General features: G+C 36.4%; 3 protein-coding genes and 1 non-coding gene across 6 annotated transcripts; 3 read left to right on the forward strand and 1 right to left on the reverse strand.

Moving 5' to 3' along the window:
* Positions 1-27,188: 27,188 nt before the first annotated feature.
* On the forward strand, positions 27,189-43,647 carry LOC136232514 (uncharacterized). 2 transcript variants are annotated; one of them, XM_066021717.1, is made up of 14 exons: positions 27,189-27,482; positions 27,561-27,922; positions 29,032-29,109; positions 29,678-29,835; positions 30,589-30,661; positions 32,929-32,999; positions 33,311-33,566; positions 35,706-35,840; positions 35,968-36,074; positions 36,174-36,224; positions 40,490-40,573; positions 41,497-41,660; positions 42,686-42,835; positions 43,212-43,647. In XM_066021717.1, exons 2-13 carry the CDS (start codon positions 27,625-27,627, stop codon positions 42,831-42,833), a joined length of 1,623 nt encoding a protein of 540 aa, XP_065877789.1. In that variant the 5' UTR covers positions 27,189-27,482; positions 27,561-27,624; the 3' UTR covers positions 42,834-42,835; positions 43,212-43,647. The 2 variants fall into 2 exon arrangements, with proteins under 2 accessions (XP_065877789.1, XP_065877790.1); XM_066021718.1 differs by having other exon boundaries at positions 32,932-32,999.
* An 11,572-nt stretch (positions 43,648-55,219) lies between these two features.
* Positions 55,220-58,997, forward strand: LOC136234196 (protein LPA3). 2 transcript variants are annotated; one of them, XM_066023988.1, is made up of 10 exons: positions 55,220-55,343; positions 55,486-55,644; positions 56,005-56,052; positions 56,155-56,194; positions 56,281-56,381; positions 57,746-57,938; positions 57,988-58,110; positions 58,205-58,322; positions 58,488-58,637; positions 58,750-58,997. In XM_066023988.1, exons 1-9 carry the CDS (start codon positions 55,275-55,277, stop codon positions 58,600-58,602), a joined length of 966 nt encoding a protein of 321 aa, XP_065880060.1. In that variant the 5' UTR covers positions 55,220-55,274; the 3' UTR covers positions 58,603-58,637; positions 58,750-58,997. The 2 variants fall into 2 exon arrangements, with proteins under 2 accessions (XP_065880060.1, XP_065880061.1); XM_066023989.1 differs by having other exon boundaries at positions 58,012-58,110.
* Positions 58,998-71,979: 12,982 nt separating this feature from the next.
* Positions 71,980-87,311, reverse strand: LOC136233433 (26S proteasome non-ATPase regulatory subunit 13 homolog B-like). The gene is made up of 6 exons (XM_066023086.1): positions 87,068-87,311; positions 85,404-85,850; positions 84,405-84,485; positions 75,008-75,204; positions 74,816-74,915; positions 71,980-72,478 (listed from the first exon to the last, which is right to left on the reverse strand). The coding sequence occupies exons 1-6, from the start codon at positions 87,215-87,217 to the stop codon at positions 72,290-72,292; spliced, it is 1,164 nt and encodes a 387-aa protein (XP_065879158.1). The 5' UTR covers positions 87,218-87,311; the 3' UTR covers positions 71,980-72,289.
* A 23,058-nt stretch (positions 87,312-110,369) lies between these two features.
* LOC136234412 (small nucleolar RNA R71) lies at positions 110,370-110,476 on the forward strand. Its single transcript, XR_010691296.1, has one exon. It is a non-coding gene; the product is annotated as a small nucleolar RNA R71 (small nucleolar RNA).
* The last annotated feature ends 33,703 nt before the right edge of the window (positions 110,477-144,179 follow it).

Below are 144,179 nucleotides of genomic sequence, written 5' to 3' on the forward strand. Positions count from 1 at the left end.
TCACAACCTGATATTTTATTGTATTATGCAGCATCTAAAGCACAGTGAAGCATATTGATAGTCGAAGCATTATTTTGAAGTTTTCTAAGGTCATCTTTTGACCACTCAGTTTCACTCTTAACAACTTTCTCATTGTTAACAGTTTTATATGGCACGTATGGGCCTTGAACTATTGCAAGCCATGCACTCATGTTTGTGGCTTGAATAAAGTTCTTCATCCTATTCTTCCAGAATGTATAGTTGGATCCAAAGAATAGGGGAGGCCGACTAATAGATAATCCCTCAGGGAGTATCTGTGTTGTTTGGTTCCCTGGAAGGAAACGAGTGTTGTTCTCAGCCATTTATGGGGATCCGCTCAAGATAGTTATATCTTAGAGTAGTGAGCTTAGGCTCTGATACCACTTGTTGGTCCCGTGTAATTAGTTCCAAGGGGGGGTTAGGAACTAATGTAACTTTTTCGCTAATTTAATTATACTGACTTGATAATTTTGATGAGTTTGTTAACTCAGCTTTTGGTCAGCACGGCCGATCTTAATGTAAGACAGCTTTGGTCAGATGTTGACTAAGGCTATTTTACCGTGAGTTGGGAATTGACACTTTCTGTGGTCAGCTTCCAACTCAACACTCTGATTTACTCAGTATCAGCTTAAATGATTTATATGCTGAGTAAATTCAATAGACAACACATGCATATATATATATATATATATATATATATATATATATATATATATATATATATATATATTCAGAGAGTTAGAAATTACTCAGTACGACTTATCCTGGTTCGGTCTCTCTGCCTACGTCTAGTCCCCAGAGTCCTCCGGGCTTTTAGAATCCAATACTGAGCTCTTTAAAGGTAGAGCACAAACCGTTTACAGGGCAGTTGAATATGCAAGAGTACCGTCTTCTATTCTTCTACTCAACTCCTACTAAGCACCACAACCCAGTACTTAGATTTCTCTACCACTGAGTGTTTACAACCAAACACTCAGCACAACACTCTCAATATCACGATTGATACAATTTGTTCTTTTTCAAATGAAGAACACTTTAGATGATTACAAACAATCAATCTAGCATTTACACAGGAATAGAAAATGAGTGTAAGATCTCTTTTTTGTTTTTGAGTGCTTTTGAACTTGTATTTTTCTCTCTTGTGTTTTTCTTGTTGTACTTCGGCAATGATCCAAGGATTTTGATTGTCTTTATATAGAGGAAAATCTGGGGTTGGATCATTTGAAATGATTTAGCCGTTAAGTCCAAAACGGCTCTTTTAGGAGACAGCTTCTGGTCAGCTTCAGGTTTTGCAGGCCAATCCTATCCTCTGATTTCTTCAGACGTCAGACTTGTCTTCTTCATGCAGACGTTGTCTTTTTATGGCAGTTGTCTTTTAGTAATAATCTGTTGACCCATGCATCTCGGAATGTGTCTTTTGCGTAATTCCGAGGATTCAATTATTGGTGCAGAAGGTTTGCAAAACTTGTCTTCTAGTGAATGGATCTCTCATGCTGTCCTGAAGATTACTCAGCTTCTACTTTGTTATTCGTTGTCTTCGTTTGTTGTCAACTTCTATGCTGAGTTCTCTTTTAGTCAGTTTTGTTTTGCAAGACAACTTTTGAGAGGGCTTCTAATGCTGAGTTCCATTCCACTTAGCTTTGTTGAACTTCAGGCTTCTATTCTTTGATATTGAGTTCGATTCTACTCAGCTTGTTCTTTGATCTCATACTGACTTCGTCATGTCTTACTTTTTATATCTTTTTGTATTTAAGTTTATACTCAACATTGAACAAACAGATTAGTACAATTAAATCAAAGCACTTAAATTTAATTGTCTCTTAATCATGGATGATTTTGTCAAATCAAAATCTTGTGGAAAGGTGTTTCAACAGCTCATGGGTTGCAGCACTTACCACCAAAATGTGTTATCTTTATGTTTCGATCTTCATTTCCAAAAAAAAAAATATTATCTTATATTTTTTTAATGCTAATTAAAGATAAATATAGGGGTTTTCCAAAGGCTTTGGTAATATTACTCAACTGTTTTTTAGTTTTATTCTTGTGTTCTAAATATGTATTGTCATGTTCGGAAAAACTAACTGTATGTTCTGAATAGTTGATGATATATTTTAATATTGATAAGATGTTGTTTTATGTTTTCCAGCTGAAAGCATATTCACTTTATATTATCTTATATTTTTTTAATGCTAATTAAAGATTCCGGGCTTTTTGTATCTTTGTTAGATGAAGAAAGTGACAATAAAATATCGTAGATGTTAGTTCAAAATATATTATTTGGTACATACACGATAAATTTCAGAAGATCATCATTATAATACTTTTGTAGTACTTTTGTAAGTAAAATCTGTAAAAATAAAAATCAAAAAAATGAAATCATCAAGATAGTGTACCATATAAGAAAATATTTATGTTTCACCTTCTTACATAGAAAAAAATAAATCTGTGACAATAAATTGTATGTTGCAAAGATTAAATCGTATGTTCTAACAAATATATGAGATTAGTTGTTCTCTTTTTCTGGAAAGTTTCTGCTATCATGGTTAGCAAGCTGTTTACAAACTCTGCATAACCTCTTTTTTTCTAGTTTTTCTCGACAGCTTTCTCTCTTTCACCCTTCAATCTTTTATCACTGTTTCCTTTTGGAATATGTACACATGTACCTTTGTTCTTTGATATTTTGGTGCTTTGACAATCATTTCAGTTGGTACACTAGTTCCAATCAACATTTCAATGTCTTGGTTTTTTCTAAGAGTTCTGTTTTTCTCAGTGCCTTTTTGAGTGATGTTAGCTTCTAAATCCATCCTAATTGCTTAAAACTTCTTCACAAGATCCTTTAGATTTTCTTCATTACCTTGAGCTAAATAGACACAAACATTAATCTCTAACTAGAGTTGATTCAGCAATGTTTTCTTATCAATTGCAGCAGCACATTCTTCCATAAGATTTCCTTGCACATTGAAATTTTTTTGACTTGTTGCTAATGTAGTCCATATGTTAAGCAAATACCTGTTAGGAATTGATTCAAGCATTTTTTCCTTTCAAACCCACACCATGTGTCTACATGGTAAGCCATGTCTTTCAAACTTCTTGCACGAACATTTTGTTTCGTCTTCAATGCTGCTGTACATAACCTGAAAGTTTTTTAATGTCCTTTGCTCTTTGATAGTGTAAATTTCGAAAGGAGGTTGTTTATAGAATCCGTCAATTCCACAAAAAAAGCCATTATAAACCTCTTCTTGAAACTCATAAAAGACAGTAGTTATATAAACATCAGCTCCATGTGTCTCAATACATATTGGTGTTTTACATACAGGTCGTTTATGTTTGGCATCATTGTCATTTTGAGTTTGGTTATGCCTTTGTGCATCCATTGCACTATCAAATCTCAAATAAAATTCTACACGACTTAAATGAGAATTTGTAAAAGCTGTGAAAAAGTTGTTCTCACTCTCTGACCTTGATGTAGTTCTCATAATTCCTCATAGGAATAAGTCCCTGAAATACGCTGGAATCCACATTTTTCTGATTTCAAATATTTGACATAGCCATTCATGTTTTTCCAAATTAAACTCTAAAATGACTGTTTTCCATTTTTCATCAAATTCTTCAGGTTCAATCTCAACACTCTAGACAATTGGTTGAATCCTTTTTAAGAAATTGGTTTCTTGCGTAATTGTACGACCTATTAAAAAACAGTATCTTCATAATATACAAATATTTTTCACATGCCAATAATCTATTGGAACATACAATGTAATACATGTTTAAAACATATAGTAGAACAGTCAAACAGTAAAACTTTTAACTGTAAACAAAGTTTTAGAAGGCTTACCCAATTTATCATTCATCTTTTTCATAATGTGTCATATGTAAAATCTATGTTCTGTTTTTTGGAAAACATTTTTTATTGCAATCTTCATTACTGGATCTTGATCTGTTATTAAGCACGTAGGTTCATTGCTTCTCATTGCGTTAAGAAACGTTTTGAAAGCCCACTCAAATGATGCAATATCTTCTTTAGAAATGAAACAAGAAGCAAACGTAACACATTTTTTGTGATGATCTACTCCAGTAAATAGGCCAAAGATCATGTTATATCTGTGGAAATAATATACAAATATTTGTAAATAAGAAAACTTATTAAGAATATAAGAATAAAATTTTAGAACATGTCAATAAGATATTCAAAGATAGTAATAAATATTTAGAATATGCCAATAAGAAATTGGTACATATAATATAATACCTGTTTATTTGGTATGTTGTGTCAAAAGATACCATATCACCAAACATAGCATAATTCTTTCTACAAATGGGGTCCGCCCCAGGGCCGTCTCCAGCATTTTGGAGGGCCTAGGCGCATTGTGCACTTTTTTTCATATCCAAATCTATTACTATTTTAGAAATAATAAATATTAAATAGTAAAATCAATATATTATTAACTACAATTCAAGTCATATAATAATAACATAAAACTAAGAAATTATTATTCTTCTTGCTCTTGTATATGTAAAATCAAGTTTTCTTTTATATATTTAAAATCAAGTTTCTTCTCACCAGTCATGCGAGAAGCAAGCAGACGACAAAATATTAATTTTTGGAAATTAATATTGGACGAATGAACTCGAACCTAATCGCAAGATTCTATGAAAAGAAAGAGAAGAATTTATCTTCGAGATTAAAAATTGGTTGAGTCGTGTATTTATTATGAATTACAAGCTTAAATCACTATTTGGACATCGATTGATACAAGGAATGTTGTCATTTGGCGTTTGATCTATCCAAAATTTTATCATTTGGCCACTGAACTATCCCAATTGGTGAAATTTCAATGCAATTTGAATGGAAACTTAATAGAATTATTGACATATGATGATATTTTGATAACTAAACTTGATAAATTTTAGTTTAGAGATTTGTTTTCTTGTTTTAATCTCATTAATTATTTGGGTAAATCAACTTTAAAATGTACCGTATGTCAAACTCATATGTCAAAATATCACCACATATTATAAGAAAACAATTTTATCAAGACTTCATCATCAATTTGAATAGTTTATGGTCCAAATGTGACCAAATAATAAATTAGTGGCCAAATACTAAAATTTTAAATAAATCAGAGTCTAAATAACATTTTATACCAAATTACAAATTGTAATTTATAAGTGCATTTCGTCTTGTAATTAAAAAATTTAAAAATCACTACAATAACAAATTAATAGTTTATATATTGTTTCCAAATATGAAAAAAAGTTCAGAAAAAATCAGTACAGATGTAAAAAAAATAAGAGAAAAAATGAACCAACAAATGCTGATTCAAGGAATCATCAAAATTGAGTGAAATTTCATCAATTTAAATAGTTTATGGTCTATATGTGATCAAATAATAAATTAGCGGCCAAATATTAAAATTTTAAATAAATCAGTCTCTAAATAACATTTTGTACAAAATTACAAATTTTAATTCATAAGTGAATTTCATCTTCTAATTTATAAAAAAATAAAAAATTTAAAAATAACTATAATAACAAAGTAATAATTTATACATTCGTGTTGTCAAAGAAAGAAAGAAAAAATAAGAGAAAATGTGAACAAAGAAAACAATTTTATCAAGACTTCATCATCAATTTGATAGTTTATGGTCCAAATGTGACCAAATAATAAATTAGTGGCCAAATACTAAAATTTTAAATAAATCAGAGTCTAAATAACATTTTATACCAAATTACAAATTATAATTTATAAGTGCATTTCGTCTTGTAATTAAAAAATAAAAAATTTAAAAATCACTACAATAACAAATTAATAGTTTATATATTGTTTCCAAATATGAAAAAAAGTTCAGAAAAAATCAGTACAGATGTAAAAAAAAAGAAAAAATAAGAGAAAAAATGAACCAACAAATGCTGATCCAAGGAATCATCAAAATTGAGTGAAATTTCATCAATTTAAATAGTTTATGGTCTAAATGTGACCAAATAATAAATTAGTGGCCAAATATTAAAATTTTAAATAAATCAGACTCTAAATAACATTTTGCACCAAATTACAAATTTTAATTCATAAGTGAATTTCATCTTGTAATTTATAAAAAAATAAAAAATTTAAAAATAACTATAATAACTTATACATTCGTGTTGTCAAAGAAAGAAAGAAAAAATAAGAGAAAATGTGAACAAAAAAATGCAAATCTAGGGAATTGAACTCTCACCCTTGTAATCACCTCCACTATGTGTTTACCATTCAACCTAACACTATTTCTTGTTATATATCTAAATTCATATACCTTTTAACCATATTTTCTTAATAATTACCAAATTTAAAAAATTCCGATCGGAGGCCCCCGTAAGTCGGAGGCCCTAGGCGGCCACCCCCTAGAGCCGGCCCTGGTCCGCCCATAAAGCTCTGCAGAGATGATCGTCTTCATCCATATCAAAGTCGGAAAAAAATGCAGACCATAGAAGTTTTTTCTTGTTGAAAATGTCAATAACCATTTAGGCATCTGACTCATAAATGTAAGCCTTTAAATCTCTGTGGAAGTTTTTGAAATCCTGCTTAGATGCACCTACATTGTTGTATCCTCCAACATTTTCATTTATTTGTCTGTATGTTCTTACGGGTCCAACATTCATCTACACAAAACACATGAACAGATTTTATAAGGAAAGTAAATACAATTTGAAAACATTGGAGAGGTTATATTCTATGTTTCACTGTGTACTGTTAGAAATGTATATGTAAACATGTTTGTAAACATTTTAAATTTAGAATATGACTCACCTTAGAATTATCAACAATCAACTTCATGTGTAGTATTGTCAGTTTTCTTCGCTGTTTTTGAAATTTCATACATCGTGGACTGTAAAGTGGGTGAGTATGTTCCTCTTTTAAACGATAGACAATATATTTTCCATCATTGCAGTACTTTAAAACAATTTGTGCTTGGCATCCAACACGTGTGATTAATCTTCTTCTCGGTTTTTGTCCTTCACTATCTTCAACATTTTTTTTCTTCTTATGGCCTGCTTTATTGCACAAACAGTATTGAAAAATCACAACATTTGTGTTCTACCTTTTTTTAACTGTAGATTTTCTAATATTAAATCCTGCTTCAGTGGCATATGCTTTGTAAAATTCAATACACTCATCAATAGTATTAAATTTTGTTCCTACAGTAGGTATTTTTTCCGGAGAGCAACATGGCTTCCATTCTTTTGTTCCTCCAGGAGTCAGCATAATTTGTACTTGTGGAGTGTAGGATATAATTGCAGTAGAAGAATCATTAGGCTGCTCTTCATTTGACACTGCATTTAGTTCAAAGTTTAAGTACAAATTTTGAACATATGTGATAATATATAGCACATATGAACAATTGTTTAGAACATGAGGTACAGTTTGAAGAACGTAGTCAACTCTAAATTTCAATATACTCAATTTTATTTTTTCAACAATTTTTACAACTAATTATAAATAAAAACCGAATATGTACTATTATCTATAGAACACGTGAACAATTATTTAGAACAAGCTTTTTTAGATTATAAAGAACCTTAATTGTGATTGTACCTCTTTCAATAGTTGAAGACAGACAATTTTCCTGGTGATCATCATTCTCCTATAGATCATTGTCTATTGTTTCATGCAATTCCATAGTTTCGTAATAGAAACTGAATGATTAGCAATCTGTTTGAGATTTAAGCAATTTCTGAATCATTATAAACATAAAAAAATAGACCGTAAATTAATATTCATTTATAGTTGTTGGAGATAACATTACCTGTAGATCGTTTTTTTTCTTATTGCTCGTTTTTCTTAATCTGATTTGCGATTTCAGATAGATTTGGAATGTTGAATGATGGAAATGATGAGGAAGGAGGTTGATCTGATTGATTGAAACGATTAGGAAGAAGATGGAAGGTTTTGATCGTGATGTTTATGTGAGGGATTTGCGCGATTTTTTCGTTGATGGAGTAGTAGTTGGGTTGAGAGTTTGTGCGATTTTTTCGTTGATGGAGTAGCAGTTGTGTTGAGAGTTTGCGTGATTTCAGTTGTGTTGAGAAGGATTAAAACGGTGTGTTTTATGGGTTCTCACCTAACAAAGTGTCCTCACCTAAGGAAGGGTTCTCACTTGATCATTCCCCTATATATATATATATATATATATATATATATATATATATATATATATATATATATATATATATGTTTTCAGAAAAGAGTTTTGTTTTGATTATCAATTAAAATGAATTTATTTAAAAGTTTGTTTTACTTAATATTTGATATATGTAAATCAAAATGTTAAACGAATTATACAAATTAATTGGGATATGCATAATATAAATTTTGTATATATTAGGGGTAGGCTATGCTTACTTTGTTTTTGACAAAGTAAGCCTTACTTTGTTTTTACCACCATTGGATGAACTTACTTTGTTAAAGTCCACCATCATTCAATGGTGAAAAAAACAAAGATGTTAATTTGATTAACCTAAATATTACATAAATAATTTATGTAATCAACCAATTAAATTTATTTAATTGAGTCTATGCATGTTTGGAGCTATTGACATATTTGGACCCTCTATTTAGTCTTTTGGTATTTTTGGAAAATAGGACATGCGTGTCCTACCATATCTATTCTCTGTTGTAATTTCTCTTCTCATCTAATTCCCTTCAAATTAGTTGAAGTTTTCTTCAGTAGTATAGAAATTAATTTTGATGTAATTTCAAGGCGCCAAGAGAAGACGGATGACCTAAAGAGAAATATGTAATAGTTAGTATTTCCCTAGGGTTGACCATTTATTCCGTTTCTGGCTCAACGAAATAATTTAGATTATATGTCCATAACTACCAATGTAAATCGTATGTGTCTGATGTATGCTAAAGCAAATCTAGACTAGGTTAGATTATGAGACTTAAAATAAAAATCGCTCACTAATTAAAAGTTAAGTCAATAAGCAAGTTATAAAATAGTTGCCTCCCTAATATTATATTTTAGCCAACAGTATCGGGGGCCTTTGGGTTGTTGAGTCACTCAAGCTCGGGGTCTTATGGTAACACCTAAATTATTGAAAATTTGTTTTCATGAATATAAGGTCAAGACTTAAACTAGCCTAGAATAATTGGATGAGTCACTCATGTTGTTTGAAACTGGTAGGCAATATGGTTGGGATTAATAACAAGATGTATTAGTTACTAATGTGGTTAGTAACCCAATAACCTAGGAATCATATAGTCGATGTGATTGATTATACGAATCTACCTATCGAATGAGGCTAGCTTGTTGAGTCACTAAAGGCGAAACTTCACTAGATAGATCCTAGCTCACTAAAGAATTTGTGAAATTCTTCGAATTAATATTGAGGGCTATTAATTTGGCAAATAGTGGGAGCAATTTAAGATAAAATATAAAGTCCTAAATTTTAAATCGATATACTTTAAAGCAAATGAATAACGTACACTACTCTTTCTCACTCTCAGGTTATATTAAACACACTCCTAAAATCGTGACTAAAAACAATCTGCAAAACATACTTACCGATAACAAGTTGAACGGTTCAAACTTCACCGACTAGTATCGCGACCTCAAAATTGTTTTGAAGTTCGATAAGATAGGGTATGTACTAGATACACAGATACCCCCTACCCCAGCTGATGATGCTCCCATTAAAGAGATCGATGCTTACTAGAAGCATAAGTCTGATGACGATCATGCAGGATGCATCATACTTGCATCTATGACACCAGAATTGCAAAGGCAACATGAGGAGATGGATGCCTGATAGGGATGTTTTGTCCCTATCTTTTAGCGCGATTTACGGATTAATTTTGAGCTAATAATTAAGTTTAATTACAAAAATAGTGTGTTTTTAAATAAATAATAAAATAAAAATAAATTTAGTGTTTTTAGTGAATTTCCTTTACTTTTGATTAATTTCAGAAAAATAAAACGTCAAGCTAATTTGGTTTTCGAGAGTCGTATTTTGCAGGTACAAGTTAAAGAATAAACAAATGATAATTCAGTGGACACGCGGGGCGTGAAATGTTACACGCGAAGCGTAGAGCAGTGCCCACGAAGCCATGATATTCAACCGAACTTGATGTGTATAAATAAGAGTGATTAGCACTCATTTCCTCATTCAATTTTCTATGTACTAAAGTTCCTTACACCTTGAGAGCTTGTATAATCCTCCCATCACTCCGCCGAAGTTACGTTCCACCTGCATTCACCAAGCTCGAGAGTTCCACCTCCAAGTCCTAAGAAACGACTTTGAGTCCGGTTAGCTAGTTCTAAGGACCGATTCTTCTTCCCTTTTTACTTGTTAATTAGTTTGTACTCTTTCTATGTACTAGGCTTGGTTGTATTCCATATTTACGCATTCCATATTTATAATATATGATTTACAATTCCGTTTTCACTATATGTGTTATTATTTATTGCTTGCTTTGATACTTATAATTGATCATTGTGTAGGTCGCTTACGAGCTCCGAAATTTATTAGGAATCACATAGGTGTTGCCTTACCGGAGTTGACAATCCAGAAACCGTAGGAATTGACGAGCCACAGAACTTACGTGCCCTAATTTCTGATCCTAGGAAGTAGAGTCACCTCAAGGGGAAATCACGACCCTAGAACCTCACGGAGTTGTTCGGTCTATAAATAGTCGTTTTTGCAAGAGTAAATTATTAATCGTATATGTTTCGTATTGTTTGTCATATGTTATAATTTATCATTATCCGTATCACTCTAAAAGGAATACATGAAAACTGCCTCACCCATAGTTTAGGAGTAGTTTATAGTTGTCACCAAACTCAAGTCAAAAGTACTCACCGCTTAGATAACGTGTAAAACCGAGTAGTTTAATACTTGTGGTTATAAATCCCGTGGATTTGATACCCGGTCTTAACCGGATTATTACTTGATACGACGGGGTACACTTGCCCCTAAATAGTAGCGTCTGGTAGAGTTTAAGCACACTCATGTAACATCTTACTTATTTCACCAATATATCACACATATTTCATAACCTACTAGCGTCGCACATCAATGCCTATTCTATTGTCATTCACTTTAAAGAGTTGTTTGGGAAACAGACTCGTTGCGAATGCTTTGAGATATCGAAGTTGCTGTTTCGCTACAGGATGCAAGAGGGCACATCTGTTATGACACATTCTGTCAAGATGATTGGCTATATTACCAAACTTTCCAACATTGGTTTTGTGATGGATCATGAACTAAGTATCGACTTACTTCTTACATCCCTCCTAGAAAGTTATTCCCAGTTCATCATGAACTACCAGATGAATGACTTACAGACCACTCTTGAAGAGCTCGCTAATATGCTCAAGATTGTTGAGCCTAATATGAGGAAAGATAAGGTAATACCCGCACTTGTCATTGAGGGATCAAAGAAGAGGAAAGGGAATCCTCCCAATCCTAGATATCCCAAGAAGGGCAGGAGAGCCAAGCCAACCCAAGCTAAGGGGAAGCAAGTGAAGAAGCCCAAAGGAGAATGCCACTTTTATGGTAAAGACGGGCATTGGAGAAGGAACTGCAAGGAGTACTTAGCCTCCATCAAGAAGGGAAAAGACAGTGCTTCTACCTCTGGTATGTTCTATATTAAAATCAATACAATTTCACAGTCTGAATCTTGGGTATTGGATACCGGATGTGGATCTCATATTTGTACAAATATGCAGGAACTAAGGCAGACTAGGGATTTGAGGAAAGGAGACATAAACTTGCGAGTTGGGAATGGAGCAAGAGTTGCAGCGCTCGCAATTGGAGATTATGTTTTAAATTTACCATCTGGACTTGTAATAGAATTAAGGAACTGTTTGTATGTTCCAGAGATGTCTCATAACATTATTTCTATTAGCTGTCTTATTGATGATGGCTTTAACATTTCAATAAAGAATAAATTTTATGAGTTTTATAGAAATGGGATTTTCTATTTTTCATGAATATCATTGAATGGAATTTATGTTTTAGATGATAAAGTTTCTGTATTCACAATTGATACCAAAAGACATAGGCTAGATAATTCAACTTACTTGTGGCATTGTCATTTAGGCCATATAAACAAAAGACGCATGCTTAAGCTACATCAAGATGGGCTTATAGATTCAATTGATTGTGAATCAATGGAAACATGTGAATCTCGTTTAAAAGGAAAGATGACAAAGACACCCTTTAGCAATAAAGGCGAGTGTGTATCAGACACTCTAGGATTAATACATTCGGATGTATGTGGTCCTATGTCAGTCCAAGCAAGAGGAGGATTCAGATACATCATTAGCTTCATAGATGAGCATACTAGATATGGTTATATTTATTTGATGAAGCACAAGTCAGAAGCTTTTGAGAAATTCAAATACTTCAAGAATGAAGTAGAAAATCAAACAGGAAAGAAAATTAAGATACTACGATTAGATCGAGGTGGTGAATATCTTTCAGATGATTTTTTGAATTATCTAACTGAATGTGGGATATGCTCACAATGGACACCTCCTTATACACCACAACACAATGGTGTATCCGAAAGGAGAAACTGTACCTTATTGGATATGGTACGATCCATGATGAGAACAACATTACTTCCAAAGACGTTCTAGGGCTATGCCTTAGAAACTGCCCTGTTTACCCTAAACCTAGTACCCACCAAATCCGCGAGTTCCACACCATATGAAATGTTCATTGGTAGGAAACCTAATTTCTCTTTTATGAGAATATGGGGTTGTTCAGCATTTGTCAAACGTATAGCATCAGATAAATTGGATGCTAAATCTTATAAGTGTTTCTTTATAAGATATACCCTAAGGAAACTGTAGGATATTACTTCTATCATCTAGATGATCAGAAAGTAATAGTGTCCAAGCTTGCAATATTTCTAGAGAAAGAGTTTTTTGAAGAAACACAAACGGGAAGCATAATTGAACTTGAGGAAGTTCAAAAAGAAACACCAGCTAAAACAACAGAGGCGATTGAGGAACCCAAGGCAGTCCCATTAAATGAGACTCAAGTGCCCTTACCTACTCGTAGATCACAAAGAGTTCGTGAACTCCCAGTTAGATATGGTTTTCTAGTGGGAGATGATAAAGAGGTTCCCATGTTAGACGACGAACCCGAGAACTACGAAGAGGCTCTTACAAGTCCAGATTCCAAAGCATGGCTTGAAGCCATGAGTTCTGAAATGGATTCCATGTATACCAACCAAGTGTTGACTTTGGTTGATCCACCCAAAGGGATAAAACACATTGGGTGCATATGGATCTTCAAGAAGAAGACAGACATGGATGGAAAGGTTAGCACCTACAAAGCTAGGTTAGTAGCAAAAGGATACCGTCAGAAACAAGGAGTTGATTATGATGAAACTTTCTCTCCAGTAGCTATGTCCAAATCAATCAGAATTATGCTCACTATTGCCGCTCACTTTGATTATGAGATTTGGTAAATGGATGTGAAAACAGCTTTCCTAAATGGAAACCTGCTTGAGGATGTATATATGATGCAACTTGAAGGTTTTACATCGAAGGATGCAACCAAGGTTTGCAAACTCCAGAGATCCATTTATGGACTCAAGCAAGCATCAAGGAGCTGGAACAAATGTTTTGATGAAGCCATAAAACAATTTGGTTTCGAGCAAAACTGGGAAGAAGCTTGTATTTACAAGAAAATTAGTGGGAGCTTGGTTGCATTTCTCATTCTATATGTGGATGACATATTACTGGTGGGAAATGACATAGCTCTGCTACAGTCGGCGAAAGTATGGTTATCAGGTAACTTATCCATAAAAGACCTAGGTGAAGCAACTTATATATTAGGGATGAAGATATATAGAGATAGATCAAGAAGACTGATTGGTCTTTCACAAGCTACATACATTGAAAAGGTGTTAAAGCGGTTTAACATGCTTGAATCGAAAAGAGGTAACTTACCCATGTGACATGGGATGAAGTTCAATAATCATCAGTGTCCCAAAACGGAAGACTGATGTAGCATTCGCGTTGAGCATAATGAGTCGCTATCAAGGAAATCCAGGTGATGAACACTGGGATGCTGTTAAGAACATTCTTAAGTAATTGAGAAGGACTAAAGACATGTTTCTAGTGTATGGAGAAGGGGAACTGAAAATAGAGGTATTTTCAGATGTCAATCATCTCACAGATAAGAACGATTTTATATCCCAATCAGGATACCTATTTATCTTGAATGGGGGCGCGGTCAGTTCGAAGTCTACGACCGAGTCTGAGTACATCGCAGCTGCAGAGGCATCAAAGGAAGCAGTTTGGATTAAGAAGTTCATCACTGAACTAGGTGTGGTGTCTGACATTGTGAATCCCATTACTTTGTACTATGATAACAATGGAGCCATTGCATAAGAAAAGGAACCACGGTCTCATAATGCATCCAAGCCCTTAACCTTGTAAGGAGATTGTTGTAAAAGGAGATGTGAGAATAGAAAGAGTACCTACCGAGGCCAACGTAGCAGATCCGTTGACAAAGCCCTTAACCTAGAAAGTACATAATCGTCATCTGAGTTCTACTGGGATAAGTTGTAGATACAATTGGCTTTAGTCCAAGTGGGAGTATGTTGGGGTTTAATGTTCTATAGTCAATTGTTCTAGGATATAAACCAGCTATAAATGAATTGTTCTTTTATATCACTTGTTTTAATAAGGTATGGTTTTCAACTATATAAAGGCAATTACTTTTAAGAACTAAATAAGTCTAATAAAAGGAAATCCCTGAGTTTATTTAAAGTGATTATAAAGTGTTCATACAAGCATGAAGTGAGACAAAACATTATAATAAACTAATAAACTTAAAGCCACCCCAAGCCAAGTAACATGTTTTGAATAGGGATTGACATAATACTGTAGAGTCTTGCATGTAACAATGTTTTCTGTCGAGACAGAGAGCTGATCTTACAAGCTTCAGATATGTGGATATCTGGACAGTTATATGGATCCAGTGAAGGAGTTCATTAGGATTGGGGACCCGACTTGAGATAATAGGATGGATGGATTTATCTTGTGTCACATGTTCATCACATTGGTATTAATAGGTATAAGTAATCCTCAAACTCAAAGGAATGTTAATTAGTGATTCTGGATTATGGAATGTAATACTTTGACTCTGTTCAAACATGATCCATATCAGAGATGACTCTGCGGTGTGCGCGGACATGCGTTGGGTATCACACGAACTAATTGCAGAATAGTTAACATTGGATTGAGCATTTGTCACTCCTGATAAATGGGAGATATGTCCAAGGATCCCTTGTGGAAGACTTGACTCTAAATCCTTGCAAGGTGATAGCTTAAGAATTGAAATAGAGATTTCACTTAACCTATCTATTTTCAGAGTTAACTCGGCCTGTACAAGTAAAATGAACGTCTCGCTATATATGACTTGACATAATCCATAGTCATAAGATTCAGTTCAAGGATGTAGTTGATAAAGGATCGAATTATACTGTAACTAATACGGAAAGGTCAACGACGGAATCAACCTGTCTTCTTATAGCTCTGGAGGAATGTTTACGGTTCTGCTATTCACAGTCCTCGCACTCATTCCGTTATACAAATATTAAATGTAATTTTGGAAATTAATTTAATGGTTGTATACGGCTAGTAGCAATAAGAACCTAATGGGTCACACATAAGACTTAGAACCAAAAGAGGAATGGATAGTAATTAATAGATGGAAGCCCAACTTAGTCCATTAAGGCTCAGTTATGAGGGGGGCGAAATACATGTATTAAATACATATAGGAATTAATTTATTTTAGACAATTATGATTAGATTATTATTGTGGTTAAATTAATTATAGGATAATTAAGTTAGAAGGTTTAATGTGATTAAATTACTTCTAATTATTATTCTATCAAACAACTTAATATTATCTTTATATTTAGATATAGTTGTTAATAATATCAATAGAGTATTATTGAGAATAAAACTCTAAATAAGTAACCTAATTCTATCTAACTAGGGTTTAGATACAAGAGGCTATTTATGTCCCCCTTATAGGAGAATTTCGGCCAACCCTAATCCAGGAGAGAGAGAGAATTTCGACCCCCCTATCATAGAGGACGAAATCGCTCCGCTTGCTTCCATCCGATTAATTCTATCTCTTCCTTTTTCTCTTTGATCTTGTGTTGATTTATTAGAGATAATCTTTATTGATTGTTTTTCTTTTGGTTGAGATTCTGATTTATTTGATCTTGTGTTTTCTTTATGCTCGTGAACTCGGAACTAGAGTTGAGGGCACTTCGTTAGCAACGGTAGATATTTCGTCAAATAAGGTATTTCCTTCTATCCTTCTTTGTATGAAATAACGATTAACAGATCTTGGTTTAAGGAAATAGGTAAAAAAAATTTGTATTTTCGTTGCCCTACGATTGCCTATTTTCCTTCAGAAGTTGTTCCCTTTTTCTCTAAAAGACAAAGCAAGAAATTGGTTGAAGAATCTTCAGCCAGGATCCATAACAACTTGGCAAGATATGGCCAGTGCCTTTTTAATGAAGTATTTCCCACCAAGGCAAGCTATTAAACTAAGGAACGAGGTGTCTCGCTTTGTGCAAGAAGAAGATGAGTCATTTAGCCAAAGCTTGGGAGCGCTACAAGGAGTTGTTAAGGAGGGTATCAAACCATGGCATTCTGATGTGGATGTAAGTGCAAAACTTTTACAATGGAGTCACCAACACGTATAAAATTCAGATTGAGTCCATTGCAAATGGTAACCCAGAAGATTTTGAACCACAAGCCCTGTATGGCCTCATCGAGAGAGTGGTGAGCACAAGTTACAACTGGCATTCAGTTAGGAGTGATGGAAAGAGGACTCCGGATTCAAATACAGTCTCAAAGCTGACAACACAGGTGGAACAGCTTGCTAAGTAGATCAGCAAAATGAATGTGTCGTCCTTCACAGTGAACCACCATTTTCTAACGAGTGTGATTTCTGTGGAGGCCCCCATTTCAATATCAACTGTCCAGGAGTGAAACAAGGAAAATATAACCAAGAACAATGTGACTATGCTGGTTACAATCAAAGAAATCCACCCAACCCCTATTCAAACACATATAATCCTACCACCAGGAATCATCCAAACTTTGGGTGGACTCAGTAGCAAAATCACTAGGAGCAACCAAGATACCAGCAGTAGCAAGGAGGCCAATACCAAAGACAGCCTCAGCAACCATACAAACAGCCTGTTCAGGCTAAGGAGGAGATTGAACCAGACCTGAAGACCATGATGATGCAGTTCATGAAGCAAACTCGGGAGTCCATTAAAAATTTGGAAACCGAAGTGCACCAATTGGCATCATCGTCTTCATCCAAAGGAAAAGGGATTATTCCAAGCAATACTGAACCTAACCCTAAAGGAGATGTCATGGCCATCACACTAAGGTTTGGTAAGGAAACTTCTAACCCTATGATAACTAACAAAGGTGCTGATATTGCAGGTACTTCTAAGAGAGCTGAAAATGTGGATGAACAGACTGTTCAAGAAGATATCAGGTCAGTTGCTACAGAAAGAGAGTCGGATCTGATTCAGGAGGAACCAGGGAAGAAGTACTATCCACCTCCTATCTATGTACCACTTGTACCCTATCTAGCTAGACTGATGAACAAAAAGTTGGAAGAACAGAATTCCAAAGTCCTAGACACATTGAGGAAGTTACATATCAATATTCCATTTGTGGAAGCTCTAGCTCAGATGCCAACCTATGCCAAATTCCTGAAGGACATTCTATCAAACAAGAAGAGATTGGAGAACATCTTCATGATCCAATTGAATAGAGATTATTCCTCAATAGTGCAGAACAAGCAGCAGCTTCCTAAAAAGCTAAAAGATCCAGGAAGTTTTTCAATTCCTTGTTCTATTGGCAAATTGAATATTGAAAATGCATTGTGTGACCTTGGGGCTAGTATCAATCTTATGCCATACTCTGTTTATGTCAAGTTAGGCTAGGAGAACCCCAACCCACTAGGATGTCAATTCAATTGGCTGATAGATCTGTATGCTACCCTAGGGGGATTGTGGAAGATGTGCTAGTGAAGGTAGGAAAGTTCATATTGCATGTAGATTTCATTATCATGGATATAGATGAAGACTTGCATGTTCCCATCATCTTAGGTAGGCCGTTCTTAGCTACGGGTAGAGCTTTAATAGACGTGGGAGAAGGGCAATTATTTTTTAGAATAAATGGTGAAGAGATAATTTTTAAAATGAATGAGGCCATAAGGCGTGCTAACACCAATGACGATACCTGCTATTTCCTGGATGAGTTCCGTACTTTATCTGTTTCGCATGCACAAGATCAAGACATATTGGAGGCACTGTTGGGTGAAGAAGTGAATGTCTGTGAAGGAACAGGCTGTTCCATTGAAACAGAGACTTCACCACTTCCACCAGACACCACTGAACCCTCACATAAAGAACCACCAGATATACCCACTGTCCAGATATCTAAGCCAAAGCTGAAGCCACTACCAGCCCACCTTGAATACGCCTTCCTTGAGCCACCACATGGTAGCCCCGTGATTATTTCTGCTAAGCTAACCCCTAACCAAAAAGTCCAACTGCTGGAGGTTTTAAGACAAAACAAAGATGCTATTGCCTGGAAAATGGACGATATCAAAGGGATCAGCCCAACCGTGTGTGTTCATCGGATCCTCATGGAGAAAGACCACAAGCCGTGTGTTCAACCATAAAGAAGGCTAAACCCACATATGAAAGAAGTGGTCAGGAAAGATGATCAAGCTGTTGGATACCGGGATTATCTATCCTATCTCGGATAGCATATGGACGAGCCCGGTGCACGTTGTTCCAAAGAAATGAGGCACTACGGTTGTTCTAAACAAGAAAAATGATTTGGTACCTACAAGAACCATCATGGGATGGAGGGTGTGTATCGATTACCGCAAGTTGAATGAGGCCACGAGGAAAGACCATTTTCCTCTACCGTTCATAGATCAAATGCTCAAAAGGCTCGTAGGATATGCATTCTATTGCTTCCTCGACGGTTATTCTGGGTACAACCAAATCTCAATTCATTCGGAAGATTAAGAGAAAACAACCTTTACCTGCCCGTATAGAACCTATGCCTACCGAAGGATGCCTTTTGGTTTGTGCAATGCTCCTGCAACATTCCAGTGATGCATGATGTCAATTTTCTACGACATGGTAGAAAGAACAGTTGAGATCTTCATGGATGACTTCTCAGTCTACGGTAACTCATTTGAATACTGTTTGAAAAATCTGGAGGCTGTTCTGGTTCGCTGCAAAGAGACTAACCTTGTGTTGAATTGGGAAAAATGTCACTTTATGGTCACTGGAGGAATAGTGCCTGGCCATCAAATTTCTTAAAAAGGCATGGATGTTAATAAGGCAAAAGTTGAGGTAATTGAGAAACTGGTTGTTCCCACCACTGTGAAGGATGTGAGAAACTTCCTTGGCCATGATGGGTTCTACAGGAGATTCATCAAAGACTTCTCTAAGATTGCCCTGCCATTATTTTCATTGTTGCACAAGGATGTGGAGTTTAAATTTGGAACAGACTATGTGAAGGCCTTCGAGCTCTTAAAAGGGAAGTTGATCAACTCACCGATACTTGCCGCACCTAATTGGGAGCTACCGTTTGAGATGATGTGCGACGCCAGCGATACATGTGGGAGTTGTTCTCGGCCAAAGGATAGAGAAGAAATTCTAACCAATTTACTATGCGAGCAAAACTCTCAATGAAGCGCAACAGAACTACACCACAACTGAGAAGGAATTTCTGGCGGTCGTATATGCCTTCGATAAATTCAGGTCATACTTGGTTCTGTCCAAGGTAGTGGTTTACACGGATAATGTGGCCTTGAGGTACCTGTTCGCTAAGAAGGATGAAAAGCCTAGGTTAATCAGATGGCTGCTACTGATCCAAGAGTTTGATTTGGAAATCAAAGACAAAAAGGGGATTGAGAACGTAGCTGCAGACCACCTATCCAGAATCCCAGCTGAAAATCAATTGGAACAACTAGAAATTTTGGAAACATTTCCTAACGAACGGTTGTATTCTCTTAACTCTGTCCCTTGGTTCGCTGATATAGCAAACTATCTTGTTAGTTCTATTAAGCCGTATAATTTGTCTACCAACCAAAAGAAAAAGTTCTTTTCAGAGATCAAATACTATTTTTGGGAGGAACCTTATCTTTTCAGGTTGTGTGCGGACCAAATTATACGAAGATGTGTAACTCAAGAAGAATGACAAGCCATTCTGAGCCATTGTCATGACAAGGAAGCTGGAGGACATCATGGAGCAAGTAGAACAGACGCCAAAGTACTCCAATCAGGGTTTTTCTGGCCATCAATCTTCAAGGATGCCCATAGGTTTGTGAGTGCATGCAATGAATGTCAGAGAACAAGTAACATCTCTGCCAGAAATGCTATGCCCCTGAACAACATAGTTGTTTGTGAAGTTTTTGATGTATGGGGCATAGATTTCATGGATCTATTTCCTTCCTCTTATGGTAATAAATATATATTGGTAGCTGTAGATTATGTGAGCAAATGGGTCGAAGCAATTGCCAGTCCCACTAATGATGCACGAGTGGTGGTTAACTTCCTAAAAAGGCTGTTCGCCCAATTTGGCATATCCCGTGCCATTATTAGTGATCAAGGCACCCATTTTTGCAATGCCCAATTCGAGAAATTGATGGGTAAGTTTGGAGTCACCCATAGAATTGCCACGCCATACCATCCACAAACCAGTGGACAAGTGGAGATCTCCAACAGGGAGATCAAAAGAATTTTAGAAAAAACGGTGGGCAACTCTAGGAATGACTGGGCAAATAAGCTTGATAATGCATTATGGGCATACCAGACTGCCTACAAAACACCCATAGGCATGTCACATTTTAGGCTGTTATATGGGAAGTCATGCCACTTGCCTGTGGAAATGGAGCATAAAGCCTTTTGGGCACTAACTTTTCTAAATTTTGAGGAACAGGCTGTAGGTGAACAGAGATGATTGCAACTCAACGAGATGGAGGAGTTCAGACTATTCTCCTATGAAAACGTGATGAGTTACAAAGACAAGACCAAACAATGGCATGACAAGAAGATTTAGGAGAAAATATTCCACGAAGGACAAAGAGTGCTCTTGTACAACTCAAGGCTGAGGTTGTTTCCTGACAAGTTGAAGTCCAGATGGTCAGGACCTTACATAGTGAACAAGGTGTTCAGCCACGGTGTTGTGGAGATCTCTCAAACAGGACACGAGCTGTTCAAAGTTAATGGTCAGCGGTTAAAACCTTATCTTGGAAATGAAGTTCCTGAAGCAATTGAGACCATTCACTTCCAGGAGCCTCCATGAGTCAAAAGTGGAACAGGGTGTTCGCTGCAAACACCAATTGCAGCAAGCTGTGGGGTAACCCAAATTTTTTCTCTTTCCCTTAAATTAATTTTTGTACATATATTTCGTCCATTTCTGTTTAAGTTCATTGATATCTAACACATGTCCTATCATTCCAGTTACATTTTGTATTCCCCTTTTCCTAGCCTTGTGGGCAAAGATTTGAAACTCTTGACCTTTAAAACGTTAGGGTTTAGTTTTGATTTTTACTTACTTAGACTAGGAATGAACCACTTTTGGGGGGAAATTTTTGACATATAAATTTGAAATTCAAAAGAGAGAGACTTGTCCAATCACCTTATCCCATGGACAGTTAGAGTTGTACTTCAAGCTTAATTACTCTCCTCGGTTAATTCAAGGCTAATAAAGAGCATTTTAATGATAAAGTAACCGAACACTTTTCTCGAATAGTCTTTCCCTCTTTCCACCACCCACTGTCCACACTAAACTCTTACACGTGGCCTGCGTGCAGTCTTTTTAGTCATTAAAACTGCCAACAGTCAGTTTTCACGCAACCGCTACACCTCTAAAAAAACTCACTCTTGTACTTAGATAACTCCTACCTTGCTTTCTCTTTCCAACTCCCATCCTCTCAAAACACTCTCCCTTACTCTCTCGATAACTCCATTTGCTCTATTAGTGCCTATTTCAGGATGAGGACCCGAGGATCAGGCAAATCAATCAAAATTGAAGAAGCCAAAAAAGAGGCAAAGAAAGGTAAAGGCATGGCCGGAACCAGTGCAGTAGCGTTCGTCCCTAACGAGAAACTTATGAAGAAGCTATCACAGTTCAAGGATGCTGGAGTGCAAAAATACTTTGACGATTTGTCTCAACTGGAGTTTGGCCCAGTATGAACGGTGTGCTGGGAGACCCTAAAGAAGCTGAAACTTGCAAGCATGGTTCAAGAAAGGATGGAAGCAGGCCGTTTCAAAAGTTTCTTCGATATGGAGGAGCCTGGTTATAAGAAACTCACCCTTGAGTTCTTAGCAACATTCAAACATGACCCCAAAATTACTGATCCTGAAGAAGAAGGGAAAGTTCAGCTTCCGTTTAATGACCCACACACAGCGTCTATCACTGAATGGGTTTAACTTGCTTCTTAGGTGCACTGACGATGATGATTTAGAATCTGATGCCTACAAAGGGGCATTTCTGCATGATACGCCTGGCGAGTTTGACCTCAGGTTTTCTGGCACTCTATCTCTAGCCAGCCAAACTATGATGGCAGTGCATCCAAGGCATCGAAGATTATGCCATGCGTTACTTGCACAAACTTGTATCCGGTACTATTTTTGCAAGAGAAAATCAAGCAACCATTCCAAACGTTGATTTGTGGCCCTATGGAGTATGGTGAATGGAAGGCGGATGAATTTGGGATTCTGGTTTGGGGAATATATGAGTGCATTCGAGCACAAGACGTCCTCGTTGATTTGTTGTGGTAGCATAGTAACCCGCATCGCAAAGGCAATTGGGGTCTTCAAGCATGAAGATCGGAACAGGCTTACTATCGTCAACCACCCCAACCGGATCGACTTAAAGAGCCTTTAGAGCATGCTGTTTGGGAAACAAATCAACGGGAAATGGGTTTGGATGACTGACTACCTTGAATCCAAGCGGCTTGAGACCAAGAAGCGCAAAAATGAGCCTGCCATAGCCGTATCATCTGAATCTGACTCCCTGGACTCCAATATAAAGGACCTCAGCTTTTACCGCAAGTGCTCCAAGCTATCCAATAAGGATATCCTCTCGCAGCTGAAAGACCTATTCGAAAAGACACGGACCAACCAGAACCAAATCCGAGCACTTCAGGCTCAGAACGCTCAATTACTAGGAGAAGTTGATCTCCTGAAAAATCTTTGTGTCGAGGAGGAGCCGGTGTGGGAGAGTCCATCTGGTAATGTCGGTTAAAAGCCCGGTAAGGGAAAAGTCTGGTCTCAATCTGAATGTTGCTGCCACCTCCAAAGGTGGCAGCACTATTCCTGTAAAGGAAAGGGAGGATGAATCCTCTCTTTCTCCGCCCATTTGAACAACCTGTTTAGCTTTCCTCTCCATCTGGTAACGACTCTCCACCTCATTCCTTTATTCCTGCTATGTATCTCTGTGGTGTTGCTATTTTGAGTTTTTCCCTCATCGATACTTGCACCAATATTGAGGATAATGTTGAGATTTAATTTGGGAGTGGGAAACATGAAACATATTGTTATATCTGCTTGGCTAAAACATGATAAGAAAATACAAGTCAATCTACATACGGTATGTTTGTTGGAGCAACCTTTTAAAATACAAGTAATCTTAACCTTTTTATGAATGAATGTTTTTATTTCATGTGGTGTTTAATGATGCTCTTAAATGCATGTTTCAATATGTGTATCATAGTGTTAATGAATGATAGGGAACTGCTTTCATTCTCACATATCTCTCATTAAACATACAAAACCCAAAATAGGAATACGAGGGGTTTGTATCAAGGGTTTTCTAATAAAGAAATGTTGCTTCATGTTTAATGCAAGAAAGAACCAACTTTAAGGATGCTTGAAGCTGTAGTAAGTCTTAGAATCTTAAGAACAAACGAAAGTTGACTTATGTGAATCTAAAGCAGAGACCTTGACCTCACCATATTGCATTCATGAATAAATAGACTAAAGTTATACTGTAAGCACCTTGTTCTTGTTGTGGCTTAGCCCGTTCCACCCTCTTATTGTAATAGTTCATTATCTTTCAATCACTTTAGTGAAAAAGTCTTTCACTTTTAGTCATTCCTAAACAATTCACACAAAACCATTTCCAACTAAAGAAAGAAGTTACGTTACTACGAATACCTTGTTTTATAAGGTTTTTCTGTTAAGGTTATTCATCAATCCCTGAGGAGACGATACTCTACTTACTGAAATATTACTTGTATCTAGTGCACTTGCTAGAGTCTACTTTTAGGACAACATGTCTCTTGCATCTTGCGTGCGTTCCTTAAGCCTGTAAAATACAATCATTGAACTTGAGATTACTTGATTTATTTATTTATATCAAAATGGGATTCAAAATGATTCAAATTAACTAAAAGTAGATATTTTATTACATCTTGTTTGATTTATTGAAATATACGAAGAACTAATCACTAAACGTTGTTATTAGCTCAAGAATAAACCATAAATTATCCTAAAAGATTGGGATAAAACGTCCCTATCAACCTCCTCGGACTTTAAAGCTTTACTTGTCCTCAAGTAAACATAGTCGAAGGATGAAGGATTGAGATGTTGAGAAACAAACCATTTCTCGATTTAATTGAGTATGTGATTTCGAAAGTAAGATTTTATGAGGAGAGTTTAATGAGCACCTGTGTAGACGAACGAATTACCAAATTCATGTTTTGAGATTTCATTGATTAAAAATAGGCAATATTAACAGAAATTGATTATTTACAGAAAACTCAATTGCACGCCATGGTATTTCACTCAATCACACAATTTTTGGGTGGTTGGGTGTTTATACTCTCATCTTTATACTTTCCCGAAGTCATACTAGGTTTGCATGTTTATCCGAGTCTTTCCGTCTTTGTTACAGTTAAAACAATATTAAAAATGATCTCAGATTGGGGTTATAATAAGGTTGAGGCTTAAAAATGGTTTAAAAGTTAATTTGTGAGACTCAAGTTTGAACACCAATTTTGACTTGCATCATGATTTGATTAGTTTGTCTAGCAACTTAAGAGGAAAATAAACTGAAAGTGCTCGAAAGAGCTTGAAACTCTCTTATTTTATTTTGTTTTTCGAGAGTGACACAAACTATTTCAGTAGTGGTTTTGCACTTTTTGCTAGAAGTTTGGCTTTTAAGTGATTGATGCAATTGTTTTGATTCTTCCCAATTTTGTTTGGAGGAGTGTGTAGAGCACAATTGATATGTTGAAAGAAGGGCTGAGATGGCGTATTGGAAGAGGGGACTAGATCTCTGTCTGGAGGGATCCATGGGCACTAGAGGCAACCCGGTTCTGTGTGGGGACATAGGGCAATGAGGAAAACCGGGATGCAAAAGTTGTTGAGCTCTTTTTACCAGGAACGAGGATCTAGGACCGTGGGAAACTGAGTAGATGGTTTGATGGGGACACAGAGCGATTAATCCGTAATATGGTAGTACCATTTTCCAACAATGATGATAGGTTCATTTGGAACTACGCGACCAACGGAACATACTCCTCAAAGTTGGGGTATAGATTATTATCAGGGTTAAGGGAGAATGGAGTGGAAGAGAGGGGATGGAGGAACTTGTGGCATCAGGAATTACCACCAAAGTTGAAATTATTTATATGGAAGCTCATGTCTGGTATTTTACCATTACGCACAAGACTGCCAGATAAACATGTCCCAATACCCATGGCCTGCTTATTGTGCCCCAATGATATAGAGTATGGCTGGCACCTGTTTGCTGGTTGTAGTTTCGCAAGAAAATGTTAGTACATTACTGGTTTGGAGCCATCTGGAGCAGATTGGGAGAGAATCAAAGACTGGGCTATGAATATGTGTGCAACAGCAGATGGGAGGGAGATTAAAAGGCGGGTAGTTACGATTTGGGCTATCTGGCAAGAGAGAAATGAGTTATTATGGAATCAAAGATTGGTACAGGCAAGCGAAGCTATGAGTTCAGCAGTAAAATTTATGGAGGATTGGGTAGCGGTACATGGAGCAAAAAAGGAAAGGGATCGAGAAGCTAAAGGAGTGGCAAGGAGTAGGGGCAGTACGGGAGTGAGCAACTCGGGAGGGAGGGAAAGGCAGTCGAGCCCAAAAGGTAGTCAGCGGGACAGAAATTATGTAGTTCTGGGAAATACAGTAGGTGATTGATCAAGAAATGCAGGTGCTGATAGAACGATACCTGATGTAATTGTTTTGAACCAGACGCTGACGAGAAGAGCAAGGGAGCTGGATAACGCCTCTGTCGAATTTGTGGGTAGAAATGATGCTGATGCAACATCGAGTTCATGCGCGATGCCCAGAAACGCAGCTACTGGTTTTTTGTTTTGTGTAGGAAATGCTGTCACGCTGGAGGCGAATGCGGAGGAGGGAGAAGGTATGGCAGCAGACTAGGCCGAAGAAACAGCAAGAAATGTTGGGACTTCGGACAACAATAACTACTCAGGAGTCAAATGCGAGCTGGAGCGAGTACAAGAGGAAAATCGTGACGTCAGGTGGAAAAGACCAAGTGTAGGAAACCTAAAATGCAACACAGATACAGCTATTTTCGATGCGAAAGCGGAAATTGGTGCGAGAGCAGTGTTGAGGGACAGTAATAGGAACTTCGTGGCGGGTTATAGCGGACATTCTAAAGGGCGTGCATCTGTACGTCTGGCAGAAGCTCTCGCCCTAAAAGAAAGTATAATTTGGATTGGGTCACTGAGTTTTCAAAATGTCACTTTTGAAACTGACTCGATGATAGTGGTTAACCAAATCAGTTCACAGAAGCGAGATCTAATGGAATTTGGACTTGTTATCGAAGATATACGATCTCTTATTAACAGCCACCCAAACTATTCGGTGGTGTTTGTCTCAAGATTAGCGAACGAAGCGGCTCATGCTATGAGCCGAAACGCTTATTTCTATGCTAATTTTTTTACTCATTTTTTTATTCATGTACTTATTGAAAGTATCCTGATTAGGGATGCTTCTATTCGTTATTAATAAAGCATTATTCCTAAAAAAAATAGTTTTAACGAAAATGTTTTTAATATTTTGGATTTTTGGTTATAAATTTTTCACCGTTCCAACCGGCGCCGTTTGACAATGAGGTAACATCCCCTTCTCTCTATCTACTGCCGATGTTTCTCACTTACCTCTATAGTTGCTTGCGGAAGTTCGAACTGTTGCCACGGCATTCAGTCATCTCGTCATCATCGACGTGACTACCGTTGTTAGTCCGAGATCCGATCACCACTCTCATCGTCGCTTCTTTAAACGGAAAATCGAAATTCGAAAGCAAACTGAGTTCACTGAGGTCGCCAGTCTTGGCTTGATCCGACCAATCCGTGTTCTAGCAGCGAGCGTGAAAACCATCAGAGGCTTTCTAAGGTCGCCGCACACCATTGTCACATCTCTTCGGTAGTCGTCAATGTAATTTCTGATATCTTTTGGCTTTGCTGTTTGCAGGATAATGTCGTCATTGTTATTAGAGCATTTTTAAATTTGGGAAGAACTGAAGTAATAGCAACAAATGTTGAAAAGTAAATTTTCGATATTCGGGGGTGGAGGATCTGCAAAGATTAATTATTCCTCAGTGAAAACTGATTTTTCGCCCACAATAAAACTTCAAACAGATAAAGATGTATATAGACCTGGTGATTCCATTTTTGTTACTATTGAGGTATCCTTCCCCAGCAATGGTGCATCGGAAAGTATGCTATGTTCACTATTAATTGAAAAACTTGGCTTTGAAATTAAAGGCGTGGAAAAGTTGGATCCTCAGTGGTTTGCCACTCAAAAGCCATTGTCTGGATCCAGACAGCGAAGAGGTTTGTAAGCATCTCTATAAGTTCAAATTCAGTGTTTGTTTGTATCCTGAAATCATTATGATTTTTGTTTATTTCCTGACTACTTACATTTTGTATCTTGCCTTTGTAGATTTGGTAATTTGTGTATCTGTGAATTGCCACAAATTATAAATGATAGAATTTTGAGAACAAAAAATAGCCTGAAAGGAATGTTTTGGTTGTTTATCACGCATGGTTTGCTTTCTTGATATATGAAACCTTATAGTACTTTTCCATTTAGTTGTTGGCATTTTTAGTAATGTGTTAAACTAAAGAAGTATAGAGCTGGAGGATTGAAAAAGGCAGGAAACCATGTTGAGGTCAGTTTTTCCCTTGTTTAGAGATGAAGTGGAGTTAGAGGATTAATGATAGATTTATATTATATCCTTCTGTTTTATGAGGAATTGAAAGTTCATTCAATTTCCGGCTTACCTTGTTGAGAATTGATTATTGCATCATGTTGCTACTTTCTCACATTCATTTTTTTCAGTTCTTTTTATTTCACACCTACAAAGCTATAAGAGCAGTACAATGATCTTCAGTTTCATCCTTCTGTCTGTCTCTCTTTTATTCGATTTTCCATCTTTTCAACTAAATTTTACCAGCAATTGCTGTGCTTCAAATAATGTATATCATCATCTGGATTATCAATTAATTGTAGTTTAGAGTGTTAGATTAGCATTCTGAAATCCAAGCAAACATGCTTAAGAATCAAACAATCTCAGTTCTATGTAATTATGCTACTGTTTTGGAATTTGTATGTAATTTGCAACATTAAAGTAATTAAAGATACAGTTTTTGTGAAATTCGTTTATTATAATAAATAGGATTTGGAAAAATATTGTCTTTGTGATAATGAAAAGTGGAGCTGCCCCATATTAAAATATGAGTTGCAGACAGTAGCTGTTGAATTTAGGTTGGTATTTAACGTGTTATCTGAAAGATGTTATATGGACAACAGTTATTGAAGAAAGAAGGTAGAAATTGTAGTCTTCTGAAAGAATTGTATTCTGCAACATCTTCTGATATATATGTATATATAAGTTTTTCTTATAAATCTATTGATAATTTTCCTTTATGTCCAATTTTAGGTGAATATATTTTCATGGACTGCTCAACAACATCATTAATTTCAAATCAGATTTTGTCCTCGGGTGCAAAAAAAACATGTAAGCTGAGGTTTTCGTTGTATTTATTTCTCATCATCACCTAATGTGGATGACTTTTTAGGCTTTGTTTTCCTTATCTTTTCCTAGCTCTTTTACTTAATCTAATATAATCTCAACCTTGTAAAATCTCGTGCAGATAAAAAATTATTATTTTTTTTTGCCTTTTTAATACTATACTCAATAGTTAGTGCACTTTTGAAACTAAGTTTTTTTGATTCAAATCCCCTAATGTACCTCAGAATATGATTCGATATCATCATGCCTGGAAAGGTAAGTAACAGGGTGCTCCTTATCCTTACTTGAATTTCATTTTTATACTCAAATTCGCTAATTTTGCCTTCTGTTCCTTACTGGTGAATAATTCTCCAACAAACTGCTTCATGCATTAAATTATTTCTTGAGAATCGCTGTATAGTTAATAATCCTCAAATGATGTACTTATGATTCTGCTCATATTTGAATTGATGTTCAATTTGTATAGTTAGTATTTGATCACTTTTCCAAGTTAAATGCCATTTAGCTAATAGATGGTGGAATTGATGTACTAAATACTTGATACAACCTACAGATGTCGTGCGAACTTTACTGCCTAGCATTATTCCACCATCTTATCGAGGTTCGGCCATTCGCTATCTTTACTATGTAAAGGGTACTCTATTTGGTCGATGGCTGCTATTGGAAAATGGTATGTCCGATAGAGAGTCATCAAAGGACCCCATTGAATTGGTGAGTTTATTATTAATATTTTTTTTTCTGAAAGAAAACGAGTTTACTTAATTATAAATGATTTGAAGGTTGATTTTTTAAATTTTTATTTTGAGTGTTGTATGTTATTGTGAAGGTTGTTCATTGCATCTTATTCTCTTATTAAGCCATTGAAATGATTAGTTCTTCATCACACTTTCTTGATAAATGTTATTTCTTGCATTTTATATATACATTGGATTTTAATCTCTTTGTTACTGTAACTGAACTTCAAATCATGATCTTCATTCTTGTGCCTGTATTTGTTTGCAATCTTTGCTAATTGATTTTTACCATGAACTTGATACAATGCCAAATTTGTTCCTCTCAAAGTCTAAATATTATACTGTTTACAAGTGCTACGATAATGTTTTGATGACAAATGATCTTTATTCTAGTATTCTATGGGTACTTGTCTCATGCATATTTTTATTTTGTTTTGTTTTTATATATATAATATTTTCAATATGTGTTATACAAGTTCCACTTCTTGTTTTTGGCTTCATATATCTTATTGTGTATGATTATCTCCCTAGTACCTATTCTCTCCTATTTATGTGTTTGAATAAGAAAAATCTAGAAGGGGGTTCATTGGGCTCATTCCAAGATAATTATAATTACTCATGCATTGGTATGCAGAGTTTGCTAGATACATTATCTCTTTTTTATTATTCTCGATGTAATTGCTTTTCTATATTGGTTGTATGTTTTCATGTGGTTTTTAAATTCTTGTAGGAAGCACGTGTATCGTTGCAGTTATGGGTTACTCAGAAGAGCAATGGCCTGCTAATGGAAGGACAAAATGATGGTGAGTGGGTTCCTTGTTATATTTGATTTGAGCCTCAGAGGAAGGAAGAGTTAATATCGAAAACATAGCTATTAAAGGCATGCCTCAGGCTCAAAAGGCTCAAGGCTTTAGGCAATGTCACCTGAGAAGCCAAAAGGGGGGTCTGTTCAAGAGGCGAGCGCTTGAGTGCGCCTAGGCGCAAATTTAGAAGCTACACAGTGTTTTAGGGTAAATTACATACGTGGTGTACAACCTTTACCTATTTTCACACTTTGGTGTACAACAAAAAATTTGTCACATTAAACTGTACAACCTTCAAGTGACCTCCTACTAAAGTGTACAACCGGTTTTTGTGACCGGTCAATGCAAGTCAAAGTTGTCACATCAGCATTTTTCACTGTAGCATTAAAAAAAGTGGGACCCACTCTTTATGAAATTACTAAAATAGCCTTGTCCTTATAGAATTACTAAATTAACCTCATCTTCTTCCTTCAACTCTTCTCTCTCTCTACAAGGGAGAAGAGTTGAAGGAAGAAGATGAGGTTATTTTAGTAATTCTATAAGGATAAGACTAGAGGGCGAGCCTTGGCGCAACGGTAAAAACGTTGTTGCCGTGTGACCAGAGGTCACGGGTTCGAGTCTTAGGAGCGGCCTCTTGCCAATTAAATTGGCAAGGGAAGGCTTGCCCCCAATACACCCTTGTGGTGGGACCCCTCCCCGGACCCTCGCTCAGCGGGGACGCGTAATGCGACCGGGCCGCCCTTTTTTTTTTTATAAGGATAAGACTATTTTAGTAATTTCATAAAGAGTGGCTCCCACTTTTTTTAATGCTACAATGAAAAATGCTGATGTGACAACTTTGACTTGCATTGACCGGTCACAAAAACCGGCTGTACACTTTAGTGGGAGGTCACTTGAAGGTTGTACAATTTAGTGCGACAAATTTTTGGTTGTACACCAAAGTGTGAAAATAGGTAAAGGTTATACACCCCAGTGTTTTAGGGTTCCAAGTTAAAAATAGGATGTTTTAATCTTAGCCTTTTCCTATCTATATGATCTATGGCTGAAATCAATTTAGAATAAAAAGAAATACATGAAAAGGAAAGAAGATTTGGACGATAGAAATATTGGAAAGAACAAACAAAAATCTGCTCCATTTTGAAGAGTTTAAAAATATCACAAATGTAGACTTTAGTCTTGATGAAAAGTAGTTATTAGAGTATTAGTTAATTAATTTAGGGTTTGGTTGAACTTTAGTCTTTATATTTAGAATTTTTATTATGAATTATAATTGTGGAAGAGTTAGTAGTTAATTTGGAATTTATTTCATGGGTTTTATGATTAAGATTATAGAATAATTGGATATGATTTAGTATTTGACTATTTGTTGCGTTTTATAAATGTGAATTCTTGTTATATATGATTTTGTATATTATTTTTTATTAGTGCGCCTTGTGTTGCTTAGGCACGTGGTTGAGCCTTGCATCTAGGCTCCATGACCCCCTTGCGTCTGAGTGCGCCTTTAATAACTATGTTTGGGAAGTTGTATACACTGACTTGAATTTAGCTTGGAAGAAGCTGCTTGTGCATTAATTTGGAAGAATAAGTTATTCTTTTGGCATATAACTTGAAAATTTGAATAGCCAGAAACTTGAGGAGTTAACCTCAGTGGAGATTTAGACTCCTTTCGCTTGCATAAAAAAACTTCTAGAGAACTTTGGTTTCAATAGGATTCCATCTTGCAGATGGATTAATAAGTACTCTGCTAGTAAGCATGATTTTCCAATGGTCGGAGAAATATTTAAGTTGAAATTCATGATGGAACATGCTAGTTTTATACAGTTGTTATTGGGATTAAAACCTTGTCCTTTCATTCATTGCTTGATGAGATGTGAATGCTGTTATATCCACTTTGTCAATGAGTAAAACTTAGATGGGCGCTCATAGATTGTGCAGACTATGATGTCTCATCTTTTTCCCCTTGATTTTTGTTTTTCTTTTCATTGCTTTTTTAGTTCTTTGATTTCATGAATTTTGGCAGGAACCATGTTCCTAAGTTGCAACCTTCAAATTCTTGTCTCAACTCTATTTATGGATAGATCAGGGATTGTCATATTACTATAAAGTTTCAGCTTTAATCCATTTGGGTTGAGTGAAATCTTTGTTATGCACTCTAGCTTTTTCTTTAGCAGAAATGTTGCATGCCAATTTTTTTTTGTGAAATATAGATCTAACAAGTTTTCATGTTCTGGAGATTAACATCAGCTTATTGATTTCTTCACTATTAGCAGGGATTGTTCCTCCTACAACCCTCCAACTGGATGCATACTGGAAATCAGTGGATGGAGATTCTGAATGGGTATGCAGTTTGTCATGTAGTCTATTCTGAATGAATATGTAGTTATGTACATTAAATGTGTATATAAGTGTTAAGAGTATGTATTTGGTTGCCGTTGTACTGCTATGTTGCACGGAAACTCTTCTTCATTAGCGTTTCCGTGTCAGTTTCCATTTCTTTTCCGTTAACGTCGTTTCCTAGCTAATTTTCTTAGAAATAACGTTCCCGGTATCCGTTTCCGTTTGCGTGCAACATAGTTGTATTGCAATTTCATTTGATGTGATGCATATTTTAAATTACATACTCTGAATTTTTTTTTTTTTTTTTGACAGGCTAGAGCAAATGATATAGATGATGGGATTGAGGAAGGTTATGACAGTTCCAAAGATGAAATATCTTCTGTTTCTTCCTACAATCCCTCTAAAGATAAAATACACAAGGCCTTTGGAAGTTCTTTGTCCCTGCAATCATTTGCAGCAAGGTCATTGACGAAGGATCCTTCATATATTGAAGGACGTAGTAGCTTATCATCAACTCTTGCTCTTCCTCAAGTATCTGTGGCTGAGGTTTTATATGATTCTGGTGCAGGTAAAAGTGTGTACTAAATCAGTGTTTATGTCCCTATGTGATAATTTTTTATATTCTTTCTAGATTAGAAAAGATAACATATTAAGAAGTAAGGAATAAGTGACGCTGAATGGTCGAAAAAGACTCCTTAACTGGAATTAAAAAGAAACAAAGATGTTAGTGGACAATACCCTTCCAGAATTCGTGAATATTGATAGAATACAAACTCCAGTTTCCAAGATTTTCATGACATTGTTGAGGACAGCACGTTTCTGTGCTGCAAATAGAAATAGTGATCTTTCATCTTTCAAATTCCAGAATTGCATTCTAGCTAAACAGGCTAGTCCATTGTGGAAATTATCCATTTCTAAGATCTTTCCCGTTCTCCTAAAGTCTGCTGGTTGGGTTAATAAGGAGTCTTCTCTGAACCTTTTTCATTAAATATCTAATATTCCTGTTTTGTTGCTCCATGGGATGACTGATGGACCAAGAGATCAAAGGATGGCCATTACTCTCACTACTTTAAAGACTAGTTGATTATTTGTCCTGTCTGCCTATGACAATTTGTTTTGTCTGATGCTTCTATCGCATAATCATGACAGAATGCAGGTCTCCTGACCTTAGAAGAAGCTGTAGGATTACTTATGGAATTATGGTTTTATGCTCAAGAGTAGTATTTTGCACAAATAGAAACCTGAATTTTTTCTGTTTAGCTCCTGTAGTTTTCTCAGCTCTTAGAAAATTGAAATTATTTTCCATTTTTTAAATCTTTGGTGTTAAACTCATTGGAATTCATTACTAGTTTTTTTTTTCCGTGCTCTTCTGCAAAGCTTTTATTTATTTCCACTCACTTCTCACACTTCTGTCTGGCATTAGCATAGGCACAAGGACATCACTGCTATTGATAAAAATGAGATAGACACCACCTTCAGATCCCACCGCTCTATCTCTCCACTCACAGTCACAACTATGGAGGTCATTACCATGGCTACATTTGCAGCCATACAAAAATAGGACTGCTAATCTTCCTATGTGATTGCTGTTGTTTCCCATAGTACTGGTGCTGCTGCCAATACCTTGACCCACCCATCATTAGCACTGCATTGCTACCATCTTTGTGATAGTTAAATGCTAAACTGTTTCCGGTAAATTACTTTGGGTATGGTTGGTCTAGCTGTTGGTAATAATTAATAGCTACTAGAGGTTATTGATAACTGATAGTTGATAAATATAGTGTTTGGTAAAATTTTGTTAGTTTTCTATATGTTAAATGGCAATTAAGGAAAATTTAATATATCATAGATAGGTTCGATCCTTACTTCATTCTGTTATACAAATTAAATAATAATAATAATAATAATAATAAATGTTTAGAAAATTACAAATAATTGAGTAGATATATCTATTATGAAGTGAATTTTAGGATTATGCAGACAGATTATAATTATGAGAATATTATTTTAATGTAAAGCTAATGGCTAATGAGTTTTGGTTTACTAGACAGGTTGACCTAGCTTTTTCGGAGTTAAATATAGCTGGCTCCCGATAGTGAAAAACGAAAATCCTCTTTGCTCTTCCAATGTTATTTTCAGAATATTTGTATTTCCATTAGAATGTAACCTTAGTTGATAATGTAAATTACTTGGGAGCAAGGCAAAAAAGAATGCATCTTTTTAGGATTAGTAGGGACTAATTCCCCCCAGTGAATGGGTTTTCTTGTTTCATAACGCACACAAATGTGTATGTGTGTGTATATATGTTGTGTGCATGTGCGTGGTGTGGAAAACCAAAATCTTTCTGTGGGTAAACAAGGCATTCAACTTCCAAAGCAAACCAGCCAGTGGAATTGGAAAGAACTGGTGCTTCTGAATATTGCTCTCTGGCATCTGAAATAAATGAGAGTACTCGAATATATCATGCATAAATAGAAGATCACGAAACCTCTCTACAACTGAGGTGCTTGGAAATGAATGTACGAATTATACTTTCTGTAATTTGTTCAAAATAGCAATTCCGATTGTATTTCACTTTTGGTGAAGTTCTAGTATCATCTTGCCTGTGCTTTCTGCATCATCTGTCAATGCGAATACAGAACTATTTCTGATATCTGTTTGAGTGGAAGAAACAGCTTTCTGAAGCATAGATCCTCTTTTTAAGCAGATATGTCATCACCCCAAAGATTATCATCTATTGTCTCTTCAAACCAACAGGAGAACATCTTGAAAAACTCAGCTAGGGGTGATACCGTAGGGGAATCCTCTGAACCAGGCACAGGACCCAGTGAACCAGCAGCATGTAAATTACCTTACTTTTATTTTATTTGTTCTACAGATGTTGAAAAGTTCTATATATTTATAGATCCACTTATAGTTGATTGGGGTACTTTGCTGGTAAATTTATTTTTTGCAAACATTTTCTGCAGCAGAAAGCTTTATTCGAGGAAGGTCTTACAATATCAGGATGGATGACCAAGTGCTGCTGAGGTTTTCCCCAAAAAATTCTGATTCCACTTATTACTTCAGTGACATGGTAATGGCTGTCTTAGTTTATTTTATTATTATTATTTTCAAAATTTTGTATTTATTTTAATTTCGTTTCCCCACTCCATTGTACTTATTTCACCGACAGATTGGTGGAACTCTTACGTTTTTCCATGAAGGATCTAGGAGAGTCCTTGAGGTAAGCAACAGATGAAACAAGAAAAACCCAATTATAGGCTTCTAAACTTTTAATATTTCTTTTTCTTATTGAGCCTTTAGCTTTTGTTCTATTCTATTGAGTCTTCATACTTTTATTTTCAGTCACATGGGGGACTTGGTAATGCAAATGATAAAAAGCTATTAAAAGGACAGATAACCTTTCAGAAAGTATTTTAAAAAATAAATAATTCCAACTATGAAATGTTTATAGAGTGGAAGAAATTGAAAGAAAGGGAAAAAAATAATGGGGGTCTAGGGTTTAAATTGCCTTGAAACCTCTGCAGGGATTTTTTTTAGAGAGTAATTGAACCGAATCTGTTCTATTTTCTGCAACAAATGAAAATGACTAAATTTCAGAAATGAGCAACAAAAAAATGATGAAATATTATGGGCCCAACCGACCAAATGGCAGGACATGACAAATTTGATAAATCAGAAGGAAGATAACCTTTCAGAAAGTATTTAAAAAAATAAATAAATCCTACTATGAAATGTTTATAGAGTGGAAGAAATTGAAAGAAAGGGAAAAAAAAGTATTGGGGGTCTAGGGTTTAAATTGCCTTGAAACCTCTGCAGGGATCTTTTTTTTTTTTGCGAGTAATTGAACAGAATCTGTTCTATTTTATGCAACAAATGAAAATGACTAAATTTCAGAAATGAGCAACAAAAAAAATGATGAAATATTATGTGCCCAACCGACCAAATTGCAGGACATGACAAATTTGATAAATCAGAAGGCACATAATAGGTGGTACAAATAATGCATTCAAGCAACTGATAGACATTACGACAACTAAATTGGGATTGACTATGTGGTATCTTTCATATTCATTCCTATTCCTTGAAAGATTTTCTTCATGGTCTAATATTCATGGGCCATTTTCAATAATTCCCATTCAAGTTAGTATTGGTCTTCCACAACTCTTCTTAGTTATATATCTAGTTCTATTTCTCACGTTTACACACATGCATAGGAATATTTGTCGGCCAGTTTGTTGAACATGTTTAAACCACCTCAAACTTCTTTTTGTTGTTTTACCTTCCATGGGTGGCACACCTAACTTCTCTCGAATATACTCACACCTAATTTTGTTTGCCCACTCATCCATTGCAAGTGTTGATCTCTATCCTTATTTTATCGATATTTTGTCTTCTTACTGCTTAAATGTCACTTCCATGAAAGTGCCAGCCAAATTGTTCTAAATAAATTTCCTTCCAGTTTCATAGACATATTTGTATCACATAATAGCAACTTTGCACCTTTCTATTTCAACCATCCTACTATAGTTCTATGACTGACATCCTCTTCTTTTCTCCTGTACTATGAATAATTATCCCAAGTAACGAAACTGGTTACATGAAGGAATAGGTATTTCCCAAGAGATAGGTGAACATCTACATTAGCTTTACTACTTCAAAACTTGCGATGATGCATATTCTTCTACTCAACTTGAATCCTTTCTCATATAGGTTGTTGCCATAGTTTCAAATCCTTATTTTGTCATTAGTCTCTTCTAAAAGAATTATGTCATTTGCGAATAGCATGCACCAATGTAACTCTTGTATATGCTTCGTCAGCTCATCTATTACTGAAGTAAAAAAGAAGAAGAAGAAGAGAACTTGAAGCTGATTCTTGATCTCAACAGTTAGGAATTCCCTTCATTCCCCATTGGGAGCTCTCCCGATCGTGCTTACTTCATTATACATGTCCTTAACCACAATATATCCTACAATCGTGTTCACTCCATTATACATGTCCTTAATTGCAATGATATATTTGACAGAAATCTTCTTTTATAACACTAATCACAAAACTTCTCTTAGTACTCTTTCATATGTCAATGAAAATCATATGTAGGTCCTTTATTAACTCTGTATTTTTCCATCAATTTCCACAAAAAGAATATTATAACTTTCATAACCTTTCAAGCATCAAGTCAAACCGATTTTCTATTGCCTTAGCACAACTTCTTCAGCTTTGTTCAGTGATCCTCTCCCGCAATTTCATGGCATGAGGAAACATTATCCTAATTTGTTATTGGTTAAAGCTTTTGCAAAGGAATTGGTTGTTGTGTGGTGATGATCATGTCTGCATGAATTGGAACACCTTAAAATTCTATATTATCCAAAACTTATAAACTGCCCTAACAGGTGAAGGACAGTTGTAAAGTTTCAAAGGCTTCATTGTTATTATGGATATTTAACGTTCTGATGGCTTCATTCTGAAATATCACAAATATAGTAAAATGAGGTTTTCAAAGACAATGTTTTACATGTAACCAGGAAACACGTTTGAGACTTCAGAAGAATCAGCGAAAATAAAGAAACAAAGAAGAAAGAAGGAAAGTAAGAAAGAGAGAAAGAAAGAAAGAAAGAAAAAGAGTGACTGATTTGAATGTATGAGAATACGATTAAGGTCATGTTATATCACATTTAAAACTAGCTCTTAAAAGTTCCCCTCTGCATCTACAATAAAAACATGATTCCCAATAAAATAGAAAAGCAGCAAATCCTTGTATGAACAAGGCTCTGTCCTTTGTCACTGAAAAAAACTGAACTGAATGTTACTGAATTGAACTGAACTGAATGCTACTGAATACTGAACTGAATGCTACTGAACTTAACTGAATGCTACTGAATACTGAACTGAATGCTACTGAACTTAACTGAATGCTACTGAAACAATAATGATGATATTAGACTTTAAAATAATTTTAATGATAATATTAGACATTAATAAGCTTATAATAATAATAATGGTTCTAATAATAATAATAATAACAATAATAAATAAATAAATATATTATTAAAGATAAAAGGGATAAGGTACCAAAATAGGCCTATGGTTTTTAGGGAAGTATCAATTTAGGCTCCACGTACAAAATAACACCAATATAGGCTTAACGTCTAAAAAAGGGTAGCAATTTAGGCCTCGATAAAGGAACGAGACACGACGTTGATATTACTCCGTTAAGTTTGGAGGGAGAAATCAAAACTTAATGGAGTAATAGGAATGACGTGTCCAATCCGTTCTCGAGGCCTAAATTGATACCTTTTTTAAACGTTAAGCCTATATTGGTGCTATTTTGTACGTGGAGCCTAAATTGATACTTCCCCAAAAACCATAGGCCTATTTTGGTACCTTATCCCAAGATAAAACTAAATTGAATATCAAATAAAAGTTCGGTTTGATAAAAGCCTATGAAATTAAATAAAAATGAGTCTAATTTTAACTAAAAATACAAATTACATACAAACACAAATTTACATACAATTTAAAGCCTATGAAATTAAATACAAATTTCCTTATGAATACAAATTTCTATTCAAATACAAATTTCCATTCAATCACGTCTAGCGGAGAATGAAGTGGGAGCCGGGAATGAAGTGTGAGCGGAGAATGAAGATGACGATGATGAAGAAGTTCACGAAGATGATTAAAAGCATTAAAATGTAGTTGGGACATTTATTAAATTATATATAAATAATTATAATAAATAATGATAATAATAATATATATATATATTATAAACAATAATAATAAATTATATATAAATAATGATAAATTACTGAATGCTGAATTGAACTGAACTGATATGATAACTTAAGTAATAAAGAACAAGACCTAGGTCTTGTTGCTCATGATAATCAATTCTGCTAGCTAGTTATCCAAACTTGCCTTGACTGTGTTAGAAGAATGCAAAAGTAGTTTCAGTAACAAATTGATTGAATTTGAATATGTAATACCTGAGTAGCTAGGGTTATTATTTTTTATTATATAATTTCATATGTTGATATTGTGTTGAGAAATCTTATATGATATTTACTGTTACCAGTGAAAGTATATATGATAAAAATGGCATTTTAAGCTCGGAGTTGAGCTTAATCTTAATTTTGTTATAATATGAAGGTTGTGGAAGTTTAGTTTTACTTTCTTATGATGGAGTCCGATTGAGTGTAACTCAAGTAAAATGATTTTTGGATTGAATTGAGTTTTAGTATCAACAAACAAAGCTTAATCGAGTCAAGTTGAGCTTCAACTCTATTTACAATAACAAAGTTTATGACCCTTTTCCTACAATAGTGATTTGTGGATGTATGTGTATAAAACTTTGAATGGGAAAGAAGAATGTTTTTCACCTAGTGAAGAGTTATACTAACAGTTGATTTTGCATGCTGTGGTCTCTCAATGGATCTGATTGGAAAATATTGTTATGAAAGTTGACTTGAAATATAATCTTGTAGGTCTCTATAACGTTGGAAACTTCAGAGACCATAAATCGTCAATTTATTCATCCTTCTCGCAGGAATTCCCCAACAATTACAAAGGTATGACACATGAGCATTTGCAGTTTTTGAGGAAATATATGATGTCCAATGCGTTTTGTTTTTCTTCCACATTTTAGATGCCAATTTCTTGTGTTGTGAAATCAAGGTTACTGTCAGTAAGTATAACGCACTCAATTTCTATTGCTTGATATTGCAGTCTGTTTCATAGGCAGTCTAATGCTGAGGTTCCACCTAGATCTACTTTATGTTTGGCTACTTAACCAAACATACTCTCGCAATATCTGAAGAATGAAGATTTAGAGCTAATTTCTTATTTGGTTCTGTCCTGTTCTTAATTGGTTTTAATTAATTCATGTGATGAGAGAGTTATCATTGCATTTTGCTATAAATAAAAGTACTTGCAGAATATCTCAAGACTGAAGTAGCAGGTACCTTTGTATGTTACTTGTTAGCATATACTGTATTAGTCCTGAATCTTGCAGCTAGGTATAGTTCTTAATCTGAGTATTTTCCATTATTTTTGAGTGTCATATAAATGTAAATTTTCTGGACCTCCTAATGCATTTTATAAAAGTAAAAGACCTGTATCCCTTTAAAGTATGTCACTTTATCTTTAGAGTTATGTTAGTCTATTTGTTTTCATTGGTCTCTCCAAGCTTTTCTTTGGACTATCAATAGAAGAAAGTCATGCCAAACGTTCTGTGCTTTTTGTTTGAATCAATTATTGTTTGGAAATCATAACACAGAAGCATTCTGACATATGAACTTGATGTAGCAAAGCCAAACAAATCATTAATATGACACTAATCTTTGATTAGGCTAATAGTGTCATGAACTTCAAGCATGTAGAATGTGAACCTAGAATACATGTTTGCTTCATGAAATGCTTCCCACATTATTTTAATTTCTAAGTGAAACAATTATGATCTTATTTTATGTTGTATATCTTATGATCCTTGTAGGTGCAGAGCGATCATCATGAGGTTGTTGCCGATTTAGTGCAGACTAGCTTTCTCTTTTCAGTTCCTATGGATGGGCCCATGTCATTTTCCACTCCACATGTCTCTGTGAAATGGGCTCTACGATTTGAATTTTTCACGACCCCAAAGGATGTTGACTGGGAAAGGTATTTCATATTTTATTACTGTAATTGTTGCAAAGGTTCTTTTGATATTTAAACACAAGTTTTGCACTTATTGTCAAAGGGTGCTGCTGTGCTTGTGAGTCTACGGGAATACTATTCTGTTTTCTCATCAATTTTGAGTAAAAGAAGTCTCTAGGATTTGAGTACATTTTTGACAATTAGTTAAAACCATAATACACTCGAGTCAGAAGGAATATTTAGATATGTATCTAACTGATGAAGTCACTTGAAAATGCCACTTCAGTGACTTGCTAGATTCTTGCTGGACAACCACCTTTGGATTGCAGGATGCTGATCCTTCTGTTTTTCTTATCGTAGTAGTATTCCAAGTCTCTTTCCTTCATTTAGAGTATTCGTCCTTTCTCCTTCCCTTGGCTTTTCTTTTTTTCCCCAATCATTTATCAGTCAGTGAATAGAACTATGAGCAATGAGTGATGAAGTAGTCAGAAAAAAATACCAACCAAGTCCTGAGAGGAACTTATGTACTATGGTGTCTCTGTTATATGTTATGTTGGTTTGAGTTTCAATGCCAAAGGTTGAATACCTGCAGACTTTTGTATCCAATGTTTTATCATTCAAGTGGACCTGTTAACCTATTTTTTCCTCTCTGTCCGTCGTTTGCTTTTAGGCAAGTAGACAACTGATTTGGCACTTTTCCAATTAGCTTTTTACTAGGTTCCTGTCCTCCACCTATTTAATTAGTTCTTAGATTGTTGTATTTATATGTTTTCCTTTTCTGCTTTGCCTTTTGTAGTCCTTGTTGGTTATAAAAGAAACTTGCACCTCCACTTAAATAGCTGGTATAGTGTACATTCCTACTCAAATTGGTCTCTTTATTTTCCAGTAACATTGGAAAATTTGTTTATTATGTGCCGTTTGGTAAAATTGAAACTTAAGTTTTAACAAAATATTTTGATTGCTAAAAGTTTGAGTTAAAAATTTCAATGATTGCATGATTTACAGTAGTTGAATACTTGTCCAATGTCTAATAAAATTTTCGTTTTCAGATATGATCATCCCCTTCTGGTAGATGGTCGAGACAAAAGTGAGTGGGTTCTTCCTATAACAGTGCATGCAACTCCACCTGTTGCTCAAGCTGCCCATACCCGAGATGAGAAGCATTTCTCGATGGAACCATTGTGGGTTCGAACTTGAAGGTACAATTAATAACAGTTTATCTCTTTCGTAGTTTGATTTTCAATCAATTGATATGCCTATTTACATTACATGGTTTAACATGAGTTCTCTTTCAAAGCTGGTGTTGTTTCTAAGATCACTGATCTCTGGACTGTATGAGCTTCTTTCAAATTTGGTTGTAAAAATCCCACGTTTTGAATATCTGAGCAGAAGAAGATAGTTACTAGTTTCAATTTGTTAACTGGAGAAATCCATTACTAAAATCTATGTTAAAACTACTAGTTCATATCTTCAAATTCATTACTCTGTAGCATTCTCCAGTTAGTACCTTGTTATCAGCCATATTCATATCTAACATCTATTAAAATTTCTCTAAGTTGATGTTGTTTAATTCAGATATTTTATATGGGATCAAATCAAGAAAACAAGACCAAGGATAAATTGGGGGATTTGTGGCTTACGGTGAGGTGCGGAACTTGGACTCCTTCCCATGCAATTATACTGTTGTTGCTTTTGTATTAAGCTATCAGATAACAGACCTAAATCGGAACATCCCCTATACATATACGAAGTCATTAATGGTTGTAATGTGTGAATAACGACATAAATTTTGGTGGCTAATATCACAATCTTCTTGACTAGAATTGATTTTCTCGACATTTGTAGATTTAGGGAATTTCTGGATTTTCAAGGCTTGAGCTGTACTGCAGCAGAAAATGTAACCAGTGACTTGATAATGTTGTTTGTATTGGAAGCTGTTGGTGTCTTGGTGCCTTAGCAAATGTTTGAATTTGAAGGCATCTTTTTGTTGGAGTCTTGCCCTATTTTGAGATTCCCTTTGTTATGAAATCAGCTTTTTGAACATATATATACTTAGGACCCAGCTTGTGAAAATTATTTGTCAGCTTTTTCAAAAGCCAATTAAGGTGCAAGTTTGTAAATTTATTAGTCGTTAAGCAAACATTAATATGGAAAAATGAATACAGTAGAAGCAGGCGCCCAAAGAAAATTGTCACGGACATAGCCTCCCGATGTGCGACACTAGTAAATTCACCCCAATTACTAGTTCAGCCTTAACCTCGATTGCTTAGCGTGAATGCTAGACAACGTTATGCAGCGGAAAATAAGGATTTTGCACGTGTCTAACTGAAACAACACTCTTTTATTAGAAAAAGAATGCTTTACAAAGGTTAGTTTACAAAGAACTCTCTCAAAGGTACTCAACTTGTTAAGTGTTTTGCAAATGAGGCCTAGACTCCTATTTATAGGCTTCCTAGGAAGGTTCTAGAAACATTTACACATAAAAATCCTAGAAAAATCTAGAATAAGAACAAATAAGAAAGGTTAAGAAGAGTTTGAGACATTTCTAAGTTGTCCCTAGAAGTTTCCCGGACCATTTCGGTTTATTCCCGCACATTTCGAGCTATTCTGACATGTTCTGGCCGGGTCTTCTGGAATTTTTTGGGCTCGTATTTCAACAACCTGAGGTTCAGTTGGCAGGACTCCTCGCAGCTACCAACAATCCTTCGCAGCTCCTGTCAGCCTCTGGGCCTGCTGCCTGCCTGTCTCGCACGAACAGAGGTTAAATTTGCCTGCTGGCTTGCACGCGGGCCCGTTGGTTTCAGCACGGGCCCGTAACTTTCCGTCATGGCAATTTTTCTTGCCTTTAATATTTTTCCCACACTCCCCAAAGATCATAGCTCCATAATGATCTCAAGGAACCATATATAAAATATGGTTGCATTTGGAATCCTCTAGATACCTTTGTAGGAAATGAGTGTCCAATGGAATGTAGTAGTGTCCACTGTCCCTGGGCCTCCAGTTGGTATAAGCCACACCATAGGGGGGACCTTCTCTTCTCTTAGTTAAATTGGCCCCCGGCACAAGTAACACTTGAGCGGCCTTTCCACTTAGTTCTCATTTTTGCCTTTGAATGTTTTGGCATCTTGTGGTTTTGGGACGTTGGTCTTGTTATGATCGTAGGTGTCTGCTCCACTTTTTCCATTGGCTCCACTATCTTGGCTATTCTTGCCTTTGTTGTAGCCGAAACTTTGCCTTTCCGACTTGTCAAACTCCACTAACGAGTCGGCTACAACAATTGCGGCAGAAAGTTCTTTCACATTTCTGCATTGAACTTCTAGCCTAGCCCATGGTTGTTATCCTTCTAGGAAGAGATAGAAGGCCTCCTCCGAATAATTCGGTAGTTCTAGGAGAATCTCGGAGAATTCCTTGATGTACTCCCGCAAACCACCGCGTTGCTTCAAATGCCTCAACTTGGCCATCTTCTCGAGCTTGCCCGCTTCTAGGTAGAATTGGTCTTTAAGCTCACGTTTAAAATCATCCCAAGTAGTGATTGAATACGTACCTCGTCGGATCTTTTACTTCTTCAATCGCCACCAAACCATGGTCGTATCTTGCAAGTAGAGGCACGATCTCGATCATCTTGGCATCGTTTGCTATGCCAAGTGCCCTAAAATACTTTTCCAAACTCCATAGGAAGTTGTCGATTTCCTTGGAATTTCTCAAACCACGATACGCCTTAGGTTTCGGCACTTCTAGTCGTTGCGGACTAAACGCGCCTGAAGTTGACGCATCGCCATGTGCAGTTTCCCTCTTGCACAAGGCTAGTTCCTCCTTTGTCGTGACTAACTCGACAAGAGTTCGCTCTAGTTCTTGCCTAAGAGAAGCAACTTCAGGTTCTAAGGTCTTATCCCGTTCCTCACAATCAACGGTGACCTTGTTGACTGTGGCTAGCACCTCTTGCTGGAACTCGTCCCCTTCGAGTGTCTTTAGGCGTTGATCAATTGCCTCGAACTTATCTAGGCCATCGGCTACGACAAACTCTACTTTTGCCAGCCTACTGTTGATATCGAAAAGGACGTCTCGCGACCTCAATCTTCCCCTCTTGCTCTTACTTTGCTCATCGTGCACGCTAGTCGCTTCTGTCTCACTCTCTTCGACATTGTGCTTCTGTCGGTAAATCAGAAATCCGTAGGTATATTCTGTCACACTTTCAACCTTTGTCTCTGATACCACTTGTCACGGACACAGCCTCCCGATTATCTATGGACCGTGCGACACTAGTAAATTCACCCCAATTACTAGTTCAGCCTTAACCTCAATTGCTTAGCGCGAATGCTAGGCAACATTATGCAATGGAAAATAAGGATCTTGCACAAGTCTAAGTGAAGCAACACTCTTTTATTAGAAAAATAATGTTTTACAAAGGTTAGTTTACAAAGAACTCTCTCAAAGGCACTCAACTTGCTAAGTGTTTTGCAAATGAGGCATAGACTCCTATTTATAAGCTCCCTAGGAAGGTTCTAGAAACATTTACACATAAAAATCCTAGAAAATCTAGAATAAGAACAAATAAGAAAGGTTAAGAAGAGTTGGGACATTTCTAAGTTGTCCCTAGAAGTTTCCCGGGCCATTCCGGCTTACTCCCGCACATTCCGAGCTATTTTGACACGTTTCGGCACATTTTGGCATGCCCCGGACAAATCTGGCACGTTCCGGACGAAACTGGCCCATTCTGGCACGCTCCGGGCTCGTCTGGAATTTTCTAGGTCCGTAGCTCAGCAACCTGAGGTTCAGTTGGTAGGACTTCCCGCACGAACAGAGGTTAAATCTACCTGCTGGCTCGCACGCGGGTCAGTTGGCTTCGGCACAGGCCCGTAACTTTCCGTCATGGCAATTTTTCTTGCCTTTAATATTTTTCCCGCACTCTCCAAAGATCATAGCTCCATAATGATCCCAAGGAACCATATATAAAATATGGATGCATTTAGAATCCTCTAGATACCTTTGTGGGAAGTGAGTGTCCAATAGAACATAATAGTGTCCACTGCCCCTGGACCTCTAGTTGGTATAAGCCACACCATGGGGGGCACCTTCTGTTGGCCAAATTGGCCCCCGGCAGGCCATGGGCCCGTTGCAGGGCCGATCCTGAGATTTTAGAGGCCCAGGGGCGAGTTACCAAGTGAGACCCTAATAAACGATCTAATAAAAATATTGCATATGAAAAAACATTTTATATTGCTTTAAGTACCAAATTTCTTATATAAAATGATGTCTGATCATTTCTAGATGCAAAATTCTCAAATTTAATAAATTATGAAATAGTTCTAATATATTTTATGCTTTTCAGGACACAAAGTATGATAATATAAAAATGAAAAACCAAATCTGAAAATCATCTCACTTAACGGGCTTTAGGGGCCAAGTTCTTGAAATTTGAAGATTTTGATGCGTTTCTCCCAAATTGCCTATGAAGACACAATAAATCAAAATTAGATAGAGTTTTTCAAAGACAAAAAAATGCTAATAGCAATTGGAAGTTTCACAATGGGGTGATTAGAGAACAAAATTGATTATATAGCTAATGAATTGAATATGAACAGAAGATGAAAGATAATATCATTCAATATTCTTTGAGATTGGAGTGTGAAGGGGAAGATAAATTAGAAATTTTATTATGATTGATGAGTGAGAGAGATAATTATGGAAAAACTTTGAGATAAATTAGGGAATTGATGTTTAATATTATTATTAGGAAATTTGGTAAGAATTTGATGTAAATTAGAAAATTTGGTAATTGATGCTCGTGTTTTTAATTAAGTATAATTTTTTTTTGAATTTAATCTAATTCCAACGTTTTTAATTTGGAAAGAATCTGATGACAATGTTTTTAATCAAAATATATATTTTTTTTTAATTTAATCAAGTATAGTTTAAAACTCTTAGTACTATACATTACTATAATTGGGCCCTCTCTCGTCCATGGGCCTTGGGCAGACGCCCCTCCTGCCCATGCTCAGGGACGGGCTTGGCCCGTTGCCCGGCTGCTTTGTACACGATTGCACATAGGTTTGGCCCGATGCCCTCGATGTCCACCGGCTTGTCCCACAACATCCCGATGAATAGTAAAATGACCGTTTTGCCCCTGGATCATTTCTCTTAGCCCTTTGGGTATTTGGCTTGGGCCTTTCCTCCGATGATTTTATGCGGTCCGTGACAAAATGCATAGGTGGAAAAGAAAGGGAAAGTGCGAAATGTATTTACACATAAAGAGCTCGTTTGGTAAATGCAAAACTACTTTTCTTAAAAGGTGGAAAACTTATTTTTAGGAACAACTATAAGTTATAGTTTTGTGGGAAAGTAGCTATCACAATTTATTGACAAAATTTAAGTTAATTTTTTTTGGACAAAAATAGTCATAACTTTCAATATAATTTAATATATATATTCTTTATTTTTTAATTCTTGACTTTTAGACATTTATTGTGTATTTAATAAACACATCATCAGTTGATACAGTGGTAATAAAATGGGTCTTGAATGCTTGGACATCGGTTTAGGCCTGAATTCAATATTTGGGAAGCTTTTCAAAGTCTATGAATACTTGCTTATTTGGATACTTAACGGTGAATAACCTTTTCGGATCTGTCTAAGTGGACACGTGGACAAATGGCCGTTCTGGATTCCAAAATTCTCATTTAGCATGGGATGGAAAGATAGGGTTTGAAGCCCAATCAGACGTTGCCACGTGTCAAGGTACACACATTGTTGCCTATAAATAGCTTGAGAATCAGAACTACAGGTATGTAATCACAAACATTCTCTCTTATCCAACTGCTTTTGAGTTAACTTTGTACTTCCTTAAGTACTTATCTGACTTTAGCATCAAAGACGGTTAGAGATTCCATTTCAGAAAGGAAGACATCATTTGGTGCGGTGAACATGGACGGTTTTCGTAGAAAATGGTTCATGTTCAGAGTTCAGTCGTTCATCCTGTAGTTCAACCTACAGTTCAATCTGCAGTTCAACCGGTGATTCAGCCTAACCAAAGAGCTGAAGATATACCGAGTACGTCACTTGCACTTAAGCAGGGATTTTCCGAAGAATCTCAGCTAAAGGTACTTAGAGGAAGATCAAAAGGAAGGCATAAAAGCCCTTCACATCGAAGACGCCATCATCCGCCTTCGCCCATCAAACATGTTCCAAAGCCAGAAGGATCAAGGTCCCCAAAGCGGCATAGAGGCATTCTTCATGATTCCACCGAATCTCTGATTCGTCGCTATGAAGCTCACCAGAAGAAATTGGAGGTTTCTAGATCTCATGATTATTGTGATCGAAGGCAGCCGACGCCGAAGGAAAATGAGTCTTCTCTCAAGGAAGAAGTTTATAACCTTATCAAAAGCGAGCTTCGGCATGTGATGAAAGATAAAGGACTGGAGTCTAGGATGCCAGAAACCACTGCTGTTGACACTCCTTTGAGTGAGGAGATAATGAGTCAACTAATGCCAATGAGATTCAAAGAGCTTGTGTACATGATTATTACACAAGGTGGATGACAAACCTCTTACGACTCGAGAATCAGCCTTCCATGGCAGCTCTTATCACCATGTTCTTATGCGGTTGCTTACCCGAGTTCTATGGACTAATTCGACTTCTAGGCCTCAACACTTTTGAACGAGTGTATCATTTGGGTGTTCATCTAGAAGGAATAACTCAAAGGGCGGGCCACAACCCAACCGCAGATAACAATGAAGTTGCTCCAGAACCTGCCGCTCTTGCTGCCTGATGTTCTTCAATCTTCATTTCTTGTTTTATGTCCTTGATTACGTATTTCCCTTTCATATTATGTGCTTTCCATTTTCATATAAATACATACTGTCTTGTCATTCCTCTTTTATTTATGAAAAGTCTTGTGTGTTATTCTTGTTTTTCCAAATATTCTTAGAGTCAGTCCAACGTCTTGAGTTAATCCATTCAAACGATTTGGTTCTTGACTAAAAGAACATAAATATAACATAACACACAAAAGCATAGCATAAACATATCATCACATATATTATGCATAAAGGTCTTAGGCAGCATCTGACAAGCATCGCCTGTCTTAGGATCGTCAAAAAGCACAGTTTGGTCTCGATAGGGCAAAGGTCGCCTTAATAGAAAACCGATAGCCGAGCTGGAGCCTCAGAATTTCTGTGAGGGCGTGTCAGCCAGTGATTCAGATGAAAGCTCAGAATCAAGTCAGGGTTACACAGAACCTGATAGGATGATGACCGTTGAGGATGTGAGACAGATGATGGAGGATATGCTCCAAGGGGACGCCTTAAAGAAGGAAGTATCTGAAGATGTCAAAGCCAATACTTCCACTTCTTCTAGTGCTGAGATTCTTGAGTCTGCAATACTTGAAACTTCGGGTCTCAAGTCCAAAGGGAAGAACCATTCCAAGTTTGATAAGAACGGAAATGAGATAGTAACCTCTAATGATGACGAGTCTGATTGTTAACGATTTAAGTCAAACGGTTAGAATCGATTAATTAAGGATATATATTTGAAAATAGTTATATATATAAATTAGTTTATAAAATTATATATATGTATATGTAAAAGTTAAAATAAAAGTTTTAATTTAAATAACATTACATATATATATGGAAGAGTTCTCAATGGTGAGTCTCCATCCATAAAAGCTAATATATTATAATTAAATGACATGTTATAGCAGGTTACCAAGTTACCTAAAGGCATGTTTTTCTCTCTGTAATAAATGATTTGAGCTTATAAATATTTGGGATAAGTACACAAAAAAATGCATGTGGTTTACATGTTTTACAAACTCGAACCTGTGGTTTTTTTTTTTTTTTACAAAAAGAGGTATGTGCTAAACGCCGTTAGCAAACAGAGGCAAAATTGACAAACGGTGCTAAAATTTAAAGAGAAAATAGTTAATTTGGTCATTATATTTATTTATTTTATAAATTAACCCCCCTAATTATCTAATTATCATAAATAAACCCCAAAATAAAAAAATAAAAATAAAAAATACCATCTTCTCCATCCCTTTTTTATTTTTTATTTTCATTCTTCTTTCTTTCTTCTTCTTCTTCTAAACTAAAAAATAAATTAACTTTGAAACCAATTGCCTTAACCACCAACCCAGCAATAAACACAAACAAATTCATATAGGGTGAGTCTCCAAATTCATCAGCCACACCGTCGGAGTCGCTAATCCTTCCATCATCTATAATTGATACCATCTGCTTATCATCCTCGCTCACTCTATTTGTATCTCCAACTGAGTCGAGTCTGTCTAGATTCTCCCAAGTTAAAACACTATCTTCCAAATTCTTCTCATTTTCTTTTAAATCGCGGTAAAATTTGTTGTATAGCTCTTCGTACCTCGTATTGAAATTGTAAGATTGAATAGTGTCTGAGCTAATGCATGAGGACTCTAGATTGGAGTATCTGCATCTTGTGGGAGAGAAAGTGGTGGCCGGAGATGAAACGGACGAGGATGATTCGCCGGGAGTGGAATCTGAAGTGGGGTGAATTGACTCATCGGAAACGGAACCAGGACGAAATGGAAAATAGTCGAGGGCGTCGAAGAAGCTATCTTCTAATTGATCAATTTCATGGGTTTGATTGGATTGTTCCATTGAAATTAGGGGTAAAATTAGGGTTCGGAGTTTGCTTGATATTCAAATAAACTTGAATGAAAGGGAAAGATATATGCAAATAACAGAATGCAGCAATTGTTTCACGTGGCGACTGAAGCGTGGGTATTTTTGAAGAAGAAGAAGAGAGGAGAGAGAGAGAGGAGAGAGAAAGAAGAATGAAAATCAAAAATTAAAAGGAGATGGAGAAGATGTTATTTTTTATTTTTATTTTTATTTTGGGGTTTATTTGTGATAATTAGATAATTAGGGGGGTTAATTTATAAAATAAATAAATATAAGGACCAAATTAACTCTTTTCTTTTTAAATTTTAACACCTTTAGTCAATTTTAGCTATGTTTGCTAAAAACGTTTAGCATAGACCTCTTTTTGTAAAAAAAAACCCACAGGTTCGAGTTTGTAAAACGTGTAAACCACATGCATTTTTTGTGTACTTATCCCTAAATATTTTTAGACAAAAAGTCCTCCAAATTATCTATTCACCCTCTCATTAATTGTTATACATTGAATTCAACCAAAAAAAAAGCTACAATTAAGTTTTACATAAACTGTATATTTGTAAGCTTTCCTTTTTTTTTCTCCCTTAAATACATAATTTTCTTTTTTTTCCTTTTTATTCAATGCATTATTTTCAATAGTTTCTTTTATTTTTTGATAAGTTTTCGTTAAATGGTTGTCATCTAAAATTTTGACAATTTTGATTTGGAATGTTTATATGTTACTCTTTATTATAGTTTTTAAATTTAATAAGAAAAAGTGAAGTTAAATTTATTATTTTTCTTTTTTTTTGTTTACATATAAACATAAATAATTAGAATAAGTATAAATTTAGCTCTATAGTTATTAGGGATAAGTTGTAAAAATGCTCCTAACGTTTATAACTAGGAGCAATTTTACCTCCAACATTTAAAATGATGCAATTTTACCCATAACGTTGGCAATCAAGAGCAATTTTACTCTTAATGTTGTCAAGTTGGATCAATTTGAAAAATAATAATAAAACATGTATATTTTATTCTTCATTCTGCACCAATTGCATATCGGTTCATTTAAAAAAAGTTTTCATATTTTCTGTGATTTAATAATAGGATTGGAGATTAATATGTATAACTTCGGCGTAATTTTTTGAATTTTTTTTGTACAACTCATGCAATAGACAAGAAATTCCATGTCTAATCATATGTTTATCATCGGTTACTAATTACTGATAAAAATGACTCATATGTGAAGTGTAGATGACAAGATTCACGATCGAAAAGACATTTTAGAATTATTTCTCATATTGACCCAACTTGTCTACATTAAGGGTAAAATTGCTCTTGAATGTCAATGTTATGAATAAAATTGCTCTAGGCCGTAAACGTTAGGGGATATTTTTGCACCTTATCCCTAGTTATTGGGTGAGAGAGGATTTACCCCCCCATGTATAAAATAGTGCAATCTTAAATCTAACGTTTATCATATGGTGAAATTTCAAACCTCATTACATGTCAATATGTGAGTACGGACATACGGTTTCGGTGACATAAGCGACTTTACCCAGTAAAGATAGAAGCATAATCGAGTTTTGTATTGCGAGGATTCGAGGAGGATTTTGAAAATTTATGAATAAAAAATCTGAAAATGGATTAGTTAAAAAGAAAGGGGTATTTTTATAATTTTAATTATACGCATAATATTTTTTTTTACAAATTTAATGGTTTTTATTGTAAAATAACAACTTTATATAAATTAAGTCTCACTTTACGTAAATATGTCTAAAAATAAAGAATTTACGTAAAGTTTAAATATTTCACATAAAACTTGTTTTTTTTTTGCAAAGTTAAAGATGTATTTTTTTTTTGTAAAAATACAACTTTACATAAATTATGTCTAAAAATGGAAGATTTAGATAAAATTCAAAGATTCTATGTAGGTAAAATTCAAAGATTCTATGTAAAACTTGATTTTTCATAATGTTAATGATTTTTTAAAAATACAACTTATGTAAATTATGTCTAAAAATAAATAATTTATATAAAACAGACCGAAAATGAATGGCGCTGTTGAAGCCGCGAACAAAAACATCAAAAAAATCGTGCAGAAGATGGCCTTGACTTACAAAGATTTGCATGAGATGTTACCGTTTGCGTTGCACGGGTACAGAACCACGGCTAGGACTTCCACTGGTGCAACTCTCTTCTCTCTAGTTTATGGTATGGAAGCTGTCTTACCCATAGAGGTCGAGATTCTGTCATTAAGGATTATGAGGGAAGCAGGAATAGAGGATTCGGAATGGGCTCAAAAAAGATATGACCAGCTAAATTTCATTGAAGAAAAAAGGTTGACAACAATATGCCACGGGCAACTGTACCAAAGAAGACTGATAAAGTCGTATGGCAAAAAGGTGAGACCCAGGCAGTTTCGAGAGGGGGAATTGGTGCTTAAGAAGATTATTTTAAAGAACCTAGATCCTCGGGGAAAATGGACCCCAAAATATGAAGGCCCTTATGTGGTGAAGAGGGCGTTCACGGGAGGGGCGTTAACTTTGACAAACATGGATGGCAACGAGCTGCCAAACCCCGTGAATTCTGATTCTGTCAAGAAATATTTTGCATAATTGTGCTTATGATTGTCAAACGATTGTCAAACATCTTATTCTGGTATTTGAATAACGCATGATTCTATAAAAAAAACATCTCTGATCCTCTGTCAACCATGAACACGCCCTATATACGTATATATATCATTATGCTCACATACAAGAAGTCTTTTCTTTCTATTCTTGTTTTCTTTTCTCTCGCATAATACTGATGATTTTTTTTGAAAAAAAGAGGGGAACATGATGCTAACGAATATTATTACACAAAATGGGAAGATTGTAAGAGATTTCGCTTTGTCTTAAGAACCCGAAAGGATGAAGTTTGAATAATGAATTAGCGGCGATCAAGTCTCGAAAATTGTATTGAGCCATAATGAAAGAAAGAACATTCGTAAAGGACCAGATTCCCACGATAGCACCCGCTCTAGAAGGATGATGAAGTGGAGAAGATGAGGTTCAACATGGACCGCTTTGGGCAGCATAAGCAAACGCTTACCAATAGTATGGAGGGAATCAGACTTACTTCTTAGACAATCGAGGTTCGAATAAATGAGTCCAGGGTGAATAATCCCTACTTGGGACATTCCTTCAGGCGGTCAAAGAAACTGAAAAAGGTGATAAACAAAAATGAAGTAAATTTGCTTGTCATGCATCATACCCCATAGAACAAAAACACATGTGCACCTTCTTTCTGAGAACCACTGCATACACTAGTTGCCTCTTTTAGAATGTCTAGAATACATGGTAGATATAGAATTTAAAGAAATGTCAGGTCCAACGTTTTCCAAAAAAAAAAAATAGGTATTTTTGGAAAACCTAGTCCACGGATTTGTGTTGAAATGAAGATGAAGCAAACCTAGAAGTCGCTGGTCATTGCTTAGGGTATCTTCTATATTGATAGCTTCTTGCTGTTGACGATAAAGTTCCGCTTTTTCGAGAAAGGACTTCAAACTGATCTGAAAGGTTATATATCCGAAAGTTATGTCGCTAATTACCACTTTAGAGAAACGGTAGAGAGAGAGAAAGGGTAGAGAGAGAAGAGTTGAAGGAAGAAGACGAGGTTAATTTAGTAATTCTATAAGGACAAGGCTATTTTAGTAATTTCATAAAGAGTGAATCCCACTTTTTTTAATGCTACAATGAAAAATACTGATGTGATAACTTTGACTTGCGTTGATCGGTCATAAAAAACGGTTGTACACTATCACTTGAAGATTGTATATTTTAATGTGACAAATTTTTTTATTGTACAACAAAGTGTGAAAATAGATAAAGGTTGGAGAACACTCGTATAATTTAGCCAAGGATATACATATGCGCCCCTAAAACCTCTCTCTATTTTAATATCCAAAAATACCCTTTCCATTCCATCCCAAAATGGATACTCGCCATTCTCTGTGGTTGAAAATATGCTGTTATCCAACCCCTCAATGGCATCGTCTCTTGCTTTCACCATTGCTTCTCTTCCAAGCACAAAGGTAACACTCAAATAATACTTCCTCTTGCCCCCCTCAATATTTGTTTACTATTAATTACAATTGTTCGATCCTATAACCCTGTGGAATCACTTATTTATCAGTCATATATGTAGAACTTCATTGTTTTGACACTCCAATGCAGGTTCAGAAATGCTATAGTTTTACTTCAAAGACGCATACTCATCTTCCGGTTCAAAGAATTAGTGGTCGCAGATGTATCGCTTACTCAGGTTCAAGAAATGGCAACTCAGTTGAGTTTGATGTGCCATTTCCTCGAGATTACGAGGAGCTTCTTGAACAGGTACTGTGTCGATTTTTAATTTCTGTTTTAAACAACTATAAGGAGGCTTGTTTGATTCATCTTTAGTTAATAGAACCTTTAAATTCATTCAACACTATTTTCCTGAACTGTTTTGGGGACTATCTGTTCCACTTTCATCTGTTTTCGTTTTAGTAGATTACGAGGAGCTTCTTGAACAGGTACGGTGTCGATTTTTAATTTTTGTTTTAAACAACTATAAGGAAGCTTGTTTGATTCATCTTTAGTTAATAGAACCTTTAGATTCATTCCACACTATTTTCCTGGACTATCTGTTCCACTTCCGTCTGTTTTTGTTTTAGTAGAATGATTGCTCATTTTTGGTTTTGTAACTACTAACAGGCAAAAACAGCAACTCAATTGGCTTTGGAGGACGGTAAACAACTGATGGTCAGTTTAATTACTGATAAATCGATTCAGATGTCCAAAGAAACTCAGAAATAGTTTTACCAGTTGTATCACTAATTGTCAGTGACCTCAATGATGTTACAGGAGATTGAATTTCCAACTGCTGGGCTTGAATCTGTTCCAGGTTCTCTTGGATTGCCTTTTTTTTTTTAATCTTGTTTAGGTTTCATTATAATTTTAGCTTCATCTGAATTTATGACCTCTTCTCAGGTGATGGTGAAGGAGGTATAGAAATGACTGGAAGTATGCAGTTAATTCGTGAATTTTGTGACCGCTTCGTAAGTCCAGAGAAAGCTACACGAACCAGAGTAGTAAGTATTTAGTTTCTATTTAGTTTTGTTATGCTTGCTCTCTGATTCACTAAATCACTATATGCTTGAAGCTATGTTTGTTCTGGATCCTTTACCTATACGTGAGTAACAAAAATAAGACTGAGAGATCATGTAACCTAATTTTTCCTATCTTCACAATGTCTGATAGAACTTCTCCAGAGTAATTATACTCTATATTATGAAAGGGAAAGTTATAATAAGACCTGACAATCTCCCTGTACAGTTTCGAAGGACCGATGGCAAAAGAAAAGAAGGGTGAAAGGATTTTCCAATGGGATATTTAGGAATAATGACTAGAACTACAGTGGAAGCAGAAGAAAAAATGTTATATATATTGAAGTTGCTCTCATTTATCTCCTTACCACGCAAACAGCTGCATAAACAGCAATTTGTAAAGCTACTTTGCCTTCTTTTTGCGTATTCTCGTGGTTTTGCAAAGAAATATTAGAACGTATGGAAGTGTAACGTGTCAAAGAGTTTCAAGAAATTGATTTATATTTAAACTTGCAACTTGCGGTTTGGTCCTTTAGTTCATGCTAACGATCAAGCTGGGTACATTGACAAACTTTTAAGATGGCTTAGAATAATGACAATTATCTACTGAAGCAAGTTGGTTTACAGCCTATCAGTAGGTAGAAAGCTTTTTTAATAGGTTATAGGTCTTGCATACTTACGGATGTAGAATTGATCATGTGAAGACCTTGCAAAACCTATTAGTTTAGCATGTTTTTATGCGTGAAAAGCTGGTTAATGAAACCACTAGGCGCAATCGTATCTGCTTGGGCTGAAGTTGTGATTCATGCTAGGGGACCACTCTGATTTTGAAGGGTACTATATGCATGCCCTTGTGAGATTTTCCATTAGATAGTATAGTAAGAGATGAAGAAAGCCACAGACCCAGGCCAGGCTTCTGGTTTTCAATATCACACACTCCTTATCTGGTCTCGAACTATGGATCATAAATTACAGTAGAGTCGCTCGTTCTCATCTAATTTTTTTCAGTCACCTGCATCAATATTTCATTTAGTTCAGTGTATGATGGGTTGTAGTTAAGGTTTTACTTTACCATTGTTTATTTCTCAACTTATAGTTTGGTTGGTGTCATTCTGACATTGAATTTTGCTAGGATTGGTTTTAGCTTCATAAAATATTTTAAAGTTTAAGATGTGAAAATTTTATTCTTACCTTCATGCCTGGATCTAGTACCGGTATCAGCTATCTTTATAGGATGATAGTGTTTTTCTTTCCTCTGTTTCAGAGGTGAATCTTTGAAAATCTAGTTCAATTTCTCTTTTATAGTACTTTCGGGATTTAATATGAACCTCGGCATCAACTTTTTCCAGTTCTTTCCAGAGGCAAATGAAGTTAAATTTGCAAGAGAATCGGCCTTTGGAGGATCTTCCCTTAAGTTAGACTATTTGACGAAGCCATCATTTTTCGAGGATTTTGGTTTTGTTGAGAAAGTCAAAATGTCAGAACGTGTGAAGGCAGAGGATGAATTATTCCTCGTGGCCTATCCATATTTTAATGTCAATGGTATCTTCAGCAATCCCATCTTGAGGACTTAATTCTACTGGATTTACAGTTTTGCTATTCATTTGCCATTCAGAAATGCTTGTGGTGGAAGAGCTTTATAAAGAAGCTGTTGCTAACACAACCCGGAAACTGATCATATTTAATGGAGAACTTGACCGCATAAGATCTGGCTGTATCCTTTAGTTTTTTTTTTGTTCAAGAACATTTGTGTTAGATAAATCAAGTTTTATGCTGCTCAAATTATCGTTGTCCTTGAATGAAAAAAGATTATCCACCTTTTTTCTATCCTAAGTTGGCCTCTCTTTTAAAGACACTCTTCCCCTTGATGGAGACTGTGTACTACATACATAATTTCAAGGGCCGAAATGGAGGGACTCTTTTCAGGTCTGTAGCTGATCTTCCTTTCAGATTATGAAGTCATAGCTTAAACTAATTTATCTAAGACAGAAAAAACCTTTCTCATCATTGAATAACTGTTGTTTTAGATTGAAGAGTCCATCTGTTATTGAGAGTTTTAAATTGCAATTTCTAAATCATTTTCCTTAACAGGTGCTATCCCGGTCAGTGGAAAGTCCTTAGGAAAGTAAGGAATGCAAATGTGTGTTTGCATCAGCAGGAAGTTATGCCATCCCTAAAGGAAGTTGCCTTGGACATTCTCACATGAGCTTGAGAATTTGGTACTCCAACAAATTCTGAATGGTAACTTGTGAATTTGAGATTTATCATTTTACAGTATTGTTCAAGTATGTTGAGAATATGTGCTTACAAATTGCAAGTAAGTTTTTTCTTCATTAAAATTTTCTAACTGCAGGTTAGTTCCAATGAGATTTCTTTCTTGAACAAAAATCCAGTTTTTGATTGCTTTGCTTCATTCTTCCTATGTTGGTAACAAAATGCTTAGTTATATGCCAAATTTTGAAGGAGTTGTTGGACTTGCGCTGGGTGATGGAAAATTGATCCATTTTATTGGTTAATATTCTGGATTTACTACACAGAATCCCGGGAAATGTATTACATTTTTTTTCTTTTACAATGAAAAAGCATTTAGATTCTGACCGAGTCATCAGCTTAAAATATTGATAAATTTTTATTGATAGCCTTGTAAGTATTTGCTCCTTTTGCACCACTAACTGACTGTTGGTATTAGTAATTATCAGATTTTATACGAGTGTAAATTGTATGTATTGATTCAAATGATACAAACAAATAACATGTATATTTTACAGGGATAAGTACAAAAAAAAAAAAAAAATGCCTGTGGTATACATTTTTTGCGAATTCGAACTTGTGGTATTTTTTTTTTTTTTTGCAAACAGAGGTCTGTGCTAAACGTCGTTAGCAAAGAACGGATATTTTCACTCACTTCGTTATTTTTGATGACGTGGCACTTTGACCCAAATTTTGACCAGGGGCAAAATAGGGATTAAATTAAAATATTTGATATTTAAACCCCAAAATGAAATCCCCAAAATCGCAACTCCCATTCTTCTCCCCCTTTCCCTAATTCGATTATCCTCTCCCAAAATTGCAAACCCTAATTCCTTAATTGGATACCCAACACTTCCCTTTCTGGCACGAATCGGAAATCTCCGTCCACCGTATTGTAATTCCGAACGCGTTGTGGTAGGATGAGTCGAACATCCTCAAATTCGTGGGTGCAGGGAAGTCAAGAAGAATTACCAGGACCTCTGAGATGCAATTGCGGATTCATTTCACCACTACGAACATCTAAGACGCCGGGGAACATGGGCAGGCGGTTTTTTGGTTGTGGGCATTTTAAGGAGGTGAATGGCTGAATTTTTTTTGAATGGATATATGAATTACCATGTAGGAGGGGAAAGATGGTGTTATTAGCATTGAAGGAGAAGAGAAAGATATACGAACAAGGTATTTCCATTGCTCAGAAAAGGATTGAAGAGTTGGAGTTGGAGTTGAGTTTGGCTAAAAAGATGGTGGCAGAAAAAGAACTCACGGTGTAGAGTCAGAGGCAAGGAAGAAGATGGACATGGAACTGCTGTATAGGAAATGTAGTTTGCTTGGTTATTGTCATAATAGGGTTAGAGATGTATTGGTTGGATTTAGGGAATAATGATAGGAAGTCTTTGGCACCCTGAATTGTTCTTGGATTTTTTTGTATGCATTTGGTATTCTGTGATACCAATTGGCATGAAATGAGATTTTGTATGAAATGGTATTTTGTGGTATGAATTGGTATTGGTATTTTGTGATATGAATTGCTTAAGTTTCATGTTGTTCTTGATGACACAAAATGGGAATGTTTGCTTAATCTGTTGGTTAGCATTATGTAAAGGTATTTGGTAAACTGAAGTAGGTTCTTTAGGTATGGTTTAGGGTTGATATTGGTGACATTAGTAAGCATAATAATTATGTATTTGCAATGAAGCTAAGGTTGTACTTTATGGTCACAAAATTGACACAAAACTGTATTGTAGAAACCTGTAATTGACAAAAAATGGACACATAATTGTATTGTAGGAACTGCAATTGACACAAAATTGACACATAATTGTAAGCATGACACAAAACCTGTAATAGAAGATGCATTACACAATCAGTAAATAAACATAGAAGATGCATTACAAAAGCAGTTAAGTCAACATTGTTCCAACGTCTTAACTAAACCTGTAATTACATACACAAAAACAGGGTACTTCAGACCCGATAGCCACATAAAATGTACTATAAGCATCCAAAAACAGGGTACTTCAGACCCGCTAGCCACATAAACAGGGTACTGCTGGGTACTTCAGACCCACAAAAAAACATTTAACATACTATAAGCATCCAAACAGTGCACTTTAGGGTACTTCATACCCACAAAAACATCTAATCCCAATCTCATCTTTTCAACCTCCGCAAGATATCTTCGAGTGTCATCCTGCTTGCCCTGGGAGGCTGTGAACTCGCCATAGGTTGGGGCTGCGAACTTGAAACTGCAGGTATGCTTGTAGAGAGTGGAGTTGAGGCTGGTTGTGGCTGTGACAATGGTGTTCTTACACGCCTCCTTGGCAATGCAGATGATGAAGGCCGAGATGATGGTGCAGATGTACGAGCGTTCTTCTTTGGTCTTCCAGCCCGTCTAGGGGGTGAGGACTATAAAAAAAACATGAAAACTACATCATTAGATCAAAAAGTTAGATAATGTAAACAAATGACCATGTCTACCTGATATAACCTTACCTGGACATTCAATTCTTTGTTTTTGGCTCTTCTCATCCTCCTTTGCCAGCCGATTTCGCCTGTAACAGACGCGGTACAACCTTTAACATTATGCCCTTCTTTCTTGCGATTCCAACATATGACAATTCCTCCTGCTCGTTTTACCTTGTATGGATTTCTCGGTTCATCAGACCGCCTAGTTCTTTTCTTCTTAGGCCTTCCTGCAGGTTTTTTCACAACCCATGGGTGGATATCTGGAAGATCTGTTTTCTCCCATTCCTATTTGCTTGGTATTGGTGACATTATATGACTGTATACACTTAAGTAAACAGCTTTGGAGAAGTACTCATGCACATATATCTCAGGCATCTCCCTATTCCTGAAAATAGCGGATATTGCATGTTTGCAAGGGATACCACTAATATCCCACATCCTACAGCTACATGTCCTATCTTGCAAATTAACAACACTTGTGTAATCCCCACAATCAACAGAATAAAGCTTATGCCCATCAGGAGTCGCGATACAACCTCTAGCACTCAATTTGAGCTTCTCCAGCTTCTCTTGATAGTAAGGACAAATATCACCCCTATATTTCTTCATACCTTCAGCATTCACATGAATTCTCTTCATCATTTTCTTCCTAATCCACTCAAAGCAACTAACCACAGGTTTATCCCTACTCTTCTTAATATAAGCATTGAAGCACTCACTCATATTGTTTTGCACAGCATCGGATTTAGTTTCAACTGAGAAAAAGCACCTAGCCCATCTCTTGGGATCTTTCTCCATCACCCATGTCCATGCTGCTTCATCAAATACCTTAAGCTTATCCATATAATGTTCCCACAACCTAACAGTCCCAGCTTTAGCAGCATCCCACAACAGCTTTTTGTACTCTAGTCCTTTGAATATGAGCTTCATGTTGTCATACATGTGCTTCACACAGAACCTATGCTCTACTCCAGGAATCAACTTCTCCATAGCTTCAACCAAACCCTGTACACATACATAAACAATTATCAAAATCTATCGTATTCCATAATAATTAGATCAAACTTAAATGAAACAAAGGTATTGTTACCTTTTGCTTATCAGACATAAAAATCCACTTTGTTGCCCTGGGATTTCCAAAATCAGTGAATAGATTCTCCAAGAACCACTCCCACGATGCTTTGCATTCACTGTCTACCATTGCCATAGCCAATGGATACATTTGTTCGTTTCCATCTCTTGCCACAGCAGACAAAATTTGGCCACCCAATGGTGTTTTTAGAAAGCATCCATCAAGCCTTATTATTGGTCTCAAGCCAGACTTAAAACCTTCTAGCTGTGCACTGAACCTCACATACATATATTAGAAAGTAACTATCTCCTTAAGTAGCCTTGTAATCTCTCCTTCTCGAGGCACCTCAACCCTTTCAAACTCAAGCTCAGTTTTAAATCTTACCCTGCTACCAGGCATCTATTTCTCTATTGTTGCACCATAATCAAACAATCTCCTGTATTGCTCCATTGCAGCTCCATCAACTAACTTATTTGCAAGGTTTATTGCTCTGTAACACTTTGCTGCAGACACCTCAGATCCTAATTCCCTTTGCACCTTATTGCCGAGCGCATCAACATCATAACTGGGATTGTCCCTCAAGTCCTCAAGGTATTTCTCTGCAATGTAAGAAGAACCTATAAGCCTGTTTTTGTTATCCCTAGGACACTGATGGACTGGCTGAAATGTCTTCACTTGAAATGTGTCATATCCACGTAGCTTAGAAGCATGCACTTTGAATCCACATTTATACTTGCACCTAACTATCACCTTCTGTTGATTGTTATTCATGAAGATGTAGTCATAGCCATTCTTGATTGACCAATCCTTCAGAGCCTTCCTAAACACACGCACATTAGTAAACCTCATACCTACACATAGCTCGGGATTGGCAGAACCAGTATTCTCATTGAAGTCCGTATAGTGTGGACCTTCATCATCAGAGCCCTTCAAACTATGCAACTCATCACTATCATATCCTCTCTCATTAAATTCTGCCATATCGTCATCCTCTAAATCATTGGCATCTGCATCTGTCCTTGGGATATCTCCAACTGGTTCTACTTCTTCCTCTAGAGATTTTGACTCACTCTCCTCCTCATTACTATCAATACTTTGAACATAAGTACTATCTTCAGAATCAGACCCCGTGTCATCATTGTTAGCAGTGTGAACATTCTCATCCTCCGCATCACTGACATCATTGTCATCAGAATCAAATCCTCCTGCATTAGTGTCATCACATTTGTACCACATTTGTACTGAGTGTTTATACCCTACATCCTTACCAATATCCGCTAGCTCAAAGTAGCTCATGTAGTCAATATCCATTTTCACCATCCTCATTTTACCTCCAACGTAGAGTTATTTGTCCATGTCTACCCATTCACCACCATAATGAATAATCATTGTATGCATTGTAGCCATGATTGTTGTAAATCAAACAAGAAATAGCATATGAACATCTTTAAAAGCACAACTCTGAACTCACATGACATCGAACTAAAGACAATTCAAATCAACAAACTTCATTCACACTAACATGCAACCTTAACAACAACAACGTATAAACATTCATTTGTGCCATTATTACTGTACATCATACAAGAAATAGCATATGACGATCGTTAAAAACACAACTCTGAACTCACAGGACATCAAATTAAAGACAACCCAAATCAACAAACTTCATTAACACTAACATGCAACCTTAACAACAACGACCACAAATTCGTAACAAAACAACAAGAAAATCGTATATACTAATTCCTATCGCAAAAACCCTAACTAAAAGAAACAGAACGTAACGAAATAGAGATTAGAGAGTTGTGCGAACCGTGTATGTACCTTGCTTTCCAAGCTTTTACACCCTCAAAAAGTGGTCTTCACCCTTACTTCTGCTCCTTCATACTTCCTTAGGGTTTTCCGTTTTCTTGGAAAATAGGTTGGATACGAACCGTATGATGCAGGAGTTGATGAATTTCGACTTTTCCCCTCCAAATTCCGACTTGATTATGAGGTTTTTCAGTGGTTTATGGTGTCTAGTAATGTTGAAGTTCAAAGGTTGGAATAGGAAGAGTTGCGATTTTGGGGCCTGTGTTTTGTGGGTTTAAATATCAAATATTTTAATTTAATCCCTGTTTTGCCCCCTGGTCAAAATTTGGGTCAAAGTGCCACGTCATCAAAAATAACGGAGTGAATCAAAAAATCCGTTTTTTTGCTAACAGCGTTTAGCACAGACCTCTGTTTGCAAAAAAAAAAAAATCACAGGTTCGAGTTCGCAAAAAGTGTATACCACAAACATTTTTTTTATACTTATCCCTATTTTATATTGGAGCATTTCACTAATTCCCAATATCATATAATTGCACTTGCTTTGCTGTTATAATTGCTCATTCATTTGTTGATGTGATTTCTTATCTTATTGTCTGCTATTCCAATGTTTTAAAGAACTGGATTGACAATTGGGTCAGGGTCAATAGTTTCAACCGGTTAACTCGGATTGATTAAACTGAATGATGTTATATATATATATATAACAGAATTCCCTTCAATTAAACATAAAAATATATATGTAAATTTAGTATAATACAATAATAGAATATATATTTTTTAATTTAATTTATCTCTTAGCCTGTTGGTTGAGAGCTTACCCGTGACTATAGAGGTCATGGGTTCGAATCAGATGGGTGAGGTGGGTTGAGAGTTTTTCTTTCTCTTTAATGCAATCTTCCTTTGTTTAATGTAAGTGCATTGCGCACAACTTTTATATATATATATATATTATGAAATTTACTAGACTTTTAGACTTTTAGATTTTATTTTGTGTATATTTAAAATTTAAATACTAAGTAAACTTTGTTTATATTGCAAAGATAAATTAACTTTTTAATAATATTTATTGAAACTTATAAAAAAATATAAAAAAACAAATACTAAATAATATTTCAAATTTTTAATGTTTCAGTACTAGTATAATATATAAATTTATATTGTTGCTAATAGTTACAAGTGGAAACCTAGTTCAGTGGTATGACATGTATAGTGGTATTTGGTAGCTTAAGTTTAAATCCTCTCATCTACATATCTTTTTTTTTTTTAATATTAAACATGGGTGAAAAACTAATTGGACCAAACCGCTCAACCAGATTAGTTTGCGGTTAACTTTGTCGGTTCGAGCAGTCCAATCTGATTTGATAAGCATATAAAAACCCAACATCAACTTGACCGATTTGCGGTCGAACCGGCCGATCTGGAACGATTTTCAAAACACTGGTTATAACTAGTCATGTACACATTAAAAGACGGACTTATAATTTACAGTTAATAACAATTAATTTTGACACTTTCTTTCAAGCTAGTGAATATGTATTTTTCATTTCTAGTTTGGATACAATATTCTCAACTATTAAGCTACTTAACCCCTTAGTGAGAATATCAATGAGGTATCCCTATGTTGGCACATACAGAGTGCTATTCAAGCCACTGTCTAATTTCTTCTTGCTAAAATGTCTATCCAGCTCAATGTGTTTTGTCATATCATGTTAAATTGGATTGTGGGGGTATGCTTATTATCGCATTATAATCACAATAGAGTTTCATAGGACCACCCTTCAAGAATAGTTTTCAGCTAAAGCAATTCTTATATACCTTGTGCCTTTAATTGAAATTCTGCTTCAACATTTGAACATGTTACTACCCCTTGTTTCTTGCTTCTCCAAGTCACAAGGTTCCCTCCATAAAAGATACAATAGACTGATGTAGACTCTTTTTTTGTCGATAATTGATCGTGTAGTCAATATCAATGTAAGCTTCAAATGCCATATTTTTATTTCTCTTGAACAAGATCACTCTTCCAAGTGTTTCGTTAAGGTATTGCAAAATTATGTGTGTTTTTGCAAGTGAATTTCTCTAGGATTATGTGATCGTCCAGGTGTTCCCTGAAGGTATTACAAAACCATGTGTGTTGTTTAGGATTATGCATAAACTGACTAATTAAGCTTACTGCATAAGTATATCGGGTTTCATATGTGCCAAATTAATAATTCATTTTACAAGGCATTGATACATTTCGTCATTGACTCGAAGATCTTCCTCTACTTTCCCTAGCTTATGGCATGGCTCTATAGGTGTAATAACTGGTTTACATGCAACTTTTCCTATCTCCTTGAGTAAATTAGTAACCTAGTTATGTTGAGATATAAAAGAAAATTCAGGTGTCACCTCAATTTCTAGAAAATATTTCAGTCTTCCCTAAGTCTTGATCTCAAATACTTCCCTAAATTAAAGAACAATATGTGGTTGGTTTGTATGTTATGACTAACATGACTCTTAAGAATCTCCCAAATCAGGCTCGAGGAGAATTTTTCAATCCATACAAAGCTTATTTTGCTTGCATATTGTATTGGTTGTCATCTTTGTTCCATAGACTCTGTCCTTTATATAAATCTCTTCAAGATTCTCATGCAAAAATGCATTTTTCACATCAAATTGTTGTAGGTCCTAACCACTATTAGTAGCTAAATATAAAATTAATCGGATTGTATTCATCTTACCTACTGGAGCAAATGCCTTTAAATAATCAATCTCATATATTTGAATGTATCTTTTGACTACCAATCTTCCTTGTACCTATCAATTGATCCATCAGTCCTAAATTTCACTATACATACCCATTTGCAACCTACTGACTTTTTTCCTGATGGCAACTCGACTAAACTCTAAGTTTTATTCTTCTCCAATGCCTTCATATCCATATTCATGGCTTGTTTTCATTTTCCATTAGACAATGCCTAAAATAAAGTTGTAGGGATGGTTGTAGTAGTGAGGTTTAGAAAGAAGGCTTTGAAGGTTGGTGGCGAAGTTTTACAAAGGCGTGTAGTACGAGAGTGGGTATAAAGGCTTCTTTGTGCATGTTCTAGTTCCTTTCCTAATAGCATTTGGTGGCCTTTATTTTCATCACTAATATGTACTTAAGTTTCACACTGCAAAGTAGGAAAATCAGATATCGTTACCTCATTTGAGGGACTTGGATCAGATTCTTGTATATGCGTAGATTTTGGCCTCTTTTCGTCTTGAGTAAACCATATTCTTTCAAAATCTCACATTTACAAGAACATATTCATGTTTAATAAGTTGAGCTTCTGACTGATTGAACTCATGAAGGATATGTTCTAATTCGTAATGCTCAAGTTCGGACAAGTTGGACGCATGTTTTGATTTTGGTTTTCGTTAGATCAAAAGCATTTGATTGGGTGTCAATAGAAGTAAATGCTAGAGTCTAAGAATAGATTTCTTATCTTCCTTGACATTCTCCACAGGAAGATCCGTTTGAATGAAGTTCTTACTCATTAAATGTTATATCTTGTGACACACAAAACTTTTTGGAAGGAGGATGATAACACTTGTACTTTTTTGAGTTGATGAATAACCCATAAAGATACACTTCAATACTCTAGGATCTAATTTTCCAAGATATTGGCTATAGATATGAACAAAAGACACCCAAAAATGGGAGCTAGAAGATTGTTTGTAGTCTACCGATTCTGGTAGAATGAAGAGAGATCCTCCATTGTACTTTTGAAATCTAATACTCTAGAGGGTAATCTATTAATGGGATGAGTTGTTGTTAAAACTGCTTCTTCTTAAAAATACTTCATTACATATTCTAAAAAAACAATGATCGGGTTTGCTCTAAAAGGTGTCAATTTTTCTTTCAATGATATTGTTATATTGTCGTGTTTTGAGACAAGATGACTCATAATTATCCCCACCTTTAGCAGTATGGAGTGAAAGTTTGGTTGAAACATTCTTTGTCTTTTTCTGACCTAAGTCTTTTGATATTTATACCAAAGTAGTTTTCTACCATAGAGACAAAATTTAGTAAACACGATTAGCATTTGACTTGTGTTTGAGCAACTGAGCAACACGGTACGTCATTTGAATGAGAACCTAATAGTAGCATCATAGTAATTCCTTGCTAAATAATATCATGTTGAGCATGAGGAATGGTACAGTCATCCTCATATAGTGTTCATGCATTCTTTACTCTCTTGGTGAACTAGTCAAGTTGAATAAGCAATACCAATTGCTTCATTCGGGTGTGGCCACACTTTTCTCAGTTCCACTAATCAAGTGGTAGGCGATATATGTTTTCCCTCAGATGAGTAGCAATCCCCCGCACTTCACTCATGGCCCCTCAACATGATTCAGTACCTACTTGGCTAACCCATATTTGGCACCAAGTTATTGGCCCGTTAGGCGATAACGAAACTATGTAATGTCTCATCTAGGTCTCATAGTGATTTTGGGTCTAAAGATGCATCTATGACCGTTACATTAGAATCACATATGACTTTAGATAACCATGTTGTGTTTCTCATAACGAATCTTTTGTTATGCGGAGAGGAAGTGCAACCCTCACACTTATAGTTCATTGTTGCACTTTGTTTTTTCAGTTAATTGATCTATTTTTCGTTGTTTTTTTCCGTTCATTTTGTTTTTTTTCGTCATTAAAATTCTGGTCCACACGGTGACATAAGCCAAGCTCCGCGTGAACCAGGCACTGGTTTTTATTCGCTTTAAAACTTGTGTCATGTGGAGCGTCTTATGTTCCACGCTCCGCGTGACTTAAAAAAAATAAAAAAGCAGAAAAATAAAATAAAGTAAAGTAAATGATTAGCTCAAAAGTGAATCAAACACATTACCACCCTCAAAATTTAAGTTCCGTTATTTGTCCTCAAAAGTAAATCGCTCGATACGAAGGATCGATTCAATTGAGAAATTTTAAGTTTTGATTCCGAAGCTAGGAAATTTATGAGTAGACAAAATTTGCACCTAACAAAAGCAATAGTTCCAAACTCACAAGTCATTTTTTGTAATTAACCTTAAAAGGCAATAAAGGCGAAATTTTGAGAATTTTAAGAAAACTTAAGAGCATATAATAAAATCCGAAATCATCGTGAGGTATTTTAAGCCTAAAAGAGTTCACACGAAAACTCTATTTTCTTCAAAAAAATTTTGAGGGCTTTGCTTACTCAAGTCATAGAATTTGCATTAAATACCGAGTTAAGTACGTCTGTTTTGGTAAGAGAACAATAGATGATAAAATGATCTCACTTAGGCTAATTCTTTCTTATTATTTTTTCGTTTTTCACAACCCTTAGAAAGCCCACTTGAGCCTACTAACCAGTTTCTTTCTCAAAACCCATTAACATTTAACCCACTTTTTTCTCTCGTTATAAAATCAACAAATGCATCAATTATCCAAAAGTCAAACCTCTAGCAAGAAAGTACGCTACTGAAATCGTTTTTGTGCCACTCTCAAAGAATAAAAAATGAATCAAAGAGTTCTAGGCATTCTCAAGCTCCCTCAAGAAATTTCAGTCCATCACCAAATTGCTAGAAAAACAACAAAGGCATGATGCAAACACAAGTTCGGTGCTCAAACTTGAGTTCCCACAAATTGATTTTTAACCCCACTAAAAAGCCTCAACTTCATTACAACCACAATCCGAGACCATTTTTAATATTGTTTAACCATAACAAGGACAAAAGACTCGGATGAACGTGCAAACTCAGTGTGATTTTGGGTAAGTATAAAGAAAAGAGTACAAACACCTAACCATCCAAAAATTTGTATGATTGAGTGAAATACCTTGGTGATGTGCAATTAAGTTTTCCAGGAATAATCAATCTCTGTTAATATTGCCTATTAAGTTTAATCATAGAAATTTCAAACAAAGATTTGCTAACCCTTTCGCTCATGTAGGTGCTCATTAAACCCTTCTCATAAAATCTTGGTTTCGGAATCACGTACTTAGATAAATCAAGAAATGGTTTGTTTCTCAAATGTCTCAATCCTTCGTCTTTCGACTACCTTTACTTGAGGACAAGTAAAACTTTAAACTCCGAGGAGGTTGATAGGGACGTTTTGTCCCTATCTTTTTAGGGTGATTCACAATCTATATTGAACTAACAATTCAGTTTAATACCTAAAAACAAGTGTGTTTCATTTAATTAGTAGAAAAATAATAAAATATGTACTCTTGATAATTTTGCGTTATTTTTAATCATATTTCAGTAAGTAAAGAAATCAAGTAATCTCGGGTTCCATGGTTGTATTTTACAGGTTCAAGAAACACACATGAGATGCAAAAGACGATTAAAGTAAGAAACACCGCACGACATATGAAAAGAGGAATCTATTTTTTCACAGCCACGCGGAGCGTGATTTCATCCACGCGGAGCGTTGACTTAATGACGCAGTGCCCACTAAATTACGGCAATCAACAAATAGTCCACGTGGAGCATGAAATAAACGAAGATAAATCTCAGTAGCTCACTTATGCAGAGCTTGGCTATCACCACGCGGAGCGTGGACCAGATCAAGTAATAGGAAAAAAGTCTTTCAGTGGTGTGAAGACTACAAGTCGTGAAGGAAAACAGATCACGCGGAGCGTGGACCTTGTTTTCAGCATCAAATGTGAACAATCGAAAGACCTTTGTAATTTACGATTATGCCCCTAACTTGATTTATGTATAAATAGGAGTACTTGCCACTCAAATCTTTATTCAATTTCCATGTAATAAAGTTTCTTACACCTTGAGAGCTTGTGTAATCATTCTGTTACTCCATCGAAGTTACATTCCATCCGCATTCCCCAAGCTCAGAGACGGCCTTGAGTCCAGTTAGCAAGTTTTAAGGGCTGATTCTTCTTCCCTTTTACCTTGTTAACTAGTTTGTACTCTTCATATATTCTATATTCGATTGTATTCCGCATTTACGCTTTTCATACTAATAATATATGATTTACGGTTTTCAATTTCACTATACTTGTTAATGTTTATTCCTTGCTTTGATTCTCATAATTGATTATTATGTATGTTGATTACAAACTCCAAAATCCATTAGGATTCATATAGATGTTGCCTTATCGGAATTGACAACCCAGAAACCATAGGAATTGACGAGCCTCGGAACTTACAGACCCTATTTTATGAACCTAAGAATTAGAGTCTCCTTAAGAAGGAACCACGATCTAAGAATCTCACGGAGTTGGTCAGTTTTCATATGGTCGTCTTTGCAAGAGTAAATTGTTACTCGTATATATCCTGAAATATTGTTTATCACATGTTGTAACTTAACGCCATCCATATCATTCCATAAGGGCTTCAAATTAATGAATATTGAGCTTAATTTGTTGTTTGAAGACATCACTATTAAACCTCTAATTTTATCCAAAGCTTCTCTCAGCCACAGCCTGTATAAACTCAAAGGGTGAATAAGCTTTTTGAGCGAAGTGCAGGAACTATTGATGTATTAAACTGCAGAAATTTCCTTGCACAATGAAACTAAAACGTGAATAAATTACCTTGTGCATTTTCATTTAGTTAGTTGCAGTAGAAACTTCAACTGGTGGCAAAGGTTCCTGCTTCTAGCAGGTAAGAAATGAATTTTGATACCATTTTAGTTAGTTGCAGTAGAAACTTCAACTGGTGGCAAAGGTTCCTGCTTCTAGTCTAAATAAAAGCAACTATTTTAAAGTAAAAATAAACTGAATTTTTCATTGAAAATGGAGAGAAATGAACAAATTAATTAATTGGGTAAAATGAACTCAATCTTGTATTGAAAACAGAGTTACTGAACAGTATAAATGTTCTAAATTGATCTGGCGTTGAAAGACAGACCTTTTTCCTTTTCGCATTCAAATGTTTTCATACAGCTGTTGCTTTCAAATGATAGCATGTTATCATGGACCTCTCAAAATGCTATCATGGACAAATTTAACTAGATATTAGGCTCCACTAATGCAATGTCATAAAAGATAAATGCACTTGTGGAAATGTCATTTAAGATTCAAACCATAAATATCTAAAAAGCCTGTAAACTCTACAAGTTAATCCAAAGTATTAACCTCAAAAGTTTGTTAATGAGCAGCAATGCACATAATGTTTTTCTAACAAACAGACAATTTAATTCAGTGAATAAAAATAGTGCCTTTTAAACTGAAGGGGTACAAGTACTTCCAGAATAAACCTCAAAAACCCTTTTCTCTAGTTTCCATTGAGAATTTTGTTACCATGGGGAGAGACCCCAAAAAAAAGCAAAAACAAAGAGAATCAATCACAATGCTGGCACTAGATCAGGTGTTTCAGCTTCAACAGATAATAAAGCAGTGTGTACTTTACCCAACCAATTGTCTAGTCTATCTCGTAAGGATTTGATCTGTGGAATCCCCAGAACTCTTGGCTGCACCCATGACACGTATACTGTTCCCTCAACTTGATCCATTATTCCCTCAATAAGATGAACCTGTTCAAAAAAAAAAAAAAACTCTTCACAATGCAAGTTTTCCAGTCACAAACATACACCCTAATTAAGGTTTTCTATGTGCATCGTCATAATTATGCTAACAAATCTTATTATTGTTTTTCAAACATTGTCGGATTGAATAAACTGAACTGTTGGAAATTAAAGACATACAAAAAATCAAAAAACAACCTCAAGGAAGTTCTACGACTACCTTCCACTTAAACATGTAAATTTGGAAGGTTCATGCAAAATAAACAAGAAAATTCTAGGGGGCTGTTACAAACTAAAATCTGACTTAAGAAATTAGAATCGTAGGAAGAGATAGAAAGAAAGAAGAGGGAAGGGAGAAGAATTTAGGAATAAAGGAAATACTTCATTAACTAATTGATAACCAATACCTACAGCAATTCCTCCTAAATAGGAGAAGAAGGCAGTTACAAGGTCAGCTGACATCCCACTAACTTGCTAATACTACTATATAGGAAACGCAACCCACGAAATAACAGAATAGAACTATATAGGAAACACAAATAATCAAATAATCAAAATAGAATTTGCAATAGGAAAATTCCAGAGTCAGTCCTTAGACTTTTTCCCGTTGCTGATATGTGTCACGGACACAATTCCTCAGTCAATTGCTGTCCGTGCGGCACTAGTGATTTCTCCCTGAAACTACTAGTTAGCCTTCCCTCGATTCACCTTAGCAAGCGGATGTTACCTTAGCGAATTAAATTAACAAGAAACAAGTGTTGTATTACACAAAGAATGCTTTACAAGTATGCTTGAGAGCTTGGAGAGTTTGGAATTGAATTTACAAATGACCCCTCACTCTTATTTATAGGCCTCCAATCCCTAAGGAAGTTTCTAGATATTTACAAGGCAATTTAATCTAGAAAGTTCTAGGATAAACTAAGTTAGACTAATTTGGGCACTTCTAGACACTGCTGGGCACTGCTTGGGCAATGCTGGGCGTTTCCGGAAACTTCTGGGCAGTTGCTGGGCAGTCTGGCAGCTTCCTGGCCCATAGGCATCTAACTGAGGTTAAATCTGTGAGGATTTAGAACCTCTTAGCCAATTCTCCAAATCTGAAGACTTATCCCGTGCCTTCTAGATTCTTCTAGCCTTCTTTAGACAAATAATTAAGGTGTGCAAAATTTGGGAGCCATTGGTTATGCCTAACCTCCATTTTGGGGGTAGTGGTGAATGGAACAAGGCAATGTCCACTCCCCCAGGGCCCAGACTCGGCGTAAGACACACTATGGGTCTCTGCGCCTGGCAGGCATCGGCAAAATGCCTTGCTGCCACGGGCCCGTTGCCTATCCAAATTGGCCCGGAGTGGGGAAATTATGCGGTCCGTGACATATGTGACAGGGGCGTTCAATAGGTAGTCCAAAACTACTGGCTTTTACATTTCTTTATCATTATTAATGTTCCAGTGGATTAATCACCTTCCAAGTTCCAACCTGAGTACTGAATTTAGTGAAGTACAAGGTAAAATCAGTATAACTCTTTCTGTATGCACGTTCTATATTGACTTGTGCATATATATAATATGGTAAACATAATTTCAATTTTAAAGCTTAAAAATCTAAGATGCTCTAAAATAGTGCTAAGGTTGATACATAAGATTCTATGTCCCATATCATTGGTGCTGGCAATACATGTAACACGGGATTAGAGCTCTTCTTTAAACATTGAACTCTGAACTAAGAAGTGGAGAATCAGTAAGATCCATTATGTTATCAACAGCATAGCAAAGGCAGATAAATTGAGCTAAAGCTTCGTTCCTGCCAAACCAGTTTCCCTCTTAGAAAGTGCGAAGTGCCAAAAGATTTTCTCACTGCCTGTTCTCAGGGCTTCATGATTTCTTTAATCCATACCCATACTACACTGTTTTACTAATGCATATTATATATATACTCTAAAACTAAGGAGAATAATCTTTCAGCGTTCTACAAACTTAGACAATAACTGCATTCACCACTCCCATGTCACAACATGTATGCATATAAATCTCCAGCGCTGCTCTTCCCCACCAATATTATATTTATGGTGCCAGATGCCAATTCCTTTGTCCAACTCTAACCAGTAATGGCTGCAAACCTATGCACGATTTTTTTAATATTATATCCATAACAGTTCCCTCCATATTTAAACAAGTGGTCATACTATAAGTGTATACAGTTGTATGCATGCAAGAAAATATCCTTCTAGTTGAAAAGGGAGCACCAGGTATGACTTAAAATTCTACTCTTTTTTATTTTCAACCATCAAGTGAAGGATGAAAATTGTACACATATTATAGCATCATGTCAAATATCACGAGAGAAGACTTACAGAAAGACTCTTCATGACTAGATGCTCCACATCCTCAATAGAAAGTTTTGTACGGGCAGCAATGACATTTAATGGAATAGTTCGATCTTCAGAAGGACGGCTGTAAAGAAGCATGTCTTATTTCACTCACATGTAGTTCAGAAAATAGTAAGTAAACAATGTCAAGAAAGATATCTATAAATGTACAGATACCTAAAGATGATTTCCATCAAGCAAAGGATGTTAATCTTTTCCAATAGCTTCTGTTCATTCTCAACCAATGCTGGCTGAGCCCTCAAAGATGCGTTATGCACACGGCACAATTCTTGGTAGCGAATAAGATCACCAAGATTAAATGCCTGAAGGATATAGTAAAGCCACTCAACTGGTGTTCCCAGAAGACTCTTTATCTGTTGAAAGATTAATTGGGAGATCATTCCAAACATAATATTGAAGATAAATGCCACACAAGTATAAGGAACTAGATTTTAAATCACTTGCAGGGAAAAAAAAGGAAAAAAAACAAAGACTTTCCAACCAGAAAACTAGCAAGGATTTATGAAGGAGCTTATAAGAATTCCTAATATTCTAGTCTCTAGAGGAACTAGAGTTCAGATGCATATATAATACCTAAGACATTTGTATTCAGAAATTTCAGTAATGGACATAGAGATTATTTTGTTTGTCAAAAATCAGAAGGCAGTAAAATGGAAATCGAAATAAGAAAGGGTGATGCCAAGCTCTAATGTTTCATCAGATTAAAGATGGAGCACGAATTAAACTCCATTCCCCTTGGGGAATTAGATCCCAATCTCCATACTAACAAATATCAGAAATGTTGAACTTAAGACTTAGAAATCTACTATTTAAAAATCCAGAGTTTAACATAAAGTATTACAATTTATTGTTTGACAATTAATATCCTCACAAAAGAAATTGGCCACCAAATTTGGAGAAACTATATATGACTTTAAAACTATGAACCACCGAAACTTCTAAGAGTTTAACATACAGAACACGCCAAATAACTGTCCCCTCATTTTTTATTATTTTTTAATATGGGACACGCGGGAACTGGGGGACACTTCGGGGACACAGATTATGAGTTGATTAGGTAAAAAAATATAGAATTTTTTTAAGTAACTTTACAAAAAAAGGGATTGATATATAAAGAAATATTAAAAAAACTAAAGAAAGAACTAGCAGTCGACTGCCCTTTTATTTGTAAAAAAAAAAAAAAAAGAAATCAAAATCTAGAAGTTAAAACACTAACCTAACTACGGGAATTTATAGGAGGGTCCCGGATCTCCAACTCAATTAAGGACCCTCCATACAAATACTGCCAAGTGTCTTTTATTAATCCCAATCACAATTAATAAAAATTATTAATCATTAAACAAACAGTTCCGTACTTCTTCTTTCTCTATCCTTCTGTTTGTTCCACAGCCCCTCCCCTCTCTTCCACTTATACCAAAATTCAATTTAAGCAGAATATGAACAACACCTAATTAATATATGCTTCTTTTAACTATAGAGCTTTTCAATTTTCTGATTGTCCATTTACAGATAAATAATTCTTCGACTCAGCAATAAATTATTGGATTTCTCTGATTTAGATATAACAACAACAACAACAACAACAAAGCCTTAGTCCCGAAATGATTCGGGGTCGGCTAACATGAACCATCATATAAAACCGTGAAAATTGATTTAGATATACAAAAAAAAAAATTAGGGGATTCAGAGGCTTAGTACTAGAATTGAAAATTCAGGATTAATACACAAAGCTCCCAAAGTGGAAGGGTCTTTGATCCTTAATTGCTTTGTTCCTTATTTAATTGGGTTATTATTTGGAGTGAAAAATTCATTAGGTGTTTTGTTGAGAGCTTAATTGAGTTTCTTTGAAAAGATCAGAGCCGAAATCGACAGTGAAGAGCAGCGGCGAAGGCGGTGACAAACAGATGGAGAATGGTGGTTCTAGAAGATGGAAAGGCAGTGGCTGCGTAAAAAAGGATAGAGAAAGAAGACGGTTTGTTTAATGATTAATGATTTTTATTAATTGTGATTGGGATTAATAAAAGACACTTGGCAGTATTTCTATGGAGGGTCCTTAATTGAGTTGGAGATCCGGGACCCTCCTATAAATTCCCCCTAACTACACATAGTATTCAATTGAGATAGCAAAACAGAAAACTCAAATCAGCCACTACCAGCCCCTTCGATTTAGCTAAGGACAATCTAAAACCTTACCAGCCATGACAAATCTAAAATCTAAAAATCCTACCTCTTCGTGTATCCCCACACTTATCAGTGAGTTTCATAACACTCCTACTGGGGTCATTCCGGGTATTGAGGCAATCATGGTCGTGGTGGACCGGTTGATGAAATACAGTCATTTTATCGCTATCAAGCATCCTTATACAGCCCGTACTATTGCTGCACTTTTTGTCACAGAGATCGTCTGCCTCCACATAATTCCCAGCTCGATTGTCAGTAATCGTGACCTTCTGTTCATCAGTAAATTTTGGCAGGAACTGTTTCAGCTTCAAGGGACGAGGTTGCATCTTTTTTCGGCATATCACCCTGAGTCCGGTGGGCAAACAGAGGTCATCAACCACTGTTTGCAGTCCTATTTACGCTGTTTTGCTGCTGAACAGCCTAAGACGTGGTATACTTGGCTTGCTTGGGCGGAATATTAGTACAACATAACCTATCATGTGTCTACTGGTATTACGCCTTTTGAGGCTGTTTATGGTCGACGTCTTCCTGTTGTCACTCAGTTCATTCCCGGGGAATTACGGGTGGAGGCTGTTGCTCGGGAATTACAAGATCGGGATGAAGCGCTTCAGCAATTAAATCGCCATCTCTAGCAATCCCAACAACAGATGAAACTGCTTGCCGATAAGAAACGCCGCCATGTCACTTTTGAGGTGGGTGATTGGGTTTTCTTAAAACTTCGCCCCCATCAACAACAGTCTGCGGTACGCCGGATTTGTCTCAAACTTGCCCCTCGCTTTTATAGTCATTACCAGGTCACAGCCAAGGTGGGCAGCGTCGCATATCGCCTCCAGTTGCCTCCTTCGAGCAAGATACATCCATGTTTCCCTGCTGAATCCTGCTCATGGACAGCCCCCTGCTGCTACTTCTCTTCCTCCAGAGTTGGTACTTGACTCTCCTCCCATCACGGTTCCTGAATCTGTCCTTGCTAAAAGAGTTGTTTAGAAACATGTAGACACAGTGTCGCAGTGGCCTATTCAATGGAAGGATCAACCTACTGACAATGCTACATGGGAAGATGAATTCACCATAGACTCCGAGTTTCCAGGTCTTAGTCTTGAGGACAAGACTTCTCAACAGGATGGGGATATTGATAGAGAATGGACCACTAATGTTTTAGATCAAGGCCATCAAGGGCCCAAGGAATGGAAGGTCTACACTAGGAGGAATAAAGTACAAAAGTGATAGTCACATAATTAGTTAGTGAGGTAGGGGTGAGCTGGCTAGTAAGGGTAGTTGGTTATTTTGAGAATTGAAATGGGGTTTAAGAGGAGGCTGTAGAGAAGGATTTAGGGCATTGAAGATTATGATAATATTACCGTTTGGCTGCTTTGCTGCCATTATTTGGGTAGAGAAGGGGATTAAGCTTGGCCTAATCCATTTGTCTTTTCATTCATGTTATTTATATTTTCCTTTCTACTTTTATCAATCAAATACCACTATTCCATTCCCAACCCTTATATTTCGTGAGTTTCTTGTTTATACTAACCTGTTGAAGAGTTCTCAGTTGTTTACCTATTAGGGACACACCAAATTTTATATATATATATATATATATATATATATATATATATATATATTGTGAAAAAATTAAAAGATATATAAACAATAAATAACATTCACAATTCATTGTCGGATGGGTTTGAATCGCAACCCACCAATTAATCATTGTCGAATGTCATGGCTGGTAAGGTTTTTAGATTTTAGATTTGTCCTCAACTAAATGAAAGGGGCTGGTAGTGGATGATTTGAGTTTTCTGTTTTGTTATCTCAATCGAATACTATGTGCAGTTAGGTTAGTGTTTTAACTTCTAGACTTTGAGTTCTTTCTTTTTTAACAAATAAAAGGGGAAACTTCTAAGAGTTTAACGTACAGAACACGCCAAATAACTGTCCCCTCATTTTTTAATATGGGACACACGGGGACAGGGGGACACTTTGGGGACACAGATTATGAGTTAATTAGGTAAAAAATATAGTATTTTTTTTAAGTAACTTTACAAAAAAAGGGATTGATATATAAAAGAAATATTAAAAAAAACTAGCAGTTGACTCCCCTTTTATTTGTATGAAAAAAAATCGAAATCTAGAAGCTAAAACACTAACCTAACTATACATACTATTCGATTGAGATAGCAAAACAGAAAACTCAAATCAGCCACTACCAGCCTCTTTGGTTTAGCTAAGGACAAATCTAAAATCTAAAAACCTTACCAGCCATGACATTCGACAACGATTATACTGGATATCAAACTGATAGCCCATTAATTTTGCCAGAAAGTTCTGTTGATCCGTCGTTGTCACCTTTGTTGTAATAAATGACAAAGGCTCTTGTGATCTGTGCATACAACAAACCTCTGACCAAGAAGGTAGGGCCGCCAATCATGAATAGCCAAAATTAACGCCATTAACTCTTTCTCATACGTAGACTTGGTTAACGTCCTTTTTGACAGCTGAAATATGCCACAGGCTGTTTGTTCTCAATAAAACAACTTCGATTCCTGCCCTGGAAGCATCACAATCAACAGTGGAAGATTTTGTAAAGTCGGGAAGAGCTAACACAGGGGCTGTAATGAGTTTTTCCTTGAGGGTTTTAAAAGCTAACTGGGAATTGGCATTCCAATGGAAATTTTTTTTCTTTGTCAGCTCTGTTAGAGGTCAAGCAATCTTCCCGTAATGCTCGATGACTTTTCAATAATACCCAGTCAAACCCAAAAACCCTCGCACACCCTTAACATTTTGTAGAACGGACACTGTTGAACAGCAATTACTTTTTGGGGTCCATAGCAACTCCCAAATCTGAAACAACATGCCCTAAATATTCAACCTCTCACTTGCCAAAAGAACACTTCTTAAAATTAGCCTTGAAACCATGGGTGCGTAGGACATGCAGAACCTCATAAACATGATACAACAACAAAGCCTTAGTCCCGAAATGATTCGGGGTCGGCTAACATGAACCGTCATACGAAACCGTGAAATCAAGTCGTGTCAGCGACATAAATTCTCTCCCTCCACTCTGTCCTATCCACTACCATATTTTCCTCAATCCCCAATAAACTCATATCACTCTTAATCACTCTCTTCCAAGTTCACTTAGACCTTCCCTACCCCTCACCATTGCATCCGTTTGCCACTCTTCAATCCTTCTAACCGGCGCAACAAGCGCTCTTCGTCTTACATGGCCAAACCACCTAACCACCTTAGTCGGTTTTCCCTCATTTTATTCAAAACAAGGCCGCTTGGACCGCCGAGCCCCGCCTAGGCGCTTGAAATTGAGAATTCACCCCGATTTTCTCCGATTAGTCCCTCTGGACGTTTTTTAGCTCCTAAAGCAAAAGTGTTTTTCATTATGAATTTTTCTTTTGCTTTATTTTAATTCACTTTTGAGTTGTTTCAATGATATTGTTGTTGAAATGTTGATGTTTGCACATTTTTTAAGATATATGGTATAAATAGATGTGTTTTTCTATATCAAATAATTTTATATTATTATTTCTCGGTAGTATATATATTTTAATTGAATTTATATAACAATTTGTTGATTAACAAATAAATAATACAAATCTAACTAATCTCTGATTAATCCTCAAGGGCCTTGTCCGTCCGACTAGTGTCTAACGTCTTTTACAACCTTGGTATTTTTGAGTTATACAATTCAACTAACAGCTCCTCAATGATTGGGATAGGATATTTATAAGGAACAGTGACCTTATTCAGATCTCGATAATCAATACACAAACGCCAAGTTGCATCTTTCTTTTTTACCAGCAGAATCAATTCAGAATATGCGCTTTGAGTGGGACGGATTATCCCATGTGAGGACGAACACTAACTGGACCTAAATTGATAGCATGGTATTCCCTGTGAGAAGGGAGACCTGGATTTTGAAACACCATGTAACGCTGTCAAACTCGATTTAGTTCGAGCTCCTGGGTCGCAATCAAACATGGAGAAGTAGTCGTATCAACGTGAAGAAGTTGCCCTCTCATCCCCTATAACCACATATCTAAAGAGTCAACAGCCTGCTTAAGCTCTTGCAGCGCCGACTCGAGTGCGGACACGGCAGACGACAATTTTAGAAAATATGAGACACAGGTGCGGCGCGACACGGCAAATTTTAAATAATTATATATATATATATATATATATATATATATATTAGATATAAAATATATAAAAAAACTTGCTAAATCACAAATAAGTCATTCTCTAATCGCAATGATTTTGGTGCGGATGAAATCAGACAAGACAACAACAAGAAAGAAGATGAAGAAAGAAGATGAAATTGCAGGAGAATCGCTAAGAATCGTAAATTGCAAAACAAATCGAAGATGGAAGAGAAAGAAGCCCTAAGCGTTTATAATCGCGATACACAAGTGAGAATTAGATGTAGTTTAGGTTTTTTTGTCAAATTTTGTAATTGAACCATAGGTTTTAAAAGATTTAAAAAAAAAAAACCCCTAAACTTTTACATATTTTCACCATTAGCTGAGTCCCTACCATGTCACTACCGAGTCCCATCCGAGTCCCATGCCACCACCGCGTTACCGCCGAGTCCCTATCGAGTCCTCGAATCCAACGAGTCCGACATGGCCACGACAACCCCAGGGAAGAGTCTGTGCTTCATAGCTTGCAGCCCTATGGCTCAAGTGTTTTGCCAGTCATGTCACTACACCCAACGTTCGTAACCACGCCATACCCAATACCATGTCTAGGCTCAAACACCAAAGCATCAACAATGCATTCCATGGATCCCAAATGCAGGGAGATATTCGGACTTGATTGTGTGACCACTATGCGATGACCATCTCCCAATTGAATGCTAACAGGAATTGGAACGCAATGAAGTCCCAGTTCGTGTTCGCATACCAGACGGCCGGAAACAAAATTATGAGTGGCTCCACATTCCACCATTAACAAGATAGGGATTCCTTATAGTTCCTCTTTTAATTTAATGGTGTTAACAAATGAAACAGAGATACCAGAGATGTTGTATTCCAGTAGGCGACACTCTACTTCCTCGATTTCAGGTTCCGCATCATCTACAAATTTTTTGGTTTCGTCTTCCTCCGATTCAACCTCCTCAACGATAACTAAATAGAGACTACCCTCTGTGCAACGATGCTGAGGACTATATTTAAGGCCGCACTTAAAACAGAGACTGCGACGTCGTTATTCTTCCATCTCTCTCGTCGAAATCTGCTAGTCAATACGAGATCGATCAACCAATTTGGCGGTATCAATTGCTGGATTACGATCTCCATGAGAACCTTGGGAATTAGATCCCCAAAATTTTCATGGGTCATACCCACCACTTCCACCATTTTTCTTTTTTTATCCCACTTTGAAAATTCACGTGATTGTGGGTACCACACAAACTAAAAGAAATATGATGAGAATTACCTCCATTGCCCTCTGAGTAAGATGGTAACACCATCTTGTTAGCTAACATCGCTGCTAGTGCTAAATTAGAAGTTTCCACATCCCTGGGTAATCGCATAGCCTCCACTCGCGATGCCGGTTGCATGATTCTTACCCATCCCTTGATTTCTTTGCGCAACCCATTGATGAACAAACCTAGAAAGTCTTCTGCTAGTTGTGTAGTCAATTGCGACGCGATTAATTCAAACGCATCGATGTATCCGGTCATCATTCCCGTCTGCTGTAAGGCAGCCAATTCCTCTTGCGCGTTCTAGAGTGTGACGCTACTGAACCGAGCCATCAATTCCATCTTGAAGAGATCCCAATCAATGCGTGGTTGTCCACTCAAACGAATTGAAAACCAATGAATAGTGGCACCTTCCATACACATTTGTGCATGGGCCAAACGGCAATGGTTAGGGGTGTTGTTGACGCTGAAATACAATACTTTAGTAATCCACCCTCGGGGTCAGATCTACATAAGGTGGGGGGAGTTTCACCTTCTGTAAAGTGAAACTAGAATCATTGAAATGGTTAGGACAGAGTGTTAATCCCATAGAACTCGGTTGATAATTCTGCTAGAAGGGATTGTGTTAGTAGAATCGCCCTTGGGTCTCAACAGGATGTTCCTGAGTAACAGGTGGTCGACTGATGCTCAGATTTTTTGGATCATCTATTGCCTCTCCCATGGATCGCTTGCCCAACTGCTTCACCATGCCAGTCAACAGCTCCCGCATCTCCACCAAATCATGTTGAATGCCACCAAGCTTGGCATCGCGGTTAGCATTTTCCGCTATTGTTTGTCTGGTGACCGACTTAGTAAGGTTATGCATCTGTGTCTCCATGTTCTCCAGCCCTTCTTCTTGACCCTCTATTCTCACCTGAACCACCAACTCAGCAGGCTTCCCTATAATGTATCCGGCAGGTCGGACAATTTAATAGAGAATCAACACAGAACTCTTCAACAGGTTAGTATAAACAACAAACTCACTAAATATAAGGAGTAGGAAGGAATAATAGTATTTGCTTGATAAAAGTAGAAAGGAAAATATGAATAACATAATGAAAAGATAAATGGATTAACCAAGCTTAATCCCCTTCTCTACCCAAATTATGGCAGAGCCTCTGCAAAGCAGCCAAACAGTAATATTATCATAATCTTCAATATCCTAAACCCTTCTCTACAGCCTCCTCTTAAACCCCAACATAAACCCCATTTTACCATCGAGCTCAATTCTCAAAATAACTAGCTACAGCTCACCCCTACCTCACTAATTAAGGGGGTGTTTGGAAACTCCTTTTCATGCTCATGTTTGCCTTTTCACTTCAAAAGAGGGAGTTTTAAGTGTTTGGTTGGTGCTCTCCTGTTTGTCGTTTACCCGTGAAAAGTAGCCTTTTACAAAAGCAGAGAATCTCTGCTTTTTGGAAAAGCAGCATTTTCCAGCATTTTCCAACAGCAAACACTTTTGTATTTTATTCCTCCTAGTGTAGACCTTCCCTTCCTTGGGCCCTTGATGGCCTTGATCTAAAACATTAGTGGCCCGTTCTTTATCAGTCCCCATCGTACTCGTATCTCATGTTTTTTTAAATGCGTTTGTCATACCCGTGCCCATACTCGTACTTGTATGAGTATCTATCGGTGCTTCCTAGCTTTAAAATAAAGAAAATACTAAACTAATTTCAATTATCTAAGTTAAACTTTTCAATCAAGAATAGTTGTAGCAAGTGACATTTAAATTTCAAAATTAAAAGTATAATAACATCTACAATAATTTAGCAATGTGAGGAGAATCAACTATCTAAGATAAAAGAAACTCCTATTGGCAAGGAAGGGAATTCAAATGACCAACCACAAAGATGTTAAATTGTCAAACCATTAAGAAAATGAACAAATGTCTTGGATTCTTACAATAGGATGAGCAAGCAGTTCTCCAAAGTTGTAGATGTTATCTCCCAGAAGAGCTGAAAGAGAAAGATCAAAAGCCAAATCCTGAAATGGGCAATTAGACATTCAAATTGTCAATACATAAACAACAATGCAAAAAGAAATAATTAAACTCCTATACATATGGAATTTAGTATATCATAATAATTCACTTGTAGTGGCAACAATAGCAAATCCGTATTCATTGATGCAATAATCGTGAATTTCCATTTAGAGGGACCTTTATATTAATCTCCAGTCTAAGTCTTAAAAACACTAAGTTTTCTATTGATAAATATTGGAACATTAATGTCCTTGCTGAAAGGCTGCATTAATGCATCATGCATGTATTTAAAACCTCGAATTATTAAATTCATCCACCATTAAACTACGCATTGTAGTATGTGCAAGCAGAAACTGGCCCAATATTTGCAATATTGGAGAAACTATGTTAAACCCTAGGAGTGACATTCTCCTCCTCTCCAATATTTACAACACTGCCAGACAATGTATTTACAACACATGGAAACACATATATGCATCACTACCATATCTTGATTGCAACATGAAATTGGTTCTTTCCAACAAATTCATTATTTTATTCCATGGCTAAGGCCAAGAGCATATTTTACTTTAAAAAGACAGTATTTATGAAAAACACAATAAAAGGTCCAACTCCAGCACTCCGATATGGAGAAAAAAGGAAGTACAAGAAGAAGGAATCTTAGTCTACAAATAAATTATTGCAAGTTACATCATCAGGGAAACAAAACACACAAAGAAATACAGTAATATGTTTTTATGGTGTTTTTGTTAGAGAGAATGGAGGGAGGTAAAAATACAAATTTCAAGGAGCCCATTTAGAAAAGAAAAATTAGTCTGAATGCAATTTCTGAAATTTGTGTTTTCCAGCCTCCATCTATCCATCCTCCCCAACGAACATAGCACTAGTCTTGAAATATAGACTCAAATACAAGTATTTACCAGTTTAAATGAATCCGATAGGGATTCAACAGACGTGTATGCCAGATAGAGAAGAGCACTTTTGTAAAACTCAGCAAATTCTTGGCAATACTTATGGTACTGAGATGAAACCCAATAGCAACTGGCATAGACAGATGGATCTATATCAGTCATACTGTCCAATGTAATTTTTCCATCTTCTAGAAGCTTTTTGGCTTCCTTTTGATCCCCTTGCTCAAGCTTCAAAAGAGCTAATTGCATCTTTATGTAAAGAATTGGCTCTTCATTCCGTTGTTCCCTAGTTGCTTGAAGCTTCTCAATCACCCCTTCAAGATATTTTATTGCAGCTTCTTTCTCTTTATACTGCCGAGAGACTATAACCGCAAGATGCGCAAGCTTGAGAAGATTAATTTTGGTCTCAAAATCCGAAATGAAATTATCATAGAACTGTATCAGGGCATCTCCAGCCTGAAATAGAATATAATACAAAACGAAAAGCATTACTGTTATATCTAAAAACAACTCTATCATATAACGCTAGAGCAGAGTGGGGGGGCACACTAATAGTGAAGTATCGCATGCAAAACACTTACGAGAAGAAGTAGAATGGGACAGAAATCCAAATACAAACACATACTAAGCAAGCATTAACTTTTTAAACTCTGACAACCAACTCTATCAGTAAACAGAATGGGATAAAATATCATGCAGATGCGGCAAAAGGTAAAAAAGTGAAATCCTTGAAAGACTATGTGCAATTCAAGAAGAAGGTCATACATGCATTAAAATCTATTTTTCATGAATTAGCATACTAATCGAAACCTAAAGTAACATTTATGATACATAATTACATTATATCTTGCCATGTCATTAAAACTGTATTCTCTTAGCCCTTGTTTGGGAGGAGGTTAATGGGAGTAAATGGGAGTAATGGAAGGTTAAGTATTAAGTTAACCTTGTTTGGGAGTTATTTTTTAAGAGTAAATGGAGGTTAATGGGGCTAAATCTTTACTTCCTCTAACCTCCAACGTAAACTTTTTTAAAATTTCTTGTCTCTGCAGTGTAAATTTAACCTTCCTTCCCCTCCATATTTAAACTCCCAAACAAGGTTAAACATTTAACCTCATTTACATCCTATAAACTCCCAAACAAGGTTAACTTTTAACTTTCCATTCCATCGCTTCCCTTCCCTTTCCATTACCTCCTTTAACTCTCACCTCCATTAACCTCCAAACTCCCAAACAAAGGCTTAATTAACTATCACAAGAATAAACTCTATAACATTCAATACAAATTGTTGGAGTCGATAAGTTGAAGACTATCAAGATCCCGCCTAATTGCATCAGTTGAAGTGTTAGATGGCTAGTAGTTAACGACAATGGATTACAACACCTAGTTGTATCGTAAATTACCTTCTAGTCTTTGAATCCAACCTTCCAGAACTTATGAAAACCCTAATTATACATTAGAATCTACATTCACCGTTCCATGCAAACTAACCCAAATTTCCCCAACTCTTCCAGATGAATATCCAAACTCCTTTCTGAAAACGTATATAAATCTACTCGTATAAAGATCTCCAAGACCCTGAGTGCATGAAATTCAAAAGAAATGCTCGCATGTAGATGCATATATGAAAAATATAAAAGAGAACCAAAACCGTCGAATTTGACATGAAGTCAGACCTGGAAGACAGCGAGAGCAACGAAATGCTCGAGCTTCAAAGTAAGCTGATGCCAGAGCTTCTTCTGGTACAGCTCTCCAAGAGAATTGTACCAGTCAGCAAGTTCAGGATGTTGGTTGCGCAGAGATTCCAGATACTCTAAAGCGGCCATGGAAGAGGTTTCGCACGGACCTTTGATTCTTCTCTGGGAAATCTCAAAGACCTCCCCGGGCTCTTTGCGTCTTGAGCTCAAAGAAAAGAATATTATTTCGAAGAAAATCACCTAAAATGCCTTGTATTTATTTAAGGCCAAGATGTACGGATATTGAAGATGGGATAGTTACAAAAAGGTATTGCTATATAGCGCAATATTTTTTCCAACCACCGCACTATTTTGACAATTATGCTCTCTTCATAATTTAAACTCAAAAACCAAAACTTTTTTTTCCTCTCTTTCTCTCCCAAGCCTAAAAACCCTAATTGGACGAAAATGGACCCGAGCATTCCCGAAGACCATGATTTCGTACACGAGGTAATCCTACGATATAAATTTAAATTAAAATTTCGTTTATTAAATTTTAAATTTTTTTTTAATTGGATTTGGCCTAAACGGGCGCCGGATGCTGCTCGTCCGCACGGCCGAACGGACGAACTGCCCGTTTGGCCGTGCGGACGAGCGGCATGCACCGCTCGTTTGGCATGTGCCGCTCGTTCCACCAGCCGAACGAGCAGAGCGCGCTGCCCGTTCGGCCTGCGGAACGAGCAGCGCATGCCGCTCGTTCCGCCGTCGGACGAGCGGCGTGACCTGCCCGTTCCCACGTACGGTGGAACGGGCAGGCTGCCCCTTTAGGCATAATTTGCCCAATTTTTTGCATTTTAACCGGGCAGCCTATCCGTTTAGCCTATACGAGGCTCGAACAAGCTCGGAATTGTAATTTTTAACCCGACTAAGCCCTAAATTTATATTTTTAAATTTTTACATGTATTGTTAATACCTATTATGCAACCGAATGCCATTTTTTAACATTTTTGTGCGTATTGTTAATACATATTATCCATTTTTTATATATTCAGGAACCGTTAGAAGATTGGCAACCGGACGACATTGATTACAGTTCTCGTTTTATAACGGACACCGTTTTCGCTTCGTGTGAAGATGCTGTTACTTGGGCAAAACAGGTAGCTATTCGAATTGGGTTTGAGATTACAATATCTTCGCATAAAAATGGTGGAAAGCAAAAGCAATTGAGATGTTCACGGGGTGAACGCTACAGAGGGAAAACAGATGACGCATGGTTAATACGAAAAACGAAAACTAAAGCGTGCAGGTGTAAATTTGAGATTAAAGCCTATCAACGGTCAGACCTTACTGGTTGGGGGATAAAGGCTGAGGCTGGATTAACTGGTCAGCATAATCATTCGTTACGTGTGTATCCATACGGAAGTCGGCGGATGAGCGGACTCAGTATTGCATCTAAATTAATCGTTCGTGATATGAGTTCGGCTCAAGCAAAGCCTTGTGCTATTTTAGCAACCGTTAAAGAAAATGCATCCTAAAGACCACCCAACAATTAAACACGTCTACAACTATAGAGATAAGATGAGGAATGATGGGTTTGAAGGTAGAGACTTGGCTAGTCAGTTCTATCATATCGCTCTCGAGAACAAGTATGCTCATTATACGCAAACTGAGGGTGATTCCAGCGTGATTACACATGTGTTTATGGCACATCCAGAATCAGTAGATTTATTCAGGACTTATCACTGGTACATCGGCATTGATTCCACGTACAAAACCAACAAGTATAAAATGCCATTTGTTGAAATTGTTGGGATGACGCCTTGCAATAACAATTTCAAGATCGCATATGCCATCATTAAAGATGAGACTGAAGGAAGTTACCGTTGGGTCTTGCAGCGGCTGAGGGTTTTGATTGGGTTTGATCTCAACCCGACTGTTATCGTCAGTGATAGGGAATTGGGGTTGTTGAAACCGATTCTGGAGGTTTTCCCACATACAGCACATTTGCTATGCACCTGGCATATAAACAAGGATGTAGAAGATCGGGCGTACAGAATTATGGGAGACAAATCAATTGCCGGTAAATTCAAGAATGGAAAATGGAGAACATTAATTGAATCTTTATCCATTGCGGAGTACGAGGAAAATCTGGGCAAGATGCAGGATTCGATGAGCAGGTACCAAACTCTTATCTCGTACGTTGAGGAGACGTGGTTGGTGCATAAGGAGAAGTTTGTTATTGCATGGACGAAAAATTTCTTACATTTTGGCAACACAACCACTTGTCGTGTGGAGAGCGAACATGCGAGTCTAAAGCAATAGCTCAATACATCCACAGGATCGCTGGATACAGTATGGCAAAAGGTTCATAAGCAGATAGAAGCCCAGGCAACTCATATCAGGTATTTTCAATAGGTTCTATTGGAAGATGTTTGTATTCTTATCATGTATTTGTAAATCTCAGTCAACTGATAGTATGTTTATGTTCTTATTAGGTACATGCTTGAGCAGTCCAGGCTTCGTAAAGGAGTCTCTTACTCCGGATTCCCCTTTAACCACCTGGTATGCAAAGTCTCACACTACTGCATGCAACTGATCAATGTTGAGTTAGCTCGCATGAGAAGTTTGAGCCATGAAGTGAATGCGCGTTGTGGATGTGTATTGAGAACCTCTCATCAGATACCATGTGCATGCGAGATCAAACAAGCTTATGAGTCTGGTGATATGATCAGTGTTGAGAGGGTTCATGTGTTCTAGAGAACACTTTTGATTAATTATGGTCAGACTCATGAAACTGAAGGGTGTCCTGATCAGACAGAGGATCAGAGATATTTTAAATCCTTAGTCGACCAGGTCTCTAAAGGTGACCCAGCCTTGCTGCGAAACATTTCAATACTTATACATGATCAACTACACCCTGATCAAGCACATTACACCGAACCTGATGTGAAAATTAACGTTCGAGGACGGCCGAAGGCGGGTAAATCTACAAAACATATGCCTAGTGCTTGGGAGTACAACGAAACTCGGCGTGGACGTGCTCGTTCTAGTAGTTCGTCTATGAGCCGTGGTAGAAGTGGTAGGAAAAGCTCTTCATCATCTGTCCATAATTTTGCATCCTCAGGTAATACAGTTTTACAATATCTAATTCATTTACACTTAACATAAGTTATGTGCGGTTTACAATATCTTATTTCACTAAATGCAGATGGAAATACGTATGAAGTTAATGATTTCGTTCATTCTGACAAAATAATTGGGATCATTAAGCCCTACGTTGAAACATATTGCGACGTAGTCGGTGATGGAAATTGTGGCTTCCGTGTAGTGACCCTGCTGCAACTCCTCCCAAGTCATACCAAACAACTCCATCACACAAGACTGAAGCTCCTCAACACTCGCATCAGTAGTCACCATAGCCCCATCGATGGGGATGCGCAAAATCTGCCACACATCATGCAACATAATGCTCATCTCACCAAACGACATGTGAAATGATGACGTGTCTGGCTGCCACCGCTCCACAAAAGCCGCAATCAGGGGCGCATCGATATGGCCATACATGATATTGGGTAAATGGGACAATCCAGTTGACTCTATACGGTTCTGGATCTGCTTAGAAGCACCACCGTACCATACACACAGCTTCCCACAGTATAATGATCGTGTCTGACACCTGAGGAGGCCCCTATCCTTCCCGCTCTAGATAGCATTGACAACATGTCCCAGGAAGCTTGGGATCACAAGACCATCAGATGGACCCCCAGGAACCGGGGTCTTCACGATCCAGTCATCCTCTACATAACTCCTCGAGCGCTTGCTGCTACCTGAAATTACAGTAAACTCATTTGTTATATTCGTATATTTTATAATAATCAAGAATAAATCACATAATAATAAGTAAATTTAAATTTCTCACCCGAAGACGACCCTGCTGTGGAAGCAAAATGTCCGTCACGACCCCTCGGTATGGTCTTAGTAGGTACTAGCACAGAGGATGAACTCTGAGGAGGCATAGAGTCAGGTACGTCCATCTTTACAGCATCTGCCATCTCCTCAGGCTGTGCCCTCTGGGCATCCCCCATCAATATCTGGTCTGCCCGTTCCCTCTGGGCAGAGGCAGTCACAACACGTGACCTTGTATGTGTCTTTCCAGAACGGGCCTCAGCAATATCAGCCTGTACAAACCAAAAACATTTTACATATATATATGCAAATAACGCATTTTTATTTAAATATACTCAATTTCTCGTTTTTCGGTTTTTTTAATACTTGGGCATTGCCATAGGCCAGGTCGAACGAACTTATTTAAAAAAAACAAAATTTCGGGCCGAATTTTGCCTAAACAGACCGCCGCAACCGTCCGGCAACTGGGCCGAACGGTTGCGGCGCTCGTGTCGGCCATAGGGCCGACCTAGGCGCCGTTCTCGTTCCGCCGTAAGGCGAAACGGGCAGCGCGCACCGTTCCACCGTACGATGGAACGGATGCGCCGCTCGTTCCGCCTTAAGGCGGAACGAGCATGGCTCTCGTTCCACTGTATGGTGGAACGATTGCGCCTTTCGTTCCATCGTACAGTGGAACGAGGGCGCCGTTTGTTCCACCTTACGGTGGAACGAACGGCCGTGCCGTTTCCACCACGGGTGGAAGGGGCAGTTCGTCCATTCCACCCGTGGTGGAAACGGCACGGCGATTCCGTTTAGTGTATATTCATACGGGTTCCGCCTCCGATTCGGAGGCGGAACCCGTGATTTCTGAGTAATTTTAAAAAAAAAAACTTACCGGAGATTTCATGAAGCCTTTACCCGCTCCTGCCTTTGGTGGCATGTTGTTTTAGGTCGGGTTTTTTGAAAAACCAAAAAGGTAGAGAGGATTTGAGAGGATTTGAGATTTTTGAGTTTTTGAGTTTAAATTATGAGGAGGGCAAAATTGTCAAAATAGTGCGGTGGTTGGAAAAAATGTAGAGATTTTATTCCATATTTGTTGAGTAGTTCTTATATTAAGCACCCGGTGTTCCATGTCATTGGAAGGATCACTAATTCATATTTGGACACGTGTATTGTGACCTTATGTAATAATTAAAATAGCGTGGCTCTTACAATATGTGTAGGTCCATGTTACACGTGTCAAAATATGTATGGAAGGTTCTCCGAATGACATGGAGAACCGGATGATTCTAATAATTTGCCTTTATGAAGAAGACACGGGGTAAATCACATTTATGGCCAATTAGCTCGTTTTTACGGCATGGTAACCTAAAAAATGCATCATAAAAATTATTGAATTTTACAATTTATTATACTTGTGGTTGTTATAATTATCGACCCACTCTTTTAGCTTTGACTCCATTTTCAACAAATTAACTTTTCTCTCTCCCTATTTTATCCCTCTCCCTCGCATACTTTTATATTACCATTTTATGGGTTTCCAAATCATATTATTTTTATGCTACTGTTTTATGGCTTTCCGTATCATATCTAAGACATTAGGACTCATCGAATAAAAAATGTATCCAACCATCATCATTCTAGCTCTCCATTTACCCGCAATCTTGTATCTTTCAAGCCTTTGCCTGATGATCTGTAGCCCTTCTTTGGGCCATTCAACCGACTCGGAATCACCAATCCCATTTAATCTTAATGTGCTAGCTTACCCCAAAGAAAGCGTAAGATGACACATATGTAATGGAAAATACGATTAAAGACAAAAACAATGCAAGTCGAAGGCCGAAGGGATCCTTTTTTCACCCCTCACATGTTTCACTAAATCCTGTAAGAATTCAGAACCAAAAGGGGGACATATGTAATCGTGCAAAACGAATCATACATATGGCATAATCATAGCCCTCAGATTAAATACTACGTGCGATAAATAGGACCTTCAGATCATTAAGAAGATTCTACTGAAATGTTTCCCCTATAAGGGAAATCCTCATATAGCTAGAGTTCTACATTACAAAAGACTTCTCCTACGACTAGACTCCTAACAGGATTACGAATCCTAATATCTAAAGGACTTCTAATGAACGAAGGATTCAGTCTGAACCCTATATATAAATGCCCCGCACGAACTATCTAATCAAGTTATCTCACAACCAGTCCATACTCTTCAACCCTTCCTAAGCATTTGACTGACTTAGGCATCAAAGTGGGTTCGCTAGACTTCGGCCCCTCTTTGGCCTTGGTTCAATTTTACAGGTTAATACTCGAAAGGATCAACGAGATGTTCAGACGGTTAGTCAAAGTTCAGATACTCGATTATCATTGGTGCGGTGAGCGTGGATCTTGAATAAAACAACGATAAATTAGATCATTCGGATATGGCTGAATCAAGTCACATCCAGTCGGAGGTCCATTGGGCTAATAGAGACGAATCCAACCATGAAGTTGAGCACCAGCCACAGTTAACGCCTCAATAGTAACTATTGGACGATGAAGTTTCACGACGGTTCGGGCAAAATTTAGTAGCAATGAAAAAAAAGATGAATGATATAAAATATGCACACGAGAGGGAGATGGCAGAGCTCAAACAACAGTTGAGAAAAGCCAAAGAAGATTTATGGAACAACATCAACCTCACGGCAGAATCCAGTCGCCAGTCCATAAAAACGTATGAGGAACGTTGTTGAAGCCCCTCCCCCACAAAAAGGTATCCCGATCGAGAACTCCTCCTAAACATGGAGAAAAGGCAAAAAGTCCCAAGAGCAAACGGAAAAATCATTTGATAGAGCGAAGTAGGAGCATACGACCATCTCCTTAGAAGCCTCTAGTTAATCCTACCAGGCAGACAAACAAAAAGTAGGAGAATGAGGACAAACCACTCAGTAAGAAGGATATTTATGAGATCCTTAAAAAGGAGGCACTAGATAGACCCAACGTATACAATGAAACTTAGCCTTATCAGACACATGCACACCCTCATCTAAGGAAATCCAACGTCAACCATATAGGGAAGTAGACAAACATAGGCGCAGCAGAATATAATTTTTTTTATCTATTTCCTTAACCAAGATCCGTTAATCGTTATTTCATATCAATATGGATTAAACGTCTGTGCCTTAATTGATGAACTACTACAGTTGCAAATGAATAGCCCACATGGGTATATATAGGTTTATTTTCTTTTCCTAACCCTAATCCAATTAGTTTAAAATCATTAATTAGTGTTCTAATCACATTAGATTAACTAATTAAATAAATAAAAGATAATTACTAATTATATCTTAATTATATATCTAATTGTTTAATGCCTTTTTTATTCATGTCCGAGTGTGCCAGAAGTTTTGTAGAAAAACCCCAAAATGTTGTTAAATCTAACTTCTATAAAAGATGACCGTGTAAGAGCTTAAAGAACATAAAAAGCTTAAATTTCACAGGTAAATCTACAAGACTGATATTAACTATATTGAAATAATCCCAAGAATTGTAAATTGAATTGACTAATCTTAAATTAAACAATTGAAATGACGGGAGAAACTAAAAACTTACAATAAAAGATGAACGAAAATAGTAAAAATAACTAAGTTGCAGCAAGTAATTAGTATAAATCTCCATTGAAGAATTTCTGGGATTCTGTTTGGTTTTTGTGTGATTGTTTGTCGTGTCATTTTCTTCTAAAAATAACTCCTTTTAAATCTACTCCCAAAAGCATATAACCGCTACTCTCCACAATTCCTAAACTTAAGCCATTTATTGTTGCTGGGTACTTCATGATTTCACGTGTTTTCTATATTTAGTAAGAAAGTTCCAACTTTTCGTAAGAAAGATTTGTGATTCACTAAGGTTGCTCCATAACTCACAAAAAAAAAGTTCCCAACTGCTCCCTTTCTCCATAACCGCCCAGCAAGGAAGTTCCCAGTTGATCCCTTTCTCCACTAACCCACTTTCCACTCCACTAACTTATGCCCAACACTTTTACGAAATATGATGATATAACTTGTATATTAGATTGGCTAATTATCCAATTTAGTCAGAATAATTAGTAAATTACCAAATCGGTCCAATACTTATAATGTTTCGCATATTTTGACGAAAAAATATACAATTGGTGAGATAATATCAAATTCCAGCTAAATTAAATGGTATAATTCCCACTCTTAAAAAATGGTACAATTGCCTAATTTCCCCCAATCCCGTTAATTTTATCAATTTGAGCCAAACTAACTAGATTAATTACACAATTAGCCCAAATTAAATTAAGGGTGAAACAATTGCCCCCCTACGTATTAGTTTAAGACATGAACTAATACATGGAGTCTTAATTGTTAGGATTGTTCATTTAATTCCACAAAAATTCGAACTGTTAGGATGCAAGTCCCTTTAATCCCAAATTTTGAAAAAATTAAATAAACAATCCTAAGGGAAAAGTACCTCATTACACGCTGAATAATGAACCTTGTCATATGCTCCAATGTGGATTGTCCTTCTTCAGTTGAGTTATTTTGGACAAAGTTAATGGGAACACTTTGTTATCATCGTAATTTATAACATTTTTTGTACTTAATCACTAGTTATGTTGTACCATTTTAATAAGTTTTAATGATAGTTTTCTTATATTTTCATCCTTTATGTATCTAAGTCATTTTCATGTGTTTTTCAGGCACTTCGTAAGGTTTCGACATAAATAACCAAAGTCGGGGCTTAAAGAGAGAACTCGAAAGTGAAACGGGACAAAAATGAAGTTTTTTCACTTCCAGCCATGCACATCGTCGAGGTGGTGCTGTAAGTTAAAGAGTCATATGTTCATATGGCGGACAGATTTGACATATTTTCGTATTTTTATCGTATCTCCCTTATACGAACTTGGATTGAGGCGATTCAAAATGCGTTGGAAAGATAAGAGAAAGATGTACAAATGACTAATAATAATCATCTCCAAATTCGAAGTGTAACAGGCTCAAAAAATTGTCCTAATTTGATGAACATGTTGAGGCCTAGGATTCCTTTCCCACCTTTACACATTTCAACTCCTAAATTGTCAAAGTCTTCCACCACCCTCTTTAAAAGCTGAATTCAGAAGATTAGTGAGTTGGAGGCCATAAGGAGACTTAGTCTTTGGAAGCATATGTGCCATTTTACTATAAAAGGAGACATTGGGAGCCATTTGAAGACACGCCAAGCTTAGGCTAAATTCCTCCCTCTATAATGTTATTTTGCTGATACTTCTCTTCAAGAATCAGTTGTATGTGTTGTTGCAATTGTTGTTATTATTCTCAAAGTGTTGTTTGTGCAAAAGTTCATCCAATAAAAGTAAGTTTTAAGTTACCGAAGAAGTTCGTTCGGCAATCGTCATTACGGTTTCTTCTAAACTTCAATCTCTTTTATTATGAACTCAATTATCTATCTTTCTAAGGTGTGTTTTAATCTAATCATGAGCTAAAACCTCATTAACTAAGGCTAAAAGAAGATCTTAACCTTAATTATGTGGTAATTACATTTAACCTATTTAAGCTATGTTTATCCTTTTTTAGAACTAACTTATGATTCTTAATGCTTGTAGGAGATGGACCAAATTCCTACTTGAATATAACTAATCGTTTATATTGGCCGTGATTAAATTGATTAATCGAAATTCATAAGTTGGATCTAATGACCATTTAGTGTGGCTTATTGGTTTTCCAAGGTTTTTCATAAATCTTATTACAAATCTTAGATTTATTACTTGAGCCGGACCAAGGGAAAGTAATAAATCGGAGGTTTGGAACTAAGAAAACTTAATGCTTCTTTGGACTAATTACTTGAGCCGGACCAAGGGAAAGTAATTAATCGAAAGTTTAGAACTAATTACTCGAGCGGTTTTTCTTGAATTTTAAGTAATCACTTTAGCCGGACTAGGATAAAGTAGGTTAAAAAGGTTTAGATTAATAAAACTTAATGCTTCTCTAGATTAATTACTTGAGCCGGACCAATGAGAATTAATTAATCGAGAGTTTAGAGCCAATCTCGAGAATCTATTAGTTAATAAGAAAAATCATCATCTTAAAAAGGATAAAACAACTTAAAGAGGTTAAGTGTTATTATCAAGCAAAGAGGTTAAGTGAACCTAGAAGCCTTAGTTTCTTTCATTATAAGTATTCTCTCATCTAATTTTGTACAATTTTCATCTCACTAATTATGTCTTAACTTGGTTATCCAACAAACTCTACCTTTTGATTGTTTAAATAATAGATAGTAAGCAAAGAGATTAGTACTTATAATCACCATCCTCGTGGGAACGATACTCTACTTTCACTTTATTCTTGATACATGCTAAGGTACACTTGCCTTCACATGCACATATACGTAAAATGCGCATCACACTTCCTTGAATATGACCATTCTGGATGATTGGTTCAAATTTAGCATTGAATGGAAACGACCGGTTGAAGTTAAAGAAGCAACAACTTCTGCTCGTCCAAGATCAATGCCACCAATAGCACCATCCAATAGCCTTACTTGCGCATCACATTCTGGTTTTGCAAGACTTTCTCTAAGGTCCCCTTCATATGTATTATAGGCGCAATTGTTCCACCTTAAAGCTTATTATGGCTATTAATTTGTTCCAAAATAGTTTTCTCAATAGTAGTCTGATTCTGGTGTGTATTCATCTGTGGAACAAAAGATCCACCGCATGGACTGCTCCCACCTCCACTAAACTTCATCGTGCCCCCCGAGTCATTGACCATTTCTTCTTCACAGGTATAAACATGAGGAGCAGCTTGCACACTAGTATGAGCCTATAGATAAACAGCTGGAACAACAGGTTGAATAAGCCTACCACTAGTTGGATTTCGGCTTGCAGTATTTGTGCACTTAGAACCATTATCACCCCCTCAATGGTGGAATTTGATATTTTTCCGACTGACCCCGGATTTCTTCTACAATGGTCGCATCTTCTTTCCCGTTTGTTGGAGAAGTGGCCACACTTGAATCAGCTTGGCCTTTCTAAGTTCTTACCACATCATCAATTTTTCGAGTTCCCTGCAACAAAGTAACGCCATATTTTTTGGCCAAAGCATCTAACAATTTGGACATATTATTCAAAGCGTTGGCAATCACCAAAGGATTCTTTATTAAATCATCCCCCTATCATGTGTTACCAGGCATAAAATTTGCATCAACAGATGAAGTAGCATCATTTCCATTAGAATTTCTTCTTGGCGGCATTTTCAGTAGCGTCCCACCGAGCATGCCAAATTGTTTAACGCCTTTTTTTTATTCCTGACCAAGTGTGCCAAAAGTTTTGTAGAAAACCCCCAAAATGTTGTTAAAATCTAATTTCTATCAAAGATGATCGTGTAAAAGCTTAAAGGACATAAAAAAGCTTAAAGTTCGCTGTTAAATCTACAAGACTGATATTAACTATATTGAAATGATGCCAAGAAATGTAAATTGAATTGACTAATCTTAAATTGAACAATTGAAATGACAAGAGAAACTAAGAACTTACAATAAAAGATGAATGAAAATAGTAAAAATAACTAAGTTGCAGCAAGTAATTAGTCTAAATCTCCATTGAAGAATTTATGGGATTCTGTCTAGTTTTCGTGTGATTGTTTGTCATGTCCTTTTCTTCCAAAAGAATCTCCTTTTGAATCTACTCCCAAAAGCATATAATCGTTACTCTCCACTATTCCTGAACTCAAGCCACTTCTTACTGTTGAATACTCCATGCTTGCACGTGTTTTCCATATTTAGTAAGAAAGTTCCAACTTTTAGTAAGAAAGTTCCAACTTTTCGTAAGAAAGATCCGTGATTTGCTAAGGTTGCTCCATAACTAACAAATAAGAAAGTTCATAACTACTTTCTCTCTTATTAACCCACATTCCACTCCATTAACTTATGCACATTTCTTCCATGGTTTTTGCTGTTGTAATATTTTATTTAAGTGGAACATTATACATTTCAGCCAGAACTTTTGATAAATTACCAAATCGGCTCGAAACTTCATATTTTGCATAATTTTTTATGGAAAAAGTAATTAATAAAATAATTACAAATTCATGTCAGAGTAATTGATAAAATTATTTGGCCCGAATCTCATCAATTACATTATTTAGGCTGAATCAAGTAATTAATTATAAAATTGGCCCATGTTGAGCGATTTCCGCAAGTGCACGGCATATGCTTGTAGTAATAAAAGATATCGAACCCACAAGGAACACTTTTTAATAAAAACTTATTTTAATTAAGATTTAATTCACGTCTTTTAGGTTTAACTAGAAAATCGTTTAATTGTTTGGATTTGTTTGGTTTGGATGGAAATAGATTGCTGAGACTTAGAATGCAAATCTGTCAGAAGTTTTAATTACACTACATGAACTTTAATGTTTAAGAATAAGAAGTACACAAAACTTGCTTGCATTAAGCAAGAAAACAACTATAACTTTGATTAGATTATAATTATGTAATAATTTATCATTTAACGCAATTAACGGGCTTCGAACTACAGACGATCTTTCTACAGTCGAAACAGATCGCCACCTTAATCAAACTGGTGTTTTATTTCTGATAAGCCGAGCTATCGATCATATCATCCATAAATCCTAATCCTTTTAAGTGTTCAACAAATTTTCCTTAGAAATATATTTTATGTAAAGGTTTTATTGAAAACACAAGTTTATTATCTTGAAGAACATATTGTCAGAACATACTTCAGAATAACAATAGTAAACATAAATTGAATATAAAAGATATATTATTATTGAATTGTGAATCTTCACAAGTTAACAGAGAAGAAGAAACATGGATATCATTTTAACTAATTTGAGTTCCGGGTTGTCAATCCTTTCCTCAAACTTCGTAGGTTTGTCAGACCTTGGGGTGCTTCAGCCGCTAATTCTTCTCACTGAATCCTCGAAATAGAGATCGTTGAATCCACTATCAGAATGTAAACTTGTCTTCGAACAATTCTTGAATCTAAACTAATTAAAACTGTGTTTGTAACTAAACTAAAAAACAACTTGTGTACAGCAAGTTTGTTTTTACAGAAATGAAAACTAAATCTAACTCTTCTCTGAACCAGAGTTTCTTCAACAAAATATCCAACTCTCGAACAACCTTAAATTCTGAAATGAATCACTTATTTATAATTGCTGAAAGGTTGTGTTTGAAGTGTCGTGTCCGCTGGTGAAGGGTCGTTTCTATCCGGATGAACGGACGCGTTATTTGGAATTAAAACATGTGAAATCAGTGCTGAAACTTCGTTGTTGCTACCGAGATTATTGAATCTCGGTCCCAGTATGGGGTTGAGGGAGATTGCTGAACGAACGTGCATTTTTGAGTCTGAATTACGCATGTCGCGACCGAGATATTGGGAATCTCGGTCGCGACAGGGACTTTTGTTCCCGTTCGTGATTGTTTCCCAACTCCTCATGTCGGTCTTCTGAATTTGTACGTGCTTTTAGCTCGTAAATGTGATTTCTCTCTCGTTTTTGCTCCGTTTTAGCTCCTATGTGGATTTTACCAAATAATTAAGTACCTTGCACAATAGAAACAAATATAGACGTAAAAGTATTCTAAATAAATATAATTAGCACAATTTCAATATAAAACTGACGTAATTATTAATGATATTTTAGGTATATTTTGGGCTTATCAAATCTCCCACACTTAAGCTTTTGCTAGTCCCGAGCAAAATTTCACTGAATTTATTCTTTAATCAATCTCTTTATGAAAATAGAACATATATCCATGGATCCCTTTTTAAATTAGTTAAACCGAAAGATAAACTTACATGGTAAATTTATATGCAAAACATCAAACTAGCTAGTGTAAAAACGATATATCATCTGTCTTGTTTTTCAATTTTTTATATTGAAGTATTCGGGACGGTGTAAGCACGCATATTTTTGAGTCTTTCGTCTCAAGGCATTTCAAAGCACAAAATTTCCTTTCCCAAACTTAAACTATTATATAAATATAGATTAAATAAGGTCTTAAGTTTAATTTATTTGCTAGTCACGCCCGTGATAAAGGTGGTCTCGTCCGTGACTTTATATATATTAATTAAATTGCTTTGTGTTTGTTTAAAAGGTTCCGACTATGCCATGGGTGGATGCAATCGTTACTTTAAACTTAACACGCTTAATTTGCTTTTATTTTAACGTTCCTTTCATACCTCGATTGTGATAAGAGTGGTCGTAATCGTGGCCAAAAGTATCATTTACTTACTTTTTCTTCCCTGTCATACCTCGATTGTGATACGGGTGGTCTCAATCGCGACCAAAAGTTAAGAATACGACTACTTAATTTAATTAACACGAGTTATAAAAACGTAAATTTAAAATGGGAAAGAAAAATAGCACATTTATCCTATATTGACTTAAAATTCAACATGTATTATGGCTAAAGTTTCCTTAAAAACTTCAATTAGTTTTAAAGTAAGACGAAATCAAACCGAGCTAAAAAGCTAAAAATGTTAGTTCAATTAATACCTATAAACCTAATTGAAAATTGAAAATAAGATTTATATTTATCATGTATTGCATGATAAAAAAATAAAGATTGAAAATAAAGAAATTTTTACTTATATATATTCACTCGAGACGTTTTTGATAGAATCGTTTCGGAGATTTGTAAAAAATTGCAAACTTTAAAATTGCACGTATAGAAATATTATTTCTAACGATAATGATAACCTAAAAATAATCAGAATTTAATATGTTTAAACATATTTTGAAAATTTAACTTGAAACATATGAAATATATATTTTATGAAAATTGATGTTTATGAAAATGTCATTTTTGTGAAAATGTTGCATTTTGTACATTACTTAAACATTAATAATGAAAATTAAATTTCATATATGAATAATACAAACATGCATTTGTACTTAAATAAATAGCATTCATCCACATTCGTTTGCATTCATTCGTACCCGAAATAAATAATGAATATGAAATATCTCCTCCCACACTTAAATTGGACCATGTCCTCATTAGTGCAATAATTGATAAATCACAAAAAATAGAATAGTACGAAATCAAACATATGAATGATAATTGAAAATATTGTACCAAAACATTCAACATAAAATTAAATATTGTACCAAACAGAATTAAAAATATTGTACGAAATGGAATAAAAATTAAACACGAAATAGGGAAAATGAGAATGAAAGGATAAAATCTAATCATGGTGAACCCGGTAGTGATGGTGTAGTCACGACTCCTTGACGTCGGAAGAATGATAGCAACCGACGTCGAGTTGATGTGTGCTCACGCCTCAAAGAATGGATGTTAGCATCCACCGTGGTGATCATTGAATTAATTTCTCTATTGTCGGCAACCACTTCATCTAACCTCAAATTCATTTGACGGTTATGTTCATTAACTTGTGTCAAAACACGTTGCCAACCTACTTGCTCTTCAACATTAGGCTCGTCCTCTTCTCGTGCTGGTTCTTGTGCTTGCTCATCAACATGCTCTTCCTCCTCATCCTCTTCATCTTCATCATTGTCTTTTTGGGTACCTAAACCTTGGGAACTCGAAGCTCCGCCACCCGAACTAGCAACTAAATGCTTAGTGCGCTCTTCATATGATATAAAAGCGGGGGGACCAAGTTTAAGCACTAAATTGGCTCGTTGAAGAGCCGCAATATCCAATAGAGGCAATCCAACATGATGAGGTAGGTTTTGAAAATCCAATAATTCACCCCGTGCTCCCAAAACAATGCTAGTAATTAAATTACCCATAGGCACTTGCCTCTTGCGGGAAACGGTAGCTCGGTACAAATTATCAAATATCATGCCAATACTATCAATTTTCAAATTCTTAAAAATACTATCAAGCACGAACAAGTCACGACTTTGCACTTTGGAACTTTCAACTCTACCAAATAGAGAAAAAGATAAATACTTGTGAAAATAAAACACACAATTATCCTTAATCCATTTACTTGATGTGTTTTTCGGGTAGAAAACATCTAAGTCCGTTAAAGAATTCCAAACCGAGTGAGTACTAAATGTTTTCGGCTTGTGATGAAAATTTCGTGTAGGAAAACCAAACCATTCCCCCATCTCCTTATATCCGACCTCAAATCTAACACCATTATTTCTAAAGGTAATAAGTCCATGCTTTTTTATCATAACTCAAAGTGACCAAAAACTCCACAATATGCGATTCAATATGCAGAAAACGCATACTAGCAAATGTTTTCCAACCAATAACGTTCAAATACTCATCAATAAAAGCATTTACCGTATCAAAATCCAAAAATTGAATATCAGTGAACTCCATTCGTTGCCTCGAAAAGTGTAGATAACAACGTCCTTCCACTTCTGTTTCAATGTTAAACGTTGCTCCATATTGAACCCGTAAACGATTGGCTTGTGTGGCTTTTGTTTTGTTGGCAACTCTCTTTTGTCTAGGCATGTTTGCTTGATTTTTGGTTGAGAGATTTTTAGAGAGATGAAAGAAAAATGTAAATGATTGAGTAAGGTTATGGTTTTGTGTTTTGGAAGATGATAAATAGGGGAAAAGATGTTTTGGGAAGGTGATGAATCTTTGTGTTGGGAAGAGTAAAGATGTTTGATTGGTGAAAATAGAGGTGATGTATATATGTGTGATTGATGGGTATTAAATAGGGTAGAAGAATAGGTATTAATTTAGAGTAGGAATAGATGTAATTTTTGGCTCAAACCCGTCATCCAAGATTGCATGTCGCGATCGAGATTCCAGGAATCTCGGTCGCGATAGGAGGCTTTCAGAGGATAAAAATTTCCTGAAATGTCTGTCTTCGCTGGTCATGTAGAGATTTTAAAAATCCATACCGAGATTCCTGACCTGTAGCCTAAAATTTGATATTTCTACTTTGAAAAATTCAATTCTCCTTGCAATTATGTGTCATTAATGATAAGTTAATTCCTGTAACTTAAAAACAAAATTGAAACATTAAATTTAAGGGTAACCAAAAGGTTTTGCCTTAATTAATAAGAAATAAATGAGAGAATTAAGACTTTTATTAATAACATAATTAATATATATAGACATTAATGATTCAAAAGATAAATATATACATGAATCACAAAATAGCATAAAAAACATATATACAGTACATAAAAAAACATATATACAGTACATAAAAAACAATCAAGCATAAATAATTTTAAACGGCATCCCGATGAATGGGAATTCGTCTTACATTGGCCCTGTTAATCTTCGCTTGAATGAAGACTTGTCTTTCTTCTAGAGAAAGAAATTGTGGACCAACTCGGAAAACTCGTTTGACAATTCCTTCACTTTCTAAGAACTCGTAATCAAGGACTGGAAACGTCTCTTTCTCGCTCCAAGGAACTGAAACTGATCCATTGGTACCAAGAATAATACCACAAATAATATTCCCAAACCCTCTCTTCCCGTTCTTTGAATGTGAAGCGGCTATTAATCCCTCTATCAAAATCTTTGAGGAATTAACTGTATTGCCTTGGAAAATGTCTCCTAACACATACAAATCCGTGTCTTGGACGATACTACTCGTCCAAACAAACTATGACAGAGAAACTTATGAAGATACAACATGGAGTTAGAATTAATTGATTTGTTGTAGGCAAGACTCAGATTGAATCTCTAGAATCCTGTCAACATTCTCCATATGTCTTGAGAAGTCATATCTCATCCAGGATGGTACTGATTAGTATCCCATGGTGGGTAACCAAACCATGCATGCAATTCAGGATATCCAAAAGTGAACACTTTGCCATCATGACGAAAACTAAGACGAAGACGCCTTTTGTTAACGAAACGCATAGTTGAAAGGAACTCTAATATCCAATTTCCAATAATTGGAAATCGCATTGACGCAAACTTGGTCCATCTTAAGTTTGTAAGATAGTGATTCATGTCTTCGCTAATCCTGAGTTCATCGTTCAGGAACTCGTCCATATACAGCATGCCACAAAATATAGCATAACGAAACCTTAAGTAACGTCAGCCCTCATCTTCATTATAGATGGGAAACCATGCTCCGTACCGTGCTGAGATATCAACACGTTTGCTACGAGCAGACACATTTTTCTTGCTGTTTTTCAGAGAGGAAGTCATGTTTAAAGAATGATGTTTGTCTGTAACTTTTATAAATTGAAAGAGAGAAGTTCAGAATTCTGAAAAAAAATGAAATGATAATGGAATTCTGAAATTACATCAATTTATAGGTTACTGAAATTAAAAATTGTGTCTGTTGAAAGTGAAAAGGTGTCAAATTGATACCTTTTGGTGAAAAACTGACTGGAAATTCAAATTATAGCATATAACTTAGGAAAAGATAAGAAATAAAGGTGACAACACGAAATGAAGGCCGTGTCGCGATTGAGATATTGGGAATCTCGGTCGCGACACGCTTTGCCAACTCGGCAAAGACGTTCGTGACCTCTTCCCAAGTTGCAGCAGAGATCTTAAAAATCTCTACGCGAGCAGAAACTTTTCCTATTTCTAATACACTGAAAATCTCAGTTGAGATTTCTGGAATCTCTACATGAAATATGAGTAAAAACTCCAAAAATGTAAAACACTTAATATTTTCTGAAATAAAATTCAAAAACATGACTTGATTAGTTTTTTTTTCAATGATAAAACTTATTTGTACACAAAAACAAATTATAATAAAATAAAAAAATGAAAATTAAATAAACTAAAAATAAAATAAAATAAAAACTATGAACTAAAAGTAAGAAAAACGAAAATTTAAGAATGAAAACTAAGTAAATTAATTTTCATAAAATTCGTCCACATATTCAATTGCTTGAATTGGAGCTCCTTCATAATAAATTTTACATCGATTACCGTTAATCTTAAATCGATCTCATTTGGAATTTTCTAATTCCAAAGCTCCATACTCAAACGTTTTATTAACCAAATACGGTCCAGTCCATCTAGACTTAAGCTTACCTAGAAATAACTTCAATCGGGAATTAAAAAGCAGAACTTTATCCTCTACATTAAAGTTTTTAACCTTAATTCTGGCATCATGCCATTTTTTCACTTTTTCCTTATATACCCTTGCATTTTTGTAGGACAAATAGCGTAATTCATCCAACTCGTTTAAGTCGAACAAACGCTTTTTTCCCGTGCTTTGCAAATTATAATTAAGGGTTTTGATTGCCCAATACGCTTTATATTCTAACTCTACTGGTAAATGACAAGCTTTACTATAGACTAATCTATATGGTGTCATTCCTATAGGTGTTTTAAATGCAGTACGGTATGCCCATAACGCATCGTTAAGTTTATGTGCCCAATCTCTCCTAGAAGACGGAACTGTTTTCTCTAATATCCATTTGAGTTCTCTATTTGAAATTTCTACTTGACCATTCGTTTGAGGATAGTATGGCGTAGATACATGGTGGTGTACTCCGTATTTCTTCATAAGCGATTCAAAACTTCTATTTGTGAAATGAGTGCCTCCATCGCTTATAATAACTCTAGGGACTCCAAATCGATAAAATATTTCGTTTAAAAACTTAACATACCTTAGAATCATTGGTCGAGATTACAATTTCTTCAACCCACTTTGAAACATAATCTACGGCTACTAAGATATAGGTTTTGCCAAAAGGAGGAAAAGGACCCATAAAATTGATTCCCCACACGTCGAAGATTTCAACTTCCAACATGTTCGTGAGAGGCATCTCAACTTTCTTTCCTAAATTCCCGGTTCTTTGACACTTATCACAACGGATAATAAATGAACGAACGTCTTTAAACAGGGTAGGCCAAAAGAATCCATATTCTAATATCCTAGCTACTGTTTTGCTTACGCCGTTATGACCTCCATAAGAGCTTGCATGACATTCCAATATTATAGGATTATACTCAAACTCACTAACGCATCTCCTAAGCATTCCATCGCCACATGTCTTGAACAAAAATGGATCTTCCCAAAATATTTTTTAACTTCCGAAAAGAATTTCTTCTTTTGCTGGGAATTCAATCCATCTGGAACAATATGAGCAACAAGGTAATTAGCTATATTCGCATACCATGGTGCTACGACACTTTTTACTTGCATGAGATATTCATCAGGGAAATCATCTCGTATGCTTGCGTTCTCATTAATTGGACCGTTTTCATCTTCAAGTCTTGATAGATGATCGGCGACAAGGTTTTCGACTCCCTTTTTTATCTTTTATTTCTATAAAACCCATCTAATAAGACGCGGTTTTGCATCTTTCTTAGAAAACAAATACCTCAAAGCTGCATGATCGGTGTAAATTATGACTTTAGACCCTAACAAGTACTATCTAAACTTATCACATGCAAAAACTACCGCTAGCATTTCTTTTTCAGTTGTTGTATAATTTAAATGTGCACCGGATAAAGTGTGACTTGCATAATATATTACATGAAGTTTCTTATCCTTCCGCTGACCTAGTACACATCCTACGGCTAAGTTGCTTGCATCGCACATAATTTCGAAAGGTAAATCCCAATCGGGTTTAGCAATTATGGGTGCACGGACTAAGGCAGTTTTCAACGTACTAAAGGCTTGTAAACAATCCTTGTTGAAATCAAAAGTAGAATCCTTCATAAGTAAGTTAGTAAGTGGTTTGGCAATTACAGAAAAGTTTTTTTATAAACCTTTTGTAAAAACCTGCATGTCCTAAAAATAATCTTACTCCCTTTACTGTGGTTGGTGGGGGTAAATTTTCTATTACTGAAGTTTTCGCTCTATCCACTTCTAAACCTTTTTTTCAGATATCTTATGTCCTAAAACTATTCCTTCGTCTACCATGAAGTGACATTTTTCCCAATTAAGTACTAAGTTCGTTTCTTCACATCTAGACAATACTTTATCCAAGTTTTGTAAACATGCATAGAAAGAATCTCCATAAATGGAAAAATCATCCATGAATACTTCCATGATATCTTCAATGAAGTCATTAAAAATTGCAGTCATACAACGTTGAAACGTTGCAGGTTCATTATATAGACCAAAAGACATTCTCCTATAGGCAAAGGTTCCATGGGGACATGTGAAGGTTGTTTTGTCTTGGTAATCCGGGTAAATGTAAATTTGAAAGAATCCGGAGTAACCATCTAGGAAATAATAAAATGCATGACCGGCCATCCTTTCGATCATTTGATCAATGAAAGGTAGAGGAAAATTATCTTTCCTGGTTGCTTTGTTTAGGTTCCTATAATCTATACAAACCATCCAACATGTGGTGGTTCTCGTAGGTATTAATTCACCTTCATTTCTTACTACAGTCATGCCTCCCTTTTTTGGTACACAATGGATCGGACTAACCCATTCACTATCCGAAATCGGATATATGATTCCATTATCCAAAAGTTTAGTAATCTCATTTTTTACTACTTCTTTCATGTTCGGATTTAGGCGTCTTTGCCTATCCGCTTTAGGGGGCTTACCTTCTTCTAAATGAATTCTATGCATTACAATGCTAGGATTAATTCCTTTTAAGTCTGAAATTTGCCAACCAATACTACCTATCCTATTTCTAACAATTTCTTTTAACTTTTCTGCTTGTTCTTTTGTCAATTTGTTAGAGATAGTTATAGGTAGAGTATCGCTTTCACCTAGAAAAGCGTATCTCAAATGGCTGGGTAACTCTTTAAGTTCTAACTTAGGGGGTTTTAAAATTGAAGGCGGAATTGGTCCATCTTCTCGAATCAAAGGCTCTAAAGCCTTATCTTCCATTTCTTCTTCAACTATGGGTTCTATTATATTTCCCTCTTGAACAACATCGTTAACACATTCGTCAACCAATCAAGTTTCATACAAACAAATTCTTCCATAGAGTATTTCATGGCTCTATTCATATTAAACTCAGTTTTGTCTTCACCTATTCTCAAAACTACTTTTCCTTCCGATACATCGATTAATGCACATTCCTTATTCATAAACGGTCTACCAAATATTAGCGGACAATTAACGTCATATGCAAAGTCAAGTATAACAAAGTCGGTAGGAAAAATAAATTTATCGAATTTTACTAAAACATCATCAATTATACCATATGGTTTCTTAGTGGTTTGATCCGCTAATTGCAAAACCATATTAGTACGTTTAATATCTTCTTCTAGACCTAACTTTTTGAATATAGACAATGGCATTAAGTTAATGCTCGCTCCTAAGTCACAAAGACAACTTGGGAATTCAATGTCTCCCAATTTACACGGGATGGTGAAACATCCAGGGTCTTTTAGCTTAGTCGGCAAATGACTTGACACGATTGAACTACAATCTTCGGTTAATGCTATGGATGAAATTCCTTCCCAACTAATTTTCTTAGAAATTAAATCTTTTAAAAATTTACCATAGTTAGGAATTTGCGTTATCGCATCCATAAACGTTAAATTAATGTGCAAATTTTTTCAGTTTGTCTAAAAATGTTAAAAGTTGTTTGTCATAGTCCTTATTTCAGACTTTATGTGGAAAAGGTGGTTTTGGTGAAAACGTTTTTGCATTAGCATCAACGGGTGAACTCTTCGAATTTGCATTCACTTCTGAGGATTTTGTTGTCAAATCACTTCCCTGTAAAATATTAGTAGAATTTTCGGGCATTTCCGGACCTAAATAGTGTTTTCCCGACCGAAGAGTTATATCCTTAACCTGCTCTTTAGGATTTTCTTCCGTATGGTTAGGAAGACTTCCCTTTTTTCGGGATGGAATTGATTTAGCAATTTGTCCTATTTGTACCTCCAAATTATGGATGATAGATGAATGGTTCTTAATTAATCGATCAAACTTGTTCTCAATTCGTTTAAAACCGTCATCGTGGCTGTTAATTTTACCACCAATAGCATCTATAAATTTATCGATTTTAGAAGATAATGTGCCAATGGTGTCTCTTGATTGATTTTGGTAATTATTAGTTCGACCTTGATTGGCACCAGTATTGTTATTCTTTTTCCAACTAAAGTTAGGGTTATTCCTCCATCCGGGATTATAAGTATTTGAATAAGGGTTATTGACTTGATTTTGTCCTTGGACAAAATTTACCTGTTCCACCTCATCCGCACCACTATAATCCATATCAACTTGGATAGGGTTTCCATTAATGTCACACGGTGTCATAAACTTGTCAATTTTGTGCGAAAGCGCAGAAAATTGGGCTTGTAACATCGCGATAGGGTCAAGTTAACTATAACTTTAACTGGTGATGAAGTCGAGGACGATGGTTTTGCAACTGGTGTGTGTCCACGTTCGGCAGGCCACATGCTACTGTTGATAGCCATTTCCTCTAAAAGTTCTTTCGCTTTAGTAGACGTCTTCTTTATAAATAACCCTCCTGACATAGCAAATAATGAACCTCTAGTTGTGGGATTTATTCCATTATAGAATGTTTGCATCAAAAGTTCATCAGGCAAATGGTGATGTGGGCATAAACGTTGAAGTTCTTTGAAACGTTCCCATGCTTCATACAGGGTTTCATTTTTATGTTGTGTGAATGATGTCAATTCTTTTATAATTTTTGCGGTTTTTGCTAAGGGAAATTTCTTTGATAAAAATGCTTCGGCTAATTGGTTCCAAGTTTCGAATGTTCCGACCGACATAGAAGTTAACCAAACTTTGGCCATGTCTTTCAAAGTGAAAGGAAATAGGCGAAGTTTGACTGCTTCAGCAGGAACGTCGGTCATTTTGAAAGTATCACAAATTTCTAGGAAATTGGTCAAATGGGCATTAGGGTTTTCGTTAGGTAGTCCATAAAATGTCACATTATTTTGTAACATGTTAAGCAAGACTGGTTTGATTTCAAGTTGGTGTGCATTTATTTTGGGTCTAACTATACTATTCGTTACACCAGCACTCCCGGTGTAGCGAAATCCATAAGTCTTAGACGAACTGCCATGATTACTGGATGCGGTTCTTGATCATGTTTCTCTTTATTTTTCTTTTTCTTTCTTATTGTTCTTTTAATTTCTAGATCGAGTGATTCTGGTTGAATGCCTGAACTTCGAGTACTGCGCATGAACTGAAATTACACGAACGAACTGAAATTACCTTAAAAAAATTGAAAAAAAATTGTTAGTAAAATTAATAAATAATATGTAAATAATAATATAAGTATATATAAACCTAGATTCGGAATAAAACTAGAAAAATATAAATTTTTGTTAAAAAACTTGGCGTTCCCCGGCAACGGTGCCAAAAACTTATTGAGCGATTTCACAAGTGCGCGGTATACGCTTGTAGTAATAAAAGATATCGAACCCACAAGGAACGCTTTTTAATAAAAACTTATTTTAATTAAGATTTAATTCACGTCTTTTAGGTTTAACTAGAAAATCGTTTAATTGTTTGGATTTGTTTGGTTTGAATGGAAATAGATTGCTGAGACTTAGAATGCAAATTTGTCAGAAGTTTTAATTACACTACAGGAACTTTAATGTTTAAGAATAAGAAGTACACGAAACTTGCTTGCATTAAGCAAGAAAACAACTATAACTTTGATTAGATTATAATTATGTAATAATTTATCATTTAACGCAATTAACGGGCTTCGAACTATAGACGATCTTTCTACGGTCGGAACAGATCGTTACCTTAATCAAATTGGTGTTTTATGTCTGATAAGCCGGGCAATCGATCATATCATCCATAAATCCTAATCCTTTTAATATATTTTATGTAAATATTTTATTGAAAACACAAGTTTATTATCTTGAAGAACATATTGTCAGAACATACTTCAGAATAACAATAGTAAACATATATTGAATAGAAAAGATATATTATTATTGAATTGTGAATCTTCACAAGTTAACAGAGAAGAAGAAACATTGATAGCATTTTAACTAATTTGAGTTCCGGGTTGTCAATCCTTTCCTCAAACTTCGTAGGTTTGTCAGACCTTGGGGCGCTTCAGCCGCTAATTCTTCTCACTAAATCCTCGAAATAGAGATCGGTGAATCCACTATCAGAATGTAAACTTGTCTTCGAACAATTCTTGAATCTAAACTAATTGAAACTGTGTTTGTAACTAAACTAAAGAACAACTTATGTACAACAAGTTTGTTTTTACAGAAATGAAAACTAAATCCAACTCTTCTCTGAATCAGAGTTTCTTCAACAAAATATCCAACTCTCTAACAACCTTAAATTCTGAAATGAATCACTTATTTATAATTGCTGAAAGGTTGTGTTTGAAGTGTCGTGTCCGTTGGTGAAGGGTCGTTTCTATCCGGATGAACATACGCGTTATTTGGAACTAAAACATGTGAAATCAGTGCTGAAACTTCGCTGTTTCTACCGAGATTATTGAAATCTCGGTCGCGGCACGAGGCTGAGGGAGATTGCTGAATGAACGCGCATTTTCGAGGCTGAATTACGCGTGTCACGACCGAGATATTGGGAATCTCGGTCGCGACAGGGACTTTTGTTCCCGTTCGTGATCGTTTCCCAACTCCTTGTATCGGTCTTCTGAATTTGTACGTGCTTTCAGCTCGTAAATGTGATTTCTCTCTCGTTTTTGCTCCGTTTTAGCTCCTATTTGGATTTTACCAAATAATTAAGTACCTTGCATGATAGAAAAAAATATAGACGTAAAAGTATTATAAATAAATATAATTAGCACGATTTCAATATAAAACTGACGTAATTATTAATGATATTTTATGTATATTTTGGGCTTATCAGCCTAAATTAAAATATGGCTTAAACAAAAACCAACACACATCAACCAAGGCCTGTCAAAAGATCTCCAGTACAAAACTCCTTCAACTACTGAATATCTGTTCATATTTTTTCTTCAGGAAGAGTACCCGTAATAAGGTAAGAATAAATGGGATAAAACCATTCCTTCGTGAGATCAATGACCGAGACCTCCTTCTTACTGATACTAGCAATAACAATTCGCTCAATAGGGCATAGACATGATCGAGACCCGTTTGGGGTCAAAGCCAATTTTGCCAAATAGTTAGCCTATTCATTCTCCTCCCTAGGGATTCGCTGAACTTCAATACTACGACCTTTAGTCTCCCCCTCTTGTAAAAGTAGTTTGGCCAAATACTTTTTCATGACCTCCATGCTTCAAAATTTTCAGCAAGCTGGCAAACGACCAGCTGAGAATCGCTTTTGAGAACGACCTTATCCGGCTTAACGATATTGAGGATACATAAACCTTGCAATAACGCCTCATACTCTGCTACATTATTAGATGCAACGAAATCCAAATTCGCAGCGTATTGAAGCTTAATGCCATCAGGTTCTTGAACGACGACTCTAATACCAAATCCTTCATTGCTTGAGTAGCCGTCAACAAAAATCTCTCAAACTTCAGAAGTTGCCGAAACGAGACCTTTTTCATCAGGAATTTCTACCAAAAAATCAGCCAAAGCTTGAGCCTTGAATGCTATTTGGGGCTTAAATCGAATGTCGAATTACGTTAATTTTAAAGCCCACGCAACAATCCTTCATAAAGTCTTAGGTGTTTGCAGCACCTTCCTAAGAAGCGTGTCAGTCCTAACCACAATGGTGTGGCTTTGGAAATAATGTTTTAGCTTTTGAGCTATGATGACCACTCCATATGCCAACTTATCCAGCTTTGAGTAACGAACCTTTGCATCTCTTAACACACGGCTTGCATAATATATTGGAAAGTGCTCCATCTCCTCCTCCCGAATCAAAACTATGCATATAGAGCCAATTTCATTCTTTCAACTAATTCATGAAGAATTTTTCGGACACTGCAGTGAAAATGTGTTGAATCAAGAAAGGACAATAAGCGTCTTTATTATGGATGCCAGAAGTGCATGATAAATTCCGCCAAAGCCCAGGAGTTCATTTTGGTCATGGTACTAGAAAATGGAACTTGTCTTCGGCCACACTGATGTAAAGGTACAAGGTCTCACCAAGCATTGGTCTGCTTAAGAGCAGAGGAGAAGTAAGAAATTGCTTCAAATGTTCAAAGGACGTTTGGCATTGGGCCGTCCAGTCAAAATTCTTCACTCCCTTCAAACTTTTGTAAAACGACACACAGCGCTTATCCGAACAAGAAATAAAATTCCCCAAGACATTAATTTTCCCATTCAGTTTCTGAATGTCATTAATCCTTTTAGGAGGTTCCATATCGATAATGGCCTGAATTTTGTCCGGATTAGCTTCAATGCTACGTTGAGAAATCATAAATACTAAAAACTTACCCGAAGAGACTCCAAAATTACACTTCTCCGGGTTCAGTTTAAGATTATGTTCCTGTAAAGTGGCGAAGACCATAGCTAGGCCAACCATATGCTCTTCAATAGATCTACTTTTAACAATCATATCGTCAACATATACCTCCACTTTTTCCCCGATGATGTCTCCGAAGATTTTGTTTACCAGTCTTTGGTAAGTTGCCCATGCATTCTTCAAGCTAAAGGGCATGGCTTTGTAGCCATACATGCCTTTGTCTATTCTGAAGCAGGTATTCGATGCATCTTCAGGATTTATCAGGATTTGATGATATCCAGTTGTAGCGTCTAGAAGTGAATAGATGGTGAAGCTAGCTGTAGAATCAATAAGCATATCAATGAATGACAGTGGATAAGAGTCTTTTGGACAAGCCTTGTTTATGTCCATGAAATCCACATGTATATGCTATTTGTCGCTGGCTTTTTTGACCAAAATGACATTGGTAATCCACTCTGCATACACGACCTCCTTAATATGCATGCAATCAAGTAGCTTTTTTAGTTCGACTTTTATAATTTTCTGCTTCTCCAGCCCATGGTTTCTGATCTTCTGCTTGACTAGAAAGCATCCTTTTGCATATTTAGTGAATGCATAATCAAGTCAGGAGAGATTCCCGTGATCTCCATAGGACTCCAAGCGAAGTCTTGGATGTTTGACTTCAGAGTAGAGACAATATCCTCATTCGGTTGTGTTGGATTTTTTTTATGCAACCTGAACTGATTTGCCTTCGGCCAACCATATGGTTTCCAAGGCTCCCAGCGGTTTGGCTTGTTCCTTCACTTCCTCAACAGGATCCTACATCGACTTCATATTTAAAGAAGTTAAATAGGTATCCTGAGCAATAACCTGATTTCCTTGGGCCACCGCCATGCTTGACTTCGTAGGGATCTGCCAAGCCAAATAATGAATTGATAAGGCACATGCCGATTCAGCCAGCAATGGTCTTCCAATTATCATGTTATACGGCAAGATTGAATCAATTGCTAGAAATTCAGCCTTCGAGTGTCACTTAATTGGCCTTAGAGGGGGATGGAGTGTCCCGAAATTCCCACAAGGGGTGACAACTTTAGAACCAGTCTATCATGATCAAGTCCCAAAGCTTCATAGGCCTTACAAGTTATGATGTTTACCGAACTTGCAGTGTCAACAAAAACTCGCTTCACCTTAAAATCTTCCAACAAAATCTCGATGACCAAGGTATCATTATGTTCCCGTCGAACAAAATTGCCGAAAGAAAATCCAGACTTGGATTCAGAAATCCTTTATTGATCCTTCTGCACTCTTCTTCTTTTTCCCGAACAATCTTCCTTGGGCCCCTAGCAATAACGTTGATCACTCCATGAGGAGCCCTCTCCTCATGTTGCCTCCCGTTTGATTCTCTTAACTTGATAACGTTCTTTAAAAACTTGTCTAACTTTCCTTCCCCTGCCATTCTATTTAATTCAAATGCAAGCTGCCTGCAGTATTCGGTGTCTTGACCCTCACTTTTGTGGAATTCATAATACTAGCCATTGTGTCTTCGGCCAGAAGCTTTCATCTTCGGGGGATACTAGATATGTTGTTTGTTTGAATCAACCTAGTAAAGGACTTCCTTCCGAGGAGCATTGAAGAGGGTATGATTTCGATCAACATGCTCTTTTAATTGCTTATTGTCTTCCCTACTCCCGCCGCCTCTAGATTCCTTCGGTTAATGAACCGAACTCAATCTATCCTTCAGTAATGGATTCAATTTGTGACTATCCCACTTGACAAAGTCACAAGCTCTTTTTATTATGTCAGGAAAGTTTTTTGGCCTTCTGGTAGTAAGTTCTTTTAACAAGTCCTTGCTACGGCAATTGCTTGCCATAGCTTCCACCGCGCCGTCAACATTAAAATGCTTGATTTGAATTGCAACTCTTTGAAATCGCCCAACCCACTCTTTGAGAGATTCACTAGGTTCCTAGACCACATAGTTGAGGTCCTGCATCATATTGCTTTCGGGGATTGAAGTCATAAAGCGATCAGCAAATTCTTTTTACATTTGTTTGAAAGACCGAATTGATCCTAGTAACAGACGATCATACCAGTAGGCGACTGAATCCCTTAATGTGGTTGAAAATAAATGACACATCAAAACATCAGTCGTCGTTGTGGTTTGTAGAGCTCTTAAAAAGTTTTTCAGATGCAAGGTCGGATCAGTCATACCGTTGCAATCCTTGAGTAATGGATATTTTAATCCTCGTGGCATTGGCCGAATCATAATTTCAACACTCAGCATCCATGTCTGTTGTTTCTGGCATTATTGACTCCAAGCCTTCATCCTTCATGACATGCCGAAGCTCACTCCTGATGAGGTTGTAAACTTCATCCTTCAGCGAAGATTCGTTTTTCCTTGGCTTCGACTGCCTACGATTGATGTGCTCGGGAGAATCAACAGTTCTTAACTTGTCTTTGTGAGCCTCATAACAATGAATTAAGGACTCGGTGGAATCATGACAAGCGCTCTTTCTCCGCTTCGGGGATCTAGACCCCTCCTATTTTGGAATATACCTTTTAGGCAAAGGTGAGTGATTATGCATGCGTTGGGAAGGACTCTTAGGTTTCTCCTTAGATCTTCCCCTCAAGATTTTAGGTTGAGACTCCTCTGAAATCCCTCGCTTCCTGTGACATGTTTGAGCAACATGATGTCCTATAGAACAAGCAACAAAACTCTTTCTTCCATTATGTATGGCAGCATCTCCGACCTCTTTTAATTCCTGGCGCATCACCTCTATTTGTGTGGCATGCTCCACACGAAGGATGTTCATCAATTCTTGAACGGACCCCATGTTGTAGATTATTTGTCTCGTTAAACCATCCATGAAAGAGCATTTTCCAGGCTCTAAAGATCCCAAATAAGCATCAATACGCTGGTCCAACGATGGTGTAAAAATTAAAGGTGAAAGTGGATTGTTTCGAGAATCCACCAAGCCATGATGAGGAGCAGCTAAAGTACTAGGAAAATCAGCAGCCCATTGATTAAAGTGAATTCCAAGTTGAACTGCAGATTGCTCCAATGATTGATTTGTTAGGTTAACAACTGAACTATGAAGTTGATCCATATTTCACGAAGAACCTCTATGATCACCGCATCAAATGATATCGCACTTTCTGTAAACGTCGCCTCTAATGACCTAAGATCACAAAAGATGTCAAAAAAGGGGGCCAGAGTTCCGGCGAACCCTCTCCGATGCTAAAGTTATAAGACATTAGAGATAATATCTAGCCAATAAGTAACAAAGAGTGAAGTATAGAATAGTTGAAGTAAGATACCTGAGCTTGTAGATGTCTCTGCTATTTATAGATAAAATAAAGTGTACATAGACACATGGCAGCTCTTGATAAGTCTTTCGGACCCTCTCTTTCCGTGCTGCAATATATCTAAATGTAGGGAGCATGTATTTGGAATCTAAAGTGCTCATTGGTCCACGTGTTTCCCTAAGCAGCTCCCGAAGATAACCTTTGGACATAAGGTGGCCAAAGTCGTGACTTCAGTCTAGAATAACGCTGTAATGGGCTTTGGTGGAATTGGACCCATTTGATGACTTCAGATCATATCGGGGCCTGACTTCCAAAAGCCATATTGATTTAGTACTGTATCACTAATATGGACCGATTCGTTGTTCCAAAATTTTAATTTTGTATCAATGAAACAGTTCGCCTAATTAACTGTATCAAATATCCATAATTAGACAATTCAATTCAATCTATTTAATTTAAAATAAACAACGATCAAAACATGTGGATTAATTAATTCTACATATATTAATTTTGGTTTCAAAACCAAAATATTCAAAAAAAATTAAAACAGAATATACATGATGGGGACGAAAAAATCGGGTTCGTCCTCATCGTAGATCACATCCGTGGCGTTGGGCGACATTATTGCAAAAGGGACAAGAATTGCCTCCCAACTCAACTCTTTGAGAAAGAAGTTGGTCAAACTTCTAATTGTTGTGTTTGAACACATCAACTATATTTATTTATTTATTATTTATATATTTAAATTAAAAAAGTAATTTAACTTTTATATATATATATATATAAACTAATTTATATTTATATATATATATAACTATTTCCAAATATATATCAATAATTAATCAATTCTAACCATTTCGATTAAATCGTTAACAAAATCAAAATTTTCAAAGATTAATCTAATTAACTCTTTTAATGATTCAAACGGTTAAACCACTAATCCACAAGTACGTATATCACATATACTTAAGTTTTGTTTTAATCAATCATTTAATCTCTACAAACCCATTTGTTAATTAACCGAATCATAAAACCTTTTAATCTCATCTTAATCGTTTAATATTTTCATATATGAAATAACAGATGTAACGCTCGCTCTGATACCAATGAAGGAAAATAGAAAAGTCTAGGCATGGAGGAAATATAAAATTTTATCTATTTTATCTATTTCCCTTTCCCCAAGATTCGTTAATCGGTATTTCATATAAAGATGGATTAAACAAGTGTACCTTTTTTGAGAATATATCTACCGTTGTAAACAGAGTGCCCATAAACTTTTTAACCATGTTTCACGAATAATGAAAACAATAAAAAAGAAAATGGTTAGTAATCAACCGATGAATATCAATCTAAATTGATTGCCTCTAAAAGAATCGACACGAGATCAAAGAAAGAGTAAACGAAAAGAGTAATTAGACGAGTGGAGTTCGGAAGAATTTTCTTCCCTTGCTTTTGTATTGCTTGGCTGAAATATACATAGCCAAATAGGGCATTCATAGTTTCTAAATTCTTAACCCTAAGCACTTTAGGTTAAAACTCTTAATTAGAATCCTATTCTGAACAGGTACTAATTAAATAAATGAATAAATACAATTATTATATTTATCTATATCTAATATAAATAAATAATAATCCTAATCCTAATTAGATATTTATTTATGTTAGAGAATTAATTTAATTGGAGATATAATCACATTAAACCTTCTAATTAATATTATCACATAATAGATTAATTTAACCATAATTATAATCTAACTATAATTATAGATTAAATCAATTAATTCCTACTAGATACAAAATTTCGCCCCCTCATTCTCCGCTCTCTCAATTACTTTTTCGTCCTCCGATTCAGAGTTCCATGTACGACCCAATAGGTTCTGACCGCTAGTAGCCGTATAACTAGAATTAATTCAACCAGATTAATTTCAACTAAACATATAACGAAATGAGTTTGAAGAATATTACTAGCATAACCGTAAACATTCCCCCCCATAGCAATAAGAAGTCAGGTTGATACTGATGTTTACCTTTCCGTATTTAGTCTAGTATAATTCGATCATTCATCGGCTATATCCTTAGACGATTCCGTAACTATGGAATATGTAAAGTTATATATAATGAGACGTTTGTCTTACTTGTCCAGGTAGAATTAACTCTAAATAGATAGGTTAGGTGAAATCTCCATTTCTACCCCTAATCTTATCACCTTACAAGGGTTTCAGTTAATTCTTCCACAAAAGGCCATGGATATATCTCATATCTTTCAGGAGTGATGAATGCTCAATCTAACATTAACTACCCTGAAATTACTTTATGTGATACCCAACACCTACCCTCACACACCCCGGAGTTCCCTCTATTATGGATCGTGTTCGGATGGAATCAAAGCACCACACTCCATAATCTAGAATCACTAATTAATGTTTATTTGAGTCTGAGGATTACTTATACCTACTAATACCATTTGAGACGAAACATGTTGACGTTTAGATAAATCCATCCATCCTGTTATCTCAAGTGGGGTCCCCAATCCTAATGAACTTCTTCACCTGATCCATTTAACCTCCTAGATATCTGAATACCTAAATTTTGTGAGATGAGCTCTCTGTTCACAACAGAGGACATTATTACATGCAAGCCTCAACATCAATGATGTTAATCCCTAAACACATCACTTGACTTGGGGCAATTTAAGTTTATCAACTTATTAGTTTAGAATAATAAAATATAGTCTCACTTCATGCTTGTATGAACAGTTTATGATTGCTTAAATAAACTTAGGATTTTCTTTTATTTAACTTGTTTTAGATGTGATAAAATATCAATGCCTTTATATAATTAAGCATACTAAGTCTTATAAAACAAATGATAAAAGAACAATTCATTTAGAAATAGTTTATATCCTAAAACAATTGTGTATAGGACATAAAACCCTAACATCTCCCACTTGGACTAAAAGCAAATTGTTTCTAAAACTATTCCCATAAGCGTTCACATGATGATCATGAACCTTTTGGGGTAAGGTTTTCTTTAAATGGATCTACAAGATTGTCCTTGATGGGTACTCTTTTAATTCTCAAATCTACTCTAGTTGTTATCTCTCGAAAGAGATAGTAACATCTGAGGTAGTGTTTGGATGTATTATAAGATCGCGAGTCCTTAGCTTATGCAATAGCTCTATTGTTAATCTCATTAACAATGTTAGGTACCACGCCTAGTTCATTAATGAACTTCCATTCCAAACTTCCTTTTTAATTGTTTCTAAAGCTGCTATATACTCTGATTTGGTTTTGGCGCAGGTACAATTCCCTGCTTGGAAATATTCCTGCTAATCGTACCTCTTTTAGAATAAATTTGTATTCTATAAAATCATCTTTATCTGTTTGATGACTTGTATCTGAAAGTCTCTAACTTTCAAATTATCATCTCCATACATTCGGAACATCCCTTTAGTCATTTTAAGTACTTAAGAATGTCCTTGACAACAATCCAGCTACCATCACTCAGATTGACCTATAATCGACTTTGTCAATGTATGTAGACTGGGAGGGGTCAAGTAGTCTTCTCAATCCATCTCCATAGATCTTAATCCTAAAGATATAAGTTGCTTCTCGTAAGTCTAATATGGATAATTTTATCCGATAACCAAAATTTTCACCGATTGCAGCATAGCTACATCGTTTACTATTAGTAAAATATCATCGACATATAATACTAAGTAAGCGATCAAGCTCCCATTAGTTTACATGTACAATCTCACAAAGAGCCTCCTCATAAGTCGTAGGTTCATCGTCTAACACGAGAACCTCTTCGTCGTCTCCCACTAGAAATTCAAATCTCTTTGGGATTTGATGAAATCGACCAGACCTACGAGTTAGTAGTGTCACCAGTGTCTTATCTTGTGAGACAGATTCGGGTTCCATCATCGCTTCCGATGTTTCAACTGATCCTTCTTCTTGAACTTTATCAAGTTCAATCACGCTTCCTACTTGTGTTTCTAGAAGAAACTCTTTCTCTAGAAACACTATGTGTTTGGATACAATTACTTTCTGAGCATCCGGATGATAGAAGTAATATCCTACTGCCCATTTCGGATATCCAATGAAGAAGTGTTTATCAGATTTAGTATCTAACTTATCTGATGTTATGCATTTAACATATGTTGAACACCCTTGAATTCTCATGAAAGAGAAACCATGTTTCTTTCCAATGAACAATTCGAATGGAGTAGAACTGGTAGATTTGGTGGATACTCAGTTCAAGGTAAATAAGGCAGTTTCTAAGGCATAACCCTAGAACATCTTTAGAAGAAAGGTCGTGCTCGTCATGGATCGTACTATATCTAATAGAGTGTGATTTCTCCTTTCAAATACACCGCCGTGCTATGGTGTATATGTTGGAGTTCATTGTGAGCATCTGCCATGTTCATCTAGATAATTCAGAAAACTATCAGAAAGATATTCTCCATAATAATCTGATCGAAGCACTATAATATGCTTTCTTGTTTATTTTTCTTACTTCATTCTTGAAGCATTTGAACTTTCTCAAAAGCTTCTTACTTATGCTTCATCAAACAGATGAATCCATATCTGATATGATCATCTTATAAAGCTAATGAAGCTAGTAACAAAGCGAAAACAATCCTAAAAACACTATAAAATATGGAGCTATCAACCTCCCCACACTTGGATCTTGCTTGTCCTCAAGCAAGATAGAATCCAAAACAGCGAAAAATCAACAAATAGCTCCCATACACAGACAAGGATCCATTGCACTTTTATAATCTTTACAATTTTGGACTACTCAAGTTGCAATTAAAAACAAAGTGAACCTCAGACGAGTCTCCAAAACTGATTAATTAGTTTTATCGACCAACACTTCGTGAAAACGAAAGACAAGGACTAAGATTGCTAGCTCACAGGTGGTCGCTCTAACACTCAAGTGTTTGGGTGTGAATGATTTATTTGGTAAACACTTTACAATTTATTACACAAAATGGTCATGTTGGGATTGCATCATCCATCCGGTCGAAATTATGCATTACAATTAAACAAGATCATAGGTCTTTTAAGGGTTGTAACATAGGCTAAAGGTTGGGGTAGGAAAAAAGGAATTTTAGGCAAAATGTTAATGACTCAACTAGTTAGAATTTTTGCAAAAAGGACACTTTTTCAGCTATGTGTAAGATATTAAGCTCAAGGTTGTTTTGTGTTTCAATGAAGCATTCGGGAAGCAAGGCTAATCAAAGAAAAAGGGTATATGTAGGCTCAAAGGGGCTTATCTAGTGGATTTATCAAGGGTTTTTGGCTAAACAAGAAATAGGCTCAAGTTCACAAAGGGCTATACCTAGGTTGCCTATTCACTTTAAATTCAATCATAACACAACATTCAACCAGTATTAGATGCAATTCCTATGAGAATAATGACAATAAATGTAATCCCACACCTAAGAGATCAATTGTTCCTAAAAATGAGTCTAAAATATCGATCTTTTTGGCTCTAGCTCACAATTTAGGGGTTATTTGTATCAATCCTAGCCTCAACTAACGTCTCGTTCCATGTCAATCTTAGGCGAATAATACTCTTTGGAGACTCAAACATTGTTCACAAGTTTTTGCATGCATCAATTTCATTTGAGTGTTCAAACTTTTCAGGCACAATTTCAACTGTAATGTCAGGTTTGCTAGATGCTTCAAACTCAACTGCTAGGATTATTTTTATTCTTAAAAACTAAAAGCAAAAACCTGAAATCCTAAGAACTGAAAACAAATAGGCAAAGATTCTAAAACTAAATGCATACACACATCCATGCAAAGTACACTAAAAGTAAAAACATGCAAATTCACACAAAACGGAAGAAATCCACAGTTTTCTATCCTATTGTACTCCTCCCCACACTTACGACATGCATTTATTCTAGAAAGGCAAAAAGCGAAGCATAAAGTAAAGTGCAAGAAAGAAATAGGATAGAAATACTCCCTAGGGGTGGCGATCCATCCAACCCCGAATATCACTCGCCAAGCTGTTGAAATCCGAGCAGAAATCCTGAAAATTATAATTGAGCGACTGGATATTCGCTATGGTCTGCTCACCAACAACAATGGCCTGCTCCACCTGCTCCTCCAAATCACCAGTATAACCCGGCTGGTAATCCTCGTCTTCCTCCTCAGAACTCGTCTGCATCAGATTTGCTGAACCTGTGATCAAGTAATAAAGAATAAGTAGAGTATCGTTCCCAGGAGGATTGTGTTTATAGCTATTGATTTTTGTGAATTTCTATTATCTAAGCAATCGAAACTTGAATTGGTTGTGATACGAAATTAATGAATTTAAAACAACTAAATAAAGTACACAAGTAAGGAAATAGAATGAGTTTAGATATGATGTGAATCACTAGAGCAAAACTTCACCTAACCTAATATATATAATCAACTCAACAATCCTATCCAAGTTCTTAGTTTTAATCTAGAGACGTTGATTATTTCCTAAGGTAATTAACCAAGCTTTGGTCTAGTCAAGATTAATCCTATTTCACACACAATTATCCTAGCTTTGGTCCAGTCAAGAATAAAGGTATAATGAAAGCATTAAGTTCTCTGAAATAACCCCAAAGTTAAGTCGTAAAACTAAACCCTAAAAAACCACACCGCATAGACACAAGTCTAAACTATGTAGTTCCATTAATTATCTTAGTGTTGGTCAACCAAAATAATTAATTGTAATTTAGCTAAATATTGGCCAGATATCTAACTAGGAAATTAAGCTCCATAGTTTAATTCTCTAATTAATAAATTATGAACTTGAAATCAAATTGCAAGTAAATCATATAATTTGATTAGGATTCGCCATAGCTCTAGCTATGAAGGAGTTAGTTCATGGTAGATGGAAAGAAAATAAGAAATTTAATAGAAAACATAACTAAAGTAAAGAGAAGAAAAGATGAAGAGAGAATAAACTTTGAAATAGAAACTAGAATCAGTTACAAAGGTAGAAAGGAAATGAACAAAAAGAAAACTACAAAAAGTCTAAAAGAGAGAGAGATAAAGAGAGTCTGGTGAGGCCTGTTCCAGGTCTACTTTCATGCTTCCAAATGTAGGTATTTATGGTTGCACATGCCTTCATGCATTCCTTGAAACTTCCAACTTTAATGCCACTAAAGAGAAGATTAATGGGGGATTGAATTCTTTGCTCTAACTTCTTAACTTTAATGTAATTAAAAAGAAGATTAATGGAGAGTTGAATTCTTCTTTGCAACTTTTTAACTTTAATAGAATTAAAGAGAGTATTAAGTTGTGTAACTCCTTCTTGAGCATTCAAAAGACTCTTCAAATAGTCATAACATTCCTTGGATGGTTATTGAGGAATTTATGACAATAAAGACTTATTTAAAGAGTCATGGATTCTTCATTCTTGAACTGCTACGAGGTCGCGACTGGAGGGAGTTCTGACCGGGCAACTTTATTTACTTCAGTAATGATTCCATAATTGCATTTTTGCCTCAAATAATACCTAAAAACATATGGAACAAGCATTATTTCTTAAAACACAAAACTAAACATAAAACAATTATGAAATATTAAAAACTATCTTAAAATGTATGATTACTATAATTAAAATATATTAAAAACTATATGAAAATGCAAGATAACACCAAGCATGCTGAGTATTATTAAAACGGAAATGTAAAATTTTATCCCCGTCATCGTTTGTCTCATACCTAAGAGTTGTGTAGAACTCTAAGATATAGAAAGGAGACAATGGACGACGACGTCTATCAATCACATGCCACCCTATATTCCGTAAAAGAGCGTTAACACGCTCGTGTAACCCACATTTTTCTAAACAGTCCTAATAAAAAAAGCGAGGGATCGAACATTGATAATTTTTTATTTTCTTGTACAGTTTACCTCCGTCTACAGAAAGTAATAGGAAGGGACATTTATACATTTGTGAAAGCGCACATGGGTGATGTAGGTTGGCGTTTTGTGCTGGGACAGGAGGAGGGCGGGGTGGATCCTCAACAACTCGGGCACGAACCGATCTTGGGATTGGTTCCAACTCCTCGGGGAGTGTATCAATTCGGCGGCGGAGGCGTCTTCCGGTTGGATCTGCCATTAGTATCTACAAAAAACGAAAATACAAGCAAATAAAAATAGCAAAAACAACTAAACTCACTTTCTATGATTAAACAAAAACTCCTAAAAGATGAAATTAGTGAAATTGTTCAATAGAAGCTATTAATCAACAAAAAACTTAATTTAAACAATAAGCAAGCATAAATTAACCCCTAACACAATTAGCACAAAATAAAAACAAAGTAAAAAATGAGTTAGAAGAATTAGCAAGGGTATATTCCTAAACATGCAAATCACTAAATTTCCCAAAATCAAATTAATTCCAACAAGCAACTTCAACCAAAATCACAATAAAAATTAAACAAATTTAAACTTACCAACCAAAAACCTTGAAGAATATGGAATGAAATGAAGAAAGGAGAATGAGGAGAAGTGGTGAAGGTTTGAAGTAGTGAAATGTTTAAATAGGTAAAAAGGGAATGGATTTTGGGGGTATTAATGGTTGGAAGGTGAGAAGATGGGAGTTGGGAAGTTATTTGGTTAGGTGGAAGATGAGGAGATGAGAGTTATGGAAGAGGGAAGAAAGTTAGAGTTTAGGGAGAGAGAGAGAGGAAGAGAGCAATTAGTTTGAGGAGAGAGAGAGAGTAAAGGGTGAGGTACAGTGGTGGTAGGGGGAGAAGGTAGGTTAGTAAAAGGGTAAATGGGTTAGGGATATGGGTTTTTGGAGGGGTTGGTTCGGCCAACCCCTCACTGAGCCGCCCAAGAATAGTCTTGGGCGGCTCGTCTCGTCGAGACACATATGTGTCTCGAAGAGACACCACGGCATGGTGAAATGCCGCCGTGGTCCCTTGGGGACGTCTCGACGAGACATCCCCATGTCTTGACGAGACGTCCCCTGTCTCGGTGAGACAGGTTCTTGTCTCGCCGAGACAAGGCCGAAAGGTCTTTATTTATTTATTTATTTTAAATTATGGAAATTCTACAAATTAAAACTAAACCTAGTAAAAGAAGAAAATAACTAAAGATATGAAAATCCTAATTAATAAAGAAAATTAAGGAATAAAATAGTTTGATAAGTGAAATTAAAATAAAGTAAAAATAATATTCAAAATTGTACTCATCTTTGGGGGTGCCTCCTAACAGCACTCAATTTTAAAGTCTTTAGAGCTTAAGACTGTCCTTCCCCCTCAGGGTGCTGGTGGTGTTCTCTCTCTGGGATTCGGCTCGTTGTTTGGCGACAGTTGCCCTGCTGCACGCTTAGAATTCATCTTTGCCAGCTGGCTGACCAGAGTCTCTAGGCCCTTGCAGAAGGTCTTATTGTTGGCTAAGCTGCCTTCCATAGTTCCAGAATTTTCACCATCGCATCAATCTTTTCCTCCATACCACTCTTGGGTCTCGGCCCCTGATTGTGGTTCTGGTTCTACTAAGGTGGTGAAGCTGCAAATCCTAGTGGTCATAAGGCTGTTTGATTGTTGGACCAACTGAAGCCTAGATGATTTTTCCTCCATAGGGTGTTGTGCGGTCCAAACTGCTTGATGTAGTTGACCTGCTCAATGACCATCTGACACTCTACGTTCTTGTGCCCGCCACTACAAACCTCGCACTTTGCCAATACTTCTGGTGTCTTCAGCTGAGCTACCAGGAGATCCATCTTTTCTGTCAGTGCTGCAATCTGTGGATCAGGTTCTACAGGTGTACTCGGGGCAGCAATAGAAAACACGCCCCTCCTCTAACTTGGCTTCTCAATCTGCCAATGTGCACTCCTCTTGGCCAGCTCCTTCACCAAACTGTAAGCTTGAGCTGCCATCTTGTTGAAAAGGTTACCTCCCGCTGCTGCATCAAGTGAAGCTTGGCTAGTTGAAGTAATGCCTAAGTAGAACAGGTCAACAAGATGGTGCACCTCAAATCCGTGGTGGGGGCACCTCCTCAACAGTTTCTGGAATCTCTCCCAGGCCAAATGTAGGTTCTCACTCTCAAACTGCCGGAACGATGTGATGCAGCTCTTGAACTGTGCAGTCTTCGACGGATGGAAGAATTTTGCCAAAAATGTGGCCACTGTGGTTTCCCAATCTGTGAGAGAGCCTGGTGCAAGTGAGCTCAGCCAGTCTGCAGCATCATCCTTCAAAGAGAATCTGAACAGCTTCAAGAAAACCTGTTCGGGTGTCACATCCTTGTACTTGAAGGTGCCGCAGTACTCCATGAACTTGTTGAGGTGTGCATTGGGGTCTTCATGATAATCCCCACCAGACTGACCCGAATTCTGGATCATCTGTATCATTGCCAGTTTGATCTCAAAGGAAGCCGCGGTGATCTCGGGATCAAGGATGCTCGAGGTAGCAGTAGGCCTCTTCGCCTTAAGCAACTCCATAATAGACCGGTTATCCATTGGTTCTTCTTCACAATTTTCCTCGGGGATTGTTGTGTTAAAATCCTCCTTGGCTCTCTATCTGATCAAGGCTGCCTTGCGTTCTTTCCTTAACCTGTGAGAAATACGATCAATTTCAGGATCAAACCGCAATGGAGAATGACTCCGAGAACGTCGGTTCATAGGAAGCTAAATAAACAAATATACCAATATAATTTAAACTAATTAAAAATACAATAGTCCTCTGCAACGGCGCCAAAAACTTGATGCTCGTAAAATATATAGGAGTTAATAGGACAAGTGCATCCTATCGCAACAAGTAATATTGTGCTAAGCACGAGATCGAACCGCAAAGACTATTATCCTAATTAGTTAATTCGAAGGATAAATCTATCTATTTAACGGAGTTGAATAACAAATTGGTTTTAAAACAAATAAAGTAAATACCTATCTAAAGAAAGCAATAAACAGAACAAGTCGCGGGGTGGATTGTGGTTTATCGTAGGTTACAACCTAGGATAGGGAATTCATTGGTCAATTCCTAAGTATAGGTTTAAGGACTTCAGGTTTAAGTTCTACTAGTGATTGATGGTAATTTCCCTAACAAGAAAGACAAATGTGATCAAGATTCATCTAACCTATTCACATGCATTCGGGTGACGGCTTGATTAGGCATATACCCTAGGTCATGCAAAGCATTAGGTCTTTTGACAATTAAGACTAAAGCCGTAGCCCAGTCACGTAGCCACACTCCTAGTGGTCTTTAGCGAGGTCAGATTAACACAGGTCCAACATAGACAATTCCATCGTCGGGTTCTCATCTATCTATAATCCTATCTATGTCAGGTTTATAGGCATTAGGCGCAATTATATACATTAAGTAGGCTAGTTGATCGTCATCAAGTCTCATTCTAGCATTAATCCTATTCATGGCATTATATAGGCATTAAGAATGCATAATCTGATCAATCAAGAGCGAATACAATAAACCCTAAGTCCCAATCATACATATTCATTTAACCAATTTCATCCCCATCCTAGATTGGATGGGGACTAGCTCATAGACAAACTAATCATATCAATCATGCAAATAAGAATAATGGAAGACATTCTTGATTAAATGTAAATAAAGATAAAAAGGGAAGGAGAAAGAAATTCTAAAACCCGTTTGTCTGATTACAATGTAAACAAGGTAGATCCTCCACCCGTTGAGCTTGTTCTTCAATTTAATAAAGCTAAGCTAGAACTGGAATGAAATAGAAAGCTGGAAAATAATGTACTAAAAGCTAGTAAAAATCTAATTGTCTAATCTCCCCTGAAGAACTGAGAGTAGCTCCCTATTTATAGAGATAGGGCGAAACCCTAGGTCTCTGGGGGGTACAATAGGCATTTCATACAATTAAAAAAGGGTTTAAAGGCTAATGATTTGAGATTTCAGCAAGGGAAAGGCGTTTTTGCGCCTTTCGCCGCCTCGTCTCATCGAGACAGGCAGTGTCTTGTCGAGACGAGGACCTGTCTCGATGAGACAGCTAGTGTCTCGACGAGACAGCAGGGCCTATCTTGACGAGACAGGTGCCAGAATGGGGTAGAACTTCCGGTTTTTGTTCGTTTTGGTCATTGGGCTTCCGAAATATGCTCTAATGGTCCCTGACGAATCCCAAAAGTGCTCCGACGGTCCCTGAATAGTCCGGAAATGCTCCAAAAGGCTTGGGTCTAGTTCGGAAATTCTCAAATAGTCCTGAAAATCCCTGAAAATACCGAAAATGCCATAAATAACGGAAAATGCTGAATTTAACTAAAAACTAACAAAATGATATTGAAATCGAATGGAAAGAAAGCGAAAACAATCTTAAAAACACTATAAAATAGGGATCTATCAATAACCAAAGAACAACCTGTCAGCCGCAACAGGGCAGCACATCCAATGAACAGTACCAAAGACAACCAGCTGCTCAACAAGAAGGCAAACCTGATTTGGAATCCATGATGAAGCAGACACAGTCGTCCATTAAGAGCCTTGAGACTCAAATGCAATAATTTGCAATAGTTATCTCCTCAAAAGAGAAAGGAGCACTCCCAAGCAACACCATGACTAACCCGAAAGAAGAGGTCAACACTATTATTTTAAGGGGAGCCAAGGAATTATCTAATACTGTTGATAAAACTGCTATAGGTAAAACAAATGAACCAAGGTTGCAAACCGCTGCACCACAACAGAAGAAAGATAAACAGTTGGTTGAAGATGGACCAGTTACACCTCAATATGAATCACGAGCGCCATACCCGGATCGATTGAAACAGTAAAGCTGTGAGAAGAGACACAAGAGCTTTCTAGGACAACTGACGAAGCTGCACATAAATATACCTTTCATTGAAGCTTTATCCGAAATGCCTATGTATGTCAAGTTTCTGAAAGACCTGCTCACCAACAAAAAGAAGATGGAAAGTGTAGCTATGGTACAACTGAACATAGATAGCTCCTCAATCCTACAAGCCAAACAACAGCTTCCAAAGAAGCTAAAAGATCCAGGGAGTTTCTCTATACTTTGGTCGATAGGAACGCTCACTATTCAAAACGCCCTATGTGATCTAGGAGCTAGCATCAACCTTATGCCTTACTCAATTTATATGCAATTAGGGTTAGGAGAACCAAGACCTACAAAGGTCACAGTTCAATTAGCTGATCGGTCAATCTGATACCCCAAAGGCATAGTCGAAGATATACTAGTTAAGGTTGGAAATTTTATTCTGCCTGTTGATTTTGTAATAATGGATATTGCTGAAGATTTGGAAGTTCCAATAATCTTGGGACACCCATTTCTAGCAATTGGAAGAGCTGTCATTGATGTACATAAAGGACATCTCATTCTAAAGATCAATAATGAAGAAGTAGTGTTTAAAATGCATGAAGCTGTTCGCTATGCATCTACTTCTGATGATGCGTGTTATTTCCTAGATACACGTGATGAAAATCTCTTTTTTTGCAGGAATAGTACGGTACAGAGAAGGATAAAGAAGCAGAACAACTGTTCGAATTAGCACTTAATGAGGAAACCGCTGAAGGCGACATTGATGAAGAAGACAAAGATATCCTCCCAGAGCCAAACATAGAAAAAAAGAGGAATCAAGGTGCCTAGAGTTAAAATCCTTGCCCGATCATTATCTCTGCCACACTAACGAAGGACCAGAAGGAACAATTACTTAATATCCTGAGGCGTCATAAGGAAGCTTTAGCGTGGAAGATTGAAGATATAAAGGGAATCGGTCCAACCATCTGTATGCACAAAATTCTCATGGAAGAGGATCACAAACCAACTGTGCAGCCACAAAGAAGGTTAAATCCTCACATGAAGGAAGCAGTCAAAGCGGAAGTCATCAAGCTCATCGAAGCAGGAATCATCTACTCAATTTCAGATAGTGTGTGGACCAGCCTTGTACAGGATGTTACGAAGAAAGGAGGAACCACCGTGGTCCTAAACGAAAAAAGAATGAGCTAATCCCCACAAGAACAATCACGGGATGGCGGATGTGCATCAATTACAGAAAGCTGAACGAAGCAACACGAAAAGATCACTTCCCATTACCGTTCATCGACCAGATGCTGGAGCGACTAGCTAGTTATCAATTCTACTGCTTCTTGGATGGGTATTCAGGATATAATCAGATCCACATTTCCACTAAGGACCAAGAAAATACCACCTTTACCTGCCCATATGGTACTTTCGCATACAAACGCATACTGTTTGGATTGTGCAACGCTCCCGCAACAGTTCAAAGATGTATGATGGTCGTATTTCATGACATAATTGAAAAAACAGTTGAAATTTTCATGGACGACTTCTCCGTTTATGGAATGACCTTTGAAGCCTGTTTACAAAATCTGGAAGCTGTTCTGGAAAGATGTACAGAGACACAGTTGGTTTTAAATTAGGAGAAATGCCACTTCATGGTAATAGGAGGAATTGTGTTGGGCCACAAAATATCAAGGGACTGGAAGTCGATAAAGCTAAAGAGGAAGTAATTGAGAAGCTGGCTGTTCCCATAATCGTCAAGGATGTTTGTAGTTTTCTGGGACACGCTGGATTTTACAAACGCTTTATCGAGGATTTTTCCAAGATCGCAAAGCCATTCTCTACACTATTACACAAAGAAACCAACTTCATCTTCGATGGAAAATGCAAACAGTCATTCGAACAGCTGAAGGACATGTTAATACACGCACATATCCTAATTGCACCAGATTGGGGTGCACCATTTGAGCTCATGTGCGACGCTAGCAACATAAGCGTAGGAGCTGTTCTTGGACAACGAGTTGACAAGAAATTCAAACCCATACACTATGCCAACAAAACCTTAAACGAAGCTCAACAAAACTACACAACCACTGAGAAAGAGCTGCTGGTTGTGGTCTATGCATTCGATAAATTCTGCTCCTACCTTATGTTGTCCAAAGTAACAGTTTATACCGACCACTCTGCGTTAAAGTACATGTTCGCCAAGAAGGATGCAAAGCCTAGGCTAATCCGATGGTTGTTACTCCTACAAGAATTCGATCTGGAGATAAAGGATAAAAAAGGCTCCAAAAATCTTCGATCATTTTCCTGACGAACAACTATTTGCGATTTCTACCCTTGGTTTGCTGATATTGCTAACTAGTTGGCTTGTAAACTAAAACCATTTCGATATTCCACAAATAAAAAAAGAAAGTTTTATTCTGAATTGAAATATTATATTTGGGAAGAGCCTCACTTGTTTAAATTATGTGCAGACCAACTGCTCCGGAGATACGTGAGTCAAGAAGAAGTCATGGAGATTTTACGCAAATGCCACGCCTCGGAATCTGGTGGCCATTTTGGCGTAAACCGAACTGCCGCAATGGTGTTTCAAGCTGGATTCTTTTGGCCAACCATCTATAAGGACGCCCAAAGGTTTGTTGACAGATGCAATGAATGTCAACGCACAGGTAATATTTCAGCATGAAATGCTATGCCCTTAAACAACATAGTTGTTTGCGAAATTTTTGACATTTGGGGTATAGATTTCATGGGGCCATTCCCAATCTCCTTTGGAAATCAATATATCCTAGTTGCTGTTGATTATGTGAGCAAATAGGTTGAAGCAAGTGCTTACCCATCAAATGATGCAAGAGTGGTCATAAAATTTTTAAAACAACCGTTCGCCAGATTCGGAGTGTCAAGAGCAATCATAAGCGACCAAGGTACTCATTTTTGCAACAACCTGTTTGAGAAGCTTCTTAAGAAATACGGGGTCACTCATCGTATAGCTACCCCATATCACCTCCAAACAAGCGGGCAGGTCGAGTTAGCAAACAAGGAGCTGAAACGCATTTTAGAGAAAACAGTAAATTCCTCACGGAAAGACTGGTCTCTAAAACTTGATGATGCATTGTGGGCATACCGAACAGTCTATAAAACACCTATAGGGATGTCCCCTTTTAGGCTTCTGTTCGGGAAGGCCATTTACCAGTTGAGTTAGAGCATAAGGCATATTGGGCACTAACATTTTTAAATTTTGATGACCAGGATGTTGCGCAGAACAGGTGTGGCCAATTAAATGAAATGGATGAATTCCGATTGTTCGCATATGAAAACGCACTGAAATACGAGGAACAAACAAAGAAGTGGCATGATCAACGTATCCAAGCTAAGAGCTTTAAAGAGGGCGAACACGTGCTCCTTTACAACTCACGCTTGCGACTATTTCCTGGAAAATTGCGCTTTAGGTGGTCAGGACCATTCACTATACATCGAGTATTCCCCCACGGAGCAATTGAAATCCAGAATAACGATGGGGAAATTTTTAAGGTAAATGGCCAGTGTTTGAAACACTACCTTGTTCATGAACCTCTAGGAACAGTGGGTATCACCCATTGTTTGAACACACCACGATAAACGAAGGGAGGTACGCAAAACTAAATAAAATTAAATTTTAAGCATAGTTAGGTTAATTAGCAGTGTTTCTCTTTCGTTGTTTTATCTTTAATTACTAATGTTTTGCTTTAAGTCCATATTTGAATAAAAATCTTCTTAAGTACATAGGGATGTATGAACAATCATTTCCCCCACCAACTTTTCACCACTCATGGGACATCCACCGCCCGAGCCGTCTTGTCCTTTAATTGGGAATTGTCAGGCGGCAGGCGGCCAGTCACAATGGTCACAAGCATTGATGCGGTTAACCCTCGTCCCAAACACGTCGAAAGAATTCCCTATTCTCACGGTGGAATAAGGAATGTGATTGGTTAAAACAGTTTGAACCACCCCTGACGGTTCATCACCCACCTCCTTCGCGTATAAAAGGCACCGCCTTTACCGTACACTCACATTTGCACCATCTCTACCCTAAAGATAACCCTGACTTCTTTCTCTACACCATGGCTCGCAAGAACACTAGGTCCGCAACCGCCACCAAGGGAAAGGAGAAGAAACCAAACGTCAGTTCCAGCACCCAAGGCTCCCTTGTCTTATCTAAGCATCTCCTAACTTTCTCCGATGAGATAGTGCAGAAGAATTACGAAGCTTTTCAGAATACCGAGCTCTGTGCAACGTGACAAATATGCTGGGAAAGTCTGCGAGAAGTGGGTCTGGATGCAGAAGTCAAACAGATGATTGAAGGCGCAAAATTGGCCAAATTTCTAGCCATTGAAGAGCTAGCCTATCACGAGCTCACAATGGAGTTCATCTCCACTTTCCAACGGGACGTCAAGTACACAGATCCTAACCACCATAAGTGCTATCAATTCCGGCTTATGGGAAATCATATGAACTGCTTAGTGAACAAGATGAACATCTTTGTTGGCCTGGTCGACCAAACCAAACTAGCTAGACGTAATGGAAATAGCTATTTGGCTTATATTGTAGTGGACGGAGATGAAAACAACCATATATTGGGGTTTCATTTATAAATGCTTTCTGAATCTTAATGCTTGCTTGTATGTTAACGCAAGGACACTTGGTTGATTTTACTTGCTTAGAATCTTAGGAAATGGGACACCGGACCTTAGTGATTAATGAGAAAGATACCCAAATCAGGAATATGGTGTTACTTCATTAGAAGGAATAGTCTAAATACAGTTATTCGTAGGCCTAGTGCTAGGCATGCGCTTGTTTATCTTGGTCTATTTTAACTTATATCATTTTACTCATTTTTAGCTGTTCATGCTTAGTTATTATTAAAAATTAAACCAACCAACCTTTTTAATTCTAACATTTAAGGTAACTGTTCAACCAACTAGTTTCAATCCCTGTGGAATACGACACTTGGTCTTGCCAACACTACATCTGCCCAAGTACACTTGCTAGAGTCCATATACAACATACCATAAACTAATAAACTTAAAACCACCCTAAGTCAAGTAATATGTTTTTAATTGTAACAATGTCTTCTGTTGTGAACAGAGAGATGGTCTCACAAGCTTCAGATATTTGGATATCTGGGCAGTTACATGGATCCGGTGAAGGAGTTCATTAGGATTGGGGACCCGACTTGAGATAACAGGATGGATGGATTTATCCTATGTCACATGTCCATCACATTGGTATTAGTAGGTATAAGTAATCCTCAAACTCAAAGGAATATTAATTAGTGATTCTGGATTATGGAATGTGATACTTTGACTCTGTTCAAACACGATCCATAACAGGGAGGACCCTGGGGTGTGTGCGAGCAGGTGTTGGGTATCACATGAAGTAATTGCAGAATAGTTAATATTGGATTGAGCATTTGTTACTCTTGATAAATAGGAGATACATCCAAAGATCGCTTGTTAAAGACTTGACTCTAAATCCTTGCAAGGTGATGGATTAAGAGTTGAAATAAAGATTTCATTTAATCTATCTATTTAGAGTTAACTCGGCCTATACAAGTAACATGAACGTCTCACTATATTTGACTTGCCATAATCTATAGTCATAAGATTCAGTTCGAGGATGTAGTTGATGAAGGATCGAATTATACTGGACCTAATGCGGAAAGGTCAACGATGGAATCAACCTATCTTCTTATAGCTCTGGGGAATGTTTACGGTTCTGTTATTCACAGTCCGCGCACTCATTCCGTTATACAAAGATTGAATGTAATTTTGGGAAATTAATTCAATGGTTGTATACGGCTACTAGCAATAAGAACCTAATTGGTCACACATAAGACTTAGAACCAAAAGAGGACGTGTTAGTAATTAATGGATGAAAGATTAAAATTGTTTTAAAGCCCATTATAAGGGGGCCGAAATTTACATGTATAATATATACATGGATATTAATTTATTGAGATAATTATAATTAGATTATAGTTGTGGTTAAATTAATTATAGGATAATTAAATTAGGAGGTTTAATATTATCCTATCAAATAACAAAATATTATCCTATCAAATAACAAAATATTATCTAATATATTTAGATATAAATATAAATAATATTAATAGAGTATTATTTAGAATAAAACTCCACTTAAGTAACCTAATTCTATCTAACTAGGGTTTAGATACAAGAGGCTATATATACCCCATTATATGAGAATTTCAGCCAACCCTGCTTGACCAACAGTTGGAATTTTGGCCACCCCTAGTTGAGGAAGAAATTCAATCCGCTCGTTTTCATCCAATTAATTTCTATCACTTTCTATTCTCTTTGATCTTGTGTTGATTTGTTAGAGACAATCTATTTTTATTGTTATCTTTTTGGTTGAGAATCTAATTCGTTTGATCTTCTGTTTTGTTTGTGCTCGTGAAACTCGGAGCAAGAGTTGAGGGCACTTCGCAAGCAACTATAGATAGAACGACACTTAAGGTATTTCATTTTGTCCCTCTTTATATGAAATAACGATTAACGGATCTTGGTTAAAGGAAATAGTAAAAAATTTTATATTTCCGCTGCCCTATGTTTGCCTATTTTCCATCATAACATACGTCACTCTTTCTCACTCTCGGGTTATATTAATACACTCCTAAAATCATGACTAAAACCAATCTGCAAAATATACTTACCGATAACAAACTGAATGGTTCAAACTTCACCGACTGGTATCCCAACCTTAAAATCATTTTGAAGTTCGATAAGATAGGGTATATACTAGATACACTAATACCTCCTACCCCAACCGATGATGCTCCCATAGAAGAGATCGATGCTTACCAGAAGCATTGGTCAGATGATGATCATGCGGGATGCATCGTGCTTGCATCCATGACACCAGAACTGCAGAGGCAACATGAGGAGATGAATGCTTATTCTATTGTCATGCAATTGAAGGAGCTGTTCGGCAAACAGACTCGTTGTGAATGTTGTGAGATAGCTAAACTGTTATTTCGCTGCAGGATGCAAGAGGGCATATCTATTATGACACACTGTCTCAAGATGATTGGCTATATTACCAAACTTTCCAATATTGGTTTCGTGATGGATCATGAGCTAAGTGTTGACTTAATTCTTACATCCCTCCTAGAGAGTTATTCACAGTTCATCATGAACTACCAGATGAATGACACGCATACCTCTCTTGCTCGCAAATATGCTCAAGTCTGTTGAGCCCAATATGACGAAAGATAACTTGTTATTGAGGGATCCAAGAAGAGGAAAGGGAACTTTCCAAATCCTAGATATCCCAAGAAGGACAAGGGAGCCAAACCAGCCCAAGCTAAGGGGGAGCAAGTGAAGAGCCTAAAGGGGAATATCATTTTTATGGTAAAGACGGGCATTGGAGAAGGAACTGCAATGAGTACTTAGCCTCCCTCAATAAGGGAAAAACGGTGCTTCTGCCTCAAGTATGTTCTATATTGAAATCAATTCAATTTCACAATCTGAATCTTGGGTATTAGATACCAGATGTGGATCTCATATTTGCATGAATATGCAGGGACTAAGGCAGACTAGGGACTTGAAGAAAGAAGACGTAAACTTGCGAGTAGGAAAATGGAGCAAGGGTTGTTGCTCTCGCAATCGGAGATTATGTCTTAAATTTACCATCCGGACTTGTAATAGAATTAAGGGATTATTTATATGTTCCTATGATGTCTCAAAACATTATTTCTCTTAGCCGTTTGGTAGAGGATGGTTGCTGTTTCAATTAAGAACTCGAATTACGATTTTTATAGAAATGGGATTTTCTATTTTTCAGGAATATCATTGAATGGCATTTATGTATTGAATGATAAAGTTTCTGTTTTCACAATTGATACCAAAAGATGTAAAATAGATAATTCAACTTACTTGTGGCATTGTCGTCTAGGTCATATAAACAAGAAACGCATGCTTAAGTTACATCAAGATGGACTTATAGATTCAATTGATTGTGAATCAATGAAAATGTGTGAATCATGTTTAGAAGGTAAGATGACAAAGACACCCTTTAGCAATAAAGGCGAGCATGTATCAGACACTCTAGGATTAATACATTCAGATGTATATGGTCCTATGTCAGTCCAAGTAAGAGGAGGATTCAGATACTTCATTAGCTTCATAGATGATCACACTAGATATGGCTATATCTACTTGATGAAGCATAAGTCAGAAGCTTTTGAGAAATTCAAATGCTTCAAAAATGAGGTAGAAAATCAAATAGGAAAGACTATTAAGATACTTCGATCAGATCGAGGTGGAGAATACCTTTCAGATGATTTTTTTAATTATCTAGAAGAATGTGGAATACGCTCACCATGGACTCCTCCGTATACACCACAACAAAATAGGGTATAAAAAAGGAGAAATCGTACTCTATTGGATATGGTGCGATCCATGATGAGCATGGCCAATCTTCCAAAAACATTCTGGGGCTATGCCTTAGAAACTGCTCTATTTACCCTAAAATGAGTACCCACTAAATCCGTCAGTTCTACCCCATTCGAACTGTTCAATGGAAAGTAACACACATTATCTTTTATAAGAATTTGGGGTTGTTCAGCATTTGTTAAACGCGTCGTATCAGATAAGTTAGATCCTAAATCTGATAAATGCTTCTTTATTGGATATCCTAAAGAAACAGTAAGGTATTACTTCTATCATCAAGATGAGCAGAAAGTAATAGTATCCAAACAGGCCGTGTTTCTAGAGAAAGAGTTTCAAGAAGGAACACGAACAGGAAGTGTAATTGAACTTGATGAAGTTCAAGAAGAAACGCCAGCTGAAACATCGGAAGCAATAGTGGAACCCGAAGCAGTCCCATTAGATGAGACTCTAGTGCCATTACCCAGTCATAGGTCTCAAAGAGTTCGTGAACTCCTAGTTAGATATGGTTTTCTAGTGGGAGACGATGAAGAGGTTCCTGTGCTAGACGCTGAACCTGAGAACTACGAAGAGGCTCTCACAAGTCCAAAATCCAAAGCTTTAAAGCCTCAATGGATTTCCATGTATACCAACCAAGTGTGGACTTTGGTTGATCCACTCGAAGGGATAAAACCCATTGGGTGCAGGTGGATCTTCAAGAAGAAGACAGACATGGATGGAAAGGTTAGTACCTACAAAGCTAGGTTAGTAGCGAAAGGATATCGTCAAAAACAAGGGGTTGACTATGATGAAACTTTCTCTCCAGTAGCCATGTCCAAATCAATCAGAATTATGCTTGCTATTGCCTCTCACTTCGATTATGAGATTTGGCAAATGGATGTGAAACAACTTTCCTAAATGGAAACCTACTTGAGGATGTATACATGATGCAACCTGAAGGTTTCACATCAAAGAATGCAACCAAGGTTTGCAAACTGCAGAGATCCATTTATGGACTCAAGCAAGCATCTAGGAGCTGGAAAAAGCGTTTTGATGAAACCATAAAACAATTTGGTTTCAAGCAAAATTGCAAAGAGGCTTGCATTTACAAGAAGATTAGTGGGAGCTCAGTCGCGTTTCTTATACTATATGTGGATGACATATTACTAATGGGAAACGATGTAGCTAATGTACAATCAGGGAAAGTTTGGTTATCAGGTAACTTCTCTATGAAAGACTTAGGAGAATCAGCTTATATCTTAGGGATTAAGATCTATAGAGATAGATCAAGAAGATTGCTTGGTCTTTCACAAGCTATATATATTGATAAGGTGTTAAAGCGGTTTAACATGCTTGAATCGAAAAGAGGTAACTTGCCCATGTGACATGGGATGAAGTTAAATAATCATCAGTGTCCTAAAACGGAAGATGATAAGAAACGCATGGCAGTAATTCCTTACGATAGTGCGATTGGTTCGATTATATATGCTATGCTATGCACTAGGCCTGATGTAGCGTTTGCATTGAGAAGGGGAACTCCAGGTGATGATCACTAGAATTCCGTTAAGAACATTCTTAATTACTTGAGAAGGACTAAAGACATGTTCCTAGTGTATGGAGAAGGGGAACTAAAAATAGAAGGATTTTCAGATGCCAGTTATCTCACAGATGAGAATGATTTTCGATCCCAATCAGGATACCTGTTTATCCTAAATGGGGACGCGGTCAGTTGGAAGAGTTCCAAGCAGGGAAGCGTAGCCTTCTCTACGACCGAGTCTGAGTACATCGCAGGTGCAGAGGCAGCAAAGGAAGCAGTTTGGATTAAGAAGTTCATCACTGAACTAGGAGTGGTGCTTGACATTGTAAATCCCATTACTCTGTAGTGTGATAACAATAGAGCTATTGCACAAGCAAAAGAACCACGGTCTCATAATACATCCAAGCATTACCTTAAGCGATACCACCTTGTAAGGGAGATTGTTGCAAGAGGAGATGTGAGAATTGAAAGAGTGCCTACTGAGGACAATGTTGCAGATCCATTGACAAAGCCCTTAACCTAGAGAGTTCACGATCGTCATCTGAATTCTACTGGGATTAGTTATAGAAACAATTGGCTTTAGTTCAAGTGGGAGTATGTTGGGGTTTAGTGTCCTATAGTCAATTGTTATAGGATATAAACCGACTGTAAATGAATTGTTCTTTTATATGATTTGTTTTAATAAGATATAGTTTTCAACTATATAAAGGCAGTTACTTTTAAGAACTAAATAAGTCAATCCTAAAGTTTATTTAAAGTGATTATAAAGTGTTCATACAAGCATGAAGTGAGACCAAACCTTATAATAAACTAATAAACTTAAAACCACCCCAAGTCAAGTGATATGTTTAAATAGGGATTGACATAACACTGTTGAGACTTGCATGTAATAATGTCTTCCGTTATGAACAGAGAGCTGATCTCACAAGCTTCAGATATGAAGATATTTGGGAAGTTACATGGATCCGATGAAGGAGTTCATTAGGATTGGGGACCCGACTTGAGATAACAAGATGGATGGATTTATCCTACGCCACCTGTTCATCACATTGGTATTAGTAGGTATAAGTAATCCTCAAACTCAAAGGAATATTAATTAGTGATTCTAGATTGTGGACTGTGATACTTTGACTCTATTCAAACACGATCCATAACAGGGAGGACCTTGGGGTGTGTGCAAGCAGGCGTTGGGCATCGCACGAAGTAATTGCAGAATAGTTAATATTGGATTGAGCATTCGTCACTCGTGATAAATGGGAGATATATCCAAGGATCTATTGTGAAAGACTTGACTCTAAATCTTTGCAAGGTGATTGATTAAGAGTTGAAATGAAGATTTCACTTAATCTATCTATTCAGAGTTAACTCTACCTGTACAAGTAAAATGAACGTCTCGTTATATGTGACTTGACATTATCCATAGTCATAAGATTCATTTGAGGATGTAGTTGTTGAAGGATCGAATTATACTGGACGTAATGCGGAAAGGTCAACGACGGAATCAACCTGTCTTCTTATAGCTCTGGAGGAATGTTACGGTTCTGCCATTCACAGTCCGCACACTCATTCCGATATACAAAGATTGAATATAATTTTATGGTAATTAATTCAATGATTGTATACGGCTAGTAGCAATAAGAACCTAATGGGTCACACATAAGACTTAGAACCAAAAGAGGATATAATAGTAATTAATGAATGGAAAATTAAAATTGTTTTAATTATTTATATATGGGGGCCGAAATTTATATATGCATTTTATGGATATATTAATTAATTTATTTAGACAATTGTAATTGGATTATAGTTGTGGTTAAATTAATTATAAGATAAATAAATTAGGAGGTTTAATGTGATTAATATATCTCTAACTATTATCCTATCAAATAAACAAATATTATCTATTATATTTAAATATAGTTATAGATAATATTAATAGAGTATTATTTAGAATAAAACTCTACTTAAATAACCTAATTCTATCTAACTAGGGTTTAGATACAATAGGCTATAAATACCCCCCCTCCATATAGTGAATTTCGGCCAAAAAACATATTCACCACCTAGGGTTGATATTTCAGCCAACTCTTTTTGAGAAGAAATTCCCTCCGCTCGTCTCCATTCGATTAATTCCCATCTCTATTTTCTTTTCTTTGATATTGTGTTGATTTATTAGAGACAATCCTTATTGATTGTTATCTTTGGTTGAGATTCTAATCGTTTGACTTTTGTTTTTATTTGTGCTCGTGAAACTCGAGATAAGAGTTGTGGACACTTCGTTTGCAACTGTAGATAGATCAACATTTAAGATATTTCATTCTATCCCTCTTTGTATGAAATAATGATTAACGAATCTTGGTTAAAGGAAATAGGTAAAAAAAAAAATTATATTTCTGCTCCCTTATGTTTGCCTATTATCCTTCAAGTTTATCATCATAAACTTGTCTTTGCCCTTCCTGATTGACTTTAGCCTCTTTAACTTGTGCTTTATATTTTGTAGGATCTGTCCTTTACTGCTTTATTTATGGAGCAATTTTGCAACTTGGCTGCCAAATATCACGAACAACAAGAGAAAATGGATGATCAAGACTTCTCAATTGTTGAAGCTCTTAAAGTGCTAGACAATATGAGAAGTGAACTGATGATAGCCAAAGAATAAGTTGACAAAGCACATGAAAAGTAGCTGCAGCCCAGAAGTCTGAAAAGATTGCTCTTCAGAAAGTGAAAAGAGCCTAAGATTTGGAAAATGTGATTGCCACTAAGGAAGAACTCATTCGTAAGCATCTCCACACGCTTCTGATATTTGATAGAGGCAGACAATTGTCTAACCAAATGAGGTAAAGATTCCAGGTTAACCAGGTGACAAGTCGTCTGGAGCTTCTGCTTCTTTCCTTATTTGGTTATGCATTGTCAGTTACATAGAGTCAACATTTGATCTTGTCTCTTGTGCCTTGATCTTATGTCTTCCAAATCAGTCTTCTCCTTAGGCATGGCTTTGAGCTTCTAGATCCTTCTTGCTGTTGGGATGAAGTTGATCCATGGGCCTTTGATCCATCTTTAAGGCCTTTGATATTTCTTTTACACTTAGACTTAATTTATCAAACACTTACCAACCACCTTAGTCTAAATAAATCAACATTGAATTTTAATGTGTTATTAATATTGGGAATATTAATTTCTTCTAATATTTTTTTTGTCATAATCAAAATTAGTGTGGAAATATGTTTCAACAAACTCCCCCATTTTGATGTTGGCAAAAATCAGAGGTGAAGAACAAAATATTAAACTCCCCCATGATTGTTGAACTTACATTGCTTCTGGATTCTCCCCTATAAGGGTTGAGCTACTGAAAAATAATTTTACTTAAGGGAGAAAAAGAATGTTAGACGTTGAATGTTCAATAGTAAAATTAAGTTCAGAGTCAGAAGCATGTTGATCAGAATGAAATATATCAAGGGAATTAAATGTCATAATGATACTGAGATATGATCCTTGGGAAAAGTTAAGGAAAACAATGTTACATTAATATGATTCAGAGTTTAGTTGTAAGGTCATTAATATTATTCATGTATAAGAGCTTTAAATAAATGAATCTCAAAGCTTTAAATGATTAAATCTCAGTGTTTTAAAATAATTAAGTCTCAGAGCTTCTTATATTCTCGGAGTAACGTCCTTAGTATAATTTATGTATCAGAGTCCTTTCAAGACTTAAAGGATCATATATGTAAGAGCATTGAGGTTTACATACTCAAAGTGTTTGTCCTTGATTTATTTTAGTTTAAGTGTTGATTGATTAGAGCTGATAGATTATACGTGTGAAAGATATAAGGCCAGAATGAAAGACGTTAATCAGAAGCAATAAACAAATAGAGGCAGTGTTGGAAAAGATAGAAGTGTTATAAACATCTGAGCATACATCAAGTAAGACTTACCAGTCTATAAGCACAACAAAAGGTAATCTAATCAATACAAGTCCCTATCTATTTAGGTTTAAGGTTAACTTGAACTAAGTTAGACTTCCTAGATT

The sequence above is a fragment of the Euphorbia lathyris genome, chromosome 6, assembly GCF_963576675.1.
Source record: "Euphorbia lathyris chromosome 6, ddEupLath1.1, whole genome shotgun sequence".
Taxonomy (NCBI): Eukaryota; Viridiplantae; Streptophyta; class Magnoliopsida; order Malpighiales; family Euphorbiaceae; genus Euphorbia; species Euphorbia lathyris.

Excerpts from the sequence above, each read along its gene's own strand:
- LOC136232514 (XM_066021717.1), top strand. The coding sequence starts at position 27,625 with ATGTTGAAAAGTAAATTTTCGATATTCGGGGGTGGAGGATCTGCAAAG. Across the intron at positions 33,567-35,705 it reads TTTATATGATTCTGGTGCAG|ATATGTCATCACCCCAAAGA; the intron begins GTAAAAGTGTGT and ends CTTTTTAAGCAG. Across the intron at positions 35,841-35,967 it reads ACCCAGTGAACCAGCAGCAT|CAGAAAGCTTTATTCGAGGA; the intron begins GTAAATTACCTT and ends CATTTTCTGCAG.
- LOC136234196 (XM_066023988.1), top strand. The coding sequence starts at position 55,275 with ATGCTGTTATCCAACCCCTCAATGGCATCGTCTCTTGCTTTCACCATT. Across the intron at positions 55,344-55,485 it reads CTTCTCTTCCAAGCACAAAG|GTTCAGAAATGCTATAGTTT; the intron begins GTAACACTCAAA and ends ACTCCAATGCAG. Across the intron at positions 58,323-58,487 it reads AATGGAGGGACTCTTTTCAG|GTGCTATCCCGGTCAGTGGA; the intron begins GTCTGTAGCTGA and ends TTTCCTTAACAG.
- LOC136233433 (XM_066023086.1), bottom strand. The coding sequence starts at position 87,217 with ATGGCCGCTTTAGAGTATCTGGAATCTCTGCGCAACCAACATCCTGAA. Across the intron at positions 85,851-87,067 it reads TTGCTCTCGCTGTCTTCCAG|GCTGGAGATGCCCTGATACA; the intron begins GTCTGACTTCAT and ends ATTCTATTTCAG. Across the intron at positions 72,479-74,815 it reads TAGTCATGAAGAGTCTTTCT|GTTCATCTTATTGAGGGAAT; the intron begins GTAAGTCTTCTC and ends TTTTTTGAACAG.